This window comes from Lytechinus pictus, chromosome 17 (genome assembly GCF_037042905.1).
Source record: "Lytechinus pictus isolate F3 Inbred chromosome 17, Lp3.0, whole genome shotgun sequence".
NCBI lineage: Eukaryota > Metazoa > Echinodermata > Echinoidea > Temnopleuroida > Toxopneustidae > Lytechinus > Lytechinus pictus.
The window spans coordinates 30,039,297-30,165,942 of NC_087261.1; the positions used below are offsets into that span (position 1 = coordinate 30,039,297).

Genomic DNA, 126,646 nt, shown 5'->3' on the forward strand with positions numbered 1-126,646 from the left:
CTAAATGCAAAGGAGCTAATCATGGAGGCATATTATGCCTCCATGTAAATTCAGATTTTAGCAAAGACTTTCTTTGTTTTTTTGGCAAGAGAATTTCACTGAGCTTTCACTTTACCCCGATGAAGGTCAGAAACTATTTAAAGATCAAGTCCACTCCAGAAAATTGTTGATTTGAATTGATAGAGAAAAATCAAACAAACATAACGCTGCAAATTTCATCGAAATCGGATGTAAGATAAGAAAGTTATGACATTTTTAAGTTTCGCTTATTTTCACAAAACAGTTATGTGCACATTCTGGTCGGTATGCAAATTGGCAGACTGATGATGTCACCCACTCACTATTTCTTTTGTAATTTATTATATGAAATATGAAATATTCGAATTTTCTCCTCCTTGTCAAGTGAAACAAAGTTTTATTTCTCCCTGAACATAACCATTATTTTAACAGTTTATGGTTATTTAAGTTGGTCCTTATTATCAAATCTGTAAAAATTGAAATATTGTATTATTCAAACAATAAAACACAAAAGAAATAGTGAGTGATGGACATCATCAACTCTCATTTGCATATCGCTGAGTTGTGCACTTAACTGTTTTGTGAAAAATAAGCGAAACTTAAAAATGTCATAACTTTCTTATTTTACATCCGATTTCGATGAATTTTGCAGTGTTATGTCTGTTTGATTTTTCTCGATTAAAATCAACAATTTTCTGGGTTGGATTTGACCTTTAAGCGCAGAGTTATGTCATAATGATATACACAGACCCAGGACTTACTGTTAAGTGTCCATGGTGATATCATGGTCTAGTGGTTCTGACACTGGTCAACATGTAGTAATCCAGAGGTCTGGGGTTCAAATCCCATCTGGTCTGCCTGTAAGTTTTTGACAGCAGCCGAGCTCTACCTTGTACACAGCAGTTGCGTGTGTTCCCCTTCTGGTATTATTGGAGACAAAATGAATACCATATTTCTTGAATTAAATTAGCATTTTTTAATATCGCTTTGGTGTCATTACCTATTGTGTAAATCTAAATACAAAAGTTTTTTTTTTATTCGTAACGTAATAGGTAATAGACTAAAAATGTCCACTGATATTAATTCATACCCAGTAATAGATTATTATATTACAATTTGATAAAATTCCTCAATTCTTACCCTAATTTTCTTGTATTATTTTACTATTAAGTTAAGGACCCTCATACTTCACTTTTAATAATTGAACAATAAAGCCATGTTGTTTCTTTGTATTATAACCATTTGATTTCTTGTGAAATAAGGAAATACACTATTTAAACCAAACTTAAAGTATTAAAGAATTTTTAACGAAATATTTAAAGGACAAGTCCACCCCAACAAAAAGTTGATTTGAATGAAAAGAGAAAAATCCAACAAGCATAACACTGAAGATTTCATCAAAATCTGATGTAAAATAAGAAAGTTATGACATTTTAAAGTTTGGCTTAATTTCACGAAACTGTTATATGCACATCCTGGTTGGTATGCAAATGAGGATACTGATGTCAGATGACGTCATCCACTCACTATTTCTTTTGTATTTTATTATATGAAATAGGGAATATTCTACTTTTCTCATTGTCAAGAGAAACAACGATTTCTGAACATGTGGAATGAGCATTGTTTAATGCTATATATGATTCAGTCAAGTTGGTCCTTATTGTCAAATCTAAAAAAAAAAAATGAAATATTGTATAATTCAAACAATAAAAAACAAAAGAAATAGTGAGTGAGGGACATCATCGACTGTCTCATTTGAGTTGTGTAGTATATCACTGTTGTGAAAAATAAACAAAACTATGAAATGTCATAACTTTCTTATTTTACATCCGATTTTGCTTAAATTTTCAGCGTTTTGCTAGTTTGATTTTTCTCTATTCATTCAAATCAACATTTTTCTGGGGTGGACTTGACCTTTAACAATGAGTGCCGTACCATCACTATAATTAAACATATCAATGTAAGGTTGGGCAATGTAAAAAAGTAAAAATAGGGAGAAATTGTGATTTATTACACAAAAAAATATTTTGGTGTTGATTGGTGTACACAAGGAACACACAGGTCAAAATGCATGGGTGTTAGTTCAATACCTTAAAGGTGGATGTCATTTATTTGTTTGTTTGTTTATTTACTTTAGTCGTTTAGATAATTATTTATTGATTTATTTAATTATTTATTGATTTATTTAATTATTTATTTATTTATTCAAATCATTTATTTCATTCATTTATTTATTAGTTTTTTATTACTGATGTTTAGACAGGCTGGCTCATCATCACCAGTGATGGTGGTTTTCCATGAGGCCCTATTAAAAGGATCGTTTAACTTTGTGAGAAGCTGATTTAAGTAATTCTCAAATTAAGATGAAATATGTTTTTGAATACATAAAACAATTATTACACAAAATTGTAATACATACATGTAATAAAGATCAAGAATATGTGTTTACTCGTTATGTACAGCAACACAGAATATGAACATATATACGTGTAAACATACTACAAAGCATTTGGATCCTCATAACTAATATTCTGTTTGTTTTGTTTTTTATTGATAAATGACTTATTTTGTTAAATTCCAGAAAACCTGCTTATGCTATCTTAAAATATTCAGGTGTAGATGGTAAAATATGTTTTTAATCTGATGAAAAGTGACTTTATGTAGTGTCATTTTAGGTATGCATTATCTATTTAAAAAACACATCATAAATTATACTTTTGACAGTTTATTTATAAAGTGTAGAAAAAAGCTTAGGCTCAGCTAAGGAAGACATTTGGGATTCCAAATTTGTACATATTTACAATTCAACAATTTAACACTCAAGTTTTTACAGCATGTAAAATTGTACCTTAGTAGAAATTTTGCTCACACTCTATTTGGGCCTAATGTATCTACCCTATTTTATCAAGTATCCCATTGTTATACTAGCTGTATGTATTACGGTTTGTGTTGGTGTTTCTGTGTTCGAACCTTTCTATTGTGGGACCGAAAATCAATATTTCTGTTCTTTCTAGAACCGTTCTTGTTATTATCAGGTACGCCTTTACTTTTTGTCTAATGTAGTGTAAATCGAAACACAATGGTTTGGAATTTCCATGGACTTGCATTTATCAGTTCTCTTAATTAACTTAGCTGTGTTATTGTTATATTTTAATTAGGGTATTTTTTACCTTGTTTTGAAGTCTGCAAACTTGTCATATGTCACAATGACAGAACATGCTGGAAATTTGTAGGTTACATGTATTGGCCAATGTAAATCTGAATAACAGGTTATATTGCAACACCTGCCAGATCTTGAAGTATCTGTTCCGGAACACCCTTGTTTTGAATTGCTGATTTAAATTGATTCACTAACATTTCATACAAAATAATCTATCCATCCATCCATATTTCAGATCAACAAGGCTGTATCTTTTTAATCGTTGAATGCCAAACAGGCTAGCAGCAACTCCCATCTTTTAAAGGAAACCAAAACCCAAGAGGAGAAGAAATCTTATTGGAAAGAATAAAATGAGAGGAACAATTTAAAACAAGTTTCATCAAAATCAAATATTAAATAAGCAAGTTATGGACATTTAAAAAGTGTTTTACTTTCTATGAGGATCCTCAAATTGGCCACCATGCTTTAGAATCAGAGATTTTGTGGACAACTCTCCATTTGTTTTGTACACAAACTTTCATATTTCCCTATCTTTCAAATTGCATCTTGCCTCCTGCTGAGCATAACATATACACACCACATAAAGGCCAGGTGGAGAAAATGTGAAATATGATTTTTTTTAGATTTATACCTTGGTCACATTTGCTCTACGGCGGCCGTACGGCGAGTCGAAAACAGCCATTTTAACATTTTATGTACGAGCTATACATATGGGTGGTTTGTATAAAAATGAATAAAACGGCTGTTTTGGACTCGCTGTATGGCCGCCGTAGAGCAAATGTGACCGAGGTATAAGATTTAGATTTTAGATTTATTTATTTTCCAGGCAACAAAATTTTCTAAATATAATCAAAGTAAAAATGCATATTCAATATAATACAGACAGATCAATGACATTTTGTAACAAATATTGAATATAAATTAAACAAAACTACAGTGTGTTGCAATAATTTTATTGATGAAAAGAATGTAGAAATGAACGGAGGGACTTGCCATGAAAAGCAAAGCTTGTTTAGAAGGCAAGCCCCTAAACTTAGTTTCAATACTAATTATAAACAAACTATACAACATATATACATAAATCGAGACGGACACAAATATGTAAGATAAAGGGAAAAATCTGAAAATTTGTGTACAAATACTGTACTACAAAACAAATGGAGAGATGTCCACAAAATCAGCCATTTTGAAGCATGTTTGTCAATTTGAGGGTCCCATAGGAAGTACAACAAGGCTTTTTCAAACTTCCATAACTCACTAATTCTACAAGCGATTTTGATGAAGCAAGTTTTAGATTGCTCCTCGCATTTTATTCTTTCTGATAAGATGGATTCTCTCCTTGTATTTTGGTTTCCTTTAACACATTTTGGTCTGACGCAGCCGGGGTTTGAACTCCCAACCTCCCGGTTGTGGGACAGACGCGCTACAAACTGAGCCAACACACTGCTTTATAATATGTTTATGGGATATAATGTTTATTCTCTGCAAATAACTATAGATCCAGCCATCAAATTCACGAGTGTATGAAAATATAGTACACGTGGGGAGATTTGTTGAAATCACTGCATGTATGATATCATTAATTAAGTAATTCATGACACATATCTATGAAATAATAATTTTAGAAGGGAGGAACTCAAAATGAGGAACGTTAAAGGAATGATCATTTTCCATATTTTCCATATTCTTTGGTACGGTAGTTACATCAGGAAAGTGGGAGTTCCCTAATTACATTTATTTTTTCTTAAAGGAGAATGAAACTCTTGGAGCAAGTTAGCTTTTGTGAAAGCAGAAAAATCAAAGAATAAGATCAACAAAAGTTTGAGTAAAATAGGACTAGCAATAGAAGAGTTATGAGCATTTGAATGTCGAGATCCCTAATGCTTTTGAGATCCTCCCATTGGCAATGCGACCAAGATCTATGATGTCACAGATGAACAACTCTCCCCTTTTGGACACTGAAAATATACCCCAAACCATCTCTTTTTGCTCATTCTAATCATATGACAAACGATTCATCAATGATATAATGTTGTGAAACCTCTGTACTTGTCCTCTCATAAAGAGAACACCTCACCTTGTGATAGACTCTATAAAAGTGAGAATATAAGTGAAATAAGTACTAAAGTAATGAGGGAGTTGTACGTGTGTGACATCACAGATCTTGGTCGCATTGCCAATGGGAGGATCTACATGGCATTAGTGATCTCAATATTCAAATGCTCATAACTTTCTTATTATTCATTTAATCTTCCTCAAACTTTTAACAATATGTTTCTTTGATTTTTCTCTTTGATATGGATTCAGCTGGTTTCAAGGGTTTCATTCTCCTTTAATGTAATGCATGAAAAAGTACAACCTCCAAAAATGAACTTGATTTATACATGGCAAATGTATCATGGAAATGTTCTGATTTGTGACAGTCTATTTCATGGGCCAGCATTTGATTTTTTCATCCTCTTTTTATTGGTGAAAATTATGTTCATATTTTTCTTTTAAAAATCCCTTTCTTAATGTGAAATGTAAACTGGAATGAATTAAGTAAGTTTAAAATGCTAACTTATTTTACATTCAGTTGACAAAATTGTCAGAGGTACAGACATGTTTTTTTCTCTCTATCTTTTTATTCAAACCATTTACAGTAGAGTAGTTGTTGGGAGAACTGGGCATGAAATATAAAAAAATCTGAGTGATTGTCAGTTTTTTTCTGTTTGGGAAGCTAATATTCTTCTCTGATGTTTATTCAATTTCGAATGAAGTTTGTTTGTAGAAGGATGGTTTATTGATGTGCAAACACTCTGTTGAAAATGTCAAAATCTTCTGTATTCTTTTCATCCAATCTTATAGCTAAAGGCAAATTGCTTCAGATTGTATACAATTGTTTCTTTAACAATATTAAATACATCGAGAAGAATTATGTCAACTTCCAGTACTTGTAGGGTTACTAGTTCTATGTAATTCTATGTTTGCCATTAAATCCAGCGGCAAATGTTTACTCAGTAGTCTGTATAATAGCCAATTGAGCTTTCAAAAAAATATCTTGAACTTTAAAATGCCTCTAAAGGGGCCTTGGAACCAACTAAAGGTTCAATTAAAATGAAGTGTATGTACACAGTAAAAATGCTGTTTAAGTTTTTATACAATACTCTTTACTTTATGAACTTAACAAAGTAGTTGTTTAACAGTCTAAACAATAATGCTTAATTTATTGAGAATGAAATATCTATAAACACGAAACTTTGTAGTTCGTAAGAGTTTAAGCTTTTAAACGGCGACTGTAAGGTTTTACAGGAAACAGCATTGTATATTACAATTTTATACTGCGATTGTACTGTTTGACTCCCATAATGAGTCCTTTAAAACATGTGGTTGCTTATGATTTGATTTGGAATTGAATGTAGTTTCTAGCACACTACATAAGTTGTTGGTACAGGTACTTGAATTTTAAAAGTGATTTGGAACCTGTGTCCACCCCAAGAAAAAGTTGATTTGAATAAAAAGAGAAAAATCCAGCAAGCATAACACTGAAAATTTCATCAAAATCGGATGTAAAATAAGAAAGTAATGACATTTTAAAGTTTTGCTTAATTTCACAAAACAGTTATATGCACATCCTGGTGGGTATATAAATGAGGAGACTGGTGACGTCATTTTATGAAATAGGGAATATTCTGTTTTCCTCCTCATTGTCAAGTGAAACCATGATTAATTCCTCCCTGAACATGTGGAATTAGCATTGTATATGGTTCAGTCAAGTTGGTCCTCATTGTCAAATCTGTAAGAATTGAAATATTGTATATTTCAAGCAATAAAAAACAAAAGAAATAGTGAGAGATGGACATCATCGACTGACTCATTTGCATGTCACTGAGTTTTGCATATCAATGTTTTGTGAAAAATAAGCAAAAGTTTAAAATGCCATATCTTCCTTATTTTACATCCGATTTTAATCAAATTTTCAGCGTTTTGCTAGTTTGATTTTTTCTCTATTCAAATCAACCTTCCTCTGGGGTGTACTTGACCTTTCACAATGTGCATTGCCTGTAGATTAATAAATGTGTGTATTATTTTTCAGGTGTAAGCCAAACAACACAAATCTATGAAAATGTGGCTGATGAGGTGGTATGGGATGAGGTAAGCTATTTTTGTAGTTTCCATGACAACAATTCTTAATAGTTTTTTATCTTTTCAATAACTGTGTTTCTCTCTTTCTATCTCCGTCTTTTATTGATTTTAGTTTCAATCTAGACCCTTCAGATCAAAATTACCTGCAGGGTAGCTCTCTCACTCTCACATCTCCTCAAATCCTTCATTGATATATAAGATTCAAGCAAAGTTATAAAAGACGACCACATTTTTTGTCATGTACTTTTTAAAGAATACATTTTTGTGTGTCTTTTCACAAACATTGGAAATGGATTATTTTCTCAGATTATATTTTGTATCATCTGATACAACACATAAGATGAGGTAGCCTAATGCATTTTGAATTCATATGACAAACTCCAGAGAAGTGAGATCCCTGATTTTTTTTTTTTTTCTATTTAATTATTTATTTATTAATTTTTGGCCTGGGTATAATGCATTGCTTTGGTAGTCTTTATAGAGTAATGTAATATTACTTCTTGTGAAATTAAGCAAAAGTTATAAATGTCTAATGTAACTTTCTTATCTAAGTTACATCTGATGTTGGTGATATTTCCTGCACATAATTATTCAATTGAAGGTCCATGTTCAAATCAACATATTTATATGGTGAACTTGGACTTTAATTTGTTGATACTGTGCTATTGCAGGTCTCATGAATTTAAAATAGCATATCTTTTTAAAAGTTTCTTTAAAGGACAAGTCCACCCCAACAAAAAGTTGATTTGAATAAAAAGAGAAAAATCCAATAAACATCAAATTTCATCAAAATTGGATGTAAAATAAGAAAGTTATAACATTTAAAAGTACTGCCTAATATCACAAAATAATATGCATATCCTGGTGGGTATGCAAATGAGCATACTGATGACATCCACTCACTACAGGCATTTCTTTTGTGTTTTATTATACAAAATATTTTAATTTTCTCATCGTCATGTGAAACAACAATTATTTCCTCCCTGAAACATGTGGAATTAGCATTGTTTAGTACTATACGTTTCAGTCAAGTTAGTCCTTATTGTCAAATCTGTAAAAATTAAAATATTGCATAATCCAAACAATAGAAACAGTGAGTGAAAGACGTCATCGGCTGTCTCAATCGCATGTCTCTGAATTGTGTATATCACTGTTTTATGAAAAATAAGCAAAATTTTAAAACGTCTTAACTTTCTTATTTTACATCCGATTTTGATGCAATTTTCAGCATTACGTACACCAGTTTGATTTTTCTCTATTTATTCAAATCAACACTTTTCTTGGGTGGGCTTTACCTTTAATATTAAGTGTGATCGAAAAGAGGAGGCAGATTGCATATCTAAATCTGTTCTATTTTTCATATGGTGATTGTTTTATAATTTTTATATTTCATATTCTAATTTATTTGTTGAATAAGTGACAAGGAATTTGATAGAATATATTTTTCTTGTTTTATATTTAGCAATTTGAGTGGGCCATGGGTAGTGGCATTGAAGCCAATGAGATGCTGGAAGTCTCCATACTCAACTTTAACAAATACCTTTCAAACAAGTAAGTTTCCTCTTTACTTGAATGTCTCTATGTATCTATTTGGGCTCTGTGAAACCTTCCCCTCAGTCTCTGCCTGTCTCCTTTTCTTTAACCCCCCCCCCATTAGCTCATTTTAATTCTCTAGAGATTTTGAACAAAATACTGTAACTTTGCTATAAGGTTTGAACAGGGGCGGATCCAGGATTTTCCAAGGGGGGTACATTTTCCCCCAAGGAAAAATTTGACAAGCAAAAAAAAAGGCGGGCTTACTTGTGTTTTATTGGTATTTCTACATTACAAATTTCAATTGTGCCTCTCAAAGGCGGGGGGGGGGGGGGGGCACGGGCCTGCTATGCTCCCCTCCCCCCTGGATCTGCCAGTGGGTTTGAATATAAGTTTGTTTTACTAATGCTAGTCAAATAAGTTGAGCTTGGGCTGGAGTACCGTTTTATTTATGGGCAATGAAAGGTGCAATTTGAGAGAATGTCGATGTGAGCAATTAATAGTGCCATATAGTCTCAAAATTGAAATGATATGATTGACTTGGATTTCTTCTGCATCAAATCAATGACCATAACAGTATGATTTTCAATTGTTTGTTGCAGACTTTCAAAGATAATAAAAGAATAAGCTTATAAATTTAATAAATTTTATTGAGAACACACATATATATACATATATGTTTATTTCTTGGAGATTGATGCATTTTGTGTATTAAGTTACCAAAGGCGTCACTGTGTAGGTAAATTGAGGAAGGACCAGATTCTGTGTGGGGGTTTGATAATCAACTTGGATATTTGAGAACTGCAAGAGAGGAGGACATCAGGTCCATTTGATATTAAGTTTATGTTCATTTTTTTGTTCTTTTATTTTTCCATTTAGTTGTTTTGTTCAATTCTTTGTATTCTCTCATCTTGATCCCATTCATGCATAGTCTATTTTGTATTGTAATTCATAATTTTGTTTTCGTATATTATCAGGGTAATAGGTTCATTTAGAATGGTTCTTCAGGAGGTCATTGAGAAGGGATCATTGAAGATAGGAGAACCACTACTAGACAGTAACAACAGGGGCATGCATGTAAGTAATACCTTCACACACTATTTATCAGTCATTTGATAAACTGACCTACATCTCAACTCATTTCCAAAATGCGATTTCGAGATAATTGCGTTCAAAGTATGGATGATTTTTGGATGCATATGACTCCACGCTTTAAAGGAAAGAGCTGTTGTTTACATTAATTTAAAACATAAATTCTATGTCTTTATAATATGCTAAATTTTGTTTATATTTCAAAATTATTTTATCAATAATTGAAATGAAGCACAGGTAGGCATTTCAGAAACCATGTGTATTTTTTTGCGTTTTTAACCACAGGTTACGCCAGTTCATAAAAATCACTTGATGCGAATGTGCAACATCTACGTGTACATGTAGATCAAGTTTTTGACCACTGAATGACATTCAGGAGACTGCTATGCTGTAGTGTTGAAACAATGGTTTAGGATACTTGGTAAATTAAAGCAAGGGAATGTGCTGGTTAGAATTTAAAAATTCAATCTTATTATTATTATTTAAATAATGAAAAATGTGATCTGAAATTTGGTAAACAAATAGAGCTGAAGATCATAATATGCTTACAGAATATGCAGAAAATAAATTTTCTAAAGTTGACAGAAAATATTGTTTAGGCCAGTGTGTAAGATCGCTGATGATTTATTGTCATGTCAGAATTTTGAATTATCTTTTTAATACTTTTTGAATGTTAAATGTAGTGTGAGAATTGTGTCTTTTATAGGGTATTCATGAGCCTGTCATTCAGTTTTAATCATGCATGTTTTTTCTTTCATTTTTGTTCATCATTACACTCTTCATCCCTCAAGCCCCCCCCCCCATCTCTCTCTCTCTCATTCTGTCTTGTTTAATTATACCTAATCCTTTCTTCCCCTCCCCCCTTCCTATGTTCATCCCTTCTTTATGTTACCTTCCCTGTCATGAAATATATCTTGCAAGCAGATTTCAATTTTTCATACAGGTCAGCCCTGTACAGTATACTGTTTTGTTGGGTTATCATATTGTAACTCACTAAAATGTGTAAGGACCCCTCCAGCCTACAGGTCTACTTGTCAATGCTTACATGTACATGTAGGGCTGTATACCGATATGTGAATAAATAATGTTAATAAATCAATTTTTAAATTGCCAAACAGGGGCCAGTTGCATAAAACTCAGGGGCATGTTGCATAAAACTCATTATGCAACAGGCCTAAGTACAACATTAAATATTGAAAGCAATAACAGATCTGTTAAACAAAAGTATATTTCACTACTGAGCTTGAACCTGTCGGGGGGGGGGGGGCTCAGAGGCCCCCCTCAACGATTCGCGCAATATTTTCGCCACTCAAAATATTGGAGTACAAAAAAAAAAAAAAAAATGTATGATTATTCTTTGTTTTGCTGGTCTGAATGGATTTATTTCATGTTTCAAGTTCATTGAAAAAACAATGAAAAACAAAAAGTCAAAAATAAGGAAATACATAAGAAATTGCAATATAGACAATATAATACATAAGAAATTTATCTGATATCAAAAATTTTTCACATACATTTGCTAAGAACACCACAAAGATGTTCTACACTAAATTAGAATATTTGGAGCTTTGTTTAGGGAGTTGGAGGAAAAAGTATGATTTTGCATACTAATTATGCATGAATTACCATAATCAATTAATAGCAATTTGCCTGAAGCAGATTAATATACAATTTTGTACAGAAAACCTGCGTGCCTATTTCGGAGCCGAGATCTCAAGGGGGGGGGGGTTGGTTGCGAGGACCCCCCCCCCCCCCCCCCCCCCCCGTCATGATTTCCCAAAATACCCCAGCCTAGGTAGGATTAAGACATACCAAGATAATAAAAGTGGTAAAATACATGTAATCTGAGCAATGGCTAATTTCAATTCCTTGTTTCTCACTTTCTCACACCAAATCATGTTCTGAAATTTCACTATAAATTTTGGAAAAACCTTCCCCATTATATTACATCAGTTACAGACTTTTACAGATTGTCAAAAATATATACCCTGTTAAAAGTAGCCTACATGTCTATAATTAGGTTTTAATTAAAACTGCATTTTCCAAGGTAATAGAGACAATGTACGGTTGTATGTATTTCTAAAATTGACAAGCAAAAAAAAAGCAAAAAAAAAAAGGTTTTTATTATAACCAAAATTAAGGATAAGGTCTTCACTTTCAAAGGGGGGGGCACACTTCTTTTTAACGGCATTCTTATAAAAAAAATAATTGTGCCCCCCCCTCCTTGGATCCACCAGTGTTTATTATGAATGTTTTACTTGCCTGTGTACTACATGTACTGAGAGTATAAGAGGGATATAGGGCATATTATCCTTTTCCTCCTGTTTGCTGTTCACCTTTCATAACTCCAGAAAAGGGCTAGACGAGATAAAAGGAGAGCCATAGTCGAGTGCACATTTTATATACAACATTCAGTTAAGCCATTCATTGTTGGTCTCTTATCAATCACAGTGTGTCTGCTTTGATGGAGAAGAGTTAAGAGTCGGGGAAGGTTATTCTAAAAAAAAAACATGTTGTGGTATTTTTCAATGGTTTGGTCCAAAGACTCCAAGGACAAACATAAGCTCAAAGACTCGTACAACAAAACTCAATTGAATTCAACTCTAAGGATATAAGCCTTATGCGGCCGTGATCTGGCAGAACTACGTATCTCCTTTTATGCGATTCCGAGATATTCGAGCTTAAAAATTGCTTCTTTAGCTATCTTTGAAAAAATGGAGAATGATGTATCAGACTTTTTTGTTTTCCTTTGTCCTGACGCGAGGAACATATATAAGGAATTGGGACAAAAAAATATTTGATTTCCTCATTAATTCTTGTAATTTTCTTCAATTTTTTAAACTTACGAGCTTAAATCGACGACTACACTCCTAGCTTTTGATCAGGCAAAACTACGTATGTCCTGCGCATCGCAAAGTTTATCAGGCAAAACTACGTTTGTCCTGCGCATTGCAAAGTTTTATCAGGCAAAACTACGTATGTCCTTGCGCATTGCAAAGTTTTATCAGGCAAAAGTATGTATGTCCTGCGCATCGCAAAGTTATATCGGGCAAAAATACGTACAATGGATCGTATTACCATGCGGAGTCCCTGGTATGCAAACACTTATGAATTCAATATCAAACAAAATATTCTAATAAAATTCATCAAACTTTCACCAAAAATACACAAATAAAAAAAGTTGCAAAAATTGCCGAATCCCTTTGTCTTTTTTTTTACAATGTCACCTTCCAATCGCACCCCCTTCGCATATGAAATATTTTGGTCACTTGAAAATGATGTCGTATTACCGCACGCATGATTTCTATGGAAATATTGAGACTGAAACAACAAAATCAGTGATTCAGTCTATCAGTAGATCTACTTTGTTATAGATCTAGATCTAACAGTAAAATTATAGCTAAGATGGATCGCTATCATGTCGTTTTTTACAGTGCGTCCCAGAAAAAACTAAACCGAGATTTAGCGATGATTTATCATAACTTAAACACAAATACAATAGACAAATGACCTACCAATGTAAAGCTTAGAATCTCCTCTTTCATCTGATATTACTTAAATTATTCCTCATTCAGGTATTAGCGAGCAAAAACAATTTAAAGAAAGGATACCAAAAACTCATTTGGCGGGGGGTATCTGAATTTCAAAAAGAAAATCACATGTCTTAAAAGTTTAATATCTGCTCTTTAATTTGATACCTCAATTACAGAAAATGGTCAAGAAATAACAAAGTTCTGGTTATTTGAAATAAGGCTTGAATTTCCATAATTTCATTAAATAAACTGTTTTCACCAGTTTGCCACAGAAGCTATCGCATGGTTAACAAAAGACTTAATGCAAGGCTGATCGTAAACAAAACGGAGTGTCGAGTGAGTTTGAACGCTAGCCTGTAAAACCTCTTCATTTTATGAAATTATTGAAATTCAAGCCTTATTTCAAATAACCAGAACTTTGTTATTTCTTGACCATTTTCTGTAATTGAGGTATCAAATTAAAGAGCAGATATTGAACTTTTTAAAAATGTGGTTTTCCTTTTGAAAAGCCAGATACAACCCGCCAAATGACTTTTTGGTATCCCCTCTTCAAATTGTTTTTGCTCACTCATGCGTGAAGGAGAAATAATCTAAGTAATATCAGATGAAAGAGGAGATTCTAAGCTTTACATTGGTAGGTCATTTGTCTATTTTATTTGTGATTAAGTTATGATAAATCATCGCTAAATCTCGGTTTCGTTTTTTCTGGGACGCACTGTATAAAGACTATGTATAAAGTTAAGTAAACTTGTAATGTTTTATATTGCTTATTCTAAAAGTTAATTCTTAACGTACTGTCTCAGGTCAGTGTTTCTAGTCAGACTTACATAGTCTTGACGCTAACAATGGCGACTAATTCTACTTACAGTGTAGATCTAGAGTCTAGATTTAACTCAAAAGTTAGATCAAAATTTATACATGTATGCATATAAATCTATAGGAAAATAGTTTATAAACCCTTACTTACTCTAGGCCTACCTTAAAGTTTAGAGATGATGATCGGACGGTGTTAGACCTCTAACGTATGATCTAACGTAGATCTAGTCTTTGATAAAATCTCATGTTTATAATCTGAACAATAAAGTATACTAGATAGTCTAACTTACCTTGTTTCAGTTGAGAAATTTTGATTTTCTCTAAAGCTAAATTTAAAATCCGTTTCCCTCTCCAGCCTCACGAATTTGAAGCCATGGCACCACAGTGACTGTGGGAAGTTTAAAATGGCGGTTCCTTATTGCACTAAGCAACATTAGCTAACTGCGCGTGATGCGGTTCTCCCGACCGTTAATGCAGAAATGTGGGAGATACGTAGTTTTGCCTGATTAATCAACTTCTACTTTCGAAGATATTGTTCTAATAAAACTATGTAAGTAGACTTACGTAGTTTTGCCTTTTCATTTTCGTCAAAAATTTAAAAAACTACTTTTGTAAGTCGACTTACGTAGTTCTGCCTTTTAAATCTTCTGATTTTTGAGACAGTTTTACAAAAACTAGTTTTCGAATCTCAAAAAATGGCTAGAGTTAGAACTTGAAATTTTGCCAGATGAAAGAGCAAATTAAAAATATAAGAAACTCCAAAAAACAGAAAAACACAAAAAATGACTTACACAGTTTTGCCAGATCACGGCCGTATTTGGAGATGGTGTTGTAAAACTTGGCAAAATTTTAATAGGGTATGACATGTACACCAAGGTGAAAATGCAGAAAACTTATGATTAAAACCTTATGATTACAGCAAAAACCCTTGTTGTATAAATATGAAATTTAGATATAACCTTTGTCTTCACTTTTAGAATAAAGACTGATACATCAGAAAAGGTATACCTGATCAGCCACCCCAAAACCAACAATTTTTGTTGTTGAAAGATTACCCTTATTCCTACTGATCAAATGTAAAGTTGAATAGAAAACAAGATACAAGAAGCTCTTTGACGCATTTTTTTGCAGATTGCTTGAAAGTTTCATTGAGATTGCACATGCTTGAGTGAACCCTGAACTTCAAAGTTGTTTTCTCCACATCTTGTATAGCTCTCACTTAGTTACTTCTGCATCCATTCAAGTACTTATGTAGGTTACTGTTGATCAAGTTTGACAAATTATATATCATTTTAAAGCTTAGGATATGCTTTTTAAAACCCAATAAAGATCTTAAAAAAATAATTTTGGGTGAATTATTGTTGGCTTTGTATAAGATAGCAAATAATTCTTACAGGATTGACAGGGTGTATCCCATCTGTATTTTGTTTTTATCTCATTATTATGTTGTTTATTATGAACAGGTGGGTATCTTCTTTGAGGTGTTCTACCAGGCGCCTGATGGCACCGTAGGTGACTGGATGCAGGAGACCTTCACGGCTCCTCCGCCTTCCCACCATGCATCTGATAACCTAGGCTTTATGGGACAGGAGACCGACTACGATGAAGATGGATCAAGGTCTGTCTATTCAGAAAGCTTTCAGCTGATGAAGAGAGGCCATCATGGGTCGTCACAGAGTCTCAGCTCCACCAAGAGGTTAGTCTGCTCGCACAGACCCTGATCGAAACTTTAATCAATAAGTGGGTCTTGACACAAGACTAGCAAAAGATATGATTTTAAAATGCATCTACAGTTTGTGGCAAAAGTAGTTCATTGTGACTGATTGCAAAGCAAAAGAAATCAAGGAAAAGAAGAACATGTTTTCAAAGAAATATACCTTCTTCGCTCAAGTTCCAAATCAGGGTTTTTAGGCTACTTCAGACCACTTTACTTGAGCGAATAGTTACTGTAAGGGTTGAATTAGTTCAGCTACAATTTATATTTTAGGTTCTCTTATTTTGGTGCTTCTGGTTGTTTGATATGATTTGAGTTTGCTTGTTTACGACTGTTTTTGTTAGGTGTACCTTTGAACATTCGGCCACTCTACATTACCTTTTATGTAGCTTTATGTACTTGGATGTGATGATAAAACTAGACTTATCTTGGCCTCAGTATTCCATTTGCTTATATGTTCGTATGTTTCAGTACTAATATTAGCTGTATTCTTAGCAATTTTCAGAAAAAAACTGAATGTTGTAACCTGGCATTTTGGTAACTTTCATGGGAGCAGGGCTCACCAGCCAATCATATTCAATGATTGCATGATTGATACGATAATGGCAGAGTTTATTTGACTTTTGCGCCTGGGAATAAAATATATGGTAAATGTCAATTCTTTATATTATAAGCCTGATTTATTAATATTCTTCTCTTTTTCCTTAGTTCAAGAAGCATGCTCGGTAAGATGAAACTCAAGAGGAAGAAGAAGAAAGATGATTATCAACCAGACGCGGGCATAGAGAGGATCGGTAGTAAGTATAATGGTCAAGACATCCAAGGGGAGTGTTCAATATAGATTTTCAAATTTAATCTACAACAGGAAACATTATCCAAAACACAGTCATAACACAAAAATGTAACTGTATAATATGAAAGGTGAGGGATGTGTTTGATATATGTCACCCATAATTTCTGGTCATTAACGTGAAACTTCTTTCAGATCTTGGAGGAAAATTTGAATACCCCCAAAAAAAGCGCTTTGATAGACAGCATCGCAAATGCAACAAAATCAGGCATGAAAATTTTCTGCATTTACGCGGATTTCTGCTTTTTTGTAATTTTGCTAATCAGCTAATCATTAAATGCTTCAGAAACATTTTTTGTAATGCATTGATTGCATGAATTTGATCAAACGTGGTTCACTGAGAACAATTCGTATGTAAGACCTTAAGATCATTATTTATTAGGTTTTAAAATTGAATACTAATCTGAACAGAATACCATGAATGTCTCTTGATGCATGTACTGACAGACCTTTGTTGCTTTGTTTTGAACTATTTTACAATTTGATTCAGCCTCTTTGATGTACTTATCTTGTTTCTAAAAACTTTGTCCTTTTTTTTTGCTCTCACTGTCATTCACATTTATATTTTCCATGTTTATTTCAATGTAATGATACAAATGGATGTACTTTGTCTATTTGATATACATTTCTAACGAGCAATATGTTGCATATCTTCTGTTGCAAGTAATAAATCCATGCTATACAAATAGTGAAACCAAGTTCCCTTAGCCTCTATATCCACTTCCATACACTCTTGTTCTACTACATCAGTTTCCTTATTTAACTTTTTATGCTTTGCTCAGATACTAGTTAAAACTAATTCACTTTTTTTCAAGCTTTTTTCTCAGCACGTCTATGTAACAGCAACCTAGATATTGATATAATCGGGTGCATGAAATAAAGGGATAGAGTATTCAAAGTGAATCAGCTAGTTACTATCACTTAATCATTATCCACTAAAAGCCAACCAAAGAGTTTTTTCCTTTTCATTCAACACCTGGCATGGTGCAGGCATACAATACAGGCTGACCTGTATTGTACATAATTCATTCTAAGAGTTTTACTGCATGGTCTGTGTTCATATCACTACAATATGTATTGCCTTTGGGGTTCTTTAGCATCTTTGAATGCATTTTGTTTTCTTGGATTTTATATTTAATTTACTTTGATACTCTAATCTGATCCTCTATCTTATTTACTTACAGCGTTCATGTATGACATATGTCCTCTTGAGCTACTTTGCTTTTTAATACACTGTAAACATTATTAATTTGGATGTGAAAAAGGTTCACCCAATATTTTCTATGCACCTATGTATAAACAACCTAATGCCTACACGCTTTGGGGCTCTTACACATCCATGTAGGCCTATATGTATAAATCCATGCTTTTTTGTAAAACTAATTTACCCAGTTTTTTCTAGGCATTATGAACTCCCAGACTAATTACATGCACTAACATCTATTTTCTTTCATTCAGGACAATTTTTACGTGAATTGCATTTATGGTTAATTACTTTGATGTAATTCTAAATATAAACCCTCATTATCGTCTATGCAACTACGTACAACCTACATGTAATACTCATCATCTGCTTATTTGCACTATTGAACATACACTTTATGGTAAAACTAATTCACCAAGTAATTTCTATGCACCTATTAACAACCTAATACTAAAAAACACTACTTGCCCTTTGGGGTTCTTGTGCAACTATTAAATCTATATTTTCTGGTAAAACTCATCCAGTGTTTTCAATGCACCTATTTACTACCCGATACCAACCTAATGTCGTCAACCCGTTGGTGCCCTAGCTTTCACATGTAATTCTGAAATTAATCCACCCTGTATTTTCTGTGCACCTACTAACAACCTAATACTAACATCACTTGCCCTTCGGGGCTCTTTTGCACATATTGAATCCATGCTTTACTTGGATACAGAAGAGGTCCCGTTGCTGGAGATTGATGAGATGGATGTGAGTGTGATGGGGGATGAGAGCGATGCTGAGGAGGAGTCGGAGATCCCACCATACAAGAGGATTGGACCCATCGGTAGTGAACAGCCCGCACAGAAGTATCAGGACTTCCAGGTATGTTGGTTAAATCTCATTTCTTCTTACCCCTTGTTTTAACCAATAGAATTACACAACTTTTCCAAGATTTAGTAACGGTAAGTTGTCCACTTGAAACCTATCCACTTCAAGAACTTAGATTGTAATCTTCAACATTCATTGTTGACAAATGCAACGCAAAGCAGACTATAGTGAAAAAAAAAACCATTGAAAAAAAAAAGAATGCTAAAAAAGGGTCCCTGAACAGTTATAGTGATATACACTATTAATGATACATATAATTATGTACGCATATCAGAATAAGTCTACTATACTTTTTTCATTTCCAAGGGGGATCCACACTTTACAAGCTTTGCTTTTTAGTGGATCCCCCTCATTTCCATTTATGCTCTATATTATACTGTTTTTTCTGTTTTTTTTTTTTACGAAGTAAGAATGCCCTTCTGTAAAATTGTACTTGATTTGTATTACTTTATATTACTTTGTATTATGTTTTTTGAATGGAAATGAAATAAAAAGAATTGAATTGAATGATGTCTGTATAAAGTATGGATTCGAACCAGATATTTAATACCACCTTAATGTGAATTTGGTCAAGAGTTAAGCAACAACTTTCGCAGATGTAAGCATTTTGTTTGTACCCCCCAAATTAGCATTAATTATGCTTTTTTATAACAAGTTTACCTATTTTGATAAAGGGTGAATGTATATGTGACACTAGTCAAAATGAACAATAAATGTGAAGCTATCAAAAGTTGGTTATTTGCAATTTAAACAGTTATTTCATTATTGATATTTAGAGCATGATGATAGGCACCAATTTAGTATTTTCTTTAGGAAATGGAACAACATACTGTACTGGAAATTTTAGACCCTATCATATTTCTCAGTATATTTATTCTACAGTTACAGGTATAATTGCTTGTATTCAGGAAAATATATGTTTAGCATAATTTTCTCATACATCTACATTTGTTTTGAAACACCCTGAGCATCATTTGCTGTTCTAATCAATAAATTGACACTTCAGTTTAGGTTGACAACAAAAGCTTGTGTGCAACAGATGTTTAGCAGTCCAGTCTGACATATCGTATATGAAGAATTGCACAATTAAACTAATTATTGGATGTTGCAATTGCATTGTAGGAGAAATCTGAATGTAAATGGCAGTTTGGGAGATATATGATATATTATAATAATGATTTCTCAAACTTTCTTCTTGACATTTATTTGGAATTAGTTTTTGTTAGATTATGCACCATCCTAATAGATCTAGCTTCACTCTTTGTAAATGAATAATTATGCCTGATGGGTCAAACTTGCCCTCAATCTCTGTTGTGCTGAATAATCACTACCAGTTACTTCCCAGTTTGGGGTGGAGGATTTTACGAAGCATTTTTTTGAAAATAATTTTCAATCCCAATTTGCTTTTAACAAACCAGATTGAAGAGTTTATCAGTTGTCATTGAAATATCACTTACGAAATTGTGACTTGAAATGCCCCCTTTGATTAATGGTGGCAGCAGTGGGATATATTTGTTGTCCTTGTGTATGTCCCATGTATGTCAAATATACATGTATGCCATGGTAATAGTGTTGAATTGAAACAATGGATTCATATTATGGTTATTTTTCTATTGTTTGTGGTTATGGTTGGCCTATCAAGAGCACTGAAATGTAAACACATGTATATTGGGTCGTTTTACCTTATTATTTTCTCTCAAACTTAAGCTAAAATAATTGATTTTTACAATTTGTTATCAGTATCATTGCCATCGTCTCATCATTGTTACATTTCACATTTATATGTTATTTTCTTTTTTCTTTTGTTTAACTCAATTTAACAGTTTTTCTTTGTTCACTGTATTTACTTCAACCCACTTAATCTTTACAGAATGGATGGCCCTCTTATTAAATTGGTCAATTTTACAATTGCGATGTCAATGAACGACTGCTGTCAATGGTTGATTTGATACGTTAATTTGTAAGATCATTCCTTCATGATTTAGTGAGATTATTCCTTCAGGCAATTTCATTGAATTGTTGGTATAGAATTCAATCTTAATCTTGGTATATTTACTTTGTTAAGGCTTGTGTTTATGTGATTTGTAATTTGTATTTTATTCTTAGGTATCGGTCACTATACATGAAGCCAGACAGCTAGCAGGTCTAGACATTGATCCTGTCATCTGTGTTGAAGTTGGAGACAAAAAGAAATACACAAGTGAGAAGAAATCAACCAATTGCCCCTTCTACAATGAGGTAAGATTGACAGAAATTTGCCCTTAACACACAATGTGACTTAATTCATGTTCACTTGGTGTACATTCATTTGGTCTTCTTCACAGATAGTTTAATAATATATGGGCTAGACTTATTTTGCCTCCTTTCAGTTTGGTCCATATACCATTCAGTTTACGCTACACTTGATCTTGTATCCAATAAGTGTAATTCTCAGTTAGCCTAATGTCCTGTACAGAAACCGCACAGAAACGTTGTTAGCGCTAGCAATGCGCTAATAGAGGACCTTATACAACTGGTAATGTGACAGCGATGCCTAAAATGTTACAACCATACATTACTTACACATTGAAATAAATGTTTTGACTAAACAATCTGAAAGATGTGACTGAGCTTACTGTTAGCATCGTTCCTGTGCAGCTGGCACAGATTAGTTCACCCAACCTTACTGACTAAATGGTGTTAGACCTAGTGAATATTAGGCAAAATAAGTTTATCCTCACTAGGAATGGGGCAAAATGGTATTATGGGCTAGATGGCAATTAGACCACAATAGCAAGATTTTGCACCACTACGCAAAACAAATGCAAGAACACAGTTAATGCATTGAAAATGCCCGTCAAATGATGATGAACAGCTGAAAGGTCTTTGTCGAAAAATTGGTAAACCAGAACAGCAGTTCATCCTTAATTTTTTGTAGTTGACAAAGCTTGCAATTATGTTGTTTGTCCAGAGTCCAGGCAGACAATGCTGTTTTGATTCACCAATTATTGACTTGACACTTCTTGGTTGCTCATTGTCATGAAGGGCATTTGACAATACATTTTCTATGTTCTTGACATTGTTCTGCGTTATGGAGGAGAAAACTGAAATGGTTGTAGATAGATGGTCTAGGATTAGATACTATAGAATGAGACAGAACAAAAAAGTAGACGATACGGATGCAGACCAATCTGGGTTGGATAGACCGGTGCATTGGCTAAGATGGTAGAGCCTCTGTTTTACTACCAGGAGGTCGGGAGTTCAAGCCCCAGCTGCTTCAGACCTAAAGATGTTAATACATGTAGATGGGAGATGCTGCTACTCAGTTTGGCGTTCAATGATTCAAGGGATAGAGCAAGGTCGATCTGACGCCACACAGTGGCTGCCAAGCCCATGATCAATTGGGCAAAATCAATTTTCGGAGTACTTTTATTTCAGATTTCTATTCAAACAATTAAATAAATTATGGATTTTCATTTCATTTTCATCTAAGTTGGTGTGCTTGTGCCCTTTGGTGAGCAATTTACCATTATGACCAGGGAGGCATATCATCTAAAGTATGTCAGACAATGTTGTAAGATCTGAGAACATTTCTTGGTTTTCATTGGCTGAGAGTGTCTCATTGCTGCTATGGTAACAGTCAGAGTGTGCTAACCTGTCAATGCTGATGGATTTTGTTAAATGGTCCCAAGGTCCCTCAGAGAGGACCTTAAAGCTTTGGCCTTCTGATTGCTTACTATCGAGCATTCATGCTTTCTTAGTAATCAGGTAGGTAACCACCACCCATGGCGTATGTCTTAATATAAAGGATTCTTTCTCTTCTACATTACACTTCTTTTTTTAATAGCTATTAATCTTTGTCTTTTTATTTCAAAACCTTCGTGGTGATTATTATCAATTAATTTATTTCCAATTTTGTAGTTTTTACCTTTTTTTGGTTTTTATGTTTACTTCTGTGGGAATTTGGCAGGTGTTTGTTTGTACATTCAATTTTTGACGATTTCAACGTTTTATTTTTTATTTGACAGATGTTTGTGTTTGACTTCCATGAACCACCAGGACATATGTTTGACAAAATCATCAAAATTACAGTAAGTTATCCCTTCAAATTCTTTTGATTTCAAGATTCTTCAATTATTACCTTCTAATATCATAGCTCTCAAATGCAAGACTGAACATTGTAAAAAAAATCATTAAAAGAAAGAAGGCTAAAAGGGTACAAGCAATTATATTTATTGATGCATTTTCCTAAAAACATCATCAAGGAAACATTCAAATTCTGATGAGATATACTTCTAGGAGATATATTTTACAATTACATGGATGATTTTTATTGTCACTGATGTCATGTTTTCTTAGAAAAAAAAATGAATGTTCGGCTTCATTTTGCACATTTCATGCTTTCATTTGTTTGATTCATATTTGGCTTTAAGATGATAATTGTTTATTCTTTTTGCAGGCTTTTCCTACATTGAATATCTTAATGGCTGTGAGTTTGTATTACAAATGTCTATATGTACATGTACATGTACATGTATACAAAGGCTTCAAATATTATATTCTGAAAAGGTGTTATTTGATTGTTTTACCCAAGATGAAAATCCAATTGAATCCACATGATAGATCCCCATTGCGACCAATTTAAAGAGACTGAACATATAACTATTGAGGTAATATGTGAGGCCGAGTCATTTGTGCAAAGTCAATGGGAGAAGATTTTTTTCCAGCGGCCTTGTTACTCAAAATTACCGCCCTCCATTACATCTCTGACAAATGATGAACATTCATCTTTGAATTAGATAACCATCATATCTTGCTTTATAGTTTATTTGTGTTTGGTGCCGAGAAAATGTCAGGTTCTTTCATTTCATTTTTTAAATTTTATATATTGATCTATTTAAGATGCATTAAGCATATAAGAATGTTAACAAAAATCACAAAAAGTCAAGAAAAAAAAGAAACAAAGATACATAGTAAGATATAAGTAAGATACAAAGACTAAGATTGTACAAAAGCTATTTAGAGTACATGCATAAAAATGAACATGAAATGGGAAGCTGCAAAAGAACAAAGCAAAGTTTCTGTCGATGCGGAAACTTTGCTTAGAAATTTTGCTTTGTTTCTAACAATCCAGCATTGAGCCACCAATCTCATTCCAAACTTCATTGGAAGGCTATGCAGGTACCATTTAAACCCTGGGTAGTGAGCGGCAAATGTAGATTAATGCCATATCAAAGGATACTAGTGTTCTGTTTGGATTTGAACCCGAGACCTTGTGGGTTAGAGTCCAAGGACTTATCCGCTGATCATTAAACTTGTAAAACTAAATGTGCCTATCAATTGGATTTTCATTCTTGGTAGAACCAGTCGTCATGGGTTAACTACTGAATTCTCTAATTATTTATGTTTATAGTAGGCATCCAGTTCCTTTTAGACCGATGGTTTATGTGTAGTTGATTTCAAGTCTTACTCCGTTTTCCTGTTATCCATGCAAAACCTAACTTGATATACATCAGTCTCCTGGGCTTTATTGCTTTTGTTATAACAATTATTTTGTAATTCAATTTTACAGTGCAACATTATACTCTTTGATTTATAACAAAATAAGCATCTTATTTATAAAGATAATTGCACTGGACTAACACTTATTATCGTTACTTGCACAAGTCGTTGGTGGTTATCCGAACCGTCGTATCACACATATCCCATTTTAGAGAAAATTGACTTCAAAGTTTACTAAAATTTCCACACTGTTCCCCAGCCTTACAACATTTTCATTGCTAGAAAAATACATGGTTGGAGAGACCACCAATTGCTTGCCATTTGTATCTTTATTTTTACACAAAACCAAGGATCAGAAAAATATTGCAAAAGAGGTATATCTAATTTAGATTTGAGCGGTTTAGATTTTTTGTGTTAAAAAAACACTATAGGGGATACAACAACCCTGACCGCTAGTACGCTGCGCACGGTCAGTCAAAACGTATCACTTTTTCATGTGTAAAGGAGTGCCGATACTACGGTTTGGCTGACTGCGCATTTGCATATTAAGTGCACGCAGCTGTTGTTTGCTTTGCTACAGTACACGGTTCCAATGGGATTTGCGCATTTTATCAACTATTTGTTTGGCATTGCCGTGAAAAGTCCCACATATCTTAGAAACTAAAATGAATTGCTGCCTCGAAATTTAAGTATGTAGAATGGGACTTTTACTTTCAATTTCTACGACAATCCCAATATCATTTTTTTTTAAATAAAAATTTACTGATATGACGGTTCGGATGAATGCCGACGCAGTGTCTCTTTCAATTTTAGGAAAATACAGTTGTTATAATTTGTTCACAACTTAAATTTAGAATATATAGAATTTCAACCAATGAAATCTCAACAAATATACATAGAATTTGTCATAGGCTACGAAGCCTACAATGTTTGCATGTGACTGGATTCAATCATCACTTCAGTGTTTCCGCAGCTCCAAAATAAATTTCCCGAAACTGAATTCCAAATTTCCTGAAATTCATAGATATTTCCTGGAATTTTCAAATTTAATTTTAAACAAAAATCGTGCAATTATACAACGAACCTAAATTTGGTCCAGGTGGCCACAATAAAGGAATTTAGCTTTTTTTTTCACACCGGTCTTTAAAAATAGAAACAAAATCACAAAATGCGAGCACGGAGCGCGAGCGGTAAATTTTGAGCTACGTACGGAGGTAAAGAATTATTCGAATACCTAGATAAATTCCCGAAATTTCCTGGAATTTTTTCATTTCCCGAACCTTTCCTGGAAAAAGGCAAAATTTCCTGATATTTCCAGAATTTCGGGAAGAGTGAAAACACTGCATCACATTCAAATGAGTATTCACTGATCACATCTGATGTATGCATTCATGTACAGACCTATGACTGATGTTCTTCATGTATATATGACTTAACAAATTACTGTATATGATTGATGCATTCATACACATGACTGAGTGCATTGATGCATGATTATAAAAAAAATGATGACATTCCTGTATATGATTGATGCATTCCTTTATATGATTGTATTCATTTGCATAACTGATTGCAATCATTCACACTATGATGCCATCATTCATATTAAAGGTTGATTGCATGAATTGATATATATGATGGATGCATTATGTTGGATGATTACATTCATGTATGTATGATGGAAACATTGATTTATAATGGGTTATTACAATCATGTATATGACACAGTGAGTTTATGTAATACATGTCGTAGAAAATGGTGTCATGATCAAGACTGTTAAGAGAGAGAACAAATTGGAGATAAACATTGGTGATTGGACGATTAAACAAGTAACTTTTAGGAACAAGTATACATTTTCCATGTCAAGCACAAAATAACTTTTTTAACCAAGTTACTTTACTCAGATAAACACTTCCATGCCAAGCACAAAAAAATTTGGTGAAAGGGTTATTTAATTTTTGTCTAGTATTAATATCATTGTTATGTCTTACACTAGAAATGTTTATGGCTGTACAACTAACACCTATTTTATTGCTCTAAAACTTTAATCTTTATTGTTATAATGAATACAACTCGTAAGTTGTTCAATGCTAATTGTTTGAAGTTGAAAGGAATTGTCCATCGAGATTTGCAAAGAGGAGTCCTTTATCAGAGTCTTGTGTTGTAGACTAGTCTTCATACATTTAGCCCCTGCGATGATGAATAATATCATTGATTTCACTATAGTGTGGTAAGCAGCACCTAGCTGTAGGGAAGATACATTGTGATTATTTGTTTTATTTCACATTTAACACAGGCTTTACATTCCAGGAATGTCTTGCGATCGGGGACTGTGATTGGGAACTTCAAATTTGACGTAGGCACACTGTATCAAGCCCCAGGTATGAAAACGACTTTCATCTAAATTTAATCTTCATAGAAATGCCAAAACACCCATTCAATAAGGCGTTTCATAGACATTGCCTTCATTGAATAACTTGCCAGCTTTAAAAGATTTCTGCAAAGTCTTTAATTTTGATTTGCTGAAAAGCACTGGTGTGTGATGGTTAGTATGCTGACTGTCAGAGAATGATAACTTACCATTGCTGACAAGTTTCATTATACGTGCCTTTGTCATCACTTCAGCGTTTAATCAACATTTATGTCTGACAACTTTCCTTGCTTTTGATTGGCTGAGGAGCACTTTCACTATGGTAACTGTCTGAGGATAAAACATCAGACAAGTCCTTTCATGAAATGCTCCCACATCTATGGTTTCCCCAATTCTCCAACGCAATCCAACTTTTTAATCTTTTTCTATTCTATTTTTTTCTCTCTTCCTTTTGTAGTTTCCGCATTTTTCCCCTCCAACAATATAGCACAAATTAAAACACACAGTCACTTTATAATCCTGTTCTTATGCCTCTCCTCTCTCTCTCCCTCCCAAGACACTCAATATCTACAGTATATGTATTCTAATTGATAATTATTGTCGTTATTTATGACAGACCATGCTTTCTACAATAAATGGGCCATACTGACAGACCCGAATGACATCAACGGTGGTCCTAAGGGGTACGTCAAATGTGACATCTTAGTCATGGGTAAAGGTGATTCGGTCAAGCCTCCTAAGAAGACTAAAGATGATGGAGAGACAATTGAAGGGTAAGATGATTTTCTCCATCTTTTTCTCTCTATCTACCTTTCTTTGTACCCTTCTATCTATTTTTCCTATTTCTTTTTCTCTCTATCTCTATCTTTCTATTTTCTCTCCATCTTTATTCTCCCCATCATTCTTTATTATCGTTTTCTTATCTACACCCCTCTCTGCCCCCCCCCCTCATCTCTTGCATTCTCTCTATCATCGTCTATGACTGTCTGCCTATCTTTCTATCTTTTGTTTCTGTCTATCTCTCTCCCTCTTTTTCTAATTCTCATTCTAACTTTCTCTTCAAAACTTTATTTTGACAGTGGTAAGAGGAAGAGATGCTCTTTCAGAATGTTGCAGCCCAACTGTCTCATCCATCAAGAACCTTGTTTGGTATTTTACTTGTTGGTTAAACTATTGATTATTATGCTAATGTTGCAATTTGCACATTTGAATTCAACAATCATATAGATTTATTTTTTCTCCCATACATTTATACTGGGGAATCTAATTAATGGCTGTAGTTCTTGGATAACATCTATGCTGTAATAAAAGTTGTTGGTATCAATGTTGTATTATGGAAAGCTGCATTTAAAGAAAGTATCATAAATTCATTGGTTAATATCATCCTCCTAGAATTAATTCAGCATGCAATGATTTGAAGCTTGGTGGTCACATTTATCAGTAGAAAATGTAAAAAATATCTTATTGTGTTTTTTGCTACATTTACAGGAACTATCTTCTTCCTGAGGGCATCCCGACAGTTAGACCAAGAGCTACGTTCAGTATCCGCATCTACAGAGCCGAGGGTCTACCTATCATGAATTCAGGACTCCTAGCTAACGTCAAGAAAGCTATAACTGGAGAGCTCAATGATCTTGTTGATCCCTTTGTGGAAGTCACTTTTGCAGGCCAAACGGTAATCAGGAGCCGGTTGTATATTAATAGTTACTATTTAGGTAGTTTTGACATCCAATGGTAATATTCCTTAACTCGATGTTTAGTATTGTAACTGTGGTAATTACCGTCGGATTGCCAACTTATAGTAATTTTATGCAACAGTATTTTTCTTGTTTTATCCACTTATTTTTTTCACATCCTTCTTCCATTCTCTCTGTCTTTTTTCTTAGTCCTCTCTGTATATCTGTCTCTATCTGTTTCTCTTTCACACACAGTCACACCCACACATATACTTTTATTTTCTTTCACGTTGCTTTCATTTTCCTTTTTCATATTCATAATGTGTCTTTTTCTCCCTCTATCTTCCTCTCTCCTTATCCTACATTCCTCTTATTGGATCTATTGATGTATTAGAGATGTGACTCAGTGGATAAGTCAATAGACTTATAAACACAAGGACCTGTGTTCAAATCCCATCACAGCACTCGCATCCTTTGGCAAGGCATTTATCTACATTTGACACTTCACCCGGGTGTAGTAAATGGGTATCCCGTAGGAAGGAATTCGCTGTGCTAAAGTACATGTAGGGTAGTTTGCAGCACTTAGAAACATTGTATCAAGCCCTTTATAAATCACCATCATCGTCATTAATTTCATTCAGCGTATCCTTGCGAAGAGTTTCTGACTCTGGTGCCATAATGACACTCCCTCCTTCCAATTTGTTCTGTCTTAAGCATCCTCGTCTATTTTGCATATTAATATTTTTGTTAACCCTTACAGGGCAAGACATCGGTGAAGAAGCACCGATACGACCCAAACTGGAACGAGCAGATTGTCTTCAGCGAGATGTTTCCACCGCTGTGTAGACGTATGAAGGTCATCCTCAAGGATAAAGATAGCATGATAGATGATACTATAGGAACACACTTCATAGACCTTGCTAAGATATCCAGTGAAAATGATGAAGGTACAGCCACAATATCCTTGACCCTTAGCCCAGCTTGTTAAAGTGGAAAAACAAAACAAAAAAACAGAGGATGGAGACATTTTAATTTTGTTGATTGCATACGTAGGGATACATGATTTTCCAACTGTCATGTCAGATCACAAAGCCTGGCGAAGCATTGTGGATTCATTCTCAGATGAGTATAATTAGTAGTAGGACTACCAGTATACAATAAATGATTATTACAAAAAGGTATAGCAAAATGTATAAAGCATATAAGAAAAGAACCCTGAAATATTGGCAGGAAAATGACTTGTGTTGCAAAATTATTGTGCAAAACGTCAGATATTGATAATCGGTCTTTTAGGTTTGATTTATTGGAATTGGAAATAGGCTTGATTCTAAACCTCAAAACTTATTTGCCCCTCTGCAGCCATCAAGATGAGTTACTTCTGTCTTAATAATACAGATTCTGTGCAATGCTTGTTTAAGAGATTGAGTTTGATGGCATTGTATTGCAACTATTTTTAAGAAGGGGACCAACTCTGTAGTTGCATCTTCATGGTTTTCTCCATTATCTAGGATTCTTGCCCACATTTGGACCAAGCTGGATCAACCTCTATGGCTCCACCAGAGACTATAATGCCGTTGATGCCAACCGCAAGCTGAACAAGGGTGTGGGCGATGGGTGTATGTACAGAGGAAGACTCCTGGTTGCCATCAAGACAGAGGTTCAAGATAGCTCCTTGGAATCGGGTGGGATCAGGGTGGATACAGAATCTTGTCTGCCTATCTCAGAGGTAGGGTGATTTGGTTGGCTTTGATGGTTATAATGATGGTGGTGGTGGTGATGATAATGATGGTGGTGATGATGATGATGATGATGGTGGTGGTGGTGGTGGTGATGGTGATGGTGAGGATGATGATGATGAAGATGATGAAGATGATGATGATGGTGATGATGATGATGGTGGTGATGATGATGATAATGATGGTGGTGGTGGTGGTGGTGATGGTGATGATGATGATGATGGTGATGATGATGATGGTGGTGGTGGTGGTGATGATAATGATGGTGGTGGTGGTGGTGATAATGATAATGATGGTGGTGGTGGTTATTGTGATGATGATGATGATGATGGACATTGCTCTGTTGAAATTCCTGCTGCTGCTGCTCAATGATGGTGGTGATGGTGTCCATGACTGTGATCATGATGGTGATAATGATGATGATATTCAATTCAATGATAATGATATTTACACCTCTGCCGATGATGAAAAATTGATCAGTGTGGAGAAAGTGATGATGAGCGTTGTGATGGTGGTGGTGATGATGATGATGATGATGGCGGTGGTGGTGGTGATGATGATGATGGTTTGGGTAGTAGTGTTGATGATGATGATGATGATGATGATGATGAAGATGATGAAGATGATGATGATGGTGATGATGATGATGGTGGTGTTGATGATGATGATGGTTAGGCTGGTAGTGTTGACGATGATGATGATGATGTTTATCAGGATGAAGATTTAAAGAGGATCATAATTATCATGATAATAATGGTGGTGGTGATGTCTATTAAGTAAGGTGATGATGAATGAAGATTGGTTAATAAGCGTTAAATATAAACTAAATTGTTTGTTCCTTCTTTAATTTTACCCCGGACTGATATCATTTTATGTTCAGTTTTACACCAGTTCTCTGTGGGGACTGAAATCCTCTCATTAATCTGCATTTCTCCCCTCACATTACAGGCTGCTCCAGGAAGAAAAGATGAATTTTTCTTCTTTGCTACTCTATTTGAGGCCTCCATGATTGACAAGAAACTCGGCGACAAACCAATCACCTTTGAATTCTCTATAGGTAAGTCGTAATATATCGACATCTGATAAATGATATATATCATTATGTAAATTATTGATAATTACACAGATGAGGCTCTTGAGGCTCTTTCGGCTCTTTAACAGGTAATACTCTATTCACACTGCTTTTTGCTTTTGTAGCTGATCACAAAAAAATGAACCATTCAAAATTGTTTTGCGATCAGTACGATTGCCACCATCGATCTGATATGATATGATCTCTACCATTACACTACGATTAAGACAATGGTTTCAATCGTGAAGAGAATCCTGATAGTGGGAACTTGGTATAACCAGTGAGAAGAAATGATCCGTCACAAAATGGATTTCATCCGATCGTTTTATTAAAGATTATCATGTGGCCATTATTAATTTCTGTCTATGGTAACTCCATAGGCACTCGGCAGGACAGCTTTTTGCTGGTAACGCCAAGCTGGTATATAACCAATTACCTAGGAAACATTTTACGTCTAGGTTAATCAGTCATAGTGGCTGAAATAATAGACAACAGATACTACTCTCTGGTCATTGTATCAGAGTGGAATATATCCAACCTTTCAGTCCAACAATCCAACACCCATTTCTCCATTCTAATTCACTTCATGAACAGAATATAAGCTGTGATAATGTGGAATTGTTCTTATGTTCTGAATTCCTGATACACATTCATTGATATTTTTAGACATATTTTTCTCATTGATAATAATAATATAGGATATTTATATTGCGCACATATCCACCTTGTTAGGTGCTCAAGGCGCTCCTATATTACCCGGCTAAGCTAGGCGTTCATAGCGCACACAGCTTTTTAAGGAATTACTTCCTACCGGTACCCATTTACCTCACCTGGGTTGAGTGCAGCACATTGTGGATCAGTTTCTTGCTGAAGGAAATTACGCAATGGCTGGGATTCGAACTCACGACCCTCTGTTTCAAAGTCCGAAGACTAATCCACTGGGCCACAACGCTCCAATGATTAAACAATCATTCAGTTTTGGATGAATAAATGTGACCTGCCACACCAAAACCGACAATAAGTCATCCAAAATGGATTTTCAGATTGTCATTAAGCTTGATAATTAATGCATAGCCATATCATACATTTTCTTTGTGCAGTTCTATTTTTTTGCGGAAATAAATTGTAATTTGAATATGAATCTCAGGTAACCATGGAAACCAGATTGATGGTCGTAACATGCACCAGGCCCCGACCACCTACAATGATTCCGACTCGGAAGAGGAACAGCTGATCGCGCCCTCTGCAGCCGAAAGCGAACCGGAAGTGGGCGTGTCCATGACCCCGCCCATGCAGCCCAAGATGGTTGATAAGAACTATTACTACATGCCTTTTGATGACAAGAAACCAGTCATGTACCTCAAGTTCACTACCGAGGATCATAGGAGGCGCTTCTATAACATGAATATCCTCTACAAGATTGCAGAAGAACTGGTGAGTCCAAATGTGTCCTACCATCCTAAAACCAACAATAAGTCGCCAGGGTCCCGTAGCATAAAAGTTTAGATTATAATAACTTTACCAACTAACAGTATATTAATGGAATCCTTGATTTTGATTGAATGTTGAGCCAGCATGTTACCATGTTAGTTACCATCGGATGTCAAAGTTACTATAATAGTAATTTTATGCAGCAGGCCGCAGGGAAGGTTCTCTGTAAAAATAGCCTAAATAATTATTTGGTCTTTAGAATTACCTTATCTTAAAGAGTAAATCTTTTTCTTCGTACTGTCATGATTTGGAAGGTTCACCAAGATTGCACAGTGTGTACATCTCATGCTTGAGTGAACCACTAACTTTAAACACTCCTTTATCCTTATCTTTTTTACACTCTCACTGAATTTCACTGAATGAGGATAAATACCTAACCAGAGAGCACTAACGCTTGTAGGGTGAATCGACCCTGGGTCACCGAAATCCTAAAACCCTCAATCTACTGACCGAGCCAGAAAATCTTTACCCTTGTCCTGTATATTAAAACTTGAAATTATGTTTTTTTTTTATGTTTATTGATTGTTTTTCTTTGAATGACAGGAATCACATATTTGAATGCATGTGCTATTATTTATATGTGGAATATGAAATAAAACTGAATCTAAACTGAAAAAAAAACAATGGCATTTGAGAACTGAATATATTTGATATTTGAAAATGAATTTAAATCCAATGCCACAAGAAAAATAACATTCTTGATGTAATGGTTTTTTTTTTTTTACCGTTCATAGGAGGAAGGAATAGCGGATGTAGCTGATAAATTGTCTAAAGAGAAAGGAAATTGTGAGAAAGTGCTACGAAAGATCTTGAAGAAATTTGTTGAATCTTGCACGTGAGTAAAATTACATTTGTTTATTCATTTATTCATTTTGTTTTATTTGAACTGGATAGTCCAGTCAATAATCCTATTGTTTTCCACCATACAAACAATATATAATACACCAATGAACTTCTTGAACAATATTATAGAAACAAAATAGAGAAAACATCCCTAAACTATTGAATATACAAAACAAATGAGTGTAAAACAAGAATTGGAAAATCCACAAAGCGCTCTAAAAATGTGATGTCTCAATTGTTTAAGATCACATTTAGTTCTTGTTCTGATTTCAAATAATGGAGCAAATTGTCTCAAAGTGCTTGTGAAAGAATCTTTATAAACCTAAGAATTGAAGTTTGCTCCAAAGTTATGGAAATGCAAAAATGCTAGCAAATTGACTAAATTCTTCTGAAGGTCACTTGCACTGAACACAGATAAGCATGCCCTTACTTTCAGCTATTGTTTATATTTTTGTCATTTGAAAAGCAATCCTTTGTAGTCAACTATTTTTTATCTAACTCTTGAATATCATAAAATGTTTATTTCACAATAATTATAATTATTGCCATCTTTACCACAACATACTGTGTAATTTTAGAAAACACACATATTATTTACTACCCCTTCTCTCTTCGTGGCAAGGAGAACTTCTAAAGGGGCTGTCACAAGCCTAGTATGTTACATTGACATATACTGACGTACATAGGCAAGGTGTTGTATAGTTTAATACTATTTTTGAGATCATTATCAATAATTGCATTTTGTTAACAACACAAAACAATTTTTACTATCATGTTGCTTTATGATTATATCAAACGTTTGTATTTTTTTAATGTCATGACCTTTGTTGTGCACTGCGACTGGAATACTCCCCAAGGAGTGGAGGATGTGCACACATTGTGTGCAGGAATGCCTGATTGAATCCAATGACCGGGGTAATAATATATCTGTAAAGCGCCTAGACACGTCATTCCTATGTATTAAGCGCTATATAAAAACGGATTATTATTATTCACATGTATGTACAGAAAAGAAAGACGACAAAATATCTCTTTTTATGATAACAAAACATTTTAATGTAAAGAATTTGAGTTCTTGATAGTTTGTGGTGTTCACAAAAGACAATTTATGATATCAAGAATGGGATGCTGGACATCAAGAAATAGTTATAAATTTGAAAATAGCTTGCCATACACTGGCTAAAATGTCCAGTTGTGCCAGTCCCCTTGATATTGAATCTTTTGAAAAACTTCACTTATTATACATTTATAACTGATTACACTTGTGTATATATGTTGGTATTATTTTTAGGCAATTCTCTAAACTGACTAAGGGCACAGGGGGAGGAGCGAACGCAGGCAAAACCAAGCTGGACAGGGAGAGACATAAATGGCTGCTTTATGAAATGGTTTGTAATCTGTTCATCCTTATGTATTAAACAATGATCATTGTCATTACATATACCTGCAGTCAAATCACTCTTCATTCTACAAGCACTGTTAATTATTTGTGCATGTATGACTCAGCTCACTAGCGAATATTGGGAAGATTGTTATTGAAGTATTATTTGTCAGGCCATAAAATCTGCACAATCATTTTTTTTCATACTGAATGTTCAAGTGTATTGTTTATATACCTGTATGTGTAACAAAATCAGTTCCTTGTGTGAATTGTCATGCCATAGTTTTGATTAGTTCCCTCAGTTTCAATTTTTTTTACCATATTTACATCATATATCTAACTGATTATTTAACTTGATTAAGAAAATTGGATGTTACATAAGAAAATAAATTTAACAACTTCCTAAAGCTTCCTAATCGTGCAACCCCTCTTAAAGTATATTTTAGAATCAATTTCCAAGTTGCACAGTATACCTGTTGACAATATTTCCATTTAGATTCCTCAAGTCAGTGATATTTCCATATTCTGTTCCATGTATTATAAATTCCACAACTTATATTTTTTATGATTTATTATCAAAAATTTTTATGTGATTTCCAAATTATTACAGTTTATTTGTCTTCAACTTTCCTTTTCTCTGCTTTCAATGGCTGCTGGACCGGAAACCAATAATCTTCAAATACTACTCATTTCTCTTTCTTTGTTTGATAATTTCACATGGTTGCTACTTTTTAATACAAACCAATTTCTGTTTTTTTATTATACGATGTACTTTAATCTTTGTCGGGGACATTGCTGTGACTGTGTGCATGGGATATTTGTGTTTGATATGAACTTGTGCATGACGCTTTACTGCCTTACATGTATGTTTATTTGTGGATTTTTGTTCCTGAAATCATGTTTCTCATTTTGTTTGATGTTTGCATTACAATTACAATTACAAATTGTTTTAAACTAAACAAATGCCTGCTTATCTTGACTAATACTTTCAATTCTCACTCCAACTTTACATAATGCAATGTTAATTACTTAATTGTTATGAGGGTTTTCATCAACATTTTCTCCTTTGACTACAAAACAATATCCAATTTTGAATTTAAAATAAACATTGCAAAATGTATTGAAAATATGTTGCCCAATTCTATATCACATTGAAAATGCAATGCCTACAAATATTACCATTCTTAAATATGAAAACAATAATCTTATCAATATTTGTCCCTATTAAAATTTAATATTTGCTGTTTGGAACATCAATTATTGCCATTTTGTCAACCAATGTTTCCTGAATGTCGCTACAATGCGATGGATAAAAAAATAGAAAACAGTAATGATGGATGCCCAAGAAGTACTAGGGGATGACCTAGGTGACCTCCGTAAGGGGTATGGAACCTCTAGGAGTGGGGGTGCAACCCCAGCACAGTCACCTGTCAGGCGATCTCCTAAGAAGGGCAAACAATCTATGGACCTCTTTAATCAGGTACACTCTGAAAATAAAGTGCAAAATCAGCTCATATTGTGACTGTACTATGGGTGCTGATTTTCAGAGCTTGAGCTGCTCAATGTAGCATGTTACCTGCTGTTGTACACTCTTATTGTCAAGGCTGCTAATTTCTGTTTATTTCTTGTCATCAATTTTTATTAAAGTCCTTTTTAAAAAGACAACACTTTATGAAATAGCTTTATCTTTTGATAAAAATATATCCCCTTTCCCCATGCATGATAATAATTATATAGACAATTAATATGAGATTATGCCTTCCTGAAAACTGAATATTATTATTACATGTATTAGCACCCCCAAAATACATTTTGTATTGAATCAACATGTAAGAGGATGGGTAGCATTAGGAATGGGATTTTTGAAAATGGAATAAATTTCTTGATAGAACCTAGGACAGGTGAGTTTTGGGTCTCCATGTTTCCCAATGTCTAATGTAATGTTAAGGGAATGTATTCCCGTATTGGCAGGAGTCCCTCTTAGCATCTTTCACAGAGGCGTTTCCCAATGTTTTTGGAGTGCTAAAATACTGAAATAGACAGATTAGAAGTGAAAAAGGTGCTGAGGATGATTCTCATTGAAAGATGCATCTCATACTTTTGTTAATCAGGGTAGGATTTCACTTAATAAACTGAGATGCAAGGATTTTCATTAAAGCCCCTTTCACAATTAGCGGTGCGACTGCTTACAACCGTTGAGATTGTGTGCAACGTACATTGTGACCAAAGTATCGCAAGAGCAATTGTGAAAGCTCCTTAACTTATAATTTCAGTAAAGTTGATATTTTTTTCAGAGGCACTTGCTGCATTGGTTTTCTTATTAATAGCCTTTGTCCTCCAATATCATGTTTCAAATGGAGCAAAAGATTGATTTTGTATGCAAAATGCTGTATCCCTTGCATGATGGATTTACATGTATTTAGAAGTTGGACAATGGGAAACAAAGTTTGATATTTTTTCCTATTTAGTGCATTATTTTTCTTTTCACAACAAAAATTATAATGACGCATTAATAATTGTAACAAACTGTTGTATGTCTAATTATTTGGACAGATTGGATTGTATCTTCATTCAACACTCAATGATTCCATTTTTAATTGGTTAATGAAACCCATTTGATGGAAACCATCAACAGATATGAATGATTTCAACATTAACAATCTTGCTTAACTTGTTTCTGACCATATTTGTGAAGTCTAAAACTTTTTGAGATGCCGATAATCTTACATAATGCCTAAATTTATGCTGTATGTACCTGGTTTAGACATTGCTGTAGAGCTACTAGGTAAGAAATTAGAATAATGAGTGGAGGTTGGTGGTTTGAGAGTGGGTATCTATAGGTTGGTGGGTGGATTTTCTTTCTTGACACATATGCTAACTTAGAGTTATTAGCAGGGTTATTTTTCTTAAAGATGGTTTTTGTCTGTAATGCACACACACACCGGTATCCTGATGCACATTCACTCGCGTTACTAGACACGTCTAGCATGCTAAATCTAAATCATAAGAAAACAAAGATTTTGACAGACAAAAACAAGAAGTGGGATGCTGGGCCACCCCTTCCATCCTTGATCTGCCCAATATATTTTTATAATAATCTCTTGCTTTTTAATTGAATTGTGCAGGTGAAAACAGACAAAATAATACTGTGGAATATGAAGGGGGAACTAAAGAAAGGCATAGTGGATATGTGTGTCTCATTTACTTGTGTGTCGTGTCTGCTTTCCAGACACTAAGGTCCATCGGCCCCCTTGGTTTGTTGGGCATAGGCCTTAGATCCTGTTCGGAATTAGGAAATTTTGAGTTAAGTGGAAAGTTGCATAGTATTGAAAAGGAAAGGGTTCAGTCTATTTTGTTGTCACAATCCCTTTGCCAAATATAATTGTGTGCTTGCTGCTGAAAAATATGCACTGGATGCACCTTTTTATTGTACATATATGTTTATTTTAGATTGTTTATCCTGTGACTTAATTTGTTTAGTCATTCTTTTGTTTTTAAATCATAATTTTTGTGCTGCTGTTCATTTCTTGATTTTTTTTCTCACTTTGTATGACATTCATATGTTTTTGTGTTATTGAAAAGCATAGTCATAGGGGGTGCTTTGACATCCATTTCCTTGTGGAAATGGGAATAAAACAGTCAAAATTATGCCCTTCGTTAGGACCAAAAAGTTCTTAACAATGTAAATTACGAAACTGTTCTTGCATGTAATATATCATGAAGTTCAATCTATACTATTACTAGTCATTAGGGATTGATACTGCATAAATGCATTGTTTAACTTCAACTTATTTGTTTGTGTTACATATTTTAATGACCACTGGTCAGTGTCGTAATGTATTACAACATTTATAATGAAAGAACCAGAAATTGGGCTTGATTACTTTGTACTATATAACAAATTTATGAATTATGACAATGGCTATATCTCATGAAGTGGAGTAGACATGTAGAACGAGTCTGGTTTCATGATAAAACCATATCTGAGAAAGGCTTGGACTTCTGTGTTGTTATACCTCCAGCCGCTGTAGGTTGCGGCTGATCTTTGTAAACCTACTACCTAATGATGCGCAACACTTGAAATGAAAAACTCCATTGTGTGCTTGTGCGACAATCAAAAATTTATCAAGGGGGTCAAATTTATCACTACCCATGATTTGGTTTGGGGTTAAATATCACTCTTTTCGAAGTCACTTTTCGTCAAGGTTAGTCAAGTATCGATTCCTTCCTTTTCTGTTTACTTCATTCATCTCATGCTTATGACATTTTTCATCATGCATGCATTCAATGGTTTGTCAGGATTTCGATTTGGATGACAACTTCATCAGCAGACAGGCATGTTATCCTATCTTATGTTGTTATTTGTGTGTGTGTGTGCGGTAGAGTAGCCCTGGAGAATAGCTAGGTCACCATTCTATGCCTGTTAACTTGTGTGCATACAGATATCCTTAAATATTAATATGAAAACTGTTTGCTGTGGACTTCCTACATTACCATTTTGTTATGGTTCATCAAATTTACAGTGAACTTTTGAGGTATTTTTTTGTGATGAAGAGGTTTTCTTCTATTATCATTATTTAGCAACTTCATGGAAACAAGCAAATGACTTTAATTTAATGAATGTAACAATTGTAAAGATTAATTGAGATAAAGCACAACAAAGCTTAGCACATACTAGTTTTTCATAGTACTCAGACAAAATGAGCTAAAAAACACATATGCCTCATATTGAATGTTCCAAATCCATAGTGATTGCATTTATGATGTCTGTACCATTCCAACAATACGTCTATCTCACATTCAGAATAAATTAAGCTGTGAGCAATCATTCTAGCTTTACACTTACTTTGAAAAATAATAACCATTTTTTTTGTATCCTTGTGTGAATGGAGTGACCAGTAATACTGCACATTTTTGTTTATTTGAAATTGTGATTATTCTTTTTGAGGTAGGCCTATAACCATGTTGGAGACTATACACTCTGCTTTTCTTTACTGTCTCGTCCCTTTATTTTAGTGTCCATTGTGGATATGATATGTGTGTCATTTTGAGTGCTACATGTAGTTCAATATGGTGGCTATTAGAGTAAAAGCATGCATTTGATTTTAACAAAGCTTCTTTTTTCGTGCACAGTTTTTACATCGATCTGCAGTGAATAGTGTAATTTACTTCAATAATTAGATTATGTATCTCCATCTTATGGAGCGTTGTGGCCTAGTGGATTGGTCTTCTGACTTTGAAACAGAGGGTCGGGGTTCGAATCCCAGCCATGGCATAATTTCCTTCAGCAAGAAATTTATCCACATTGTGCTGGACTCAACCTAGGTGAGGTGAATGGGTACCCAGTAGGAAGAAATTCCTTGAAAGCTGGAGTGCCTAGGCAGCCCAGCTAAATAACAATAACAATAGCAGGGCCCATTGGGAGAACAGTTTTCAAAACTGAAGTGGCTTCCCTGGATAAATATACCTATATTATTATTATTATTATCTCCCTAAGCTGACCTATCCAAAATACATTTTTCTTAAAAATCAGAATGGAAGTGAGGGCAAATGTTAGAGTCTAAAGGTGGTTGCCTCATGGACATCTTTGTGATTGTTTTTCAGGACGAAATAAACCGTAAGACGAAGGACTTGTTGAAGGGTAGACGATGGACTAATAAGGCCATCAAGGAGAAACTCAAGGCCACTAAAGGCTTCCTACATCGTATCAAGTTCCTCGCAGATGAGGTGGGTTCTCTCTTTTATCAAGTGTTGAGAGCTTTCTTGGCGAAATTAATTGATTTGAAAATGACTAAATAATGTCAGATTTTCATAAAAATAAGTGAGCAAGTCATGTAATTCATTCTTCAGGAAAATGAGTTCTGGGTCCCGTAACACAGAGGTTAGCAATTAATCGTACATTTCATTTCTACGACCGATTGTCCAATGGAATCAATCGTAGAAAGATGTTCTACGATCATTGCTAAGCTTTGTGTTACCAGCCACTGGAGAATATCAGTGTGTTTCTGAGAAGGCTCACTTGGTCTGCAAGCAGATGGTCAAATTCTTAGATTGTATAACACCTCCTTCATGGTTATACCCACTTGGTCTACTTTTAATTCGGTGTACTATTAGTTTAATTACCATTTGGTCTAACTGTCTTTACATCTATAATGATGATGGACTAATATCCCGTTCATCGTCTTACTATTTTGCAGTCTATCAGTAAAATTGTATTTATTAATAGTTCATCAAATATTCTATAGACCAAGTGGTGATGGACTTTATGGCAATGAAACCAAATTGTTAGTAAACAAAACTAGGATTGGACCATGTGGATGAGACTTAACGGAAAGTAGACAAAGTGGATGTAGAAAAAGCAAAAATTTAAAAACTATTTACCTATTATAGAGCGAATCTTTGGCTGTGGTGTGATGTGGGTCCTTGTTATTTGATAAATCACCCTCATCTCACAACCCGACCAGCCAATAGAATTACATGTTGTCATCAGTATCATATAATGCCAAAATTCCTTGTTGGCTCAAATAAATGATAAGTCATGTGGTAGATTTCAGGCAATCATTTGATTATCAGGCTTTGAGGGGAACAGGAGAGATGTTAAATTGCGGTTTCTGAAATATGACCTTATCAACCTAAAATAAATGTCACTATCAGTATGAAATGTTCTTAAGTATACTCATCTGTTTATGTCATACTAGCCCCAGCACAGTCTTCCTGAGCTGTTTGTGTGGATGATCAGTAACGGGAAGAGAGTAGCCTACACCAAGATCAAAGCCAGGAAACTCATATACTCCATGGTAGAGGAAGAGAAGGGTGACCAGTGTGGAACCATGCAAACTATCTTCTTGAAAGTAAGTTAAAGTTTAATCCATTGCTTCTAGGATATGGCCTTTTCTCTGTACAAACTTATTAGAGGTCAAGAATGGCAAATTCAATGGGTTAAAAACAATTATTTGTTAACCCCAAAGCTTTAATCATGTTTTCAGAAAAACTTTCCAGATCTACTTGGCATGGCCATGTGGCATATGCTCTCATTAAAAATGTTTAGGCAATTTTTAGAGGATAAAGCTTTTAGCAATAATCTTAACTCTAGCAAACATCCAGAATATACCATTATTCTCTTCATTGTCGTGTTCTACAACGTAGCTTATCAGTTGATATTGTTTCAAGAATTTCTGCTCTGAATGTTGGAAAATAATTGTAAAAATGAATTGAAAAAGATCATTCATGAAATGAGCATCCATATATTCAATATGTTGCCAATTTGTCTTAACACACGTAGCTCCCAGGCAAGAAGGGAACTAGTTCAGCCGGATGGACAGTACAGGCAAAGCTGAATGTATTCCTATGGTTAGGACTGAACAAGCATCGTAAGGACATGCTGAAAGGACTGCCAGGTGGATACCATATGGATCCAGAGCTCAAGGCGGCCATCAAACCAGCTAAACTGCCTCCCCCTCTTGTCTTCTATAGAGGTATGATGGATGGATGAATGAATGGGTGGATGGATAGATTGAGGGAGGAAGGGATAGATGGATCGATTGATCGAATGATGTTGGATGGATGGATGGATGGGTGAATGGGTCAGTGGGTGGATTATTCTGAATGCAAGTTTTTATGGGCACTATTTCATGAAAGTATTTTCATCACTGACAAGTTGTCACCGAGTGTCAGTTGCCATAGTAACACTACTCTTTGGCCAATCAAAGCCCCAGATTTCATTGATATTCTTAGTGAATACCAATCCTCCTGGGATGATAGCCTGAAGATCACTAATCTGATTTTTTTTCTCTCCTCCATGTTCTCACAATCTGTTTTAATGGTCTATTTTACCTTTTACAGAGAAACTAGTCTTCCAGCTTCGATGTCACATCTACCAGGCAAGGAGTCTGATTGGTTCAGACTCTTCTGGTCTCTCTGACCCCTTTGCTAGGGTTGTACTTCGGGATGAGGTCAAACAGACAAGGGTAAGTTTACAGCACTGAAGCTATGATATCAATTTTTTTTTGGGGGGTGGCATTTTAACACCATGAGTCGTGATATAAAAGCATGATCAGAGATGAACCAATTCATGTCATATTCAGTTTGCAGAGTGTGCACTTCTGAAATACGGCAGTGCGAATGCTGAAGACCATGATGGTGTCATATTTTAGAACTCTTTACAGCAGCAAGATTATCATACAAGTATAATATGTTTCTCGTGAAAGGACGTAGAAAAGATTTCTGTATAGATATGTATACCCTCTTCTAATGGAGGTACTTTGCACTTGGATTTCTTTTAAGAGGTTTCACATTTTACTCCTTTTATACACCGTTGCAAGATCATATGCTGTGTGCGCCGTCAAATTTATTTTCTTAAAGCACTATTGAAACATTTTCTTCTTATCCATAGTATCAAATATTTTACCAAATTCTCAATGGATTGGATAATGAAGTCATTTTTCTTAATCAGGTAATCCAAGAGACTCTCAGTCCGACATGGGATGAGGTTCTTCTCTTTGAGAGATTTGTCGTCTATGGGAACAGGCCTAACATCAAGGAGGAACCACCCATCATCTGTGTGGAGTTCTTTGATGTTGACATTGGGGTGAGTATCTCTAAAATCAACATACATTTATGATCAAATGTTACATTTCTGAAATCTACATGTCCTTCTGATCCAGACGATACTCACAATTACATAAACCATTTCCTTTCTTACTTAATTTTACCAGAGAAATTTCACACTGCATATACAGTATAACACCGCTATTCATTACAAAAAAATCAACATATATGTTGCCATAGTATAAAGGGGTTTCCCATTGCTTGCAATGCTGTATTGTTTAGTCACGTTTTAAGCCTCTTGGATAAAGTAGACCCTGTATCTGAACTTGAAGTGACGTTCAATTTTGGGGGAGGGGGTGGGTGTGACAAGATCCATTCGGAAAAGGATAGAAAAAGAAGAGATAGATGCGCGACCCGCCGAGCATCTCTAGTTATTGCTGTTATTCTTCAATCTCCTAATCATGTATTTTCTGTAGGTACAATTCTTTTGTGTCTCAAAAAGGACCTCCTTTATACTAGAGGTTTATCCTCTTGTTTAGTATGGTGAAATCCAAATATTTAGCGAATTCTTTGATTGGGTTTTTTTTTGTCAAATGATAAGAGTTAAATACATGTTCTCATTAATTTAATGGTACATTAGGTGTACATCAAAATGATTTCTTCCTATGAATGCATGCACATTTTACAATTTTATCCTTTGTAAATTTATTCCTAAAATGTACTCTTTGTTTTTAATAATACCCCATCCTAAAAAAATTGAAAATAGAGCTTTTCCCAATGCATTTTATTAATTCCACATGTTTCCATCAATGTGCAGTAGATAAAAAAAATAATTTTTCTGTTGCCCAATATTGTTAATGAAGTATCCTGGAATATTTAATGAATTTCAACTTTGATAACAGATAACGGATGGAGCAAATCCGGTAAATTTTGAATTTTAGATGTGTGCATTTAGCTGTGAAGCCTGCACTCGGGATCATCTGGAATACATATTGCTTTGATCGAGATTATTTAATTCTTTGTGGCTCTTTTCATATAGATATTAAATGGTAGATTGATATTCTTAGAAAGTGGTACAGATTGCAGTATCATTTTGTAGACCACATGTTTGACTTATTGATTATTAAATTTGTAGGTGCATACAGTTTACAGGGCATAGAATTCATTTTCAAGTAATGTCTTGGGAAGTGAGTGGCTACTTTGGGAAAAAACGGAATGACAGATTATAGTTTAGGATGAGGCATATGTTGACATATTAAAGCTGCATGATATTTGTGTGATAGTATGATTTATACATCATAACAATTAAAAAATTGATCATTTTTTAATCTTTGTTATTGAAAGTGGACATTCATTGCATAGATGATTGCTTTTCACCTATATTGCAATTCACAGGGTCATTTTTACACATGCTTTTTGTCATTATGTTTTTGATTGTGTTGTTAGATGTAGGTGAAATCTTTTTTTTTAAATATACCTCCTCTGCAACTCGTTTTGAATTCAAAAGTTTCATATCATTTAGAATTACATCCCAAACAGTTAAAGCTATCATTGTTTGTATACGTGCTCATAAGAAACGTGTTTTGATCATAAAAGGGTTTATATCCCTATGTCATCATTTTAGGTACATTAATTTTTTTTAAATCTACATGATTGTATAAATGTACTTGTCATTGTTTTGTGCAAAATGCTCTATTACATAAAAACTATTCATTGTGTGGTTATTTCACTGTTTAAACCTATGTCATTTGGAAACCCCATTGTTTTTTGTAGACCTGTATCCTATCTCATTGCGGTCTGTGTGTTTGTCTTTTACCGTAACGTATCTGTGTCTCATTGTCTCTTTGTCTCAATGTATTGTCTCCCTGTGTGCAGCAGAGGGTAAGAATCATTGCATGCAAGTTTAGTCAATTGAAAGTAGATATTTGCATGTGTAATAATAATAATAATATAGGATTTGTATAGCGCACGTATCCACCTTGCTAGGTGCTCAAGGCGCTCCTATATTACCCCGGCTAAGCTAGTCTACCTGTCTGTTTATATCTGTCCACATTGTTCAAAGTCCACTGTATATCCATCAAAACTTGATTGATTTAATTTTTTTCAGTGAGGATAAACTGATCCTAAGCTTTGGAATTATATGAATTCACATTGTGATATCCTCAGCTTTGGAGAGAGAGTGTTTGGAGATAAAGGCTCACCACAGCATAAGTTGCATACTGCAAGATTTGTTTAAATCTGAAGGATGGACAAAGTTTTCCTAAGAAAATGTGATTATCTCATTTTAATTAATTTTTTTTTACTTATTTTTACAATAGATACAATTACTCTTTCACAAAAATGAAATTGTATGAACATTTATGTTTTTTAACGATTTATATTGGATGATTATGGAGAATTATACCCTGTAACTTGTTGTGGGTTTGAACTGAGTGGTCAGAATATATCGATAATGATGTATAAAAGTACCTTCTTTTAGATAGAGGATAGAATTCTGCCTTTAGATGGTCTCACAAGTAGAGAATGAGTATAGAGGGGGAAAAATGTGGGAATATTAAAAACAGCACCATTTTGTTTTGAACACTATAGATTGATTTCAAGGAAGGTGTTGGGTGTTAGTGAAAGTGTAAATCATGGTGCTGAACTGAGCAAGAAGGGAAAAATTTTGGTTGAGCCTCATCCTTATTCCGCCATAAGAATGGCTTAGCACCTGTTGATGTTAGTAATATGAACCTTTCTTCAAGTTAGGTGTTGTGTTTTGTGCAACTTGTTTTAACCAATATCAATACCACTTTTAAGCACCACACTTTAAGTCACCCAATGTAATTTCCCGGCAAAGGATGAGAACTTCACATTCAAAATGGTCTGATCATGATTGATATTCCATTTTCCTAATATGTTTCGAACATAGTTTCAGGTAAAATTTATGATTTTGCAGTTTGCAGTCTATCAAAAAATATTCCACCAATTCGTTTTCTTAAATTTGAAATCGAAGATTTATTCACCACACTTGTTATTCCCAAAAGAACTATTTTGCTTTGAGTGTAATATGTAATAATGATAGGCATATAGATGCAAATAGATGTTACTTCAATGACTGTACAGTAATTGCATGCAAATATTTTACAGTCTGTAGCAATTAGAAAAAGATGTTCTTTTTCTTCTATTTGGTTCTTTAACGCCCGGTGCACACTAAATGTATGTGACGTGATTGTACTAAGATCTGAATGCAACAAAATCACAGTGTACGCAAACCTGCAACGCTCTGAAGCTGCAATCCAACCTGTTGCAGAAAAGATCTCAGACATTTGACATGTCACATATTTTCTCTATCTTCTCTCTCTCTCTTGTCCCATCGACTTTGCCTATGATTTATGTAGATTTCTTAGTTTATTTGATTGTTTCTAGATATGTATTAGTAGGTTGCCCATAGCCATGAAGCTAAGATGCATGCTGCAAGAATGTAGGATCATATATATGTGTATATATATCAAATCAAGTATCTAGCAAGTAATGATTTAGTTACATGTAGCTGGGATCATACTGGCCATAACTTGCAAATTTGTGCAATGTTTCATTGTTTAAAAAATTGAAAATGAAAAAGAAATAAAATGTATTGTGCTTTTTTGTGTGTTTCCCCACTCTATGTAACTGAATGTGCCATTCCCCATACCATACCATACAATAACTGTTCATTTGTTATTTATATGTTCCACTTCTCATTGGTGATATGTTGTGCTGCTTATTTAATTTTTTTTTTTCAACTCATTCAACAGTCAAGGGTAAGGATTGATTGCATATAAAGCTTATAAAGGAAAACAAATATACATTTATCCAGCGACATGATTAGACTCCTGCAATGCTATGGGTGTATGAGGGTTTTAAATCGAAGATTATAGGATTTCTTTTTTTAATGAAAGGAGAAAAATAATTTCATGTTCAGCTTGGTAAACAAGCCAAATTGATTGAAATAATTGACTGGAGGGCTAAATGCTGGTTAGAAATACATTTATATTTTCTCATTTATTTATGACTTTCCATTTTATTCTTATGAAAATAGGCTTTTTAATGGCATGTTAATCTTATGCTTGTAATACAGGCAATAAATGTATTTTGCTGCATGAAATTTTATCTCTTTGTTGTCAAATTTTATGTTCACTTCTAGCATGTCTTGCCAATAATATGAATACCATTTAAGTATTTGGTGTGGAGACATATTATCCATACTTTACATTGTGCCATATAACCATAGCCTTTTTATTTGTTTTAAAGAATTCTAGGATTAAATATTGATATTGATGCATTACTGAGAATATCTTTGTTTTACCTTATCTCTCTCTCTCTCTCTGTCATTCAAAATAATTATATTAATACCAGCCATGTCAGTACAAGAAAAATTCAAATGCTGCTAATTATATAACATTTATCATACGTATGCCACAGTGACACAACATTTGCTCCGGTAACAATTGCTCTGGACTTTATTTCGTCTAAGATATAGGGTTCTAGGTTTAACCTTGCAATAGGGTTTTATGGAGCAAATATCATGAAACCTATCCCTCAGCCACTTCATATATATATATATATAAAGGAAAAATAAAAAATTTTAAGACTCAAGCAAAACTTGCTGACTGATATGAATAATATTCCAGTGCTTCTTTGAGGTACTTCCGATTGCATTTTTTGGAGTAAAATTTCTAAAAGGATTCACAGTTTGCTCCAGAAAGAGATATAATACACTGTGTATGGATTAACAGTTCACACCAAAATGATTGATTTCCTATTATCACTCTGTATGGGTGTGATTCGGAACTAGATCAGTTCTTATGCATACTTAGATGTACATATATACATAGAGCGCAAAATTGTTGCAGTTATTAGAGTTGTATTTGCTCTTTTCTTGGTTATTCAAAATATATTCTCTTTTCCAAATTATTCCACTCAAATTTGGCGTTTCCATGCTCACAGATTCAGGTACAAGTATCGTGTGTGTTTGCTTGTGTGTGTGTAATAATAGTTTAATTGAATAACCACAAATGATATATTAAACCGGGCAACAAGTCTAGGCAACATCTTTCAGCAAGAATCTAACTCTGTGCTTTCACAGTGACTTCCCCAATTTGACAATGTTTGGATTTAACTGAATCACATCTAGAGTGGGTATAATTTGCAATTTATACACTCACAATTAGATCTCTTTTAACTTAAATGTGTAGTAAGGAATAAAATCATACAGTTTGCAGAATATTATTGGCCAAGCAATGTTTATGTGAAAATTGCTTATAACATATATGCATTTGTCACTAAATGTACATGTTAGGTCTTGGGGTTAAATATGCTTAATTAGAAGCATTAGCAAGGAAAGTACGCCAGGAGGGATTCTATGATGAAGATAACATGTATATGACTCTGACTTTTGCTAATGGTGCATAATTCAAATAATGATTACGAACATGCAGTTTTTTTAGCAAATTAAAGTATTCTCATCATTATATTAAGCTCTTATTTGTTTACAGATTTAGGTAGAGATAAAAAAAATCAAATCAGCATTAGTGAGATCAGATTTAGACTTGCTAACACTTTGTTTAAAGACTAATGAACACTAGTGAGCACGATGGATCTATGAACAACAAACTGTTTTTATTGCACCTTGCAAAGCACTGATTGAATTTATTCATACTAATAGTATAACTTTTCATGATGCACCAAGGAAGAATTAGTTTGTGTCGTTAAATAGCAGTTACTGCTGGATTTATATTTGGTGATTTCAATTTAATTTCTTGAATTTATCCCATCTTAATTTATTAAATACATGCACATCACAGAGTTTTTTTTTTTTTTTTTCGGGGGGTCATTAACTTGTATATTTCACAGAAACGACAAGGTATTCACAAATAAGCTACATGATAATTTTCTATCAATTGATTTCCATTGTGCCCTTTTCATTATTACAGGTGTACATGTTGATAATACTTTCAGAGAAAAGAAGCACATTTTTGACAAATTAGTTCAAAAGGAGCCTATGGGATAAGAATGTAGAATTATCTTAGCATGGAAAACTTGCTTCTTTTTCTCTTATGTTCAAATATTTCATAAAGTTGATTTTAATTTCATTCTACTTTCCTCTTTATATATGCTATGAGTCTAGTCTTCCAAAAATATAAGCTTAATTACCAATTGCATTTAAACTTATACCCTGCTAGCATAAAGTGTTTTATCTTAATCATTATGTTTTATATCAATGGCGTATCTTCTATATGTTCTTGTCCAAAGACTACTCTGAGAAAAGTCTATCATGGAGGCAATTTGCATATTGTCTTATTCTTGTTTTTCTTCTTACTTGTAACTTCCTATTACAGTGTAAAATGTTCAGGAACAATATAATGCTTACTATAAATTGTATTACTACCATTCTAAACAAGCAGTCATCCTTGTTTATTAAGGACTTCAGCTATTTCCTGAGAAATTTACTAAATTTCGCACCCAGGTTGGAAATACTGGAAAAAACATGAAAATGCTGGAATGTAACACAGAAGTACAGGGAGGTAATGGGTAATGTTCAAGTATGCTTGAGAAACACATGGGCAATGCCTGAAAATATTCAAGAAGTATACTTCATATTATTTTCCTGCATTTCCAATCATTTCCCATTATCTGTGAATATTATAAAGGCAGTATTTACTGGTATATACCACCAGTATTTCCCACTCCAGCCAACCCTATAAATAACAGTGGCATCATTTTCTCTTATTATCCATTCTATTTGGCATTGCAGCTATAGTGTTTTGGAGAATTTAGTACAACTATGCAAAACCAATTGTAATGCTAATCATGATTCACCTTTATGAAGGAATGAAATCTTATCCCATGACTTGAGTCTTTACCAAATTTAAACATAATTTTCCGATGCCAACTCATTCACGGCTTAATTGGCTGATTCCCATAAGATTTGTAATGTATAACCCACATGGCCGGGGCCCATTGCATGATAATTGCCATCCAATGTTTATTTCCTTGGAATCTATGATTTTGATTGGCTATTAAGCACTGTTACCATGGTAATTATCATTGGCTGGCAACTTTTATGCAACAGGCCCAGCTCGCAAAATGCAACAAGTTTAATAAAACCTCCATTCCACAGAGAGCAAGACCTCTGAAAGACTGTTGTAAGACCATAAATCTTGCTTGATTTTCAAGGGTCTTTTCAACGAACTTTCAAAGATCTCTGAGGTCTTTCACGATCCCTGATGGATCTTTCAGTGGTCTTTGTGGTCTCCATGATCTCCAAAACTTTTTGAAACGGTTCAAAACAGACTTTCAGCGGTCTTACAGGAAAATGGTCTTTTGATGGTCTTTCAGTGGTCTTTTAATGAACTTTCAAAGTTCTTATTAGTCTCTCCATGATCTTTCGGCAGTTTCTCAAGATTTTTGCGGAGATCACTGTAAGACTCATGAGAGAATATTGAAAGATCAATCAAAGATCGTTGATTGAAAGACCAGGCAAAGTCCATAGGGAGAATTCTGAAAGATCACTTGTTGCATGAAAGATCTCTGAAATACCATTGAAAGATCTCTGGAGGACTAGTCTAAGACCAGTAAGGCAAGAAACATCGATTAGTCTTTCAGAGTTCTTTGAGGGGTCTTCCTGAACCATTCCACAGAGATGACAAATTTCAGTGATCTTGGAGACTGCTGTAAGACCTTGTCAATTTTTGGTCTTTGAAAGGTCCTTCAAATGTCTCCCCTCTGTGGAATGGTAAATACCTGCAGGTTAGTAAAATGCTCTCATTTTCAATTCTGATTGTATTGTATTTTAACATCACTCTTTGTGGAGTGGTTGTGAATTTATTGTTATTTCCAATTCTGATTGTATTGTATTTTGACATCAATCACTCTTTGTAGACTGGTTGTGAATTCATCGGTCGAGCCCTGATCAGGCCGATTGTCAACCTCCTGGATGATTTCTATGAGAAACCTCTGTTTCCACCGATGCTTCAGTGGCATGATATCTACAGAGGACAGAGCCCTGGAGGACAGCTCCTGGCTGCAGTCGAGATGATACAGGTAGGAGTTTAAAGGCAGTTCCATGATAATAAGCCAGTTCTTAGTTCCATTTCTGCGCATGATCAGAAGGTCATTTGAACTCTTAATGGCATGGTGGTTTAATATTTAATGAGACAGCACCAACTCTGATGACTTGATTATTTATATATTCTTTTTAAATGTGTTTTCATAAGATCCACTGGTAGCAACAATACATCCATTAGGAACGGGTATATAACAGAATACATCGTAAAAGCAACTTGCAAGTGCATTGAAAGGAGAAATGCAAGAAATACCTTCGCAATGTGTTCATTGATGTGCTATTATAGTCACCAGGTCTATGCAATTTGTGCATCCTGCTATGTCAGGCATATCTTGCTTTGAAATTTTTCAAACCTAGTTGAAAAAGGAAAGGTTGGTTATACGAACTTACCCTTGAGGTAACTGCCGATTAGTCTATTGCTATTATGGAATTAATCACACATAAAACCAAATATTAACCCTAAACTCAGACCTATCCTAATGTACACATCATGCGCAACTATCGAACTAATATGGCATTACCTTAAAGGTATACCCAAACCTGCTTGGACATATTACCACTAGCCCAAATATATATTCCATAGGATAATATTCATAATTTCGTGAACAAGACATAACATATTTTGTAACAATAAATATGCAATTTGTGAAGAGCTCTCATGTAGATAAGGATCATGGAACCGGTGCATTTTCCCTTTTTTTTCATTCCCTTTTCATAGAGACATTCAGTCATGCCATGTGCTTTCTATGTAAATATAAGTAATTATGACTTTGTATTCCAATCATCACCATCCCTCCCTCTGCATAGTAGATAGGAGCTCTTCATAAGTTGCATATAAAAATTTGTTTCTACACTAAGGTATGGACATCTGAGATATTGTATGAATATTCTATTACTTCAAGCTCAGTCATAAGTCTGTTTAGATGTTATTATTTTTATTTCATGGGTAAGAAAGCTGACGCTTGTGGCACATTTTTTTTTCTCTTATAGAAAATAAATTTATACTGTACGTGCATTGTAAACTTTAACTGTATTATACAAGTTAGACTGTAATGTACAAGCATTGCTTCTAAGGGGTCCACACCTTAAATTTACATTATTGCATTTGTATAAATGCTTTGATTTTATGTTTTATTGTTTAAATAAATTTGGACTGTTCTGTTTACATTTATGTCCTTCAGTTGACGAAGAGCAGTGAATCTCTACCTGATGGTATTCCAGTCATCACCATACCTCCCTATGATGAAAAGAAGAAAGAAACTCCTATCGTCAATATCCCCAAAGAAATCAAACCAAGACTCTGTCGTTTCAGGGTGGAGGTACGTTCATTTAAAAATTGTTATGCTATCCTCATGTGCCCAAACTTGGAAAGTTGGGTGGGTCAGTCATTTTTTTTACAACTTTAAAATCTTCGCTGCACAAACAATATCACACATTGGATGATTTGTTTTGATAGGATTATCTGATTCACATTCTTTTCAAATGATAAAATGTTACAAATTGATATGTGTGTTGGTGATGCGCATTCTGAATATCCGATCCTATGTATCTATTTCAGTTTAATAGTAGGTAATCATAATAATAATAATAATATATATATAGCATTTACATGTACGAGGCTAGTACTAGTTGTCTATTCAATGGCGCACTATATATTACCCCGGCTTTAGCTCCAGCTGCTAAAGACACTTGGTGCATTCAAGGAATAAATCCTGCCGAGTACCTATTCACCTCACCTGGATTGAGAGCAGCGCAATGTGGGTGAATTTCTTGCTGAAGGAAAACATGCCATGCTAGGAATCAAACCTACATGTACGTCCCTCTGATTAAAAGACGGAGAGTTGTAACCATTAGACCATGACGCCCCCACTTGTATTTGTATTTTGTTCGATAGTAAGTATTTGTGATTTTGATTTTAGGTTCTGTTCTGGGGTGTGAGGGAGTTGAAGAGGCTGCAGCTGATGACTGTGGACAAGCCACGCTGTGATATAGAGGTCGGTGGTGTGACCATTTCATCCAGCATTATATCCCAAGCTCAACGCAATCCAAACTTCCCCAATAACGTCCACTTCATTGACGTGGTAAGTACAATAATACTACAAGTATCTGATACCTGATCCACATTGGGCAGTTTTTTATTCACAGTCAGGAATTTTTGCTCAGCAATGAATGGAGAATTCAAGACCAGAATTAACATATTGAAAATGCCTGTCAAATGACAATGAACAGCTGGAAGGTCTTTGTCGAAAATTGTAGAATTGGAACAGCAGTTTCGTGCTCTTTTTTCAGAACTGATGATAAATTACAGATATGTTATTTCTTGACTCAGGAAATAATTTTCCTGGTATCGCATCGCAATTTGCTCCACATTTTTGTCTCGCCTGCATAGCAGAGCGAGACTATAGGCGCCGCTTTTCCGACGGCGGCGGCGGCGTCAACATCAAAACTTAACCTCAGGTTAAGTTTTTGAAATGACATCATAACTTGGAAAGTATGTGGACCTAGTTCATGAAACTTGGACATCAGGTTAATCAAGTACTACTGAACATCCTGCCTGAGTTTCAGGTCACATGACCAAGGTCAAAGGTCATTTAGGGTCAATGAACTTAGACCATGTTGGGAAAATTATTTTCAAAATCTTAACCAAAGGTTAAGTTTTTGAAATTACATCATAACTTAGAAAATTTATGGATCTAGTCCATGAAACTAAGACATAAGAGTAATCAAGTATCACTGAACATCCTGTACGAGTTTCAGGTCACATGACCATGGTCAAAGGTCATTAAAGGTCAATAAACTTTGGTCGTGTTGGGGGTATTTGTTGAATTACCATCATAACTTTAAAAATTTATGGATCTAGTTCATGAAACTTGAACATTAGATTAATCAAGTACCACTGAATATCCTGTGCGAGTTTCAGGTCACATGACCATGGTCAATGGTCATTTAAGGTCAATGAACTTTGGCCGTGTTGGGGGTATTTGTTAAATTACCATCCTAACTCTGAAAGTTTATGGATCTAGTTCATAAAACTTGGACATAAGAGTAATCAAGTATCACTGAACATCCTGTACGAGTTTCAGGTCACATGACCATGGTCAAAGGTCATTAAAGGTCAATGAACTTTGGTCGTGTTGGGGGTATTTGTTGAATTACCATCCTAACTCTGATTGTTTATGGATCTAGTTCATAAAACTTGGGATATAAGAGTAATCAAGCATCACTGAACATCCCCTGTGAGTTTCAGGTCACAAAACCAAGTCAAAGGTCAGTTAAGGTCAATAAACTTAGGCCATGTTGGGGTAATTGTTGAATTTCCATCATAGCTTTGAAAGTTTATGGATAGAGTGAATGAAATGTGGACATGGGTGTAGTTGACAGTCTTAAGTCTCCATTCAAATGTAATTTATGGTCAATGAACGTGGTATTATGTCATTGTATGAATGGTGTTTTTGTGAATGATTATTTTATATTAGTTTTCAAAGTTAGCACTGCTGCTATATTACATTGCGTAATGCAGGCGAGACTGCCAGAGGCGTTCCACTTGTTTAAATACATGTTCTGCTACACATAAAGTCTTCTGTATTGCATATTTTTCATAGGACTCTACATTACTTAGTTGAGAGCCTTTCTCCTCTGACAAAAAATGCTATTCAAATTTGTAAAGCAAATTTATTCCCTTTGACTACTTTCTGTGATTGAGGTATCAAAATTAAAGAGGATATTTAATTTTTTAGATTTTTTTTTAAGTGATTTTCTTTTTTGAAACTCTGGTACCACCTGCTGAGTGACCTTTTTGGTATTCTTCAAATTATTTTAACTCTCTTCTGAGTTGTACTAGGTGAAAGAGGATATTCTAAGCTTTAAAATGATCAGTCATTTGTCCTTTGTCTTTGTGAATAACTAATGATAAATAATCAACAGTTGTCTGTTTTTCTGGGATGCACTGTATAATGTGATTTGATTTGTATTCTTGTCCCAGGATCTACCAGAGAATGACCTGTACTGTCCTCCGCTGACCATCAGGGTGGTCGATTGCCGTCAGTTTGGTCGCTTCACCCTTGTCGGTACCAACGTAGTGGGTAATCTGTCTTCCTACAAACTCAAGGAGAAGGAAGAGAAGCCTCCAGAAGAAGAAGCAGGTGAGTAGTTTTTAATTTCATCAAAGAAAGATGACAAATTCTTGAATAACCTGTTGCATGTCTCATTTATGCAGCTTTCTGATTTGGGGTCATAGTTTACTTGATTGTGTGACCTGCCACCCTAAAACCAACATTAAAACATTGGAGACTGAATAATTTCACTATAATACAAATTTCCCTGGTTTTTCCAGCCCCCATGCAGGGTTGGACTCCAATGGGTTTAATGAATGAATTCTATTTTTTTTTTATTGAGAGTGAAATGTACATCCTTAGCTTTAAAATGATATATGACTTGTAAAAATTGATCCCCAATAACCCACACAAATACTTGTTTGAGTGTAGAAGAAATTCACTGAGAGTTAAAAAGAAAAATAAGTAGATAACAAGATCTGAAGTTTAGGGTTCACTCAAGCATGAGATGTGCATAATGTGCAATGTCAATGAAACTTAAAAGCAAACCAGAAAAAAGTGGTGTCAGAGAACTCTTTTATCTCTTCTTTTATTCAGCTTTTCATCTTTATTTTTTTACAGTATGAAGAAGGATTATTCTTTTCAACTATTTTTTATAATTTTTCTTTTTGAAACGAAATTACTTTTTGTTAATACTATTTTTATGATAGGATTCCCTACTGACTTATTTTTAGTTTTAGGGTAACAGGTCACATGTGCAGGTTGCTAATTTCTCTGATTTTGTATGTTCCATGGATCTATGTTACACTGCTGGCCTGTGGTGAACAATGTTATAATCATTAAAACTATGCTTGTATTTTACTCATGTTGTTATTAATTTTTTGTTATGCACTTGCTTAGCATGCAACGATAACTTCGCCATTTATTATCTTATCAATAAATGTACTGTATTTTTATTATTATAATGAATCGGTTGTAGCTTTTCCCTGTATGATGTATCAGTTTGCCTGTGGTGCATGAAGGGTTGTGTCAATCTGGGCATACTTGCTTCAGTCTGCTTCGGTAACTAAAAACAAATTCAGAAATCAATGTTTATTATTGGGTGTGTAAAGAAAGAACAAGTGGCCTATTAACTTCGCAGCCAGCCATGAGCCAGCTGGAGAAAAGGTATACAACATATGTATGCAGTCAACAACTTTCTTGTGCAACTATGTGTTTAACTTTGCATGCTCGTTAATGCAGAAAAGTCTTTCATATATTATGGTGTTTGTCCCCCATCCGTTGCAGTTGCAATAATCAAGAGACTACTTAAATGAGACAAGTGTATATTTTGAAAGAATAGATCCAGTTTTTGCCAATTGGGCTTCATAAGAAACTTACATTATTGAATCAACTGCATAATAGTAACGCATTATGTAAAATGTAAAAAAGGCAACTTGCTTGAAGTGCGAAAAGGTAAGAGAAGAAGGTAAAGAGCCCTTGAGGACATATGGGCAAAAATATGATTTTATTATGTATGGTTGTCTCACTTACTTTCTCTTTTGGTCATATACCTATATTTGACCTCATTGTGATGTCTCAAAAGAAATAGGCGTGTACATGTAAGAGGTCCTCATTTATTCATTTTGTGATCTTGCATTGCCATTCTTTTCCCCAACTGTAAAAGCTCATAGATTCCATGATGGTGACAAGTATGCATGAACCACTAAACTTGGCTAAACTTTCCATTCTTTTCCATTTTGTCGTGTTTTCAAAAGCTTCCTATTTTCCCATTTATGTTAAATAATCTCACTTTGGGATTTTGTCAAATAACTTTTGATGCAAAATGCTAAAACTCATGCCAAATACACCATAAAAAGAGGGATGGATGTACATTATACTGAGTCCTCTCTGAATACTTCACCATCTCATTTTCATTGGAAAATTATTTCAAAATCATAATAATCATGAATATCTCTAAATTGGTTACATGATTGAAAGATTGCTCTTTTTACATGCAAATCACATATTTTTACATTGTTGAGATGTTTTTTATCAATTCTTTTTTATTTCTAGTGCAATTTTTTTTTTCATTTTCTTTTCTCTTTTCTTTATTTTAGAGGAAAGTAAGATATTTGTGGGCTGGATTGTGATCTAATCTTTCCTTTATAAAAAAAAAAAGAGTATTAACATTATCTATCTGAATCGGAAATCACAAATTTAACTTGTAAGGATGTTCTTTATCAGTCTTTATATGTCATTTATACATAGAATTTTTGATTGAAAATCAATCAGTAAAAAATCTGACGTGTTCAGCCATGATCAAATTGGGTAAGCTTGGGTAATACTGTACATAGAATTGTAAACAGAATAAAATCTTGATCTGTTTATGCCATGATTAAATGAAGTTATCTGGTATGTGGAAATTGTAGGAGAAAAAAAAACAATGACAGTAAAAGTATGAATATCATCATAATGAATAAAAAGCCAATCAAATACAGCTACAGTCTGGAATGAAGTTTTTAAAGTTATTCATGAGAAATCTCAAATTACTGACTGAATTATTTGTTCATTATTCAAAATCATGTTTCAAACATTCTTACTCCCTCTATCATCCAAGTTTTATTGAAAATATTATTTGATTTTGATTATCTTTCTGATTTTAGGTGAAGGTAAGATATTTTTGGGCTGGATTGTGATCTAATCTTTCCTTTATAAAAAAAAAAAGAGTATTAACATTATCTATCTGAATCGGAAATCACAAATTTAACTTGTAAGGATGTTCTTTATCAGTCTTTATATGTCATTTATACATAGAATTTTTAATTGAAACTCAATCAGTAAAAAATCTGACGTGTTCAGCCATGATCAAATTGGGTAAGCTTGGGTAATACTGTACATAGAATTGTAAACAGAATAAAATCTTGATCTGTTTATGCCATGATTAAATGAAGTTATCTGGTATGTGGAAATTGTAGGAGAAAAAAAAACAATGACAGTAAAAGTATGAATATCATCATTATGATAATGAATAAAAAGCCAATCAAATACAGCTACAGTCTGGAATGAAGTTTTTAAAGTTATTCATGAGAAATCTCAAATTACTGACTGAATTATTTGTTCATTATTCAAAATCATGTTTCAAACATTATTACTCCCTCTATCATCCAAGTTTTTTTGAAAATATTATTTGATTTTGATTATCTTTCTGATTTTAGGTGAAGGTAAGATATTTTTGGGCTGGATTGTGATCTAATCTTTCCTTTTAAAAAAAAAGAGAGCATTAACATTATCTATCTGAATTTGAAATCACAAAATTTAAATTGTAAGGCTATTCTTTATCAGTCTTTATATGTCATTTATTCATATAATTTTTTATTGAAAATCAATCAGTAAAAAATCTGACGTGTTCAGCAATGATCAAATTGGGTAAGCTTGGGTAATACTGTACATACAATTGTAAACAGAATAAAATCTTGATCTGTTTACGCCATGATTAAATGAAGTTAAATGGTATGTGGAAATTGTAGGGAAAAAAATATCAGTGACAGTAAAACTATGAATATCACCATAATGAGTAAAAGCTAATCAAATACAGCTACAGTCTGGAATGAAGTTTTTAAAGTTATTCATGATAAATCTCAAATTACTGGCTGAATTATTTGTTCATTATTCAAAATCATGCTTCAAACTGTCTTACTCCCTGTATCATCCAATGTTTATTTAACATTTCATGTGATTTTGATTATCTTTCTGGTTTTAGGTCCATGGGCTGGATTGTGATCTAACTTTCCCTTGATATAGACTCTAGAAATATTTAAAAGAGAACATTAACCTTACATATGAAAGAAAATATTCTATAATAAAATAAGTTGTTCATACATAAAATCATGAATTGAAAATGATGTTCAAAGGAAGTTAGCGTTGAACATTGTAGTGAAATGAATATAGAGTAACAATTTTTGTTTCTGTTGGAAATGAAATAAATGATTTTTTAGCGAAAGAAAACTGCAGTGCTATGGTTGCCAACTTAAGGAATAAGATCTAATCAAAGACAGCTAATTTACTATAAATGAGTTATCAGAGATACTCAAAATCAAGATAGAGATGATAATGATGATGGCAATTTACAATATTTGTCTGAAATCTTACATTAAAAGAAAGTTCAATGCAGGTTTGTTTTTTCGAACAAAGGTACCATTCGAATCAAGGGAGTCTGGAACAAAGTTTTATAATGGAATATCTTAGTAGAATCCATTACAAATTGCTGGCTGAATTATTGATACTGGATTCAGGAATCGCATTTCAAACATTCTTAGATAGTTCAAAGTAGTTGCAATAAACACTGATTTCCAAAGAAAGTCTATTAACTCTTTGTGCGCTGGACCATGAACCCATCTGTACTGAATTATTTTCAGGGAGGGAAACAATGCATTGTTTGTTGAGTGTGAAATGCGAAGTTCGCACGGCACCGAGTGTGCATTGGTGCGAAGTACGCGTGGAAAGGGTTAAACAAAGATTAATTCAATACACCATTCTGGATCTAGATCTGATATTGTTAAACAAATTGAACTTTGTGAAATCCTGACATCTATTAAGCTGAAAGATGATCACTTTTATCGTCAACATGGATGTGGGACGGTGTTGCTTCGAAACATAATTTTGAGACATTTATTAAACTTGAATGCCAACTTTATGTTGCTAATCTCTCAACAACACGCCATTTCTACCAGAATTCTTATGCACATATTTTTCATTTATGCAATTTAACAGAATATACTTAGGTGGTCTTATTTATTGGATTCTGTACGAACTCATTTTTAAATGGTTACCACAACTAGCATTCATCTTTTAACTCCATTGATTATCCAATTTTTATCTAAAATATCTTTCAATTTCTCTTGTCTGTTTTAGAGGAAGGTAAGATATTCATGGGTTGGATTATAATCGAATCTTCTATGTATATATAAATACATAAAAGAAAACATTAACTTTAGAATAAGGAATAATAGTTATCATGTTACACTATCCAAGTTTGGTCCAATCAAAGTGTTATTTGACTACATAATAAAACATTTTGAATTTAAACAACATGTATTAAATTGTTAAAAACAGGAGAAAAAACAACATATTTTTATTTCAACCCAGTATATATTTGTAATTTTGTAAGAGCTTTATAAACAAGTATAATTATTATTATTATTATTATTATTATTTAATTTGATTATTTTATCTATGTTTCATTACCCGATATAATAATGAACAAAGGTGGCACATGTATTATGAAATGCCCAAATTCCTATGTATGCTACTTTTCCTGAAATTATCTGTTTTCTAGTTTACATGAAAACTCTCTAATGATATACTTTGTTTGATGTACATGTAAGAATGGAGCAAAATCAATGAGGGGTTGATGTGAAAAAAGCTTGATTATTTTCTAGTAAATTGCCTATCTGTAAACTTATGCGTTTCAACAATCAATCTTTGTGTTTGCCTGTCTTTTTGTTTTTTTACTAGTTGTCCACTGTACGTGTTCCTGCTTGTTGCCAATATGTCTTCTCAGTTCTTTTCTCTGTTTGTCTATTTATGGTCTGTCTTTCCTAATGTCTATTCGGCTTGATTCTTCTTTTTGTCCATCTACTTCCCACTGTTTTTATTGTGTTAATATGTCTGCTTTTTAGCTGGTTTTCCTGGTTTAAAGGGTCTGAGCAACTTGTCCAAATTGACTCCTACAAACGGTAGGTTATCTGTACTCAGATTGCAATCACCATTTAGCTGGAAAATATACTCACTTATATAGGCCCGTATTCTGAAGTTGGGTTTAACTTAAACTCAGGTTTAAAGTTGTGGTTTAAGTATGAGAAGCCAAAAGTATCAATTTTTTTATTAAGTTGTATGTTTCTTATGTTTACTGTGCTCTTTCCTGATTCATCGATGGTGAAGACAATCATCTATTTATACTTCCTACACAATTATGAATGATTTGAGAGCCGAATGAGCTGAAGTTTGATATCTCTACTGTTAGTGATTTATGTAACAATTGGCTGTCCATACTTAAACCACAACTTTAAACCTGAGTTTAAGTTAAACCCGACTTCAGAATACGGGCCATAGTATTTAATATATTGTAAACCAGTAGCATGCATGTAGATAACAAAATATATTCTATTAACTAAATGTGATATATGCTACATGTAATTTATATCTGTTCATCCCACTTACTATCATTTTTTGTATATTATTAATGTGTAGTAATGACGTTTATGTGTTTATAATTTCATTAACCTAATATTTCATTCCTGTAGATGATATATTATTCGCCTCATTACACATTATTAATGTGTACTGATGGCATTTATTTGTTTCTCATTTCTTTAATCTAATCTTCCACTCCTCCAATAGATTAAAAGTTATTCGCCTCATTATTAGAATGAACATGTCTGTTAATCACTGTCTCTTATATGTTGTAGATTAATTTTTAAAGATTAACTTTTAATTTCATGAAGTAAAGTTTTATGAATGGTATTCTACTATTTTGGTCAACTGAAATGCATTTTGATATTACATGTAGATACAGCTGGTTATATCTTTCAGTCATCTCAGTTTGTGTGAAATATTTTGACAATATAGTAGTACCCTTGGCAAGTTTCATATCACTTGCCATTGGTGATAAGTCAAAAGTTAGCATAGTGAATGTCATAGTGAATGTGCTTGCCATATGACTGACATATCAACACCTTTCATGAAACAATACCCTCATTTTTAAATACTTTTTTCTATAAAAGGATATACATGTATAATATCGATTTTGATTGAAATTGAGCAATTGATACCGGATTGTAATTCAGGTATAGTAGGCTACTGTCTGTGGACAACATATAAACTAAAAGATTTAGAACAGAAGAAAAAAAAACACTTAATAGCATCACCTTTCCATAAAAGCTTGAGCATGAGTAAAGGAATAAATACATCTGTATCTTCACCCTAACATGTAACCCTTTCTTCCTCTCAGTCTCTGAATAGAAATACAGATAAGCTTATATTTTCTCATTACTCTTTGTACTATTTAAGTACATTTACCAAAATAAGAAATGTATCAAAATTAATTACTCATGACTTCTTCTTTAATATATTTTTCTTTTGCTGAAGTTTTCAGCGATATATTTCATCAATGTAAATCTTGCACCACAATGTTTTGTTACTTTTTAAAGTCTCATGATTCTAGACTAATTTGCAATTTGCAGATAGGCCTAAGTAGTTCTGCAGAGATCTACAAGATATTTTGTAAGTGCATGTCAGTCCCAAAATTGCTCAGTTTGATTTCATGCACAAATCTAGCCAAAATTCATAAATCTACTTTTGACATAAATATATGGTTTTAACAAAAATTCATTGTATTGTTTAACCCAAAATTCATTAATGTGCAACAAAAGAGCTCCATAACATAAAAAAAGTGAAAACAAGAAAACACATACATATTCTCTTGATATTAAATTCATGAGAAAACTTTTTTATTCTACCACTTTTAAGATTACGTTTGAAAAGAATCCGCGTGTCTACTTGTAAACAAAAATGTATTCCTTTGAAGCTTTATTGAAAGATCTTCAGCCATATTCTCACTTTACACATTAATTATTATAATTCAATTAATTATAAATGAACATGAATAATTTTCAGACTAATAACTATTGAGTAATAAATTTATGTATGGGTAGTAACTTTTGTTTTTATCTTGTACATATTGTGATTGTTTGGGTTTGTGTTGGGAATTAGTTGTTTTCATGTTATGATCATTAATAAATACACGTGACTCTAGAGTCTGCTGAAGTCAAATCTCCAGGGAACAAAGACACAATTTGACTAAGAAGATGATATCAACATCTGTAGGTTCTGCATATTTTGATCTGAAATAATGCTTTAAGTTTGGCAATCATTTGACTTAGAGAAAGTTGACTAATGCAGCATCTACTGTAGAAATGTCTGATTCCTTGATAAATATTGTGTCCACAGCTTTGTCATATGCTGGATTTCACTGCAGCTTTCCAAAGTCTCCCAGTCCAGTGGTTTATCTAGACATAAAGGCCCGAATTCACAAAGGTGGTTTTTATAACCCACGGTTGAATCCATGGTTTAAGCAGATTTCCTGTATAAATTCCGCTTAATTTAGCGCATATCAGGCGCGTTAATAAGAAATTCCAGTGCTGATGCGCGCTTTTGTCACAGTGCACCAAATTGACGCCTGTTACCATGGTTAGATACGCTATTTTAATCATGAGTCCACTGTTTAAAGAGTGGACGTATTAATTCAAAACAGTGGACTCATGAATAGAATAGCACGGATAACCACGGCAACAGGCATCAATTTGGCGCACTGTGACAAAAGCGCGCATCAGCATTGTACATTTTTTAATATACGCGGTAATTAAATAAACGTAATTCATACAGGAAATCTGCATAAACCATGGACTCAACTGTGGGTTTTCAAAACCACCTTTGTGAATTCGTGCCAAATTGTTCAGATTTAAAGTGAATAGATTCTAAGTGGAATTCACACTAAAAGATGCACCTAAATAAATAGTAGACCAAATCAGGTTAGCCCATGTGATATAAGAGTGTCTGAGAAGTAGATAAACAGCCTGTAGACCAAGTGAATATGAGCTGTGTCATGGTGAAGATTGTTTTTGTTTGCCAAAAGATTTTTAAAGTATTTACCGAAATGTATCCATTTATCAAAGCCTCAATAGTAAGCTTACTCGTTGCATATCCATATATGTATACACAGTAAAAGCGCTTTTTACTTAGATATCAATCTTACCGTAGTTGTTTGAACAGTTTAAAATCTTAGACACAATTTGATTTTCAATACTGAATTCTCAAGAAATAAAGCGTGGTTGTAAACAACGTAAACAACACTGTATAAAATTTGAAACAGCATTTTACTACTTAGAATTGTTTCACTGAAGAAATGCAAAACTTTTGAATGCCATAACTTGTCATATTTTCCTTGTCCGATTGTGATGAAATTTTCAGTAATTTGTTTAATTTGCTCTACCTGTTCAAGTCATACCCATTTAAATGCCATATAGCCTATAGTTTACTTCAGCATGTGAAATGTATTAGTTAAACAAGAATTCGAGAGCAAATCCAATGGAAGTTTTTCAAATCCCACCGCTGCCACTGTTTTGATGAATTTCAGCATTTTGCTTGATTAATTTTTACTCTGCATGTATTTATTTAGGTATGCGTTTGATGATTTTCAGCCTGAAGTACTCCTTTAAAGCCACAGAGCTCAGGGTACAAAATGATTTGAATTTGCTATTTGCACCTTAAAATCTCTTGCCTGTTTACTTTCAACTCCAGAGCTGTTAGGGGCTGGTGGTGTGGGCAGCCTAGTAAGAGGTGGTCTGAACGGATCTGCGAGACTCCCTGGTAATGGTGTCCCCCAGCCCTTGAATGGTAACGGCAATCTCCTTGGCTCCGGGCGGGTCTCTAAGGCTGCTTCCAAGGCCGGCTCAAAGGCTGGATCTAAAGCTGGCAGTGTGATCATCACTGTGGATCCACCCCTCGATCCAAATGGTAAAGACCAGCCACCAGCAGGAGATGCAGTGATAGACATCCCAGCAGATGGGAAGCCTCCATTGGAAGGAGAGGGGGGTAAAGATGAAGCAGGGAAGGAGGGATCCGTGAAAGGTGGCGAGAAAGCTGGAGAAGGAGCCGAGGGAGGAGCTAAAGAGGTCAGTAAACTATGGACAAATGCATTTTTCCCATTTTCGAATCGCATTTCATCAAGAATTCATATCTTGATACCAAGAAGTAATTCTGCGATGACATTAAGCAAATGCAAGTTGTTGATGTAAAATAGGATAAAAACAGCTTGCGGAGGAACCTTCTGTAGACTAGGCAGCAGCACTATAATTACTGGTGCTGAGTAAAGCTATCTTTCAAAATTTCATTTTCTTATATTTGCATGTGCTATTTTTAAAATTTTTATTCAATTTTTTGACTGGTAATGAATTCAAATCAAAGCATACACTGGCTTTATTGTGAAGGTATGACAGAGCCTTTATCAAGAGATATCTTTGATGATGTCTTATATTGGTCAGCTAACAGTCACCATTTTATGCCTTTAACCCCAGGGTGAGAATGCAGAAGGAGCCCCAGGAGTACCCTCTAAGAAGAAACTTGATGAGGATGAGGAAAATTCCCTTGACTGGTGGTCAAAATACTTTGCTACCAAGGTCGCTCTTGAGAAGGTATGTAGAAATAACAAGAATAAAAATGTTTTGATTGTATTTGTATTGTTATTTATCAAGTTATGATAATCTTCAGTATTCCTCGGTTTCATTTTGAACCCTGAATTTATTAGCCGATATGAAGATTATCGGCAAAATGAAGGAATACATGACATATGAAATAAATGATCTCCTATTCTCATGATTCGAGCCCAACCATGTCAGCGGCACCTTACTCCACTGGTACCCGGTCTGACCCGGCTGATGTTTTTTTTTAGCTTCAAGTACTAACGATAATCTCAAATTTTCCTTGAAATCACTGCTTTGACGAAGTAAAATTCAACAATAGGCTACGCATTGTCCGTAAATGACTCGCCGTGTATTAATACACGAGCCTCCTTGGTAGGGTAGAATGTTTGATCATTTTTATGCTAAAACCTTATAAATGAAAGCCTATTGTCAACAAAATTATAAACTAAAGTTATCGACTAAATACATGTATCTCTAAAGTGACATAATTTTTTCAGGTCAACTGATTTCTAAAACCCTTGCTTTTCAAATCACATGACTTGAAGCCGGTATCATTTCCAGCTTTTCAGGTTCAAAGGGTTAATGGGACTCACTGTATATTTAGTGTTCATACATGTATGAAGAAATCCCTAGGATTTGGTGTAAACATTGTTGATGAATTCAGATCAAAGAGCTTGGATTTGACCAATATATAACTTGATGCATTTATGTAGTCATCAAAACTAAAAAGTTATTTCTCTCTCTAAAAAAAGAGACACAACAATACATGTGGTCTTATTGTTTCTTGAAATCCAGTTTCATCATGCCAACTTATTTTTTCTTTGTTAAAGATATTTTGATGCACTTTATTTAGGGGCAAAAATTCAATTAAATTCATTAGGGTACAGGAAGACTTTTTTTCAAAGCATCAGGAAGATATTTATCCATCTATCTGTTGATACCATAAGTCAAATAGCTTTATAAAACAGTCACGTACATAGAGTAGAAGTTATAATCTCCATTTCATGTTATTGTTTTTATTCATGTTACACACAGGAGCAAATGGTGAGATTATGTCATGTTCTATTACTAGATAGTAGCATTTGTCATGTTATGGTCATAACACTAATCTACATGCTAGGACCTATGTCCATCTCCTGGCTAAATTGAGTTTAACATGGGATCAGTATTGTTGCTCATAATTGAGCCATCTTGTGTGTGATTTATATCCAGAAATATTCCATTCAAAAGTGCTAGAATTGAATGGAAATAATGAGCACGATCTTTTCTGGACATATATTTTTATTTCTTGATTTACATGTACACTAAATGAACTATAATGGACTTGGGTAATCCATAAATTGATATATACTCAATTGTGATGTTAGTAAAAAGGGCAGATTTTATCTTTTTTATTACCTCACACATTTTTCTAAGCCACTTTTCTTTTAGAATAATTTTTAAAAATATTTTTGTTCTAAAGAAATATTGCTATTGCATTTTATGTCATGATTTTATCATTAAAGTTGATGAGGATACAAGAATAGTTTTTCTCAAATCATGCAGGAAAAAATGCACATCTTACATGTATCTGGCAATTAGTCATTTACAAGTTAATGTGTATTGAATACAAACATGAATTTCTGACCCCCCCCCAAAAAAAAAATTATAATAAATAAATAAATAAAAAATCATGACAGTTGTTAAAGGTCAAGTCCACCCCAGAAAATTGTTGATTTCAATCGATAGAGAAAAATCAAACAAACCGTACGCTGCAAATTTCATTGAAATCGGATGTAAAATAAGAAAGTTATGACATTTTTAAGTTTCGCTTATTTTTCACAAAACAGCTAAATGCACAACTCAGCAATATACAAATGAGAGAGTTGATGATGTCCATCACTCACTATTTCTTTTGTTTTTTATTGTTTGAATAATACAATATTTCAATTTTTACAAATTTGACAATAAGGACCAACTTAACTTAACCATAAACTGTTAAAATAATGGTAATTCCACATGTTCAGGGAAAAATAAAACTTTGTTTCACTTGACAAGGAGGAGAAAATTAGAATATTTAACATTTCATATAATAAAATACAAAAGAAATAGTGAGTGGGTGATTTATCAGTGTGCCAATTTGCATACCGACCAGGATGTGCATATAACGGTTTTGTGAAATTAAGCGAAACTTTAAAATGTCATAACTTTCTTATTTTACATCCGATTTTGATAAAATGTTCAGTGTTTTGCTTGTTGGATTTTTCCCTTTTTTCAAATCAACTTTTTGATGGGGTGGACTTGTCCTTTAAGGTGAGCTCTGATTTTAGAACGTTTTTTGATAGAGATTAAAATGGACTCCTGTAGGCATGAGCCCAGTAAATTTGATTAAGAGCTCTATTCTTTAAAGTTATTCAATTTCAAATTATTTGTATCTACCAAAGTGAAAACATTCAGATTTTCACTCCAACTGTTGTATGAAATTTTTTTTTTTTCTGACTTATGATCTTATGATTTTCATTACAGATCGAGCATACTGATCTTATGATTTTCATTACAGATCGATCATACTGATCTTAAACAAATAGGAGTAATGCCGAAAATTTGTTAACAAATAAATTGTTATTTCATTGTATATTTGACATGGTTTTATGAAATACAAATGTGTTCTTATTAATTCTTAAGATGGGATCACCAACAGCATAATATATTTTACAGGATATAAAAACTGATTTTTTAGATTATCAGTTTATGGTGTCTAAAACTTTTTTTTACCAATTGATAAGCAGTCCCCCAATTACATACAGTAGACATTATTTACTGTAAAAATCTACTAATTACTTGGATAATTGTCTGCTGTAGCTGTGTGTTGTTAGAATGCAGTTCATTCTCAAATATTAGAGTAGATATTTATAAACAGTTTGATCCATGTTTTAGCTGTAAGTTTAGGATTGAATTGTGTGCATTTATTGTGGAATTACTTATGAAAGTAATTATTGGCAATGAAGGGATTCATCCTTAACACAGTGTTCGTTATCTGGTAAACAGAGTAAGAATTTGCCAACTAATCAATATTTTGTCAAAACATAAAATGTACTTTGTTATACCACTCCATAAATATTCCCTCAAAGAACATGTACTTATCTTTTTTATTTTCACGTTTATTGTGCAAATAGCGGATTATGGCATGCATTAATAACATGGTCAGTCTATAAATTAATGTAGTATTGAATGTTGCTGTGACAAAGCATTGCAATTTCCTCATCTTCTTACACCAAGTTTCATCAAGTAATTTAACAAAATGAAGTGGCACATGTTGCATTGGGATTAAAAATTAAGGGTGAAACAATTTTTTCTTTAAGATCTGCAGCTTCAAATATACATATATGTGACAGATCATACCGAAATGAGAGACAAGTCGCAGATTGAATTACTTAGAAAATCGACAAACTAATAAAATGGTCAAATTTTTTATGATATATTTTTTGATTTGTCAATGTTTTATGTTTACTCTGTTAAAAAGATGAGTGAAATTGATAACAGGAAAGTGATAAAAAAGCAATTTTTCCGCGAGTGTTTTTTTTTGTCAGTTGCAACTTTTTCTGACACTCCGCACGCTCCACTTGATCGAATTTCGCTCCATACTACGCTCCGCCCCTAGCAACGTAAGCCATTGTTGATTGGCTATTCATGAACATGTTGAAATGAACAGCGGCCAGGCGCTCGCTCGATCGATCGATAAGTCCAGGATACAGTTTTAGAAAGAAACATCGCGCTCAATAGGTATTCTGAAAAGCATGCTTTTTGACAAAAGTTTACAAACGGGACCAGGAGATGGAATAATACCTTATCCAGAGTATTTAGCCAAACTATAATCGCGAAATAAAAGCCAAGAACGCAGAGTATTCAAAACACGGTGTGTTAGTAAGGATTATTTTCCCCGGGTAATTTTCATTGAAAATAACAAGAACATAATTATGTTTCAGATTCTCTCATCATAGGCCTATGATCAGGATGTTTTCATTAAGAAATTTATTAGATAGCGTTTTCCAAAGAAACTAATTGTTCAAATCCTTAAAAGTAATTACTTTTCAAAATCTATTGTCACGTAAAATCAGGTTTCACTTAAAAAGTGCATTATGATTGTTAACACTTTATTATATCCCCTATCTTTTGTCTACCTTTCTTCTCTCCTTCCTTCTTTACATCATTTATCTCTTATTTATTATGTTTTTTCTTTTCCTCTCCCCTTTCGTTCTGTCTTCTCCTTCGGTGTTTTCTCTCTCTCTCTCTTTAAAATTATTTATTCGTTTCCCCTTCTTTATCATCCCTCTTTTGGTTCTTTTTTGGTTCTTTCGTTCCTCTTTACATTTCTCTGTTTTTCGTTCTTTGCCCACTTCGATCTCCCCCCGTGGTTTCGTCCTTCTTTCCTTCTCCCTTTCCCTTTCTTATCCCTCTGTCTTATTCTCTTCTTTTTCCTTTTCTTATTTTCTTTTGCCTTTTGTTCCTCTGTATGTTTTTTATTTCTTCCCCGTTTATCCTTTTTGCCCGTTTCGAGCCATTTGTCTTGGCTTTCCCTTTGCTTACCCTCTCCGTCTTATTCCTCTTCTTTTCACTTTCCTCCTTTTTTTCTTCTGCCTTTCGTTCCTCTTTCTAATGTCTGTTTTTCGTTCTTCACCTGCTTTAATCTTCTTTTTTGCTGTTGTTCATTTTCCCCTTCTTATCCCCTGTCTTATTCCTATTTTCTTCTTCTTCTTCATGATCTTCTTCTTCTCGATCCGCTTCTCCTTATTCTACTTTTCCTCTTTTATACATGTACATGTTTTTCTACCCTTATAATTCTTATTCCTCTTCTCATTCCTATCCACGTGTATTATGTACCACAAATCTTGTGAATTTTACAATACCACAAACACAGGGGTGGATGCAGCTTCCTCCAATAGGGGGGGGGGGGTAGTCCAAACAGTCGGTTCTGACCTTTATTCTTATGAAACAACATAAAAGTGTAATTATCTCATGAACCCTATTTAAATAGTACGAGCGCAAAGCGCGAGCTGGAAAAAATAGATTCCCGACCTACAATAAACTGGACACTATATTCATGTTATAAATCATGAAAATGATGGGTACTTGATATCTTCCTACATTCATAATGCGAGTGCGATAATTTAAGATAATTAAGATAATTAGACAATTTAAGCACGTTTTAAATAAAGAACAAGTTACGTATTAAATAACATTTATCATTATTTTGACATATAGGACCGAAAGATTCTAAGGATACTTTCATTCATCATATAAAAAATATGACTATCTTCATATTCCTCTTCCTAAGCGCGATGTGAAACTTGTTGCTATTCTATTCCGAGAATTAGGAATTCATGAAAATATCTTATTGATATAGGTAAGCACAATGAGAGCATGAAATTTGTTGAGATTGAGGAGTGAAAGCTGGACATTTTAAGCACTTTTGCGAACGCACAGCGCAAACTAAAAAAAAAAATGTGGATATTCACATGGTATAAAACGGACATTTTACAGAGCATTTTAAAAAGTCAATTTGTATATCAAAACAAAAAATGAAAGCCCGATGTCCGTACTGAAACATCTCCCCCGACCTTATTTTATTAACTCCTTTTCCTCCTCTTACAGTGTGTATTTCCTCTTCCTTTTCCCTCCTCTGTACTTATCCCCTTTTTCTTTCTTTCCCTCCTTTCCCCTTATTTGCGCTGCCAATGGGAGGGGGGCATCGGTCCCCCTGGATCCGCCTATGCAACAGTTGCGTTACATGATTTGTTATGCATGGGTGATACACATTACAGTAAATTATTATTCAAACACTGCAACAAAAGAAAGAAGAAAAAATCCCTGTGATTTTCCCTTTCATCCCCCCCCCCCCCAAGCAGGATGTTGATACTCCTTTGTTATAAAAAGGGCCCACTCATGGGGGATTTTAATGGGAGAGATTACCTCATTGTCGAGGGTCTAACGGGGATACTTTGATGTCTCATTCCCTTTAATTGAACCTCTTTTTTCAACAAACCGTATCCTAAGCTTTGGGAGCTTTGTAAGGTATCAGAAGAAAGCTTATGCCTCCATAGTGTTGGTTTGGTGATGACATTTCAAGGGAGGAAAAAATCACAGTAAATATGGAATAAAATGATGCGTATTATTGTTTTAAATATGATAACACCATGTATTAAAAATGAAAATATTTTATACCCTACAGTTTAACAATGTTTTGTTATCAAGTATTGAAGATTTATCGCAAGTTGATTTGGAAGACTCAATAACGGTGTACCAAGAATGCGTGTTCCTGAAATAATGAGGCAAAGGCAGGGATTTTTAGAGGCGCATAATGAACATGACGAAACATTTAACATGAGCTTGATTTTTTAAAACAGTATATGCTTTGATATTATACAACAGAGTAGAGCAAACACATGATATACCTTATAACACGTTTGATCTATAAGAGACAAGATCGAGCAAATTATTCTCACTGTCTCAATAATATAAGCATTCATAAAACGTAAATTTGTAATGGAAAAATTAAAAAAAATGATGGCCTATATCCATTATAACAGGTTCATATTAATAGAAAACAAAGACATTAACTATTTTACAAGGATAATTTATTTAATTGGACCATGCGTTGACTGCAGTCATAGTGACTCGCTTTACGCGATTGTCATTCAAAAAACACGTTGACACAACGAAACCATTGGAACCCCCCCCCCCATGGTTTTATATCCGACCTTTTCTTACAATGATTAGGTAGAGCATGCATGACATTTTTATTTCTTTGATAAAGATATCAATTACTTGTATAATCAAGAACTTTCTACAACCTCCTTGGTATAATCACGGAAATTAAAACAAAATGTAAAATTGCCGCTGTCTTGCTTGCCGCGATCGCACGTGCCCTAGCGGTTGAAGCCTCCTCATTGGTCAATCGTTTCACTATTTTGGCAAGCGGTTGCTAGGGCATTCCGGTTAGCATAGCGGTGACAAAGTAGACTTTTTCCTGGTGCGGAGTCAAAACGGAAGTCAAACTTCAAAAGCGTTTTTCTCTTGATTTTGATTTCCAAGATCCCAATTCTTTTTGCATTCTAATGCTAATATCTCCACTAATACTTACTCTTAAGGGTCAAGTGATACATCAAAATAAAGGTAAAGAAACGGGGAATAATAATCACTAAAAAAATTGGATTTGAAAAATTCCGACTTGTCTCTCATTTCGGTGTGACTTGTCACATATTTTTAATATGGAGTTATATATAATTGACATAAAATTTAATCAAATCAGTATTAGAACCTGAGCATTTGATCAATAAATTGATATAATCTAGTTTCCCCAGTGGCATGAAAGTGCAAAAATACAGTGATATATTGTTCCAGTCCTGTCATAACTGTTATATAAGTATTATTTTTTAATGATCATTAGAATAAGCCTAGAGATATTGAAAGTACAGGACATGTGCACATATACACTTTCACACAACGGTTTGTATAAAAAGTATTGGTAGAATTTAATAAAGATTTGAACTACATGTAGTCGGGTTGCCTTCTAAAAGAATGTATTATGTAATTTGTGCCACATCATTTTGTTAAATACACATTTCAAAATTGTGATCATCATTGGGATTTGTACATGTATCACCATCATCATCACCATCATTGTCACCATTATCATCACCATCAGTATCCTCATCACTATCATCATCACCACCACCATCATCATCATCATCAACAAAGCCACAATAACAATATTACCATCATGGTCATCCAAATCATCAACACCATTGTTATTTTTTTCATCATCGTCCTCATCAATAAGGACTTTTTATTTTTAAAAGTCACCCCAAAAAAGATTTTTTTTTAACGATCTAATAGCTCTTTAAAAAAGATCGTTCTAAGATTTAACATGATATTTGTCAAAATTGATCTGTAATATTATAACCAACACAAGTTCTTGAATGAATGTAGAAGAATGACAATATTTATAACGCATAACTTGTATATCATGTGTATTATATAATTTTGCAACTTCAAGTGCTGAGAGTATGAAGAACAGGGATTAATCTTTTATATTATCTAATTTTCTCATTTTAATGCTTGAAGGCCAATCACTATTTTGGCTATTTACCAAGAACCTGGCCCTATTGACTTATTGTTGGTTTGGGGTTGCAGCTAGATCACTTATAGTGCCATGCTAATCAAAAAGTCCCTATATCATTCCCATCATGTTAGTAAAGTAAATATTCATATCACATTGATTATCCATTCTTGCATTGATTCATGTGACAATCATCGTGTGATGGAAATTAACTATGTTTTGTTAATGTTTCAAATATGATTATTGTAATGTTCTGCACATTTACAGCGGTCGCAAAAAGGTCAAGGGGTATGTTGATTCAGCCTTTGGTCTAATTCTGAAGTCTAACCATACTTACATGTATATTTCAACATGCATGCCCTAATATTGTATTATGACATTATAATAAAGCAATCTCATTATAACAAGATTTATCTAATTAAAGGGATGGTCCAGGCTGAATAAATTTATATATTAAAGGGATGCTCCGTCCAGGCTGAATAAATTTATATCTCAATAAATAGAGTAAAAATCTCAGAGCAAAATGCTGAAAACTTGATCAAAATTGGATAATAAATAACAAAGTTATTGAATTTTAAAGATTTGCATTATTCCTGTGAAACAGTTCTAGGCACGTCTTCATGAATATTCATTAGATGGGCTGATGATGTCATATCCCCCATGTTCTTTTATATTTTATTATATGAAATGAGGTTTATTCAAAATTTTGCTACCAAGAACTAAAACAATTGGATTGACAACTGATTAAATGCATTTAGTTATTTATTGCCGCAAATTATTTCATCATAATGGAGACACATCATTTACACATGTATGAAAAAATGAAACAATTATGATTTCATGTACTAACATAGGAAAAAGGAAAGTGGAGATATGACAACATCAGCCCACCTAATGAATATTCATGACAATGTGCATATAAATGTTTTCACAAAATATTGACAAATTTTAAAATTCAATTACTTTGTTATCCGATTAAGATGAAATTTTCAGCATTTTGCTCTGTGAATTTACTCTTTTTATTTAGTTATAAATATTTTCAACCCAGGCCATTCCTTTAAATACCATATTTCAAATTTGTAACCGTAATCTTTTGTCTTCATATCATTAAAATTATTTGAATACTCTATAGAGAGATGATGATAATAGAGTTAAATATGAAAAATGCAAATTTTGATTTGAAAGCAAATTATTAATTTGAGAACTGCACTCAGTCAGTATGACGTAACTTGTTTAAATCAGTTTGGTATCATGGTTGACTTTCAATTCAAATAATATCATCCCGTATCTAATAGTATTTATTCATGGTTTCTATCTTGTGTATTTATAATTCATCCATTGTACATTAGCTAACAAATGTGTAATTCATAAAGTTTTCATAAACTTTGTTTTTCTCATGATTTTTTTATCAATTATTCATAATTGTGATACTGGGGAAATAGGAATACGAAGAGGTAAGAATATGGTTTTCCTTTCCAATGTGATCCTCGTTTTGTTTGAAGTGTGTTTTTTTTTTTAATTGAAATTCAACGTTGATGAATGAATATTTCTTTCAAGTGTTTTTTTTTTATTCTTTACTTCTTTTATTTTAGAGAAAAAGACCTTTATTCACGTACATATGATACATCTGGAAATCACAATTTATAGTTGGAGATTTGCATCATTCCATCCAGCTATATTTGGTGTCCTTTTGAAGAAAAATCTTTTAAGAAATTGGAAGCTCTAGAGTAATTGAATTGCAGATTTCATGACAATCAATATAGTGTCGATCGTTAATATATTTACAAAGACAGCTCCTAAATGTAGCATATTCAAACCACTTGAAAATCTTATAAAATATCAATATATCTTTTGTGACTTGTAGATAAAACTTTTCTGTTTGCATTGTGATGTATAACTTTGTGTTATATATTATCACTTCATTTAAAAGTTTATATTGTTAACATTTCAATCCAATTTAGCATTTCATTTATGTTCTTTAACCCAGTTTAGCACAATTTGATACCTGTATAATTAATGCACATTTTCCATGGCCCCGAGCTTTTTCTGTTTGCATTATTTTATTTCTAATTTAGCATAGTGAACACTTTAACCCAATTGAGCATTTCATATATTCTTTAACCCATTTAACATGACTTTGATTTTAATTTTAATATAATTATTACACATTTACACCCTTTCCACAATTTTCATGTATCATGGACATAGGGCTCATTGAGTTGAATAAAAAGGAAACATCATGTAAAACACATTTTCATTTCATATCCTCCACATCATAATTGTTTTAGGGCATATCGGAATAGTGTTTTTTATGGGGATTTACCATGAAACTAACGACAGGCTTTGAAAATATTTCAGAATTGTTCAAAATGTTGTAAATCAAAGCATATTAAAGTCATAATTGAGCATTGTAATCAAGGATTTAGAGCAAAAAACTACATGGTGTTTACTGATATGCATAGCTCACCACACCACTCATTTTGGTGTTAAAACAGCACCACCAGCATTACCGACGACCACACCAAGCATTTGACACCAGTAGTTCATGGCGTCAGTTTAACACCCAATGTTGTAATTATAACACATCCTGTTTGTTATTTCAACACTTTTTGGAGTTACATTCACACTACGAGGTGTATTTTAACACCTGACAGTATGGTCATCCCATAACACCAACTGGTGTCCCTTTTAACACTGTAAAAATACTTTTTACCCCAAACACAGAGGCCCATATTCTGAAGTTAGGTTTAATTTAGACCATGTCTAGCTTTGTGCTAACGTTATAGAAAGCCCAAAATATCAAAATCTTCCTTACATTGTATGTTACTTATGTTTAATGTGGCGTTTCCTAACTCGTGAATGGTGAAGAAAGCTATCTTATTTATCCTTCCGAAACTGTTAAGAATGATTTGAGAGAAAAATGAACTGATACATTGAAATTCTACTGTTAGAGATTTATGCCACCACTGGCTATCCATAGTGAAACCACAACTTTAAACCGGAGTTTAAATCAAACCCGACATCAGAATACATGCCAGAGAGTTCAGAATTACTGGCTTAAAACTCACTGCACTCAATGTCCACTGGTAAATTGAAAGTTAATAAGGCAATGAGACTAACACTAACCCTAATAAAACACTAACAAAATAAATCATTTTTTATAAATTTTTGTTGGTTAGTGTATCTATTATTCTTTTTAAAGTAAGTTGGGTCGGCCTTTTTATAAGGATATTTTGTTCCTTTTTGGCTTCTTCCCTCTCAATGCTTTTTTTGTAAACATTTATGTATTTGATGTTATCTATACTTTGTTCCCATGTATTTTATAAGTTATGTTCATTTTTATGCAGAGAACAAAATAAACTTGAATTGAATTGAATTATTGTTATTACAGGTACTTATATTGATGTGTCTTGAATTCCTGCAGCTCTGTTATAGACTTATACAGCGTCATTATGTGTCCATTGATCTTTCTACATACTTCCACAGTGTATTCTGCAAATGAGTTTATTCTCTATTACTCAGATATTATTGATTTGAATCAAATGGATTTAAAAAAAAATTGAATATTTGTTTTTGATTGTTTGTAGGAGCAAGATCAAGCTGACGGCAATGAAGATATAGACCTAGAACAACCACAAAATGAAGGTATATATGATGTTATCTTAGAGGGCTAGTGATTAGTTATCTGTTTAAAAGTATTCCACTTTGGTTTACCAGGTGAATAAGCAAGTGAATTATCATGGTCAAGAACACGTATATATTCTTAAAAGGGTGTATTATCTGTTTGTCGGTTCTCAGTATAGCTTATAGCTGACTATAGCTATTAGTTTTGAAGTCCCACGTAACTTAAATAGATGCAATAAATTGTTAAATTAATCTTATCTAAAAAATTAATCTAAAGAGTTTGCGATCGACGGGTCATGTGATCCAGTGGTTAGAGCATTGGACTCATAATCGCAAGGTTGTGAGTTCAATTCCCCACTCTTCCATCGTCTCCACTTTGATAAAAAGACCTATATCTGTTGTCTTTAAGGTCAGCCACTATCACTGATTAACCCAGACGTTAAATGTTTCCTAGGTAATTGGTTATATACCAGCTTGGCGTTTACCAGCAAAACGCTGTCCTGCGGAGTTCCTACAGGAGTTTCCATAAACAGGAAACAGAAACAGATTGTCAATATTAATTTTATGTTTTTGGTATGTTTTACCCCCTCCCCCTTCACCCCCAGAGCTGATAACAATAGATACCACTGAGAAGAAGGAAGGGAAGCCGGAGGAGGGTAAGAAGAAGGGCGGGGCACTAAAGAAAATGGGCGGCGGCCTAGCTGCTGCAAAGAAGCTCATGAAGAAAGGTGACGGAGACGAAGACAGTATGATGGATATGAACCAAGAGGTAACATCAAAATCAATATGTTCTCTTTAAACTAACTTCCCTATATGACCTACATTTGGTCTAGCAGCAATATCACTTGCATTTTTACCTTTGAAGATAAAGCGTTAGGGTCGCAATAGGTTTTTTTCACCCACAAATGCTAGATTGTTAGAAAATAGAATAGATGGTGCGAAAATATTTGCAAGAACTTGGGAAATTAATAGAATTTAAAAGTGTAGATGCCCACTTCATATATTTTTCTGCACTTTGGGCAATCATTATCACTTTGAAAAAAATATAATCTGCAGCATTGATAACTAAGTTTAGTTTACTTTTGGTTGATTAGTAGTTTAGGTGTATGCAAGCAGATGACAAAATAATGAATAGCAAATTGATTTTGCAAAGTATATGATGCCTGCTGCGTAGAAATAGTACATTTGATTTGTAGAAGGAATGCATGTAGATGTAGAAAATCAAATTCTTGGAGTAGGCCTAGATCATTTTGCACAATTTATAACTCGCTGATAATCATTGAGTACTGAATTTATCATTCGAACTTGTAAGTCATTTGGAAATGCATATTCATCTCAATCTTATTGAACTCATTTTATCAGTTGTTCATTTGTTAGCTCTAATTCGCCATGTAATTTTAAAGGGACTGATTCATGATTAAGATTTTCATTCATTGTTAGTTATCAATAACATTTACCCAATGGGATGATTAATTTCCGTATATATCACATTGTAATTTTGCTTTTCCATAAATTGCATTAATATGGTACTAATTAGTAATAAAAACTCAAAATATGAATGCTATTTTTAAATAAGAAGTGAAAATAACATGCATTTTATGCATTGATTACGATTCATTCAGTCCACATATTTTGGTAAGGAAATGCAGACAAGAATCATAATTAAATTAAAGTATAATTATATATATATATATATATATATATATGTATAGCTGTCTCTCCTTTTATAAATAATGTTCTAAATGTTTGATTCTATGACTAATGTACAGCATTTTAAAAGTATCACACATAAACATAGCATTTCACTATCATTGGAATTATGAAATGAAAATCACTAAAAATGATTTAGATTTTTTTATGGTTGTTTGACTATACATACTCTATTTGTGATTTTATTATCTGACATATACTGTCCCTTATTCTGAACTCTGGTTTGAATAATTTAGATTAAGGTCTAAGGTTGTGGTTTAGCTATGGAAAGCCGGATGTGACACAAATCCGTAGCACTACAGTTTCAATCTATGAGCTCGTTTTACATTCAAGTCATTCGTGATCGCCTGGGAATGATAACTGAAACAATTTTCTTCATCGATCATTAAAGCATGCAAAAACAACGTAGTAAACAGAAGAAACGTACAGTGAAAACCGAGTCTTGACATTTTTTAGCTTTCCATAGTTGTCACACAGAAGTAAGCCTTGGTGTTAAGTTCAACTGGCTTTCAGAATACAAGACAGTGGGATCATTACATCGTACATGCATAATATATATTTGTCATTCATTTTTTTCTGTACTTTAACTGCAATACGAAGGAAGAGGTAATAATGTTGTGTTCTTTGTGCCATAGTCTGCAGTAGTTTGCTTTTAGATTCAGCTTTTTGTTTGTTTGTTTGTTGTCTGGCTGAATGATTTTGAATTCATAAAATTACACTGCACTGTATAGGTCCCACCCACCCACTCAGCCCACCTACACCCACACTCACACCTGAAAGCCCTCAAACAGACACTCTTCTTTCCCTTTGATAAACAGATGATCAGTTTGTTTGTACAGTTTTGACACTTGTGAAATAATATCTTGGTATTTGGCAAATTCTAGAAAGCAAATCAGATCCTTAAATTAAAGTTCAGAAAAGAATGGAAATACTTATTGGGTCATTATTTATATCAAACCAGATTTGAAGAGCACTTATTACACATTGCCTTCAAAGGTACATTAATATTCATCAACATGGTCTATCTAACACATGAAAGATATATACTTAGATATCATTATCTTGCCAAGATATGAAATGCGTTTTAAAGAATTTGTACACCCCACTCTCCCACCATAGTGTAATGTATGGTATTGCTCCCATACTCCATGTTTGTGAAGCAAACTAGATTTGCTTTAATAAATATATATTTTGAAGCTTTTCTTGAATATTAAATGGATTATTCTACAAAGGAAAAACAATTCCAAGAAATTTTATTGAAAGAGCCCATTAAGTTTCCTAAACCGGGTCAGTTATGTATTAATTTACTGCAGTTTCAAAATGCATCAGATTTCCTGTATGCTTTGCTATCGATCTTTGAATTGAAACCGCTTTTGAATTTAATTACAATTCACAAAGGTAGACTGTGAATATATCATACATGAACTAATCAACCAACAACCAACTCCCACACCATGCCAGATTGTTTAGCGTGTGAATGGCTTTGTAGGGATGGTCTGGGCTGAAAGTATTTATAGCTAAATAAATATAGTAGAATTCACTGAGCAAAATGCCGAAAATTTCATCAAAATCGGATAACAAATAACAAAGTTATTGAATTTTAAAGTTTAGCAATATTTTGTGAAAACAGTCGTCCTGAATATTCATTAGGTGGGCTGATGTCACATCCCCACTTGTTCTTTTGTATTTTATTATATGAAATTAGGTTTATTCAAATTTTTTCCTCCAAGAACTAGAAAAATTGGATTGACAACTGATTTAGTGCATTAGATATATTGCTGCAACTTATTTCATTATAAGGGAGACATATTATTCACACAAGTATGAAATAATGGAAAAATTATGATTTTATGTAATAACATAAGAAACAGAAAGTGGGGATGTGACATCATCAGCCCACCTAATGAATATTCATGACGACTGTTTTCACTTTAAACTTCAATAACTTTACTATTAGTTATCCGATTTTGATGAAATTTTCAGCATTTTGCTCAGTGAATTCTACTCTATGTATTACGATATAAATATTTTCAGCCCAGATCATCCCTTTGTAACCATAGATGATAAACCTTGCAGTCATGTTAATGCTTTAGTTGAATGCTTTTGATTTACAGACAGGACCTCCAGGATCATTTTGGGTTTGTGCCACAATATGATTTTCATCACTTTTGTTTTCTCTAATCCATTTTAACATTTTCTTTCCTTTCCATCTTCCGCTTCATCCTTTTGAATTTGAAATTTGTTAACCATGTCATGCAATGTGGATGTTTTATTATGTTTTTGTACCCATTTGGATAGCCTTTTTGGTGTGCATTTTATGTTCTTCCTGCTTATGATCCTTAACACACTGTAGCTCTATCGCATGGTGTTTTAAAGTAAAATATATTTATCTCCCATTAATTACTCAGTAGACTTTTTTACTTCAGAAAAAGATATTGTTAAAGGAGAATGAAACTCTTGGAGCAAGTTAGCTTTTGTGAAAGCAGAAAAATCAAAGAATAAGATCAACAAAACTTTGAGTAAAATAGGACTAGCAATAGAAGAGTTATGAGCATTTGAATGTCGAGATCACTAATGCTATGGAGATCCTCCCATTGGCAATGCGACCAAGATCTATGATGTCACAGATGAACAACTCTCCCTTTTGGACACTGAAAATATACCCCAAAACATCTCTTTTTGCTCATTCTAATCATATGACAAACGATTCATCAATGATATAATGTTGTGAAACCTCTGTACTTGTCCTCTCATAAACACCTCACCTCTCATAAACACCTCACCTTGTGATAGACTCTATAAAAGTGAGAATATAAGTGAAATAAGTACTAAAGTAATGAGGGAGTTGTACGTGTGTGACATCACAGATCTTGGTCGCATTGCCAATGGGAGGATCTACATGGCATTAGTGATCTCAATATTCAAATGCTCATAACTTTCTTATTATTCATTCAATCTTCTTCAAACTTTCAACAATATGTTTCTTTGATATTTCTCTTTGGTATGGATTCTGCTGGTTTCAAGGGTTTCATTCTCCTTTAAGATAATTGCATTGTTTAAGCAATTCTTCTCAGGGATTATAATACAATTTTATATCCAAGACATAGACCAATTGAGATACTGTGGTCAAGTTCTGGGATATATGTTTCACAAAGATAGATATCATACTTACATTCATATAATTGCAAGTATGATATAGTGTGCATGTCTTGATCAATGAGGTTGCCTGTTTATATAAGTGTGTTAACCATATCTAGGCTGGTGTGGGGCCTTGAACCCCCCATCCTTCTCAACGCTTCAATGACAATGACAAACAAAAGGTTAAAAAAAGGAAATACACAAGAAATTGCAAAAAAAACACAAAATGATACATATCAAATCAATCTAATATTGCGAGGTTTTTCATGTACATTTCCTAAAAACCCCACTGTAGAGTTTCTACACCATAAATTAGAAAATTTGAACTTTATTAAGAGGAAAAAGTATGATTTAATAATGCATAAATTAGCATAATCAATTAATGGCAATTTGCATGAAATTGAAAAAATATAAAATTTTGTAAATTGTGTGCCAATTTTTGGTGTAATTGGCGGCCGAGATCTCAAGGGGGGCCTGCAAGCCCCCCCCCCCCCCCCTCCCCTGCAACATTTGACATCCAAAACTACCCCGGCCTAGATAGGGTTAAGTCATAAATAGTTCTTTGTGAAATACCCCCTGGATTTGGCTCTCATACATGTAGACCAAGCCTGAAAGGTACGTCACAGCCTTGCAGATACGATGAAGAAATATCAGACTGAATGGAGTATATGTTTTGAAGATCTTTTGCTGGTGCATTCATCAGCTGATCAGGGGTGTGTTTCATGAAACAAATATTCAGGGATTTTTCACTGGCAACTTTGCTCTGAGCGAATTAGATGCGAGGATTTTGGTAGCTTATGACAATTGTTGGTGAAAATCACTCTCTATTTATTTCATGAAATGCTCCCAAGACACCTTATCCAATGTCTTTGCAACTGTCATAAGTAGATTTTTTTTAAATATATTTATTCAGGTCCAGACCCATAGAGCTATTAAGTTATCTCATTGCTTTCGAGGTTCTTTCCCGTTTTATCTCACAAAGTGCTTATTTAGTAGTATTAAAAATTAAACAAATCTTTCCTATTATTCCTAGAACATGCACTTGCTTCTATTTCACCTGTACTGCCAAAATGTCCTCTGCCAAACTTTTGAAAAAAAAGTTTACTAACTTGATCATGTTTAAGCTAATTAACTTACAGTCTGGAAAATGCCAGAAGCCTAATAGATTTTAATTGATTATTTGAGCTTTCACGCAATGGCTTCACTATTGTATACTGTTTGATGACTTGTGTAATTTCTTAGAATTCTGATGATAATAAAACATGTAACTCTGAGAGGGCCTTTAAAGGTCAGGTCCCTACTCCCCCCCCAAAAAAAAAAATTAATAAATATGTTGGTTGTATCAATAGAGAAAGATCACACAAGCATTACGCTGAAAATTTCATCAAAATCGGATGTTGAATAAGAAAGTTGTTACATTTTAAATTTGCGCTAAGTTTTCACAAAACAGTAACATGTATAAACACAACTCTGACATAATTATGCAAAGGAGAGAGTTGACGGTGTCTCTCACTCACTATTTCGTTTGTTTTTATCGTTTTGATTTACAATGTTTCAGTTTTTAAGGATATGACAATCATGACCTTGACTGAACCACAAAATGATGAATACTCCACATTTTCAGTTTATTTCACTTGAGAAAATGAGAATATTTAATCTTTCATGTAAATACAAAATGCAAAAAGTGTCACAACTTACCCCGCCTTCCCTTACTAATATAAACTTCATATCCTCTAATGAAATTATAGTGAGTGGGTAATTTCATGAGTCCAGGATGTGCATATAATTGTTTTGTGAAATTAATTGAAAGTTTATAATATCATAACTGTTAGTTTACATCCAATTTCAATGAAATTTTCAGTGTAATGCTTGTTTGATTTTTCTCCTTTTATTCAAATCAACTATTTGTTGGGAAGGACTTGTCCTTTAAGGTTATTGCGCAGGAAAAGATTATGGTGGTGCTTTATTATTATATTTCTTAACTGTGATATTTTTCATAAGTCGCAAGTTATTTTGATACGCAAAGATATTATTCAAATTAAAATATCATACTTGAAAGTTGGGCTTTAGCGAGAATGGTTTCATGTCTTTGGGGTCACAATAATCTGACTTTCATCTTTCAAACAGAAGGTTTGGAAATCGACTCAACTAATTGCATCTTTTTGTGGTCTTGTTATATTGTATTTATGAGTATGATAAGTTTTTTGCATGGTAGAATTCTCTAAGCATGCAAGTCAATATTCTTAGTATACGACAGTGCATGGAGTTTGTGTGCATCATGAGTTGATAATCATTCAGCATGTTTTTTTTTGCATTGTAACAGCATCTTTTACAATACATTGTACACACGCACTAGTGTTTGTATAAATTTTCTCCATAAAATTGAGAACATATTTTACTTATACTATTAAGGCAAGTCCATTGCCACAACAAAGTTGATTTTAGAAGATAGAGACAAATCAAAGAAGTATAATTCTGACAATTTTTTCTTCTTCATTGGATGTAAAATAAGATTATGTCATTTTAAAGTTTCATATTTCGCACACTCACTATGTGCATATACATCCTTTTGTTTGTCAATCAAATTTCGCAAAAATTTGAAGATATCCTAACTTTCTTATTTCACATCCAGTCATGATGAAATGCATGTTCACCGTTATGTTGGTTTGAGTTTTCTCTTTTCATTCAATCTTTCGTTTGGGTGGACTTGTCTTTGGTATAATCTCATTGGGAGCATTTCATTAAGGGACCTGTCAGACGGCTTTATCAAACAACTCCTGCATCAAGGTCTGACATCTTGTCGGACAAAAATGTGATGAAACGCTTCCTGATGATATGCTTTTGGATTTTTTTTTTAATACTGTCTATTCCGGACCAGAGATTTCTTTTGCAATATTTTCTCTGAGTCGAGGTTTTTGTGTAAAAATAAATATCCGCTGTACCAGCATCAAGCAATTGTCTTGGTCTTTCCAGCCATTTATTTTTTCAAGACATTAAAATCTTGTAAGGGCTTTGGGGACGGGGATTATAGTAAACTTTGATGTCATATTTTCTCTGCAATAGGTTGGCACTGTTGATGACTACCAGTGGTGTTTGTATGATGAAATAATATTCATAATGGACTATTGATATGTTTAGATCTTTGCTTATAAGGAATCTTCTTCTATTATTAGATCATAAACAAATTTTACTATTATTGAATTCTGCATCCAAACATTGACTAGAATTAAAATAATAATGTTTTTTCTCCTCTTTCTCCCATTTTTTGTGTCATTTTAATCCAAACAGGAGGATATAGATGTCTGTCTTATTCAGGTGAGATTTTAAGAATTATTTTTGTATTTCTGTTTTCTATAGGATCATGGATAATGTAAAACGTCTCTATTTGTACAATCCAATTGTATAAGGGGCTGTCACACATGGACATTATAGCCGGCATATCTTGCAGGGAAAAATCCTGGAGCAATTTCACCCCTGAACTTGCTCAAAAGAGCCCAGGAAAATTGAGAAGCCTCCAAAATTCCCCATTCAATGCAATATGTTAAAGCTTATCCAGTGTTGCAGATTTAGGCAATTGATTGTGAAAAGTAGCCCCTGAAAATAAAAAAAAAAATAAAAAATACCTGGTAGGCCTAGCTATGCTGACATACGGTATTGCAAGCCATTTTTTCTAATGGCTATTTATTGATATTGGGAATTGCTTTTTTTTTATAAAGCACAAAATGTTCTTTTGATAAACAGAAATCGTTTTCTTGATTCTTGATATTTTATGTTGACAAAAAAACAACTAACATTACCAATGGTATGATTGATGCAAATCAATGAATAAAGGTCAATGAGAAAATGGGCTGCCATACCATACGTTGGCATGCTCCATTCTAATTCTGTTTTTAAACTTTTCCTTCAGCATTTTTTAAACAAATATACATGTCCATCAGGCAGGAAATTCAACTTATTTATATGATGATTTAAAAAAAAAGATCTTACATTCATCACAGTTGTAAGCTTAATTACAATAAAATACATGTAAATAAGACAGAAATTACAAAGAGAATTTATTGCTGGTCAAATCGGTGTAATATGGCAGTGAGCTTGTGTCACAGGGTTTTTTTTGTGTTGAACCCTGATGGGGGCTAGACACCGAAGTGACATCAGTGCACATCAGTTGCTCATCAGTGACGTTTCCTTGTTTCTTTCTTGTATCAGTTTTACTCCACTGAGTTAGAGAATGTACCTGACTTCAGTGGATTCAAAGAATGGCTTCATACCTTTGAGCTTCTTAGAGGAAAGAACACCGGCGATGATGACAGTGAGAGCAGGGTAGTCGGAAAGTTCAAGGTATGATCAAATCGTCGGCATTCATCCGAACTGTCGTATCAGTCAGTTTTGGTCAAAAAATCGATTGTGATATTTTTGCAGAATATGAAAGTAGAAGCCTGATTCTGTTCATAATTAGATTTCTAGGCAGCAGTTTATTTTAGTTTCGGAGGCAGTGGCGTACCGTGGGTCACGGCATTGGGGGGGCACCAGCAAAAATTTTGAGTCACTTAGAGAGCGCGCGAAGCGCGCTCAGTTGCCAGGTATACAGACATATAATAGAGACATTTTAAGGACAGTGCTATTAAACGGATATGTATCTCACTGATCACATAATGCGAGCACGAAGCGCGAGCTGAATTTTTTTGAAATTCAGACCTAAAAAGGGACATTGTAAACAATTTTTAGTAATCATAATACATACCTGTCTCTCTAAACATATAATGCGAGCGCAAAGCGCGAGCTGAAATTTTTGCATATATTGTCCCCAAACAAGGACATTTAAAGGACTATATTTTGGGAATCCAATAAGAGTATACATATCTCACCATAGTCATCTAATGCGAGTGCCAAGCGCTTGCTGATTTTGTTTAAATAATATACATCTAAACACATGAAGCACTTTTTGTAGTCATTTTAATCATGATTATCATACGCATCTCACTAGTCAAATATTGCGAGCGCGAAGCGCGAGCTGAAAATTTAGGAAATTTAGACCTGAAGAGGGGCATTCTAAGGCCTGCTTGTAGGAGTTCACGAAGGCCATGCTTATTTTACTAACCAAATGATGCGAGCGCGAGGTGCAAGCAGAAATTTTTTGATATTCAGATCAGAAAAAGTGACATTTTAAGGTCTGATTTTAGGAATTCATGAAGAACAGACATATCTCACCAATCCACGAATGCAAACGTAAGCACGGACAGGAAATAGTTTATATTAAGACCTTAAAATGGGGCAATCACTTTAAGTAGTCATGAAAAAGAAGCATATGTCACTACATAAAACAATAATAATTTGAAGTGCGAGGAAATATATTTTGTGTATATTGACTTGAAAACGGGAGGTTTTAGTACAACAGGATTATATATCTTGTTAAACAGACAATGCGAGCACCAGGAACAATGAAGACATAGCCTAGGCCCTGCGCAAATTAGGCCTATGTTTCATAAATTTATGATTTTTTAATGTAATGTAACATAACATAATTATAATATAATATAACATAATTAGCAATAATTTCTTCTTTTCCCAGTACGTTTCTCTCCCTTTCTCCCTCTTTTTCTCTTTTTCCCCGTTTTTTTTTTTTTTTTTTTTTTTTTTTTTAGCCAGCCGATTGGGGGGGCACGTGCCCCCCCATGCCCCCCCCCCCCCCCCCGTAGTTACGCCACTGTTCGGAGGTATGTGGGGATTTTCACGGAGAGGCCATACAAATTGTTGATAAAATGCGCAAATCCCATAGGAAACGTGTACTCTAGCAAAGCAAACAACAGCTACGAATTGATTATTATTGAGTGATGATTTGTTTTGTATATCCACAGGGAGCATTGGCTTTGTACAAATGGCCTCTTCCTCCTGAGATTGAGGCAAACCCTACCAAGATGTTTGGTAAGCTGGATCCCAAGCTCGGTTACTTTCAGGGGCTACCTAAGAGCGATCCAATGGGTGTCCTAGTCCGGGTCTATATCATCAAGGCTATTGATCTGCATCCTACTGATGTCAATGGAAAGGTATGATACTGAAGTTAGATTTGTATCCATTTGAATTGTGAAATACATGTTATAATACATGTTATAACATGTGAAATACATATTATAATGTTATGTAATGTTATGTGAAATACATGTTATAATATAATGTTATGTAGCATTATACACAACTTATGAGATATATATTTTTTTTCTGCTCAAAACTTCTATATCTTCTATATTTTGTTATGATTGTTTTTTTTTTAATTGTTGTTTATATTGTGATTCGTCTTCTCTGTAATTTACATATGTTGCCCTGCATGTAATTTCCTTTTTATTATGTATTCACCTATGTTCCTTTGTTTGATTTTGAATATTGAATAAAGTGATGAAGAAAAAAAAATTCTTTGAAAAGAATTTGAATTGGGTCCCTCTAAGCAGTTTCTGTACAATTTTGTTGAATGGGCCTGAGTCATGACATTTATATACAGTTTATACATATAAACCCAAACAAATGAAACACAGATTTTAATCATCCTGTTTCTGGGCTGAATAGATACCCATATATATTTCCATTCTAACACCAATTGAAAGAGAGAGAGAGAGAGTTTGATTGGTTTGGTGGTGATTTTTTTACCTGATTGCTAAGAAAGCATGAATGCTTGTAAGCAAGCAACCAGAGGACCGACGGCTTAAGGTCCCCTCCGAAGGACCTGGTACTGAGGATTAATGCCTTACCAAAGGGCACTAGCGCACCAAGTGGGAATCGAACCCGGGTCACCGGAATACGAGTCCCCCGCTCTACCGACTGAGCTATCGCGCCTCCTTAGAGTGATTAAGATTGCAGTTGTGTCAAGTAAATATCAATCAAAAGGTTGTCAAATAATCACTTTTCTGTGACTTTTCTGTTAACCCTTCACCAGCTTTGTTCATGATCTAATTGTCAACTTTTATTTATTATTTATTATTCCAGGCTGATCCCTACGTCCAACTTCTCTTAGGGAAACACAAGACCAATGACAAAGAGAACTATATCTCCAAGAATCTTAATCCAACATTTGGCAAGTAAGTAGAGCATTACTGAACTGAGATGAAACAAAGAAATTGTGACTTTCCACCTTTAAACAACATGAGGAGTATTCAAAATGAGAACAACATGAGAACTCAACGTTCTCGCTACCACGCGTCACGGTTGGCGGGCGCCGCCAACCCTGAAAATTTTCAGGGCAAATCCGCCAACCGTGAACTTCCCCGACAACCGTGGCCGACAACTGTAAAGCAGGCCTAACTGTTAGATCTACACAAAAACTGAATAATATTTAAAAAATAATCTGCTTTTCAGATCCTAAAATAAACTTGTCGATTATTTCGTCCACGATTTCTTCCCGGGATTTCTTTGACTCACTCACTACTACTAGTGCGCTATATACGATACGACCTCGACTCGAGGCCCAATCTCTTTTGTGGGAAGCGCGAAGATGTTTACTTCGCATTTGCGTATCGCATTGCTCACATTATTTACGTCTTTAAAATGGTAGTAAATACGCTCAAAAACAAGTGAGGGGAGAGGGGTATCGTGGGTTACTGGCTTGGGCAATGTAATTTAGATTATTACGAATTTCAGTTGATATTGTCACTTATTATGTCAAAAATAGAGTGTGTCAAAATTACTATCAAAATTCGATCGAAATATAGTTTTATCTCGTCCCAGGCCCCAGCCTTTATAGCTACATCTACATGAATTCATTGAATGCATTTCTGATGACACTGCCGTAGAGCGAATTGAGAAAACTATTCAAAGATCACATTAATAATGACAAAGCCAATGGAATGGATTGGTATACTGTCCAACTCATTTACTTACATCAAAATGATTTATTCACATTTAAATTCCGATTTTACGCCGTTATTTCCAAAGTCTTGATCTCTACATCGATCTTTTGAAACTGTTGATTAATTTCGCGACGGCTTGTCTACCAAGTTCTGTGCCACTGCACTTGCGCTCGCAACACACGGTCACATTCATAATACAAATCGCACATGGCATCAAAATCCTTGATCCGGGGATCCGATAGTCTTCCAAAATTAGATGGGATCCAAAACTAATTTAATTTTATTTTTTTCATATATTCATTCAATCTGTTATAATTTTCATAATTAATACTATTTATTAATATTATTCACATTTTTTATCATTACGACTCATTTTTGAATGTGAGTTATACGTACAGTGTATTTTAATTTGTATTGTTCTTTATTACTCTTTGCCTGCCAATTAAATAATGAGCGCACCTGTCACGGGCCTGAGAAATGTTTTTAGTCATCACAGTGAATGCTTTATGAATTTGTTGTACAATTGCTTAACTACGATTTAAAATAAAATATCATTTGAAATTAATTTGTGTAAAGGGAAAATAGAGAATAATGGGGGGTGGCCGTGGGCAATGTAGATGAAAATGATGGGATGTTTGTGACTTTGTGGGGAGGGATTGTTCGTAGCGAATGAAATTGATATTCATTTATGGATGTGTCTACTGTGATTGTGGCTTCATAATCTTTATGGCGATTGGAAAATCCACCTTGGGTCGGGAGGGGTACGTGATTCAATAGATTTCGATAGAAGTACACATTCAACAAAGTGGAATTGGCAATTCATTCACAAATATTCGTTTCAAGTACGAATTATTGAAGTTGATATGTGTGAACGTTTTAGAGGATATCGGATATGTATATCGTTTTTTCGCGCCCACAATGAGTTGCTAGTATAATTTGAATATCGTTGGATGAATTTTTCAAGTTCACTTATGTCTTTATGTTTTATATCGGAATTGTGCTTTTAATATATGAGTTATATCTTGACAACGTCGTTAGCCTAATTATACTGCGAGTGGATGATATTTATGAAATGAGTTGGAATGTGAACAAGACGCCCCAAAGCCGATGGCACGTGATCTAATTAGTATTCACTTTCTGGGTTGAGCCAATCATTGTGCTTGAAAACGGGTTTCCCCGAATTCCCGCCCTTGGAATGTGTCCCACATGTGTGACCTGTTAACCTGTTGTTTGAGTGCGAATCAGCTGATTTCGTGACCTCAAAAACTCTTCATGGTGTTTACGCTGGATGGGGGCTATAAAATTAAGAAGATCTTTCTCTTTTATTCATTTTTAATAAACTGTTCGTGATTTTCAAACTACACCTATAGTGATATTGTGATGCAATTTATTGAATCACGTACCTCGATCATCACACTCATGGTGGAAGAAAATATTTTTTTAATTCACCAAAAGATACATGTAAAGAAAGATTATTCGGCCGTCATCATCGGTAGACGTATAGACACGTCTATAAAAATGTATTCGCTTCGAATATTGACTTCTTCACCAATCCCACACACACGATCTCAACATCCCCTTGTCATTGTCCACGCCACGACCCCTCCCCTATCGCTGTCTCCCTTCGACCATCCTACAACCCCACCCCTCTCCTCTCCTTCACACACGCTGTATTTGTTGGCCTACATATAATGTATTATGTAAAAATAGAAATCTTATTTCCTGTCAATTAACCTATACTTTCAAAACATTTTAAATCGCAGTTAAGAACAACAAATTTGTAATATTAGAGTATTATGAATGACTAAAAATATTTCTCACGCTCGTGATGAAGCACAGCACATTCATTATTTTATAGGTGAGTAACGAACAATACAAATGAACACAGCAATAATTGACAGTGATAAAAGAATCTCGATTGGAAATTATTAGTATAAACATCATCAACAGAAGTCTTATGAGAGTTATAGTTTCAGTGAGTTTCGAATAAACCAAACAAAAAACCATGCAAATTATATAAGTGGGGGACCCCGTCTCATGAATACCGATGCCCATTATTTGGAAGCCTCGGAAGAAAACTTCCGAGGCTTCCAAATAATACCTCGGTCACATTTGCTCTACAGCGAGTCGAAAACAGCCGTTTTATTAATTTTTATTCAAACCACCTATATTCAGCTGGTACAAAAAAATGTTAAAACGGCTGTTTTCGACTCGCCGTACGGCTGCCGTAGACATGTGACCGAGGTATAAAGTCGGAACAATCTTTGGATTTCGTAAGGGCGTGACGCAGCGCAAGCTCAAAGGGCTACGCATGCGGTCCGTAGATGAAGTCGGGCATTGTCGTCATAAGAAACAACACGCATTCACAAAATCAATCGCACTTTCTAAGGATGTAGCGATATCGATCTGAACATTGGAAAGTATGGAGTTAATTTATCGATGTAAATAATCTATAACTGTAAGTATACAATGAGATTAACTTCAATTTTTAAGTTGCCTTTCTGCTTCAATTGCAATTCGCGCAAGCGTTACGGCTGTGTGGCCGGAGAAGCATTAAATAGACATAAAATGTGGTGCATTTAGCAGCAATCTAAGCTCGTCGATATTGATATTTTCGATAGCTACCGCGCTTTGCGCGGGAGGGGGGACACCCTCCCCCCGTGCATGCTTCGCACGCACCGAGGCCGCTGCGCGGCTTGCGTCGCTTCGCGCCGCCAAGCGTCAGAGTAAACCTGGCGAGAACGTTGGGCACACTTAGCTTTCGCTTGGATAGATGGATGTCTCTCGGCAACCAATTTGCCACAAACAGGTGAACCTGTCCAAGAAAGCAAGAGAGCATTTATTCTGATTGGCTGAACAAAGGTGATCCCACTTCAATGCCGCTTGGTGTGTGAATAGTGCCTGGTGCAAAGTGATTACAAAATATGTGCATGTTAATAACCTCATTTACATATTTCTTCTGATTGGCTCATAAGAACAAAGGTGAACTTCAATCCCTTTCCATATAGTTCGATTTCAATGCCGCTTGGCATGTGGGTAGTGCCGGGTACAAGTGTTTCTCATGCAAAGTGATGATGGAATGACCTCATTTGCATATTTCTTCTGATTAGTTCGTAAGGAAAAAGGTGAACTTCAACCCCTTTCTGTTTCAAATTCCAGAGACTATTGCATTGGTTCACAAATTGTTGTATAATTATATATGTGGCCTTGGGCTAGCTGACTAGTCCTTGTCCTTGGTCTTAGTCTTGAATGTGTGTAGTCCTAATCCTAGAGGCCCTGGCCTTCGTGTTTAGACCTTGTGTAGTGTTGTTGAAGTATAAACATAAGAGCCAATGTAGACAGCAGATATAAAGAAATTCAGTCTTGGCTCTCTGAGTCCTGTTTAATATCGGATTCAGTATTCCACATTTAGGTGTGGCTTCAATCAAGCACGATGGTGACCTAAATATCTTAACTGTTCATGCACAACATTACTTTCAATACATTATAGTTGCATCAATGATTGTATACACAATGCTTGCAAAACTGAATCTGACAAACACTGAAAGATGAGATGTCAATATTTTCCATTCCTACTTGTCTTATTTATCCTTGAGCCTTGTCTTCAATTTCTTGCTTTCCATTGATTTCCTTCATCATTATTTCATTGCACCTGAACACTCTGCAGAGTGGAGTAACGTATTATAGATCATATATTATTTATCATGCTTACAATTTTTTTTTCTCAAGGTGTTATGAGTTTGAGGCTACCTTTCCCATGGAATCCAAGCTGGCTGTTCAGATCTATGACTGGGATCTGATTGGATCTGATGATCTCATCGGTGAAACTACCATTGATCTTGAGAATCGATACTACAGCAAGCATCGAGCAACTTGCGGTATATCAAAAGAATTTGCTCTGTAAGTATTCATTGAAAACACATCCATCTTAGTTCATATCGTGGAATTACATACATGTTCAGGAAAGAATTACTGGATCTTGTATGGCATAAGTTAACATTTACTCATTACAATCTGCCATATAAAACTTCATTTAGGAACAGATTGTTGTTGAGCTGGCAAAACAGTGCATCTCAAAATACAACAAATTTTTTGACATATGAGGAATAGTGATGGCATATTTTAGCTAACCTTATTTTGCCTAAAGAGAGTTATTGTATTAGAAAGAGTAGACTGTTCTAAAAAATGATATGAGGTTGCCACAACTGCCATATTAATAAAATACAACTTTGTAATTGTTGTCGTCTTTATCATCGTCTTAATCATCTCCATCATCATGTATTGTTTTTATTTATTCAGGTATGGATACAACAATTGGCGTGATCCCCAGAAGCCACATCAAATCTTAACCAGATTGTGTAGAGAGCATAAGATTGAACTGCGTTTCTCTCCAGGTCGAGCTGAAGTGGGAGATAAGATCTACTACGGAGATCAGTTCATCGATGATGAAGGGGGTAGGTCATGAAAACTTTCATAACTCAGTCTAAAGAAAACTTGACATTGCTTTGGCATTATTTCAAACAATCTTACTTGGTTCATTGGTTAGTCGATACAGTCAAATCTGCTTCAGTGTCGAATTGTCTAAAAAGACAACAAGTTCTGTTTCCCTTCAGAACTTTCTTTGTAAAAATGTGTAATAAAAATAAAGACGACTTACCTGTTCTACCTTTGACAGTCTTTATACAGGTTTGATTTTGGAATTTTACCATTGTTTACATTAATTTGTGACTATTTATTTACTTTTTGATGATTTATAGGAAACAGTAAGCCGACTGATGACCTGACTTCACTTGAAGCCCTCCTCCACTGGGATGAGATCCCTGAGGTCGGTTGTAAGCTGGTCCCAGAACATGTAGAGACAAGATCACTCTATCATCCAGACAAACCAGGAATTGAACAGGTGAGTATGATGACAATGGTGATGATGATGATGATGATGATGATGATGATGATGATGATGATGGTGGTGGTGGTGGTGGTGGTGGTGGTGGTGGTGGTGGTGGTGGTGGTGGTGGTGGTGGTGGTGGTGGTGGTGGTGGTGACGACGACGATGATGATGAATGGTGATGATGATGATGATGATGTGATGATGGTAATGAGATCCCTGAGGTTGGGTGTAAGCTGGTATCAGAACATAAGAGACAAGGTCGCTCTATCCCCCAGATAAACCAGGAATTGAACAGGTGAGTATGATGATAATGGTGATGATGATGATGATGGTAATGATGACGATGATGATCATGATCATGATGACAATGACGACGGCGATGAATGGTGATGATGATAATGATGATGGCGACGACGATGAATGGTGATGGTGATGATGATGCTGATGATGATGATGATGATTATGGTGATGATGTTAATGAGATCCCTGAGGTTGGGTGTAAGCTGGTATCAGAACATAAGAGACAAGGTCACTCTATCCCCCAGATAAACCAGGTATTGAACAGGTGAGTATGATGATAGAGGTGGTCGTGGTAGTGGTGATGATAATGGTGGTGGTGATGATGATTATGATTACGATAATGATATTGATATTGATGCCAATGAAAATGATGATTAAGATCTTGATGATTACGATGATGATGATGGTGATAATGATGATGATTATGATCATGATGACATGATAATGATTACAGTGATGAAGATAATGTCGGTGGTGACGATGACGGTGATGATGACAATAAAGAGGACGATGATGATGACAATAAAACTGAGGAGGATGGTGATAAGGATGTTAAGGATAAGGCTGATGTTCGTGATGATAAAATCACCATTAGTCAATATGGACTGTAATACTCTTTCATAGTGATTGTGACAATAGAGAAAACGATGGCTTACACTTCTTAGATCAGCGGTCATCACTTCCTGTACTAGTAATTTGCTTATATTTCACTTAGGTTGATGATGTCAGTAGAATTGATTTTCATCATAACTTTTCGGTTCCTTTCCCATCCAGGGCAAAGTCGAGATGTGGGTTGATATGTTCCCCATGGACATGCCTCTACCGGGCGCTCCAGTCGACATCTCACCTCGTAAACCCAAACGCTATGAGCTACGGGTCATCATCTGGAACACTGATGATGTCGTCCTGGAGGATGACTCTCTCTTGACAGGCGAAAAGATGAGCGACATCTATGTCAAAGGGTAAGCTGAAGGCAATAATGGGTTAATTTGTGTATTGAATGGTAGTTTTGGTGTTTGGATTGGCCTAAAAAAATATTGCTCATTTCCAGTTATCTGTGGATAAAGCTCATGCTGAGTGTCTTCTGCTTAACGAAGACTGGGAAAAAATTATTGTTATCTATGTAAAAGAGGGAGTTGATGAGAATGCTATATCGGAAAACAGCATTAAGAAGGGACATACTGAAGCTTTTCGACATGCACTCATTTGGCACGACAGAATCATGCCAATCCGGGAACCAAAAATCTTGCAAGTGTCATTGCAGCATTAGAAGAGGTATATAACTGATATTTGCATAATTTGTTTTTCAAAATTGCTTTGATAAAGACATATTTCTTATTGATTTCTTTATATTGATTAATTACAGATGGTTACTTGGGCCAAGCACCGACAACCAATCCACAGACGTCCACTACCGCTCCTTGACCGGTGAGGGTAACTTCAACTGGAGATTTATCTTCCAGTTTGATTACCTAGCCGCTGAAGAGAAGATGGTTATCAAGAAGAAAGAATCAGCATTCTCCATCGACGAGACGGAGTACAAGGTCCCGCCCAGATTGACGCTTCAAGTTTGGGACGCCGATCATTTCTCAGCTGATGATTTTCTTGGTATGATATTAAACAGTGACAGAATTTCATTTTGAAAAGGCCCCAATGGCGGGGGCTTGCCTTAGGGGCCCCAAAAGTTCCTCGACCAAGGTAAAAGAAGAGAGAGAGAAAGAATAGGGAAAAAGGGTGAAATGTGATATTAAATATTTTATTATGTCAAATTTTATCGCTGATGCAGAACCTCATTTTAAAAAGTTCAAATATTTGCTTGGTTGCTTTGCTCTCTTGCTACTTTTTAGAATTTTTTTCAGATACGCCATGTTTCACCTTCTCAACCCTTTTATTTGTAACATTTCACCACTGACATGGGTCATATAGTTTTTATTTAAAGTCTGTGACCATTTCTTGCCAATTTTACAATGTTGTTGTGAAATTGATGTTTCTAGTCTTTGTGCTTTACAGTTGTATGCCACTGTGGCGAATATGATTGTGAATTTAACCCTGCAGCCAAGAATAAGAAGGATAACATTTAAAAGTTGCAAGTTTCATGGCAAAATCATCAAAGTCCTGGCAATTTCATTAATTTGGCACCACATTGTGACAATATGAAATTCCATGAATGTACCTCAGAGCCACCACATGCTACATCCTCTTAACCAGTCGCCCAATAACCTTTCCACCGAAGTTTCTTACATGCCTACTTCATAACCTGCTATTTACTGATCATGAAATCAATCCAGAACACAGAATACCATATATGTTGCCAGTGCAGTAGTAAATTAGGAGACTTTTAGGTACAACAAGGCAAGAAGAGTAAAGGAATAGATTGGTCTGGTTATTGGCTTATAACAACATGAACATTATATGGGTTGGGTGGTCGGGAAATGCATAAAATGAATTATCAGGTGACTGTATAAGGTCTGAAGAAGTTCTTGTAATTTACAGGCATTCTTGCGATCAAATGCATATGAAAGCACCTTCTCTTGATCAACAAATCATTTGTATATGTATCAAAGATAATGACCAGTGCATTCCATTACCTGTCTTATATTCCAGGGCCACATCCTATAACAAGTAATGACTGATTAAATGTCAATATGAATGATGGAATACCAAGAAGCAAGACTTGTCATTGGCAGCTTTCCTTGATATTTTTTATCTCACTGTATCATCAATCTCTAAATCGGCGTGTTTCTCCAGAGAATCGTTAAAAATGGTTTATCTTTTCCGGCATCGAAAAACCGTATTGCCCTTAATCCAACCTGTTTCTACAGAGGGAATAATCTGAATAACTCACATTCCGCGTCGCAAGTAAACGGATTAACATGGCAATAACCACCTCCCAGAGGTGGTTATTAGTCACTGTATTTTGCACAATGGGGTTTATCAATAAACCGCATTGCGTCTGTTTCTACAGCAAAGTGTTCCGGAATTCTGGATACTTACGCGGGTAATACCGTTAACGATTCTCTGTAGAAACACCCTGTTTGTTATTCTGTGATTCATCCTAACACTGGTTCTTATCTCTTTCTGTAAAGGATCTGTGTCTCTGGATCTGAACCGGTTCCCCCGCGGTGCCAAGACAGCCAAGAAGTGTTCCATTGAGTCACATCGAGCCATGAGTATGATGTCAATCTTCAAGCTTAAGAGAACCAAGGGATGGTGGCCTTTCATTGCCAAGTCTGATAAGGAAGGAGAAGAATTGACGGTAAGGATATTTTGATAAAATTTTCATCATCTCCACTTAACAATGGGCTGTAGTGTGGCAATTCTTTGCACTTTTTTCACCTGTGCTCTTGTCATGTATTCAACAGTTGATAAACCTGTTTTACTGCTCTTCCCAGTCTAGGATATTTGGAGTAAAATTTCAAAAGCTGATCAATCAAAAATTACTATTTGTTTGGTTTCGTAACCAACCCTCCTCTGCCAAAAGTTTATTCAGCAGTTCACTCTTTTCACACGTACTTTGCACCAATGCACACGGTGCCGTGCGAACTTCACATTTTACGCTTAAACAAACAATCCATCGTTTCCCTCCCTGAAAATAATTCAGCACAGAGGAGTTCATGGCCCTGCACACAAAGAGTTAATAAAGCTTTTTTTTATTAAATATATCTTAAAACCAAACATGCTGCTGACTCAAACATTTATTCTTTAGGGGCTACATTGAACACCCCCATAGGTGAACCACAAATATACTATGGTTTAAATTATCATTACGCCTTACGGCCCCCATTCCACAGAACGGAGACCGTTGAAAGACCACTGAAAGACTTAAAATTGATGAGGTCTTACAGCGGTCTTCAAGATCACTGAAATTTGTCATCTCTGTGGAATGGCTCAGAAAGACCCCTCAAAGAACTCTGAAAGACTGATGGATATTTCTTGTCTTACTGGTCTTAGACTAGTCCTATAGAGATCTTTCAATGGTCTTTCAGAGATCTTTTATGCAACAAGTGATCTTTCAGAATTCTTTCCATGGACTTTGCCTGGTCTTTCAATGGTCTTTCAATGATCTCTCATGAGTCTTACAGTGATCTCTGCAAAAATCTTGAGAGACTGCCGAAAGATCATTGAAAGACTATGAAGACCTTTGAAAGTTCATCGAAAGACTGCTGAAAGACCGCTGAAAGACCACTGAAAGACCATTTTCTTGTAAGACCGTTGTAAGACTGTTTTGAACCGTTTCAAAAAGTTTTGGAGCCCATGAAGACCACGAAGACTGCTGAAAGATATTGGTCAGGACTCGTGTAAGACCTCAAAGACCATTGTAGGTTCATTGAGAGACCTCTGTAAGATCGTCCAAAATTCATGGTCTTTGAAAGGTCTTTCAGTGGTCTTGCTCTCTGTGGAATGGCCCCTTAATATAGGCATATAAAATGTTTTGCTTCCCTTCGTCCAGGGTAAAGTCGAGGCTGAGATGGCGCTGTTGACTGAAGAGGAAGCAGAGAAGAGTCCTGCTGGAAAGGCTCGTGAGGAACCGGACCCACTCCCAAAACCAAAGTATGTGCAATTTTCATTCATTTATATCCATGTTCAATTTTAATCTATTATTAATCTGTATATTAGATGAACATCCACTGAAGTCCTTTCAGTTTGCTTATTATTACAAATAACCCTTATTCTTGGGCCCATTTCATAGAGATTCACAACTGTTGCAACTTTGTCATTATGGCAACTACCATGGCAGCCTTGATTTTTGATTGGCTGCTGAGCCCTGTTACCATGGTAGTTGCCATAATGGCAAAGTTACAACAGTTGTAACTCTTTATGAAACTGCATGGGCCCCTGAACTTCTACTCTCAATATTTTGATGAATGGGCAATTTCATGAAGTATGTACATGTACATCTGACGCCCTTTATGTGGGACCTTCCTCAAACAATTTGTCATTGTCCACTAGTTCATGTGAAAAGAAGTAAAAATCTCAGAATATCACGATTTCAGCAGTTCATGCTGTGTAATAAAAATTGAGAAGAATGGGGTCGGACAAACACAATGGATGAGTATTTCACGGAATCGCCTACATGTAAATTCACTAGTTTGTTCTATCAATGGTGAAGAAAGATAACATTTCTGTTTGCAGAAGGAACTAATGTTTCTACTGTATATTGGAATACATTTGTCTCCTCACTATTGAAATAGGAAACAATGGTTGAAAGCAATTGTCTGTGGTTCTCCTTAATCTTGAACATCAAAATCGTTGATGAATATCAGAAACTTAATCATTATATGTTTTAAAAAGAGAGGGGGAATAAAAAAGGAGAGAGTAAGAGAGAGACTAGGGATATTTCACGAAATATGTCTGCCCTGACTAAATTGTCAGCTCTGACAAATTTCAATGAAATCCATGGTTTTGAATGGCCGAGAACCACGAGTGTTTGACTGTTACTATGGTAACTGTCAGAGGATGACAACTTGTCAGTGCTGACAAACTTCGTGAACAGGTATCTCGGTCTTGCAAAATAAAGAGATGAGAATGAATTTTGTGAGGTTTTTAAGAATGAAGTGATATAAGAGATATTTGTTTTGGTGATGAAAGGCAAGATTGGACATCGGTGAGCACCCAGGATGGACAGAGAACTAGAGAAACAGTTATCAAGACTCTACCAGCCAGGATATCCAGTCTCCCTCTCTTCATAACATTGAGTAACATTATTGTGAATGTACATGCAGCTGAGCACATTGATTGGGACAATATTAAGCATTTGGAAGGCAAACTGTGAAGTTTACTGAATTTACTATAAATGGCTTCCATCTATATTACTAGGTCAAAGGCTTGTACAGACATGTTATGACAAAGCTTAGTGATTGGGCTGAACAACACTTTATGTAATATATACAATTGCCTGGCTTCCAAAGGCTGTCAATGAAAAAAAGTGAATGGTCTTAATATCTTCAATTTTTTATTTAAAAAATGACTGAGCTTTGATGCCCCTTATGTGAACAAGTCTTATATGTGGCAGCGGTAGGACTGTCAGCCCAATGTCAATGTACCTTTGAAAGGTTCATGTTGGTACAAAGCTATTAGATGATTAGACAGTTAAAATCTTGTTCCAAATTGCACAAGATGGAGGTATACACTACAGGTAGTCAGGAATTCGGCCGTGCTTAAAAATTTACCTGTTTTCCTTAAAGTATCCTTAAAGTATTTATGCATTTGTTATGTTTCAACTTTGATAGAGTAAAATATAAATGTTTTTGTTTTATGTGGTTTATTGTCTGTGTTTTATTGTATCACTTGATGTTCTTTCTGTCTTTGTATTTCTTTATCATAACCTTTTGACATCATTGCATATAATTTCCATAATTCTAACTAACAGCAAAGAAATATATATCTCCTTCATACATTTTATCAGATTTGCTGGTATTTCTTATAAAAGAAATTCATTTTCATCATCAAAATCCTTTCTTGTTGTCTTTAAGTTTCTTCATCATAATCATTTGACATTGATGCTTACTAGCAGTAAAAAATCTCTCTCAGGCATTTTTTTATATTTGCTGCAAATATTAATCTGATTGTATTTTCTAAGAAAGATGCTGCTAAGAATTTGATTTAAAAGATCTATTATACTTATCAGTATGTATTCATTCATTTCTATTGTGCACCAATCTTCACATTTTGTTTCTTTATTACACATTCGCTCATGTTCTTAGATGAATGTTTCATGATAACCGACTAACTCATTGATATTTTCCTTTTTACCCTTTTTCTTGTGTGCCCTGCAATTTTCATTTTTCTGTCCCTATTTCTTATTAACACATTACTACTAATTCTATGTCTGTTTGTACACCTACTACTTCTATGTCTACTACTTCTACATTGACTACTTCTACATCTACACTTCTACATCTACTACTTCTACATCTACTACTTCTACATCTACTACTTCTACATCAACTAATTCTACATCTACTACTTCTACATCTACTACATCTACTACTTATGCATCTACTACTTCTACATCTACTTCTTCTACATCTGCTACTTCTACATCTACTACTTCTACATCTACTACTTCTACATCTACACTTCTACTTTTACTACTTCGACATCTACTACTTCTACATCTACTACTTCGACATCTACTACTTCTACATCTACTACTTCTACATCCACCATTGCTACATCTACTACTTCTACATCTGCTACTTCTACATCTACTACTTCTACATCTACTACTTCTACATCTACTACATCTACTACTTCTACATCTACTCCTTCTGTGTCTACTACTTCTACATCAACTACTTCTACATCTACTACTTCTACATCTACTACTTTTACATCTACTACTTCTACATCTACTACTAAATTTACTACTTCTTCATCTACTACTTCTACATCTACTACTTCTACATCTGCTACATCTACATCTGCTACTTCTACATCTACTACTTCTACATCTGCTACTTCTACATCTACTACTTCTACATCTACTACATCTACTACTTCTACATCTACTACTTCTACATCTACTACTCCTACATCTACTACTACATCTACTACGTCTACTACTTCTACATCTGCTACTTCTACATCTACTACTTCTACATCTACTACTTCTACATCTACTACTTCTACATCTACTACTTCTACATCAACTACTTCTACATCTACTACTTCTACATCTACTACTTTTACATCTACTACTTCTACATCTACTACTAAATTTACTACTTCATCTACTACTTCTACATCTACTACTTCATCTACTACTTCTACATCTACTACTTCTACATCTACTACATCTACATCTGCTACTTCTACATCTACTACTTCTACATCTGCTACTTCTACATCAACTACTTCTACATCTACTACTTTTACATCTACTACTTCTACATCTACTACTAAATTTACTACTTCTTCATCTACTACTTCTACATCTACTACTTCTACATCTACTACATCTACATCTGCTACTTCTACATCTACTACTTCTACATCTGCTACTTCTACATCAACTACTTCTACATCTACTACTTCTACATCTGCTACTTCTACATCAACTACTTCTACATCTACTACTTTTACATCTACTACTTCTATATCTACTACTAAATTTACTACTTCTTCATCTACTACTTCTACATCTACTACTTCTACATCTACTACATCTACATCTGCTACTTCTACATCTACTACTTCTACATCTGCTACTTCTACATCTACTACTTCTACATCTACTACATCTACTACTTCTACATCTACTACTTCTACATATACTACTCCTACATCTACTACTACATCTACTACGTCTACTACTTCTATATCTACTTCTACATGTAATATTTATCTCTTCTGGCTATGTGTCTTCTCTTGCATTGATATTTCATTCATTTTTTTTTCATTGTACCAAAATTCTGTTTAATTTCACATGGCTCTTATGGTTATCTTGCATGCCTTCTGCTTGCCTCACGGCTAAACCTCCTTATTCTGAATTCAATCTTCATCAACTTGTATGACTTCTGCATGCCACACCCCTAAACCTCTTCATCTCGCACCGCCCCCCCCCCCCCCCCATACTACTAACAGTCGTCCGGATACATCATTCCGATGGTTCTTGAATCCCTTCCTAACCCTGAGATACATCATCTGGAGAAGATTCAAATGGTACATCATCAACGGAATCATCCTCCTCCTCATCATCATCCTCATTGTCCTCTTCGTCTACAACATGCCAGGCTACACGGCCAAGAAGATCATCGGCGCCTAGATTTTTATTATGGCGTGGCGATTTCTTAATATTTTTAGTTACAGCCAAAGTTACAAAAGGACCTCTGCCTGGGGCTGCTCTAAAAAAAATCAAGATTTTGAAGGGAGTACAGAACACCCACCCCTCTCTTCCCCCGTCACCATCCATGCTTCCATTTCATCTATAATTTGCCTTGCTTGATACATTTCGTTTTTGTGATATAATCCACTTAGACACCTTGTTAAAAGTCAGAGTTAAATCCCACAAACAACTTTTCACTATCACTTGTCACATTTTATTATAGAAAAAGTAATGGGGAATGCAGAAAAAGCTGCAACAAAAAATTCTAAGTGCCCTCATAGTGGATTTTCTGCTAAAGGATGAAGTGCAGACTTTTGACAAGTTGTCTTACTTTGTACATTGTACCTCTCCGATACTAATTCTAACTTCTGTAGTTGTCATTTTCACTTTAATCACGTATATCATGTAAAACATGTGTCATGTATGTCCCTTGTATATTATTGTTGATTCCATTTGTCTTTTATCCCAAGGTTCAATAATCCTTTCATTTAGTTTTGCAATTCATCTTCATATACTTAACACTGCAATTGGTATCTTAAAATATTTATTCTACTTTGAATTCCTTGATCCTTTTGTATATGTTTTGAAGTGATTATTTGTTATTCTGTTAAATTTGAGTTCTGTATAAGTATTTCAAATATTCTCTAATGTTCTTATAAGATTCCATAACATTGTCTTTATCCACACTTGGGCATTATAATGAAATGTGTACATCTGATGTCCTGTGGTATACCTTCCTAAAATTATTTTTCCGTGTTTTCTAGTTATGGAATTTAGGTGATTGGTGGTGATGTTTTTTACCTGATTGCTAAGAAAGCATGAATGCTTGTAAGCAAGCAACCAGAGGACCGACGGCTTAAGGTCCCCTCTGAATTTAAAAGTTGGAATGCTCACAAATTAGGTTCAGACCTACAATGAATACATCAAATAATTCCATGAGTTTGCCTAGTGTAACTTGTTTTCTATTAGTTATTGTCATCTATTTCCTTTTCTGCTTGTTTGAATTATTCCATTAGAATGTTTCAATAAGTTGAGTGCAATTATGTGAAGCCTTCATGCATTAAATGTTGCTGTGTTTGGCAAGACATCGTAATGTTTTCATAATGCCAGATGTAACCTTTGTTTATAAATATAAGTAACATTAAGATAAATCAGTAGGCCAGTGAGCTCTTGTGTGCAGAAGTCAAGTATTAAGATCAGAGTGATGATGTGGGATCTACATTATGTGAATACAGTGGGCTGAATTACTTATTTGATCTTCTTTTTTTTTATTGCGTTTACTTGTTGGAAGTTATATGTTCCTACCACTTCAAGAGCTTTTGTATTGATTACACATATGAAAATAAAACAAACTGCTTGTAGTTACTGATATTAAATAGTAAGAATTCATTATATTGTGAAATAATTGCCAACGTAGTCATAGTGCAATATGTAGTATCGTCTTGCCTGTAAACCAACTTGTATTACTTATACATTTGTGGACTTGCAACTCAGTATTTTTTTGGTAATAATTATATTACCATCTTATTACTTCAGCATTACTTATACCTAAATTCTCGACAAACAATAGCAATATTTTATATCCAATTTATTGTATATTTGTATCCTTGCTAATCAGGAAGAACTGTCAACATTGTCAATGTAATTCAAAGAAACATTTATTTTCTTCCATTTCACAAATTTCTACATTTTTGTAAATATAAATTCATACCAAAATCAGTTTATCATGAAGAATAATGATGTAACAAAGTAAATATTGAATTGATATCCTTATTTATTCAGTATATTTAGGTCTGTTGAAATATATATTATAGTGAGAATGAGGAGTATACTACTTTATTAAAGAGATATTGTTTGATGAGATTTATATATATAATGATATATATTTAATGAAATGTTTCTTCTTAAAATTATATGAAATCACTCAACTCTATTAGATAATATTGTATTATATGTTTATAAGATATATTTATTCCATTATGTTTATTATAGAATTTTTGTTGTTATGAAATGGCAACTAAATCATTTTGTATTAATTTGAGTCATATTAACTCTAGCCTTTTTCTGAATGAGACATAAACACTACATACAAGAGAAATGGATTGGGTATGCAACAAAATTTGGCCAAAGTATTTTCTACTTATCGTAATTGCTTAATAATATGTAAAATGTATTCATATAATTTCTCGGGAGAGGTTTACAGTACACCATGTGTTAAGTCCTGGAGGGACTGAGATAAGAAGACTCCTGATACTACTCCATTTGCTGACTCAAGCCAGTCTTCTCTCAAGCCTGATACTCAAGCCTGTCTACTTCTCAGCTTTCCACTTTTTCTGGTTTACAGTCCTTTTGAGAACTACACTCATTTTGAAAAGAATACTCTACTTTAAATCTCCACTTTCTCGCCTCTCCATTTTTATCAACTTCCAGGACTTTACACTTGACCTGTAAACCTCTTCTGGGATTACTCATACCACGAAGCAAACCTTCAAACATCATCTGATATTCATATTTGAAGAGAATGTTGGGGGGTAATAAAAAAATGTTTCTTTGATTCAATGACCGTTTTTTACAACCGGTTAAAAGCACATTAAATAAATGATAACAATGTGTACTATAATGCACCATCAATCTTTTTGGTCATACAGGGGTCAGAAATTAATGGGATTATATGAATCACAAAGAAAGGAGTATGGAGTATTGTTGCATACATTTGTGCTTATTGGGTTATCTGAAAGTGTACATTCTTTCCTTAATGATATTCAAATCATGAACCCACATGAAACATTGTATATAAAATAGTATAAATTGTTGTTGTTTGACTATCTTCCAATTACTATTTAAGTGCCTTCTGTCTGCAGAGTTTATGTAATTTGATATTCAATATCTGATATCATTGCATTGGTGCAAGAATGCCCTTAGTTCATGCATTCATTAATTGCATAAGGACATTAGTAGATGTGATGAGCAAAGAATGTGCTAAGGTGATATTGGAACCAAGGTGATTCTTGTATGTTGTAAACAAGTCCATGTTTCCTTTAATGTCATTTCCTAGATTAAAGTTAATGTCTGTGACTAAACTACTTGTTTGTAAATGTGTTATCATTCACTTATTCAACAATTAATCTTGAGTTCTGAGTGGAATTTCACTTTCAAATCTATATAGTGTCTGATTTTTAATTAAACTTTCTCCAAATTTAATTGAATTTCTATTTTTAGTTGTGATTTTCTCTGATTTTCTTTTTGCACCTGAAGATAACTTAAAAATTAAGGAGTTATATTTGTGAGCTTTGCTGTTTTAACTATGAAATGTGGATTTTGAATGAAATTCAAATTTGAGTATGTGTGTTTGTGTATGTTATTGTCTTATTGTTGTTGTTTTATGGTGGTTTTGAATATACATGTAGATCCTAAATATGATCACCCAGAACTGATACTTTGTGTTCATTAAATATACATTATTTGAATGAATAATTTAGATTGGAATATTGTTACTCTTACTTTTTTTACTTCGAACGCTCATGAAGATTTTTTTTTGCATCCTTATTTTTGTATGGTTATGCTCTTGAAAGTAAGTTTAGCATTCATTTACTTTCTATTTGAAGATATGTCTAACTTTTTATCTCCATTTTTTTCTCTCCTGAAATTCCCCTATTCCCTATCTATTTTCTGATATTAATCAAATCCTCCACTGCTTGTTGGTATTTGGTATTGTGCGGATATATTTCTACGGTTTGTTGGTATTTGGTATTGCGCGGATGTATTTCTACTGTTTTTGGTATTTGGTATTGTGCGGATATATTTATACTGTTTGTTGGTATTTGGTACTGTGCGGATATATTTATTGGTTGATCGACTTTTCTTTTTGCCAATGATTTTGTTTGTTTTTTCTTGCTTTTTCTCCCATTTCATTCTTGTTGTTTGTGATATGACAATCAATGCTATAATGTTATTTGCTTATATGAAATTAAACCCAATATCATGCCATTGTTTCTTTTATATTCACGTTGGTCAATTCTGTTAACCAATATTGTTCACCCATATTCACCCCCCTCCCCCTCTCCTTTGTCTGGGATGTGCTGGTTATTTTATCTTCTTATTTCCATAACTGTTCTGCCGATTTTTTGTCTCATCCTTTTCTCTTTTTCAAATTCATATTCTTCACTTTACTATGGACCATCCGTATTCACCTGTTTTGCTGACTTTCCTACTGTGGACTTTTTCATGAATCATGGTATCATTGCTATGCTATTTTTGCCCCTTGTTACACCACCCCTTCCTATCAATTTATTTCATTTGTTATGGGTGGTATTTTGGGCCATCCCCTCCCCTGTCCATTGTTGCATTGTGGCTCACCGTGCCTGTTGGCCAATTTCCCCCCTACCTGGAATCATTTTATCCTGCCGTTTACTCTGTATCACATATTTTGTTTTTTGTTTCCCCACTTCCCTTATGATTTGATTTCCATAACTGTGATCCCCCCCTTCTTATTTTGGACATTTGTACCTCTCTTTACTCCTATAATACTTAATTCCAATCCTTAGTCGTCCTGATACATCGTTCATTTGGTTCATGAGTCCTTGGCGAGCCATCAAGTTCATGATCTGTAACCGCCTCAAGTGGCTCTGCATCAAACTCCTCGTCATATCCCTTCTCCTTCTTCTCGTTGGTCTCTTTATATACGCCTCACCGGGATATATGGTCAAAAAGATTCTTGGAGCTTAGTGGGCCATTATTGCCCTCTTCAGTTGCCAATTTAATGATCAATGTCATCAAGTCAAGTCTTGAGTTGCTATTCATCAAATATCTTATCACCGTCGTCTACTTCTTACAAGTCTCTCCATTATTGCAAGGATACATCATTTTGGAGCATAGCCGGCTATTGTAGCTTTCTTTTGTTGCCAATTAGATAATCATGAGGATCGATGTTTATTCCTCTGAAATTATCTCTATAGTTTTTAATATGCATTGATAATTTATGTTCAAAACAAATTTTTGCATGGGTGTATTATTATCATGTTGTTCATGTGCTTTGGATCTTTGATGGTATCTCTGCAAGGCATAAAATCTTGCTCTTTCTGATTAATTTTCACCATTCCTAGTTTCCTAGATTCATATTTTTTTCTGATGGGGCATTACTATATACTAAGCAGTATCATTTGTCTACTATGTTATCAATGTATCTACATGGTGCTATGTGGAAGTCCTCAAACATTTTTCAAGTAAATTACTGTGCTAATACCTCGGTCACATTTGCTCTACAGTGAGTTGAATACAGCCGTTTTATTCATTTTTATTCAATCCACCTATCTGGTACAAAAAATGTTAAAACGGCTGTTTTCGACTTGCCGTACGGCCGCCATAGAGCAAATGTGACCGAGGTATAAGTATACAGGGGAGCGTTTCATCAATATTTTCATCTGACAAGTTGTCAGATCTGACATCTTTCCATGATTTTGATTGGCTGAGAGGCACTGTTCCTATGGTAACTGTCGGATAAAATGGGACTTGTCGGATAAAACGTCCGACAAGTCCTTTCATGAAATGCCCCCCTGGTCTGATATTAACTTTGATACTTGAACTTGTAAGTTATCCATTCCATTGTTAAGGGACAACTTCATTATCATCATGTTGAAAGTGCGCTTTGGTGTGTACTGGACCGGTTGGCTCTATTGAGCTTGCCTATATTCACATGGAATTAAGTGAAGCATAACGTTAATTACAGTTGTACTTGTATACACTTCTCAAATGAGTTTGGAAAATCTGAGCTTAACCAATCAATATTGCACATGATCATGTCATTATAACCAGTTTTGTGTAAAATGTTGTGTAACAGCTCAATGGAATGCCCCCTATCCTGGTGCTAATTCATTTACATTAATATCAAAACAATGTTTGGTTGTTTCCTAGGATTGTAATAACATTGCCATAGGATTGTATTTCTTTTAAACTTAATGATTCTGTATGCTGGTAGATGAAATTATAAGAATGTTTGGATTTAATATCTGAATAATCTAGGTTCCGGGGGTAAAAATGAAAAGTGACTTGATGAAATTCATTCTATACAATGGCTGAGATTGTGTAAGAAAATAGAACATCATTCAATTCAATTCAATTCAATTTCAATTTTATTTCAATCATAAAATCATAAAATATATACAAAGTAACATGCAACAATCGAGATTTAATCTAATGAATGAAATTGGAGACTAATATGAAAGTTTAAAAAACTTGTGAGTCATAGTCCCCCAAAACAGGGAAAAGCAACACATGTTACGATATAATACAAACACACACACACCATCACACACACACACACACACCATGACACGCATGATACATAGGTACTTAAAATAGAGTTACAAGGAATAGGAAGAGACGAGCTGTCTCTTCAATAAGACCTTAAAAGATGACAATGTAGTGCATGACATAAAATTATTAGGTAAATTGTTCCAAATACGGGGACCGTTGTGTCTAAAAGAGTTGAGTAAGGACTGAGACGAAACCTCATATTTCATCAAACATCTTATTTATTTTGCAGAGAAAATTATTAATAGGATTGAAGTTATATTCCTAAATATTGTATTTGCAAACTTACATTGAATAGGATTTTTCACAGGTTTTTATATACTTTATTGCATACATGAATTTTGATTTCATGATAACTGTCTTATTGAAAATGCACACTTTGCAACAAAGAGCCTAACGTCAAACCTAACCATATCATAATCGTTCCTTTTTTTTCTGAACCAAAATCTGTATCCAATTTTATGAAGAAGCCATATATGTTACACTCTAATTTCAAGGATTTAAAATCCAGATTGGCAGTGCATACTGACCAGTCGAATATTGGAATTATTTTAATCTTAAGGATTAACTTTTACATCTTAAAGGAATTAAATTAAAATTGTATAACTTTATATTTAAATTCACAAGGTTTAGATTTAAATATGACATTGAGCAGGGACCCGTATCACAAAGGTTAGCAATGATCGTGGAACATTATTTTGCGATTGATTGCATTGACTACAGTGTACAATTAATTGTGAAAATCAGCATACAATCAATCGCTAATCTTTGTGTTACGGGACCCTGGTCACTTTTCACAGCCAATCTGGATTTCTTTTAAATCCTCGAAATTTAGAGAGTAAGTCACCTGAAATATCAGAGTAAGATATTTTTTGCATTATTCAAATCGCTGCCAGAATGCAGGACTTACTAGTAATCGATGGTGACTTTTTTCCTAATTGCACTGATTTTTCATGGTTTTTGCACCACTAACTAATCTCTATGCACCCCTCTCCTAATCCTTCCCACACCCCTCACTCTAGCCGGCCCGATACCTCCTTTATCTGGTTCCTGAACCCATGGAAATCACTCCGTTATGTCGTCTGTCAGCGACTCAAGTGGACCCTCCTCAAATTGGCACTCATCTCACTCCTTGTCATCTTCATCGGTCTCTTCATCTATGCCTCCCCAGGCTACACAGTTAAGAAGATACTTGGAGCATAGCACACTGATTTTGAAGTACATGTGATAGCATGGTGCCAATTTGAGATTTGTGTAAAAAAAAAAAAAGGAAGTGTAATAAAGGGGGATAGTGCCAATAGCTTTTTAATATAAAATCCTTATTTCAATTTATTTTCTTTCGAAGAAATGACAAGGTATAGGTTTCATTGATATTCTTTAAGATGAAATCATAAAGTAGACCTGTGTATGATCAAACAGGAATTGAAAGAATATATTAGAATTTTTTTTCAATTCAATTCAATTCTTTTATTTCATTTCCATTCAAAACATAATACAAAGTAATATAAAGTAATACAAATCAAGTACAATTTTACAGAAGGGCATTCTTACTTCGTAAAAAAAAACAGAAAAACAGTATAATATAGAGCATTTTGGAAATGAGGGAGATCCACTAAAAAGCAAAGCTTGTAAAGTGTGGATCCCCCTTGGAAATGAAGAAAGTATAGTAGACTTATTCTTATATGCGTACATATATGTATTACAGGAAAGAAAAAAATTATTACAGACTGATGTCTTTTACTTTTACTTATAAAGTGATAAAGGGCATTAACATAAAAAAAATTAATATGTCATTCATCGAGGCTCAAGCTATTATATATGATTTTATGAATTGATTTACAATAATACTTAAAATTTATGATAAAGTGCAATGAATTAGAACAAAATAGTGAATAACTTGATTAATGTAGTACTGTATTGGCTTATCATAGAAATGCTCATAGAAGTATTTTATACAAACCATTAATGGAAATGTTATAATTATACAAATGAAAAAATATGAAAATAAGGATATAAAAATGATATACATGCACTTTTTTTCAAAAGATATCCTCAAAATTGAAGTTATGAGGAACCAGAAACCTTTCTAGATTCTACCAAACCCCAGGAATATATTCACATGATACCCCCCCCCCCCCTCATTCCTAGCACCCACTGCACTGTTTGAAAGTTGTTGTGTATACTAATGTCAGTTTGTAGCCAAAAACCCATTGTTATGGTATCTCTAAAAACCTGAAATGGGCTGAATTCTCAAACTTTCTAGGCTGAATAGGACTGTGTACTTTGGTTTGTCTAACGTCCAAGTTTGGATTTGTGCTTGACTTGTTCCAATACACATTTGTTTATTTGTAGTTAATTGTAGTTTCAATCTTGCTGTGTGTCAGTATTTTGTCAGTAAACTTAATCCCTTATTCTCTCCATTCAGACTAGATGAAATTACGAGGGAGCTAATATATTTCTTGTCTTTCTAAAGTTTGATCGTACTTTGATTATTGGCGGAAATCTTTCTCCAAAGGTAAGGGTGACCAGGGGCTGGAAAATTTGACAAGCAAATAAAAAAGGCTATCACCCAATGTCTCGTCCAAAATACATGTTTTATTTCAATTTCTTTCTTTCCATCATAAAAGAAATAGTAGGGGGGACATTTGATATTGTGTCCCCCCCCCCTACTATTTTGGGTAGGGGGGACACGTCCCCCTGTCCCCCCTGGGATTTCCGCCCATGCAAATGTGTAATACTTAATGACTGAGTTATGTATGTATAACTTTGATGAAGTATACTGTCTCCTCCACCCTCTTGAAGAAACTTTTAAAAAATCACATTTTACTGATTTGTAATTGAGATATTAGCTTTACCTCATTATATTCAAATATTCTAGTGTGATAGAAATGTGGCCCAAAATAGGCCTATCACTGGATTTATATAGTTGTAGAAAGTGTTTTTGGTAATGGTCATTGTTACATTTGACATGCAGTACACCTTGCATTACACTCATTATCCTCATTGATTTTATTTTATTCTTTTTGATAATCCTGTACTGACCCATGCACCGCCAATGTAGTGTTTATCAAGCTATCTCAACTTTATGTGTATTCAGCTCAATTGAAACTTTCAACCAAACCAAAGTAATGACATCAATGATAAAATGCTTTTATTCTTCCAGTTCTTGTAGATCTGATATATCTATTTTTGTATATCTATTTTTCTAATTATGTATAAAATGTCAGTATTCCCTATTCACTATTTGGACAGTCTTTAGCGGTTTTATAACTAGGCATATAACGGTACTTAATGCAAAATGTCTTTCATAAAGAGAATGTAAATAGTATCTGTGAGATTTACTTCTTTTCATTATGTTCCCTATGTTTAAATTGTGCTGTATTCAAGATATTTTTGTAAGGTATCTTAATTGGAATTGGGTATATGTTTGCTTATCATCCTGTGTCCTATTACATTTGTACCACTGATGTATACCAGTACAAAGTGTATGTAATTAACATGGTACGGTTACAAACTGTTACGTTAGAAAACTATATAGTTTTCACTCTTTTATGGTTGTTTGATGTTCATTATAAAAAAATTATGGTGCAGAAAACTCATGCAAATCAATGAATGGAATATAATGGGTATTTTTGGTTATTACAGTTCCTAATCCTCTTTAGATTTTTTTTTCAGATTGATTACAGGTGACAATATTTTTTCTTCCTTGCAAACATTAAATTCATGATATTGCCAATAACAGTACTAATGATAAAAGATATGTCATGAGATTTTCCACTGATTTGCATACTAATGTAATGTTTTAAACATGCAGTACAATTATCTAAGGTCGATTGGTATATATATTTTTGTAATGTTTTAATGAGGTTTTATATATGTATATATAGGGTATTAAAGAAATATAATGTATATCATGCAAGAATGTTTCAAAGACACTCAATAACTCAAGAGTTTTGGACTTTCTGAATAAAATTTGTTAACTATATTGATCAGATATATAGGCCCTTATTCTGAAGTCAGGTTTAACTTAGACCATGGTCTAACTCTGTGCTAAAATTATGGGAAACCAAAAATTCAAAATTCTGTTTATATTGTATATTTCTTATGTTTACTATTTTTTTTCATTTTGCTCTCATAATGAAGAAAAATACTTCAGTTACCATTTCCAGAAAATTATGAACAATGTGGGTGTCAAATGAGTTAATAAATTAATTGTGTACTGTCAGGGATTTGTGTTCCAATTGGCTCTCCATAGTTAAACCACAACTTTAAACCAGGGTTTCGAATTCAGAATACAGGCCATACAATCGGATGGGTTGGATTTTTTTCCCATTTAACCCATTGAAGACTGTATTATGTGGACTGAAGTCTATGAAAAACATGTGTTAAAACTTATTGCAAAATCATTCAGTCTGAAATGGGTTAAAAGAGGATGCCACTTTGCTGAATGACAATGAAATTGGAATGTTCACAGTGAAATTACAGTGTTGATTGACGTACATAGAGGACTACAGCAGTGGTGTTAGCCCAATACACATGGGTGTTATTAGTTTGTTAATTCAACACTGATTGGTGTTATGTTGAAAGTCTAGGGTTTGATTCTATAACAATTTTGAATGATTGCAAGCACTTATTTTGGAGTAAAGTCCAAATTAGTTTCAAATCGTAGCCAATCGTAAGACTGCTATGACGTCATTACGACTAGATATTAGATTCGCTTTTATTCTAAGAAGGATGATAGCATAGTCACAAATTTGATCATAGGTATTCGTACGATGATTTCGAACATTACACAGTAAGATATTCCAAGTCTCAATATTAGCATCAAATTCTATTACATTTTATTCTGAAATCGGGTCGCAGACCAGTCGTAAGGTGTGCGGTGGCCTTTACACATCACGATGTGATTCTCGAGGGGCACTCACTGGTGTCAGATTAACACCTCAGTTTGTGCAGTAATCATACACTATCTAACATGCCTGAGAGTTGGAAGCCCGGGGGTCACTTCCATTGACAAGTGGATACCATGCGCGACCATGGGGTCTCGAAAAGTATTTTCCATATTCTGAAAATGCACCCCTTAACAAGTATTGCCTGTATTGGCGTGTGAAACCCTACCCTTATCAAGTACATGTATTGGAAACAAAACGATAGGCCTACCCTTGGCAAGTATTCTCTGAATTGAACCCCTAAACAAGTACAGCGATATTTTAATTGTTATATGTCACGGACTTCGATGGTCGGTTTTACCTTTACCTATTTAAGTACGGCCCCACCTCCCACACCCCGCAAAAATCGGACTCTAAACTCGTAGTGATGACTGTTGGGGCAAAAAGTACATCCTAAAACATTTAAGTCTTTTTTATACCCTCGCAATTTTTACCCTAAACACGTAGCTTTCCTAGCGAAATAGATACCCTTTTTTCATTATTTTAGTGTTTTGACACCCTTATTATATACGTTACATACGTAACGTGCCCTATCTTGAAAAAGATATCCTTTTTACGTGTTTTTTGTTTTGGTCGCGCATAGTATCCACTCATCAATGCAAGTGCCCCCCCCCCCCCCCTTCCCGGGGTTGGAAATTGGGATTATGAGAAATGTTTCGTGGTGTAATTGGATTTAATATTGTTTGTATGCAACTCTTTTTTAATCAGAGACCAAGGCTAGTAAAATATCTATTTTTATTATCATTAATAAGAATTGTAGACATTTCACATTCGTTATATAGATATGATTATGGACATGGCAATAAATACTTCATATTTATATACTCTACTTTGCATGTTTGAGTCGATATTTGTTATTTGTTGTACTACATGACATTGTTTATTATCATACAATCATTTCTATGATTATTTTGATATTCATTATTTCTTTCAATATTCTTTACCTTGTAGATTTAATTTTATTTCTGCTTTTTTGCTATAACTTGACTGATTCATTATACTCATTTCAATATTATGCTTTTAATGTATACCATTCCTATTTGCTCATGGTGTGAAGATGCTTATCATACATTATGAGTGTTTATTGTACTTTTTCTTGAAACTTGTGCATGATATTTCTTTTTTTATTTCAGGTCGTATGTCATTTTATATTGCCCTTAGATTATTATATCGATGTTGGCAGTCCTTTGGGGGAATAACACTTATTTCATTATTTTAATGCATATCCGTATGCGTATCTATCTGTGGGTGCGTCGCGGTCTAGTGGTTCTGACTCTCGCCTTTGAAACAGAGTGTCGTGGGTTCCAATCCTAGCCATGGCGTGTTTTCCTTCAGTAAGAAATTTATCCACACTGTGCTGCACTCGACCCAGGTGAGGTGAATGGGTACCCGGCAGGAGTAATTCCTTGCATGCACTGAGCGCCGGTGATGGTAGCTCGAGCTAAAGCCGGGGTAATAATATCAGCGCTTTGTATCCTCAGGCAAAAAGCGTTTTATAAATCCAGCTATTATTATTATTATATCCAGGAAGTATCTTATCCAGCAGATTCACTATATTTTCATTGTTTTACCTGTTGAAAATGTAATTGTTGATGGTTGTATGGGAAATACTAACATTGGGCTTGGTTTTTAAGGAAAATGGCATTTTGTTTCACTATTTGATCTTCATGAGAAGTCTTCAATTTTGATATCTTAGTCCTTGTGGATATCTTTCATAGATATCTCTCATCTTTATAAATATACCCCTGTGTCCAAAGAAAAAAAAAAAAGGTGACTCGGGAACCAATGTTCACATTACTTTTTTTTTTTTTTTTTTTTTTTTTTTTTTTTTACCGATTGACTGTATATTATTATAATCTGCCAACCTGTGCGCTTTGAAACACCAGTATAAAGCGCCCTACAAATGTTATTATTATTATTATTATTATTATTACTCTGAATCTATTTTTAATACATTCCATGCTTTCATTTTTCATGCATATTAACCATTTCATTTTACTTTGTCATTTTGCATGCTTCATTCGATGCTTGCCTGTCATTTCACCAAATGCCCATTGATACAGTCGTCCAGATGGTTCAGTTGGTTGGTTTACTAACCCACTCAGAAACCTATACTATGGACTATGGACGCAGTATAAGTGGACTTTGCTAAAGATTCTTCTTGTTGCCCTGGTTGTTCTCTTTGTGGCATTGGCAATCTACGCCATGCCTGGTCTAACCATTGAAAAAATATTCAATGGTTGAGATTAGTAGTGGTGGGTTTGTGCGGTAGTTGGTAATGCTGTGAATTCACTAATTTGTGTAATTAAAAGAGAAGTTCATACTGACGAAAATGTTTGTTGGAAAAATACCAGAATGAAATTCAAATAAAATACTGGTGAAGGTCTGAGGAAAATCCATAAAATATTTAAAGTTATTTGGGACGTCATATATGAGCAGTTGCCCCATATGTTATTTTATTAATACATGAATTTCTTTTTTCATGGTTAATGATGCCTAAACAATTTATTTTAGGAGAGGGTGTGAAATGATTTGTCCTTTGATATTCTAAAGGTACAATTTTTTTTTTTTTTTGAAAATGACATTTCATTTATTTTTTTAAAATTTCATGATACATAGGAAGCCAACACGTTTTAAATCTTTGGATTTTCATCAACCTTTTACATATATTTTTTAGTTATTTTTTTGTTGGTATTTTTCCGATAAACTTGTTGTCAAGGTGAACTTCCCCTTTAATACTATATACGTAAATGCAGTGTCATTGGATCATCACTAATCATGCTGTGATAACATTTGTATTGAAAATGAGATGAGTGGGGAGTGGCATATTCACCTGAGGACAGTCCCCCCCCCCCCCCAATATTTTAACTTTTCAATCGATAAGCTGTGGAAAAAGGATAGTGACAAACTCCTCGTTAATTAATATCGAGGGCATATCTTCCCATGAAGAAAAGTATCACCCCTCCCATTATTTCTGGATATGCCACAATCGTAATAATATGGTGATGATGATGATGATGATTATGATTATGGAGATAATGGGGATATTGGCGGTGATGATAATAAAAATAAAATGATGATGATGATGATCTCGAAGATATTGGCGGTGATGGTATAGTGATGATGATGATGGTGATGATGAAGTTGGGGATTATGATGATGATGAAGTTGGGGATTATGATGGTGATGATGATGAAGTTGAGGAATTATGATGATGATGATAGTGGTGTATATAATGATGACGAAGAGGGGAATGGAGATTATATGGTTAATGATACTGCGGGCGATTGTACATAATCTGAAGCCCGTAAAATTCTGAAGTAACAAGAATATTGAAATGACCCATGGGACATTATGGAAACAGCACACTAATCCGTGATAACCAGCGATTCGCTTTATGCACATTAATTATAGATAATGGGGCAGTTAAATTAATCCATTTTAAATCGTAATAGCTTTTAATGTGTGCTCACCGCAAAATGACTCCTGTTTGCTGACTACACTTATTAAATTGGCACTTAACGTGAATTGTCTATCCGGTATTGGTCATCGGTTTCCTCCGTTACGTAAGTCTTTATTTTCTCTTTTGTTAAAATCATTATCAACTCTGTGAATACTTTCGTTTAAAAGACTTTATTCACACCCTGATAGCTCATGATTTATGCAGATCATTGTATGGGGCAGTCCAGGCTAAAAATAATTTACGTGACTTATACAGGCCATAGGTAAAATCAGACTGAGAAAAAATACAATGTAAAAACGTAAAACGAATTATTTGCGTCCTCATGAATGTGCAATGAGCGAGCGGCGGTTGATGACGTCATTGGTTGGTTGATTGATTGATTTTCATTCTATCACAGGATATAAGATAAAAATAAGTGGGAAGAATACCTTGACAGGATAACTCATGAAAGCCGAGTTTGTTTATTTTATATGAAATCATGTTTATTTCTTTTCCCCTCCATGAATACAAAAAATAGGATTAACTATACAGTGCGTCCCAGAAAAAACGAAACCGAGATTTAGCGATGAATTATCATAACTTACTCATAAATAAAATAGACAAATGACCTACCAATGTAAAGCTTAGAATCTCCTCTTTCATATGGTATTACTTAGATTATTTCTCATTCACGCATGAGTGAGCAAAAACAATTTGAAAAGGGGATACCAAGAAGTCACTTGGCGGGCCGTATCTGGGTTTTAAAAAGAAAACCACATTTTTAAAAAGTTCAATATCTGCTCTTTAATTTGATACCTCAATTACAGAAAATGGTCAAGAAATAACAAAGTTCTGGTTATTTGAAATAAGGCTTGAATTTCAATAATTTCATAAAATGAAGAGGTTTTACAGGCTGCTCACTCGACACTCCGTTTTGTTGACGCTCAGCCATGCATTAAGTCTTTTGTTACCGTGCGATAGCTTCAGTGGGTAACCGGTGAAAACACGTTTATTTAATGAAATCATGGAAATACAAGCATTGTTTCGAGGGATCATAACTTTTTTACTACTTGACAATTTTCAGTGATTTAGGTATCAAAGAAAAGAGAAGATATTGAACTTTTTAGTCATGTGATTTTCTTTTTGAAATTCAGATACCCCCCGCCAAATGAGTTTTTGGCATTCTTTCTTCGAATTGTTTTTGCTCAATCATGCGTGAATGAGGAATAATGTAAGTAATACCAGATGAAAGAGGAGATTCTAAGCTTTAAATTGGTAGGTCATTTGTCTATTTTATTTATGAGTAAGTTATGATAATTCATCGCTAAATCTCGGTTTCGTTTTTTCTGGGACGCACTGTATAGTTTGCTGTGAAAGATAATCAATTCTTAAACATTTTTTCTTCATTAGAAAAGTATTAAACATGTTAAATAATTATGATTTTGTGTAATTGAATCTAAAAAATGAAAGCGGGGGCATGACATCAAATCATAAGCCTGGCCTATTACATTTATGACAGTATGTAAATAATAAAAATTGATTTTCACAATCTGTTGCCGAAATTTGACATTCAATAACTTCAATATGTTTGATCAGATTTTGATTAGATTTTCAGCAATTATACTCATTATTTTCAGAGCGGGCTAATGCATTTAACCCCTTCTTTAGCTCGATAAAACTCGAGTTACAGTCAGGCGCGGATCCAGGGGCACGTGCCCCACCCCCCCCCCCCCCCCCCCTTGAGAAGAAAAATTAAAATTTGTAATGTAAAAATGCCCTGAAAAGAGAGGTGTACCCCCTCTTTTTAAATTGAAGACGAAGACCTTTTTTTTTCTGGTACGAAAAAAATTGCCCCCCCCCCTTTGGATAATCCTGGATCCGCCCCTGGTTACAGTCACACCAATGGAGCTGACTTAAGACCTTTATTCAAATGCCATGATTATAACTTTCATAGTTACATGTTACATAAAGAGCTTCTCTGTTAAAACGATAAATATTTGATTTTTATTATGGTTAAAAAAATAATAAATGAGTTCGAAGGTATGTCACTTTGACTTTCTTCCTTCATTACATTCAACTAATGGTTATTTATTATTAATAAATCCAAAAGCGAACATCTATTATCCGATGTTTTCAATATTTCTTTGTTTTGCGAGTATGAAGAGTCCGCCGTATAAGACACATGTCTTTGAAAGATCCGAAGGAAGGCAACTGACTTCCCAAACGTATATAGGCTATATTTCGTTGTTGATATATTGTTTCATAAATTTCTTTCTTTCTCTTTTTACAGATGGAAAATACGAAACGCAGTGGTTTACATCTACAAAGACGTTATAACTTCTCATCACGTTTACGATTTTATCAATTATCATTTTTGCAATGTGCTTTGTGTATCTATTTGATTAGATTGTATGAACTGTATATTATATAAATATTTATGTTTAATGTATGGATACATTGCGATTAATCTGCAATTTGTAATATAATCATGAAGTAATTTATACATATAGGCATATTTGCATTGCGCCAACACTCTAAAGTTATGAAAGGGTGGAAAGTGGTAAATCACCCTTTTAGTGACAGAGTTGAGGACTGACAGCGTTTTCAATAAGAGCGAAAAACACTCAATCCTCGGCCTTTTTCCACCCTTTTCGCATTTTGTGTTTTTAGAGTAAAGGTGGCGACTCTCTATATAGCTCGTCTCTTCTCTATTTTGTTATTGTTTTTGCTTATGCATGTTTTTACTGAAAGTTGATGGTGATAAAAGGTTTAATTAAAATATTAAAAAATACATATATACACAACAAAAAAAGTAAGTCCCCTCTTGAACAAACATCAATAATTTCCGAACCAATGCGAGTTTTCAATATATTTTTACATGAGCGTATAGGTAATTTTATAAGCTATCCTCTGAGTAAATGTTATGGACGTATTTTAAGTCATGCTTCAGTGAGCACCATCAGAAGGCAAAAATGTCACTTTTCAAAAGTCACAAGCCAAATGTCAGGACTTTGATTTCATTTTATTGGAACTCATTCTTCATTCTCATGAAAAATAGTCAGAAGGTTTGTAAAAGGTACTGTCTAAAAGACGATACAACTTTTTTGGCTAAATTTCACGGTTGAATAAACACAAGTCCAAATTTGCTATAATTGGATTTTTACACATTTTTATCAATAAAAATGATAGAATATGATGACAGTTATTTTTGGGAAGAGTATCTTCAACAATATTCATCGTTTCACGGTTCGATGAACATTTATTGACAAAAAAAATACGATTTTCAAATATCATAGGCAAGTATTGTTTCATTTTGGTAACTGAAACTGATCTTTTATCAACTTTTTCGTCATGTTCATGACCAATTAACATGCTTCAATGATTCAAAGGCGTTTAATTAAACATTCACGCTTGAATGAACATGTGGAATGTGATGAGCTCTTTTTTACGTTATTGGAAAAAATACAATTTTTAATTATGGATATCTGTCACAAACCTCCTTGCATGGTTCATTTGATTTGATTTTTATGAAAATCCCGATGTTTAATGCATCAGTGAGCACACAATATTCGAAAATTATGCAAATGAGAAGAAAGTTCAAGGCCTTGGCCCCACTCTGTGCCGTATCGAATTGTTATTTTGGTGAGCGCGCCTTTTGGATAGTGTTACTCTGAAGCAATGTGCGAAGTTTCATGAAATAACTGTTGGCAGAAGTAACAAAAACCGTCCATGAAACAAACCCTCATTTCATATTTGTTAAAATTTTGAATTCCTCTCTCATAGACTTGTGTACATTATAGGTGCATATGTTTAAGAATAAGTAACCCCTTATTCAATATGGTGGAATTTTTTGTTCAAGGCTGTCTTTAGCAATGTCATTTGGCAGTAATGTTTATCAACCAATCGGCATAATTCTGTGCAAAAATGAAATCGATTTGTTCATTTACGGATGAATGAGCACGCATCAAAGTGGGAAAATTGGTATTTTCAATGTCACAGACTCATTTTAAAGGGTAATAAGGTGAATATTGGGGGCAAATTCGGTTTCAAATGTGACTTTAATTGCTGTTGTTTTTATCATCCATCATTTCTATCACCACAAGCTTTCCGAACTTTTAACATTTTCATGGTTGAGCGAGCACATTCGAAAACTTAGGAATGAATACTCTTTATACTGCATAAATGTATTCTTTTCCTAACAATATCTCATGATCAGTTTAATTTATGGATAAATCAGTAGTGGATCCAGAATTTTAAAATGGGGGAGGGGCCTTTATTCGGGGGAGCCGCCAAAATTTTCAAAGTTTAATATGACCTAACAAGTTGTAGAGGATACTACCAAAAAAACCTTTTAATGATACGTCACAATACAGGGGCCGCGGAACGGTTTTCAAAGTGTGGGGGAGGGGCTGAGCCAAAAGTGGGGGAGTGGGCTGACCATGCAAAAAATCACAATCGTATGGTCATTTTTACATTTTTGTACATGCTTTTGGAAAAAAGTGGGGGCTGAGCCCCCCCCCCCCCCCCCACCCACCCCACCCCGCTTCCGCGGCCCCTGCAATATTGTGCTCACTCAACCATGAACATACGATATCAAAATTGTGTGTGGAGTGGCTAAATGATGGATAGTAAAACAGCATTAACACCATAAAATTCACCTAAAAACAACTTTTGCCCAACTTTGTATTTGCACAATCTGAAAAACGACTCTTGTGACTTTCAAAAATGGTCATTTTTAATTCAATCTTTAATTACTCATGCATAACTCAATCGATCAATCTCATTTTTCCCCAGGAGTTGCTTAATGAGTGCAGAAAATCACCGACTAAATATCATATCTCAAAATAATTCGGTTCAAAAGTTACAGCAATTTGATTTAGGGGGGACTTACTTTTTTGTTGTGTATATATTGAACGGTGAACTCAATGTACGATTTTTTAAAACAAAATATTGTATCCAGGCAAGCAAGTGAAAAGGTGGGGTGAAGTTTCCGTGGGTTACAAAATCATAGTATTGTTATTGATGGAAGTATATTTTTGATTAATTGAAAAATATTATGCTATGAATGTCCAGGATATATATAAACATATAGTCCATACAGTCATGGCAGATCGAGAGGTTCGAGTTTTACCTAAAATATTTGAAAGTTCTTTTTAAAAATAAAGTCTCTTATTTGGGGGACAGCACTGCCGAACGGGTTGCCATTATTGTCAACTGCCAATACCCAGAATGAACTTGTATTATTATAAAATATTTGGAAAATCACCACTTTGAAGGTTAATTCAGTTATGTCGGTCCAAAAGAAAGTCTTTATTGTTCTAGGCATTCTTTTCATTGATTATTTTGATGATTTTTTGCGTTTTGTTTCCCTTTTGATGTATAATCCAAACTGCCTCTTTGCGTTTGGCATTGAATACTGCAAGAAGGATGTCAAAGTATCCAGAATTGTGTTTCGTTTTCAAAGATTATTTTGACCATTAAGTTAGTCAATCTTTAACAATATTTTATGCATACACCTAGCTATAGCAGATGCCTGTTTGAAGTTTCATTTGATTCCACTAACAGTTTACCTTTCAATAGCTATCTTGATTATTTTCATTATTGAACAAAATGTTGTTAGACGTTACTTAAAGCCTCTGTAAACGAAAGCTTTTTACATTTACCTTTCTCTAAATGCGGATATGGACCTAATAAATTTGCAAACACCTTTTTTTATATAATTAGTTTTATTTTTAACATGTTGTGAGTTTCCAGAATGTCATTACACGTATTTATATTTTACTTTTATTGCTTTTCTCTTTTTTTTTGGGGGGGGGTTGTAAATTACATTCCATCACCTTTTTATTACTATATTGGCTTTGGCCGTCGAATCTTTAAAATATATTTTGCTTGTAAATCGATCGATCATGAAAATCGTTAAAAGGGGAAATAATCACTTAAAGTTGGAGATCGGAACGAAATTTACTTTCACGACCAAAAACAACAAACCTTTTTGTCTTTTAATGCATTTGTCTTTAATTTTGTTCCTTTCAAAACATTTAATTTGCCTTATAGAGATATTTTTGGATAGGAGGCATTGTGTATATAATTGATGTAAAAGTTTAATCATTTTTAGATTACTATTGATTACTATTGTTTATTGATTGCAGTAGTTGATATACATGTGTATAAAGTAGATGGTGCAATAAAATATGAACATGAAGATAATAATATTCTACAGTGGTTGGTATTAATTCGTATTCTTAAGGGGCAATTTAAGCTTCGTGTGAGCATACCTTTTACAAAAGAAATATAATTAGAAACTGATATTGTGACAGATTGGAAACGATCTGGGACCTGATTCATGAAACTTGTTATAATGACAAATTAGCAATAACAGTTAAAAGCTATTCTATCATCCTTCAATCTAATTGGCTGATAGTTAAAACTTGTTATACAATTTTTTTTATTATTATTAACAAGTCTTTGAAACGGGATCCAGTGCTCATTTCATGAAGGATAGTAACTTTTCCATCGTGGTAACCACAGGGGTGATCCAAGTGGCCGAGAGCCCCCCCCCCAAAAAAAAAAAATAATAATAATAAAGGGGGGGGGAAGAAAGGAGAAAGGGGAGGGAATGAAAAGAAAGGCAAGGCAGAGGGAAAAGAAATGAAAGGGAGAGAGAGAACAAAAAAGGAGAGGGGAAGAAAATGAAAGAGTAAAAAGCGTGAGAGAACGGGAAAGTGCATGGGAGTGAAAAGGAAAAGGCGTAAATGCAAAATAATAATATTAACGTCATATTTTACCCATAGGGTAGCCACTTCCGTTCCCAAGACCGTCACTCCAGTAACGGTCCTGCGCCCTATCCTCCATGGAGAAGCGGTGACATGGATGAGGAAAAAGAAAAGAAACAAAAACAATCCGAACTTTAGCGCCCAAACGACATCGTCCCTGTATCCGCTGCTAGCTTTCTCGTTTTAGTAAACCGAAATATTAAGGAGAATAAAACAAAGCAAAGGCAGAAGGGGAAAGAGAATGGAGAGAGGAAGAGAGAACAGGAAGAAAGAGCCTATAATGAAGAAAATAATCAAGTGCTCAATCACTTCTTTCAACCAAATTGTGATTTTGGGAGCCTAAACGCCATTGCCTCCGATCCTCACATAATATAGGGGTAATATGGCCAACTGAAAATAATATGATTTGAACAGATAAAGTAAAATCAGACGTACAAACCAACAAAAAAATTACATTAAAAAAAAATTTGAAAATTTCATCATTATTTAGATTAAAAGTTTGCATCAGTAAAATTTTTCAGATTTTGTGAGAACTGGCCGAGGTGCCCTTTAGGCCTATGGTGACATAATCCTCAAGGGAAAACGTAAGAGCAAATACTCGGGAAGAACTAAATACTATAGAAAAGGGAAAGAAGATGAGGAAAAAAAATAAAAGAAGAAATAAAATTGATCATGGTGATAAAAATGAGAGGGTCGAGAAAAGAGTGTCATTAAAAAAAAACCAGTGTACCAGTGTATGAATTTCTAGCAAGAAATACACGAGTCCCATACTGCCAGGGAAGGGGTAAACGGAGTTGGATATACAAAGGAGAAGAGCAATTGCGATATTTTTTATGCGCAGATCAGTACGGAAGCAA

General features: G+C 34.3%; 1 protein-coding gene across 8 annotated transcripts; it reads left to right on the forward strand.

Moving 5' to 3' along the window:
- Positions 1-7,250: 7,250 nt before the first annotated feature.
- Positions 7,251-112,616, forward strand: LOC135157275 (otoferlin-like). Of its 8 annotated transcripts, none has more exons than XM_064112325.1 (47): positions 7,251-7,312; positions 8,766-8,854; positions 9,814-9,913; positions 15,741-15,973; positions 16,700-16,788; positions 18,764-18,912; positions 21,025-21,156; positions 22,926-22,988; positions 23,357-23,386; positions 26,697-26,781; positions 27,388-27,544; positions 28,260-28,446; positions 29,208-29,394; positions 29,956-30,173; positions 31,132-31,240; positions 32,403-32,689; positions 33,481-33,581; positions 34,881-34,977; positions 36,292-36,450; positions 39,270-39,305; positions 40,575-40,697; positions 41,669-41,821; positions 42,253-42,445; positions 42,813-42,937; positions 43,423-43,557; positions 51,420-51,581; positions 52,785-52,922; positions 53,523-53,684; positions 55,586-55,745; positions 61,316-61,372; positions 64,995-65,368; positions 65,771-65,887; positions 69,052-69,078; positions 77,582-77,639; positions 78,224-78,387; positions 85,755-85,781; positions 86,673-86,804; positions 88,322-88,510; positions 89,442-89,533; positions 94,031-94,201; positions 94,601-94,755; positions 95,059-95,201; positions 96,264-96,451; positions 96,856-97,097; positions 98,576-98,745; positions 99,940-100,040; positions 108,861-112,616. In XM_064112325.1, the coding sequence occupies exons 2-47, from the start codon at positions 8,781-8,783 to the stop codon at positions 109,039-109,041; spliced, it is 6,432 nt and encodes a 2,143-aa protein (XP_063968395.1). In that variant the 5' UTR covers positions 7,251-7,312; positions 8,766-8,780; the 3' UTR covers positions 109,042-112,616. The 8 variants fall into 8 exon arrangements, with proteins under 8 accessions (XP_063968395.1, XP_063968397.1, XP_063968396.1 ...); XM_064112327.1 differs by lacking the exon at positions 69,052-69,078 and adding an exon at positions 74,262-74,282; XM_064112326.1 differs by lacking the exon at positions 108,861-112,616 and adding an exon at positions 104,076-104,307.
- Positions 112,617-126,646: the final 14,030 nt, after the last annotated feature.

Coding starts and splice junctions, on each gene's coding strand:
- LOC135157275 (XM_064112325.1), top strand. CDS start 8,781: ATGGGTAGTGGCATTGAAGCCAATGAGATGCTGGAAGTCTCCATACTC. Junction 8,855..9,813: donor AACAAATACCTTTCAAACAA/GTAAGTTTCCTC, acceptor GTATATTATCAG/GGTAATAGGTTCATTTAGAA. Junction 42,938..43,422: donor ATGAGGTCAAACAGACAAGG/GTAAGTTTACAG, acceptor TTTCTTAATCAG/GTAATCCAAGAGACTCTCAG.